General features: G+C 44.0%; 1 protein-coding gene across 5 annotated transcripts; it reads left to right on the top strand.

Moving 5' to 3' along the window:
- Positions 1–23,017: 23,017 nt before the first annotated feature.
- Positions 23,018–114,956, top strand: LOC141139954 (major facilitator superfamily domain-containing protein 8-like). Of its 5 annotated transcripts, XM_073626602.1 has the most exons (14): positions 23,018–23,318; positions 51,461–51,535; positions 59,262–59,348; positions 60,197–60,382; positions 64,344–64,406; positions 67,138–67,257; positions 79,483–79,562; positions 88,813–89,107; positions 92,057–92,130; positions 92,202–92,285; positions 102,998–103,127; positions 105,467–105,589; positions 109,059–109,189; positions 110,715–114,956. In XM_073626602.1, the coding sequence occupies exons 4-14, from the start codon at positions 60,220–60,222 to the stop codon at positions 110,778–110,780; spliced, it is 1,329 nt and encodes a 442-aa protein (XP_073482703.1). In that variant the 5' UTR covers positions 23,018–23,318; positions 51,461–51,535; positions 59,262–59,348; positions 60,197–60,219; the 3' UTR covers positions 110,781–114,956. The 5 variants fall into 5 exon arrangements, with proteins under 5 accessions (XP_073482703.1, XP_073482704.1, XP_073482700.1 ...); XM_073626603.1 differs by lacking the exon at positions 51,461–51,535; XM_073626599.1 differs by lacking the exon at positions 59,262–59,348.
- The last annotated feature ends 29,223 nt before the right edge of the window (positions 114,957–144,179 follow it).

Raw genomic sequence — 144,179 nt, 5'->3', positions numbered from 1 at the left:
TTAAACTCTCTTCTGTTCAGTTACTTTCCATTTTGTTAATTGATAAACTGTTATCACTTCTATTTCTGTTTATTGTAAAGGTTTTTCCTATAACAACAGAACATAATTACCAAAAAAGGGGAATCAAAAACATAAAAATAAAAAAATATATAAAAAGAAATAACCAAACACATGCACCGTGGTGCGTGTGACATAATAACAGCCAACATGTGTCAAATGAGCACATGATAGGGAACAAGCCAAGTGTAGCGCTCCCCTGGGTTTACTGGGAGCAAGGAGGTACCTCTAGAGATAGGGGGCAAGGTTACATTCACCCCAGGGCTGAGTCCATGGCTATAATGGGAAGTTAGAACAGAATTTGGGTGCCAGTCACTTTAGATATTTGCTTTAATAAGGAACTTGAAAGAAGTAGTAGGAGAGAGGGTTAGGGGAGGTTGCAGATACCATTTGCAGATCACTTACAGACTCCTTGGATCCAAAGGTAAAACAGCTTTCTCTTTAGCAGAGACCTTGACTAATTGGATAGGCCTCTCACACAGACCTAGCAGCTGGTAGAATTTATGGAAAAGCCTCTCTCACAGACTTAGCAGCCAGTAGAACTCCTGGACAAGCCTCTCTCACAGACTTAGCAGCCAGTAGCACTCTTGGATAAGCCTCTCTCACAGACTTAGCAGGCAGGAGTTAGTTACCACGGTTTAGATTGTAGAATAGGATTCAGCTTCACAGTGTTAGTACCTTTAAGCCATCCGGCAACACTGTAAGAGTAGTTTAGGTATAGGTGCGTCCTCCAAATGAGTTACCAGGCCCTCCTGAGGGTCCAGCCTTCATCCTGGCTCTCTCCAGCAAGGGTCCTCCCCTGGATCTCCTCAGCTTGGCTTGGCTTATTCCATACAGGCAAGACAGCCTAAGGACCACCACTAGTAGGCCCCAGACAGGTTTCTGGGCCTACTTGCAGAGCTTGCAGCAACACATCCTCAGGCCAGGAGGGCCCTGAGGTAATAGACTAAACGAGAGCACATGGCTCTGTCAAATAAATACCCCCTTCCCAGAATGCACAGCAGCCAGGAACCTCCTACTGGGCTGTTCTGGAAAAAGAATATACATTAAATAGCTCAACCTAGTTGTAATTCTCATATGGGCCTGTGGTACCAGTGACACCTACTGGCAACAGTGAGAAATGCACAACCCAGTTAAGTCTAGAGCAGAACCAAATAAAACCATACAATCAAATCTGAGCTGGAATAGGGGGCTACACTAGTATACATTAATGAACATTAATGAACAGAAGCAAAGTCATGACTGCAAAAGATAAAAGGGCATTATGCAGCACTAGTATTAGAGCTTGTCAGAGACAAAGAGATTGTAAGGGTAAAGAAGACATCAACGGATCAGGATCCATGAGCCTTTGGTCCCCTAAGCCATATATATAAGTTGAGTGTTGAAGGAAGAAAAAGGAAAAAAAAAGGGGGGGGGTTGGCGGAGGTTAGTGAGGGCTTAGTGAGGAAAAGAGAAAAAGAGGGGGAAAGAGCATAGCCAGGAGTGGGCAACCAAATTAGATGTAACACGATGCTGGGCTGACAGCGGGGCCTTAGATTTAACAGGATGCTGGGCTGACAGCAGGGCCTACAGCTGCCCAAGAAAAGGTCCTGAAACTCAGAGGACTCCCTATACAGTACATCTTCCAAGAGGGCCACATTTGGGGACATTGCTCATATGTATCCAATTTCTGTGCCAGATGGAATTTCATCCTCTCAATGTGATCCATCCCTATAACCCACTCAACTAGGGATAGAACATGGGTTGTTTGCTAGGGGCATGGAATGACTAGTCTAGTAGCTGTCAAACAATACCTAAGAAGACCTTTTTTGATGCGTTTGAAGGAGCCAGGCACTATAGAGAGCAGGGTTAGCTGAGGACTATTGGGAACCGTCATACCTGCAATCTTCCTCCCCCCCCCTCCCCTTGCCCTCTGTTGGGCGGTCTGGGGGGGCGGGTGCGCCGTCACTGCGCATCGACGTCATGCCATACACGGCGAGCGTGCAGCGTCCTCGTGGCGATGTTGTGCCGGCAGGAGTACTTTCCATCTCTGCGAGCTTAGTGGAGGGTTACGGCGCCACTTCCTGGGCAGCAGGTCGCCTAGGGGACGGCGCCTCCCTCCCGTTCTGCACACGTGTGTGATGTTGGCGGCTGCTTCATGGCAGCGCATATTTAGGCTCCCTCCCATTAGTGGGCTGGCCACTCAGGGTTCTTTGGCACGCACGTCACCATGCGGACCTCGGTTCTCCTTCTCTTCCCTACATCAGGTACCCATCTACACTTATAAGACGCCTTTGATTGGTTGTTTCTCACTTCTTATATTAGTGTTGTTTTTTTCTACACGTCTCCTACCTGCCACATCTCAGTCCCCCCCTTCACTATCCTCGCTCTGCACTCATCTAATTTAGCACTGCCATTCCAACCATGCTTTTTTTCTTACACATATTTCCATACAGGCTACACTTGGTTGGCTCATCCACCTTCACTTCACATCACTAGAGCCCTGCTGGCCCGGATCCTCTGTGGGTGTGGTCTGTGTCAGCTGCCGCTGCTGAGCCTACCGCCACGGCTCCCGGCCATGACGCCCTTGGATGGCTCGCGGTTGTCGGCACTATGCCTCCAATTGCCCAGACCCATGTAAGTTACCACCCTGGGGGTACTGTCTTCACCCTACCTCCTTATGTGTTGATATAGATCACACTATTTAGACATATATATGTATACAGTGGGGACGGAAAGTATTCAGACCCAATTATATTTTTCATTCTTTGTTATATTGCAGCCATTTGCTAAAATCATTTAAGTTAATTTTTTTTCCTCATTAATGTACACACAGCACCCCATATTAACAGAAAAACACAGAATTGTTGACATTTTTGCAGATTTATTAAAAAAGAAAAACTGAAATATCACATGGTCCTAAGTATTCAGACCCTTTGCTCAGTATTTAGTAGAAGCACCCTTTTGATCTAATACAGCCATGAGTCTTTTTGAGAAAGATGCAACAAGTTTTTCACACCTGGATTTGGGGATCCTCTGCCATTCCTGCTTGCAGATCCTCTCCAGTTATGTCAGGTTGGATGGTAAACGTTGGTGGACAGCCATTTTTAGGTCTCTCCAGAGATGCTCAATTGGGTTTAAGTCAGGGCTGTGGCTGGGCCATTCAAGAACAGTCATGGAGTTGTTGTGAAGCCACTCCTTCGTTATTTTACCTGTGTGCTTAGGGTCATTCTCTTGTTGGAAGGTAAACCTTTGGCTCTGAGGTCCTGAGCACTCTGGAGAAGGTTTTCGTCCAGGATATCCCTGTACTTGGCCGCATTCATCTTTCCCTCGATTGCAACCAGTCGTCCTGTCCCTGCAGCTGAAAAACACCCCCACAGCATGCTGCTGCCACCACCATGCTTCACTGTTGGGACTGTATTGGACAGGTGATGAGCAGTGCCTGGTTTTCTGCACACATACCGCTTAGAATTAAGGCCAAAAAGTTCTATCTTGGTCTCATCAGACCAAAGAATCTTATTTCTCACCATCTTGGAGTCCTTCAGGTGTTTTTTTTAGCAAACTCCATGTAGGCTTTCATGTGTCTTGCACTGAGGAGAGGCTTCCATCGGGCCACTCTGCCATAAAGCCCCGACTGGTGGAGGGCTGCAGTGATGGTTGACATTCTACAACTTTCTCCCATCTCCCGACTGCATCTCTGGAGCTCAGCCATAGTGATCTTTGGGTTCTTCTTTACCTCTCTCACCAAGGCTCTTCCCCCCAGATAGCTCAGTTTGGCTGGACAGCCAGCTCTAGGAAGGGTTCTGGTCGTCCCAAACGTCTTCCATTTAAGGATTATGGAGGCCACTGTGCTCTTAGGAACCTTAAATGCAGCAGAAATTTTTTTGTAACCTTGACCAGATCTGTGCCTTGCCACAATTCTGTCTCTGAGCTCTTCAGGCAGTTACTTTAACCTCATGATTCTCATTTTCTCTGACGTGCACTGTGAGCTGTAAGGTCTTATATAGACAGGTGTGTGGCTTTCCTAATCAAGTCCAATCAGTATAATCAAACACAGCTGGACTCAAATGAAGGTGTGGAACCATCTCAAGGATGATCAGAAGAAATGGACAGCACCTGAGTTAAATATATGAGTGTCACAGCAAAGGGTCTGAATACTTAGGACCATGTGATATTTCAGTTTTTCTCTTTTAATAAATCTGTAAAAATGTCAACAATGAGGAAAAAAAATGAACTTAAAGGATTTTAGCAAATGGCTGCAATATAACAAAGAGTGAAAATTTAAGGGGATCTGAATACTTTCCGTCCTCACTGTGTATGTATATGTGTGTGTATATATATATATATATATATATATATATATATATATATATATATATATATTTTCTTTTTTTTTTCTTTATTTCAGATACACCACAAGCTTGCGTCTGAAGATTGGCCACAGCCATGAAACGCGTAGAGATAACATATGTCGTGCTCCTCAATTTTTCATGAGTTTATTATCCATTATATGCTTTTACCAATCTTGATAGGGATCCATGAGTCCATAGGACAGGCAGGCATTTTTCATAATAATTATGTGTGTGTTGTGTTTGTATCAATGTTGATGAATTTTGAAATTGTAACCCTGTGATATCTATTGCTGCCTGTGTTAGTATCATGTTAACTGTTTTCAATCAGACATTGAGATCATGCATGTACACTTTTTTATATGAATTAAACAATGTATATGAATTAACAAACATCTTATGTTCATCAAGTTACTCTCATGTAGCTATCACGTACTTCGCTTAAAGTCCCAACCTTCTGTTCTTGTATACTGACAGGGATGGAGGCACATGGCCTTACCAGGCCATGGCTTCATATAAAATCCCACCAATCCCCCTCCCCCTGCCCCCTTTTTTTAGTATACCTGCAATCCTGGTATAAAGCCGTAGAATTGGGTTCCAAAATCGTTACTAGGAGGGTACTCTTTTTTTTTTTTTTTTTGGTCAGTCTGAGTTTATTGAAAAGGTGTTTCTTATAACAGTAGAACAATACTTCTATTTCTGAAAGCATTTTTAATTGACACCATTTTTTCACACCTGGCTATGTATAATACAGTGGGGAAAATAATTATTTGATCCCCTGCAGATTTTGTAAGTTTGCCCACTTACAAAGAAATGAAAGGTCTATAATTTTTATCATAGGTGTATTTTAAATGATAGAGACAGAATATCAACCAAAATCCATAAAAAAAACACATAATATAAATTAAGTTGTGGTTCAGTGAGTAAAATAAGTATTTGATACCCAAGCAAAACATGACTTGGTGGAGAAACCCTTGTTGCAAGCACAGAGGTGAGACGTTTCTTGTAGTTGCTGTGCAGGTATGCACATATCTCAGGAGGGATTTTAGTCCACTTTTCTTTACAGATAATCTCTAAATCCTTAAAGTGATTGTTATTTAAAAAAAAAAAAAAAAAAAAACCTTTACAAACATGTTATACATACCTGCTCTGTGCAAGGGTTTTGCACAGAGCGACCCCAATCCTCTTCTTCTGGGGTGTCCTGTCGGTGCTCCTGGCTCCTCATCTTCATTGGGTGCCCCCACGGAGACACACATTCCCTGGGGTCACCCGTGCGGGCATGCTCACGAGTCCTGCTGCTGCGTTAATTGTCACAGACTGCAGCACCCCACCCCCCTGCTCCCCTTCACTGGATTTGATTGACAGCAGTGGGAGCCAATGGTTCCTGATGCTATCAATCTATCCAATGAGGACAGAGACAGTGGCTGGAGCCGCTGGGCTTATGGCAGGCGCTGGAACGATTGGGTTCAGGTAAGAAAAAGGGGAGCTCTGGGGGGCAGCTGCAGCACAGAAGGTTTTTCACCTAAATGCATACAATGCATTTAGGTGAACAACCTTGTGACATTTTTTTATCTCCTTTAAGGTTTCTTGGCTGTCGTTTGGCAACTCGAAATTTCAGCTCCCTCCATAAATTTTCTATAGGATTAAGATCTGGAGACTGACTAGGCCACTCCATGAACTTAATGTGCTTCTTCTTGAGCCACTCCTTTGTTGCCTTGACGGTATGTTTTGGGTCATTGTCATGCTAGAAAACCCATCCACAACCCATCTTCAGTTTTCTGGCAGAAGAAGGTTCTCATCCAAGATTTTACAATACATTGCCCCATCCATTGGCCCCTCAATACCGCAAAGTTGGCCCTGCACCTTTAGCAGAGAAAAAGCCCCAAAGCATCATATTTCCAACTCCATGCTTGACTTTAGGGATTGTGTCATGATTGTGTCAGCATTTTTCTTCCTCCAAACATGGCGAGTTGAGTTAATGCCAAAGAGGTCTCATCTGACCACAGCACTTTCTCACAATCCTTCTCTAAATCATTTCTAAGTCATTGGCATGACTGTACACGTGCCTTCTTGAGGAGGGGGACTCGCCGTTGGTGTCAATGGGGGCAAAATTAAGAATAAACAATGCTGTGTAATGGTTACACACACTGCCACTCTGCCTCTGCTGATACCAGGAGTATATTATGACTGTTGGGCAGGAGAATATTCAAAACTGCAGTGCTGAATGGTGGAACAGACAGCTTAGGAAGTGAGGACACTGAGTGATAGTATCTAGAACCCTGGAAATGTCCCACAGGATCCAGGCATCTTAACAACTATGTAATACCACTATACTATTTAGACAGGTGCCTACAAATGTTGAGCTATTGTTCAGTTAGTTTTACATTGCCCAGGTAGGGAGAGAGTTAATTCGGGATCTGCATTTTCACAGTTTTTTTTGGGTTCTGCCCTCCACCCTGGTCTGTATATAAATACATAGGGGGAAGGCTGGGCTCAGGGGTTGCCAGAGGGACCGAATGGAAAGTGAGAAGGTCCAGATCAAAGAGGAGATGTAGCCCGGATCAACGTTTGACTACCACCCTAAGGGGATTCATCTGCAAGGACTTTACCAAGTATGGATCTCTATCTGCAAAGGTATGCCTGGGCAGCCCAAGATAGTTAGGAGGAATCCGTGAAACTTATTTACGTGACTGTAATGTTTGCACTACGAGAGCTTCAGTAAAGCATTTTAACTGTTCTAAGCCTGGTCTGAAGTGATTCAAAGGGGTGCATGGTAGTACACGAATATCAGAAGAGCAGGGCCTGTAAAGCACACATGGGAGTACTGGAGGAAAGCCATCACAAAAAGGGTTAACTCGGCAGAAGAGTCTGAGGAAGACAATAGTTGCCATGGGTAACCATAGGGAATGTATAGCAGCCGGTCAATAAAGCATGGTACTTGGCTTAGGTGAAGAGTTCTCTGGTAGCAAGGGGATCGGTGTTCTAGCTCCCTCCCTAGCGGTCGTGTTCCCCTAAAAGTAACTGTGATCAAACCTAAAGTACAACTAATGTCTGAGTCTACCTGTAGTATAAACTGTACACAGTCCTTGCATCACAAAATACTGTTTAATTACTGTGCTATAATGAACGATCAGAAAAAAAAGGGATATAGATAGAGCTAACACTTTTTTGAGCTTACTTAGAGGAAAAAAATATTTGGCTTTGGTGTCTGTTGAGGGAGAATCGCCCTGATGTTGGTGATCAATAGGGAAAAAAATTATTAAGTGATCAATGGTTGGGAAAAATTGATGCCCAGTGGGGGTGGGGAGAAGGGGCATTGGTGATTAGTGGCAGGTCAAGGGAATCACTTTTGCTAGGTAGGAGGTGGGGGTAAGATATTGGTGCTCAGTGGGACTTGGAGGAGCATTGGTGCTCGGTGGAGAGAGAAATGGAGTTACATAGGAAGTGGGAGGAATATTCTAATTCCTGTAGAGGGGGGAGCTTTGGTGCTTAGTGGGAGTTGGGGGACATTGGTGTTTCATGGGAGATGGACTGATATTTCAACTCAGAGGGAGGTAGAAGAGAACATTAGTGCTCAGTTTTAGGTGCAGATGAGGGGTATTGGTCCTTAGTTATAGGTGGGGAGAAACAACAGTGGTAGCAGAAAAGAAAAAAAAATTGGTGTCAGTGTAAGCACTTACCTAGAGCTGTGTTCTGCACAGCTACTCACACCATCCGCCATCTACCTCCTAATACTGTGGGAACAATGCAGCCTGACAGGTAGGAGAAAACCCCCACACAGAGTCTGCATAGAGCTGGATCTGGATGCTGGAACAAGCCTTTCAACACTTGGGTCTGGGACACAGCCCGGATCCTCAAGACCCTAGGATTGTATTGAATTTCAAGGACAGTCGAGCAGAATCTAGATTTTTTTCAACTTTAAAACAAGGTCCAGGCTAGTACAGGCTACAAAGAGTATGCATCGTAATACATGGCCAAATGCTTATCTCTCATGGGGATTCAAATACCAGAGCAGCTGTCCTGGCTTCTTTCTGAAGGTGCATGTTCCAGGGCTGTGATCTTTTTTTTCTTATGTAACTGCTTAGTAAATCACATAAACATATACATACTGTATCTGTATTTAATAAGTATCAATAAACCATGGTGTGACTCCAGGTCAGTCCTCTCTTGCCTGCCACAGTCAGGTGCTCGTACAGCTCTTCACTGGCAATCACTGTTACAGAAAAAACTAATAGTGGCACACCGACACATTTTTAATTGATCCATAAAATCTGCAAGGGGGATGAGCATAGACTTCTAACACGTTTCACACACACAGGAGCTTAGTCAGCTATGACTAACCTCCTATGTGTGCAGGGCTGTAGATATTTTTTTTTCCTAGGGAAATGTGGGGGGTGCAACCTTGGGTGAATTCTTGGTCTGGCAAAACTGCGTTAAGAGTGGGTGGGGCTTAAAACTTTAGATTACAAGGTAACATTTGCCACAGTCCTTGTACCCAAAGTGTTCATGCACATGGACTTATCAGGCCATGTATGGTGTAAATATAGGCACATTTCTCTTACTTTAATTATTTATTTATTTTTTTGTTTAACAGAACAATTTCACTTGAATTTTATTATATATTATAGAAATGACAAGAAAAAGTAAACTCGTATCCAAAAATCTGTGCAAAAGTTTGAACAAGTATAGAGGAAGTTCCTCCCTGCAAATTTGCAACATTTGATAATAACATAGGGGTAAAGGACCATTGGTCCCAAGCAATATCTTACCAGTATACAGTGTTGCTAACCATCAGTATTTTTACTGGCAGCCAGTAAAAAATGGTCACTTTTCTCTTGCCAGTAAATGCCAACGACAGGAAAAGGTTGCCAGTAAAAAATATGTCTGATGCTCCGCCAAGACCATCTCAGTGCCTGCTACAGTGCGTTCACGTGGCATGGGTCTTGCGGAAGCGGTGCCTGCGCTTGTCATGGTGCAAGGGAGCCGAGCGGCATGGCTGGACCTTGGGTGTGTGGGTCTGCGGGACGGGAGCAAAGCAAGCCAGGAGTGGGACTGTCAGTGCTGTTTGGACTGGAGTGGACTGAAGGGATCACCTGGCATGGAGAGAGACTGTCACTGTGACTCAGGAGGGGACATGTTGTGTCTGCGAGGTGTCATCATCATCTGTACTCCTGCACACTGCTGTCAGTATCACTGTGAGAGTCAATTTCATGTGTGTGTGTACCTGCCCATTTTAATTTCTTGCCCTCCTGAGTCCTGTCCCTGAGCTACTTACTATATCGAAAATAAAATAAGAAATATGTTTTTTGCCTTAATATCTACCTTAAAGCAGAGCTTCACCCAAAAGGGAAAGCTCCACTTGTTCGCACCCTCCCCCCCTCTACTGCCACATTTGGCACTTTTTGGGGGGGAGGGAGGAGCAGGTACCTGGTTTTGACAGGTACCAGCTCCCCACTCCAGGTCAGATCGCCGATTTACAACATTTCCGGCCCCTCCCCCCACCCCCCGCTGCTTTCTGGGACACACACACAGGTCCCACAAGACAGCAGGACCATTCAGAAAGCACAGCATGACTCGTGCAGTAGGAAACTGGCTATGAAGCCTAAAGGCTTTACTGCCAATTCCCCTTACTTAAAATGCAGGTGCCTACACCCGAAGCTAATTGACAAATTGGCTCAGGGTGCCGACATCGCGGGATCCCTGTACAGGTTAGTGTCCTTATTTTAAAAGTCAACAGCTACAGTATTTGTAGCTGCTGACTTTTAATTATTTTTTTATAGACTGGAGCTCCTCTTTAAATTACATTGCTAATTGCATATTGTACTGGTTTGTAGACTAACTACTGAAATTTGTACTTTAAAGTGTAATTTTGTAACTTTTGGGAATGCCAGTAAAAACTTGGCAGTGCCAGTATATTTTGGCTGTAAATTTCATTCTGGTAGGTTGGCAACACAGCCAGTATATTAACAATTATCAGAGCCCTGCCTGGAAATGCGATGCACTTTGTTTTGTAAAAAAAAAAAAAAAAAAAAAAAAAAAAACCTAAGAAAAAAACTAAGGGCCCTTAGGTTATAGAGAGCTGTGCAGTGGTCCATAGGACCAAAAAGAAATACTGCTTGAGAAAAGGGCAGTGCTTTAGCAGAGATAACATGGATAGCAGAGCCCAGGAAGAGACATGGTAATTAGGGGTGCTGAAATTAATCGCTGCATCGCGATTCGGGTGTCCCCGATGCGGCATCGATGCATGCGACCCGAAAAATCGATTTCTTGCCCCGCCCCCTCCCGGGAGAGCGCTTCCGTGCGTAAAGCTGTTACTAGTGTGTGTATATTCCGCTCATGTGAATCCTGTTCGCGCCTCCCTCCTCTCACGTCTCTCCTGATGTCAGCCATGCCCACTGACTGGAGCTATCAGGTCAGAAGAGAGGCGGGCTGGGCTGACATCAAGAGAGATGTGAGAGGAGGGAGGCGCGGCCGGGAGTCACATGAGCGGAATATACACACACACTAGCTACAGCTTTACGCACGGAGTGCTCTCCCGTGAGAATTCCCTGCTGACCGAGTCAGATGAGACGTGAAACCACCGGCGGCTGGAATGGAGATCGGGGGGAGATGGTGAGCAGGCAGATCGTCCTTCTCATTACAGGCTGCCTGCCACCAGCACCGGCAGAGCAGCATGTAAGTACAGAGGGGGAGGGGGCGCTGTGATCCCAACACAAGTCCATATCATAGAATTGTCTTCTATGTGCCTTCATCACACCACAACTCTGCATTATTGTCTGCAGTCTCTGATCATCTCCTGTGCCATGTCCGCAGTCTCTGACCATCTCCTGTGCCATGTCCGCAGCCTCTGACCATCTCCTGTGCCATGTCCGCAGTCTCTGACCATCTCCTGTGCCATGTCCGCAGTCTCTGACCATCTCCTGTGCCATGTCTGCAGTCTCTGACCATCTCCTGTGCCATATCCGCAGTCTCTGACCATCTCCTGTAGCATGTCCGCAGTCTCTGACCATCTCCTGTAGCATGTCCGCAGTCTCTGATCATCTCCTGTAGCATGTCCGCAGTCTCTGACCATCTCCTGTGCCATGTCCGCAGTCTCTGACCATCTCCTGTAGCATGTCCGCAGTCTCTGATCATCTCCTGTAGCATGTCTGCAGTCTCTGATCATCTCCTGTACTATGTCTGCAGTCTCTGATCATCTGCTGTTCTATGTCCACAGTCTCTGATCATCTCCTGTAGCATGTCCGCAGTCTCTGACCATCTCCTGTAGCATGTCCGCAGGCTCTGACCATCTCCTGTTCTATGTCCACAGTCTCTGATCATCTCCTGTAGCATGTCCGCAGTCTCTGACCATCTCCTGTAGCATGTCCGCAGGCTCTGACCATCACCTGTAGCATGTTCACAGTCTCTGATCGTCTCCTGTAGTATGTCTGCAGTCTCTGACCATCTCCTTTAGTATTTTGGAAGAGAGCCTGGAGCTCCTCTGCTGTCTCTTTTTTTCTTAAGAACAGATAGAATAAAAAAAATGGAGTTCTCCTGACTACTTGAATTTTTTTTGATGAAAACCATGAGCACTTGCGGACTTGCGCTGTAATCGGGATGCATTGCGGAATCGTTTCGAATCGTTGACTTGATAATCGTAATCGAATCAAATCGTGAGGCCAGTGAAGATGCGCACCCCTAATGGTAAGGGAGAGAGAGAGAAGAAAGAAGAGACAGGAAAAAAAAAGGGGTGGGGGGTAAGGGGAAGGCCATCAATGTCCTGGAGGTTCACTGCATGTATGTTGACCCATAATGTTGGATTATAATTCTAAAAAGTGTGCAGATGGTTGCGTTAGAGGGAAATAATCTAGCCAGGGCTGCCAAATTTGTCCTGCGTGTCAGTTAATATTACTGTCAGTTTCTCATTTACCAGAATACCATGCACACGGCTTTTCACCTTGTCAAAGTTAAGAATCGGCGACTCCCACACTTTCGCAATCATCTGCTTTGCAGGGGTAAATATATGTGTCACTAGGGTACACTCTGGTTTGGTAGCACATTCTATTGGTTTGTGTAATGCCCTGTACACACAGTCGGATTTTCCGATGGAAAAAGTGCGATCGGATTGTGTTGTCGGAAATTCTGATCGTGTGTGGGCTCCATCTGACTTTTTCCGTCGGAATTTCCAACACACAAAGTTTGAGAGCAGGATATAAAATTTTCTGACAACAAAATCCGATCTCGTGTACACAAATCCGACGCACAAAGTGCCACGCATGCTCAGAATAAATTAAGAGACGAAAGCTATTGGCTACTGCCCCATTTATAGTCGCGACGTACGTGTTTTACGTCACTGCATTCAGAACGATCGGATTTTCCGACAACTCTGTGCGACCGTGTGTATGCAAGACAAGTTTGAGCCAACATCCGTCAGAAAAAATCCATGGGTTTTGTTGTCAGAATGTCCGATCAATGTCCGATCTTGTGTACAGGGCATAAGAGTGCCCCCTAAGGACCTTTACACAGATTTATATGTAACACCGAATTGACCATATTATAGACTCAGGCGCTTAACCTTAGGGCACTTCCACCATATATGCTTCATGTCTCCTAGGTCCGAGCATCCCCTAATGCATATTAAAAGATAAGATATTGAAAGGTGACGATGCTTTGGGAAGACAGAAGAGACTGAACTGTCGTTAAGCCTTTGCTACGCCACCAAAGATAGCTTTGGGAACTTTCCAGACCCGGGAAAAAAGGGCAATTAAATATCTCCAAAAGGGGCAGGTGTGCAGTGGCGTCGAAAGGGGGGACTAAGGGGGGACTAAGGGGGGCTGGAGCCCCGAGTGGGCCCTCAAAAAGCTCCGGGTCTTGAGCATTCACAAATCTATTATTAGCACCGAGCCCGAGCGGGGACCGATCTGACTCGGAGCGTGGTCGAGTGACATAGCTGGTCCCGCCTTCTGGAGCCTGCAGTTCCTATGATGGACGTCCCACTGGTCCAATGCTGGGACTGCGGAACATGTGACATCCATCATAGGCGCTGCAGGCACCAGAAGGTGGGAATTACAATGCGGCCGCGTCACTATGAGAAGATCCCCCCTCGGCACTGGGGCGGGCGGCTCTCCTCTCCTGTCCTCTCCTGTCCTCTCCTGTCTCTGGCTGCCTGCTGTCTCCTGGGATGGGTGCGCCGGCGCCGAATACTACGGCTGAGCTGCAGGAGGAGCCGGAAATCATGGTCACCTGAAGTCTGACATCACGTGTAATGGGTCAGATAGGTTAGTGCATGTCAGTGTGTGTCAGGTAGGTCAGTGTGGGTCAGGTAGGTCAGCGTGGGTCTGGGTCAGTGTAACGGTCAGTGTATGTCAGGTAGGTAAGTGTATGTTGTCAGGTAGGTCAGTGTATGTCAGGTAGGTCAGTGTGCGTCAGGTAGGTCAGTGTGCGTCAGGTAGGTCAATGTAATGGTAAGTGTGGGTCAGGTAGGTCAGTGTGTGTCAGGTAGGTCAGCATGTGTCAGGTAGGTCAGCGTGTGTCAGGTAGGTCAGTGTAATGGTCAGGTAGGTCAGTGTGGGTCAGGTAGGTCAGTGTGGGTCGGGTAGGTCAGTGTGGCTCAATGTGTGTCAGGGAGGTCAGTGTGGGTCAGTGTAATGATCAGAGTGTGTCAGGTAGGTCAGTGTGGGTCAGTGTGTGTCAGGTAGGTCAGTGTAATGGTCAGTGTGGGTCATTTAGGTCAGTGTAATGGTCAGGTAGGTCAGTGTAATGATCAGTGTGGGTCAGGTAGGTCAGTGTGGGTCAGTGTGTGTCAGGTAGGTCAGTGTAATGGTCAGTGTGGGTCAGGTAGGTCAGTGTAATGGTCAGGTATGTCAGTGAGGGTCAGTGTGTGTCACATAGGTCAGTGTGGGTCACTGTAATGATCAGTGTGGGTCAGGTAGGTCAGTGTGTGTCGGGTAGGTCACTGTGGGTTAGTTAGGTCAGTGTAATGGTCAGGTAGGTCAGTGTGGGTCAGGTAAGTCAGTGTGGGTCAGTGTGTGTCACATAGGTCAGTGTGGGTCAGGTAGGTCAGTGTAATGGTCAGGTAGGTCAGTGCGGGTCAGGTAGGTCAGTGTGGGTCAGGTAGGTCAGTTTTTAGTGGTCAGCATTGATGGGCACTGGTAATCCAGGCAGCAACCAGCAGGTGAGCTTACCCACCCCCCCACCACACAAAACCCCCCTGGTGTCAGGCTCGGACTTCGGGCTGAAGCCCCTGGTCTTTTTTTCCACCTAGCAATTCCCCTGCAGGTGTGGTTGGGCCAAATATTTAATAGAGTCCCATACTGTAAGTGTGTGGGACACAACGGGGTTTAAAGGTTTAAGGCGTAATTGCGGGGGGAGCCAGGGCAAAGAGGAAAGCAGGCCCGGGTCAGTGTCTACTACATCGATAAAGGTCCAGGGGGGTACTGCCTTTCCTGCAAACAATTGGGCTATTGGGGCTATCTGAGCTGCCTTATAGTAATACGTAATGTTTGGCATCCCCAGCCCTCCCTGATATTTGGACTTATAGAGTAAATTTCTGTTTAGCCTTGGCCTAGCAGAGCCCCAAATAAACGTAACCATTTCCGGACCAGCTGCCGCAGTTTTACTGCGGCAGGTTGGCTCGGCTCGGCAAATCAACGTTACCTTACGTCGCTTCGCCTTTTGGCCACTAGGGGCACGCGCGCATGCAGTGTGTGCCCGGAGCCGATGCGAGTGCCCAGCGGGCGTGATGACCGCCATGCACCCGCGATCGCTCATGGCAGAGTGCGAACCAGGATCTGTGTGTTGTATTTTAGGTGTTATTTTAGGTGAGTAGAGATAGATCTTGTATTCATACTAAGTATGAACACTGATCTCTCTCCTCCCAGACAGTCCTATCCCCCCACAGTTAGAACACATACTAGAGAACACAGTTAACCCCTTGATCGCCCCCTAGTGTTAACCCCTTCCGTGCCAGTGGCATTTATACAGTAATCAGTGCATTTTTATAGCACAGATCGCTGTATAATTGTCAATGGTCCCAAAAACGTGTCAAAAATGTCCAATTTCTCCGCCGCAATATCGCAGTCCCGATAAAAATCGCAGATCGCCGCCATTACTAGTAAAAAAAAATAATAACAATAAAAATGCCATAAATCTATCCCCTATTTTGTAGATGCTATAACTTTTGTGCAAACCAATCAATATACGGTTATTTTTACCAAAAATATGTAGAAGAATACATATCGGCCTAAACTCAGGGAAAAAAATAGTTTTTTTGAAAAAAAATGTGGGATATTTATTATAGCAAAAAGTAAAAGATATTGTGTTTTTTTCAAAATTGTCGCTCTTCTTTTGTTTATAGCACAAAAAATAAAAACCGCAGAGGTGATCAAATACCACAAAAAGAAAGAAGAACGTTGTCCATCAGAGAGATGTTCAGCACGCGGAACTTGGCCTGGTTGACATAGGGACCAGATAGGAAGGAGAAGTTGTCCAACAGGGTTACCAGATTGGGAAGCGTAATGTGAGGAGAGGTTATTAACATTAAGATGTCATCTGCAAACATAGCAAGCTTATGTTGTACACCAGCCAATTCGATACCTCCGATGTCAGAACTCCTGCGCATGTGTGCGGCCAAAGGTTCCAGGGCGATGACAAAGAGGAGTGGGGAGAGAGGACATCCCTGGCAGACGCCTTGGGCTATAGGGAAGGAAGATGATTCATGCCCCATATATTTTACAATGGCTGAAGGATCGCTGTACAAGGCAGCTATCCATTGTAGGAAAGGGTCGCCCACGCCTCTGTAGGTCAGAGTCACTTCTAGATAGGTTCAGGATAGGGTGTCGAAAGCTTTCCGATTTTTTTAGGAAAAGCAGCATTAGTTGGTGGGCCCAGTGGTGTGTCGTATGAGTGAGAAGAAGTGTGCGATGAATGTTATCTGCGGCCTGCCTAAGGGGCTCGAAGCCTACCTGATCTTTATGGATCAGGCGGTGTAAAATGTGGTTCAGTCGGGCAGTGAGTACCTTGGCCAAGAATTTAATGTCAAAATTGGGCAGAAATTGGCCCAGGTTTGGGTGTCCTTATCTTGGTTTTACAATCACAATAGAGGCCTGTAACATAGTTTTGGGTAGGATTTCACCCCTGCTTGAGGCTATTGAAGAGGGAAGTAAGATGCAGAACTGCTACATCCGATAGTTTTTAATAGAAAAGGGCTGTGAATCCTTCTGGGCCTGGGCATTTATGGGGTTTAGGCTAGGTTTCCACTAGTGCGACTTCTCATGCGATTTGGGACTGAAAAGTTGCATGACAAGTCGTATCCCATGATTTCCAATGAGTACCGTTAATATCTGTGCGACTTCAAGTCGCAGCAACTTCAAAGTAGTCCCTGCACTACTTTGGTCCCACTTTGATGCGACTTGAGGTCCATAGACTTCAAGAATACACAGGCATTGCTTCAAGTTGCGGCAAAAAATCGCGGCAAAATCGCGAAACTTTGGGGACGCAATAGTGGAAACATAGCCTTAAGGTCTTTGATAACCTGTCTCACTTCTCTTTCTGTGATGTCGCCACCTAGAGAAACCTGATGGGCAGGCATTATTTAGAGTCGGCAAAGCCGTTTCATTAAGAAAAGAGGTGAGATCGCAGTGACAAGTGGTGGCGAAATTCATCCAGGATCTTGACTAGGTTAGACGTTCGCACTTGGAATCTGGTTTTGAGAGAGAGGGCAGTCTGCCTGGGGGCAAAGGATTTCAGTTTATTTGTCAACATGGTGCCAGGCTTATTGTCATTAGCATAAAATTTTTGTTTGGTCAATCTCAAGTGGCGTTCCACTTTCTCTGTCAGGCACAGATCAAGGTGCCTCCGGAGCCTATCCACCTTAACTCCATTTTGCCTACTGGGGATTTGTTTCAGTACGCTTGTGGCTGCATCTAGCTCGGACTCCAATCGGGAAACTGTGCCTGTCTCTCTCTCTCTTCAGGCATGAAACTTATTGGATTAAGTGGCCCCCGGATTACTGCCTTATAGGCTTCCCACAGGGTAACCGGGGATTGAAGTAAACCCACACTGAATTGAAAGTATTCTGCTGAACGGAGTCACAGGTCATCTATCAGAGAAGAGTGAGATAGTAAGGAGTCGTTCAGGCACCATGTAGATGGGGGTGTGTGTGTGTGGGGGGGGGGGTGGGGGGGTGGGTGTGTGTGTTTGAGCACAGTTACATGTTACAAGGAATATAGGCATATTTCTTCACCCGGGAAGCCCAGGTGCATGTGCTCACGACTGGTTTTGCCGTCGGAATAAACTCTGAAGGTTTTTCCAACGGAATTCCGCTCAAGCTGTCCTGCATACACAAGGTCACACCAAATTCCGATCGTCCAGAACGCGGTGACGTACAACACATACGACAGGACTAGAAAACGGAAGTTCAATAGCCAGTAGCCAATAGCTTTCGTCTCGTACTTGCTTCAGAGCATGCGTCGTTTTTGGTGCGTCGGAACAGCATACAGACGAGCGTTTTTTCCAATAGTAATTTGTTCCGTCGGAAAAATATAGAACATGTTCTCTATCTAAGCCCGTCTCAATTTTCGACAGAAAAAGTCTGATGGGGCATACACATGGTCGGAATATATGATGAAAAGCTCCCATCGGACTCTTTCTGTCTGAAATTCCGCTCGTGTGTATGCGGCATAATTAATATTTATACTTTATGTAAGCTTATGCAAGTATTCCATAAACCTGCATATAGGCATTCACAGCCATTTACTGAGTACCTGGAATTACACCATATTTATGTCATACATGGCCTCATTTGCCCGTGGGCATGAGGCCAAATAGTGCACTAAGCTGTATGAGTAGTAAAAACATGAGAGGTCAGTAGCAATGGCACTAAATCGACCAAGAGCCTTAGTGAAGCCTGAAATACCACCTGCTGCATGATTCATGCACCTGGACTGTTCTTTTTTTTTTCTACGGTCTCCCAACAACTCTCTCTGGGTCCCGATAACCTATAGCATCACACAATCTCCCTGTTATTTCCTCCTTGCTAATTGGTGGGGCAAAGTCCAGCAGCCAATTAGGGTTCTTCTCTCTCCTGTTTCTGCTGCACTGTCCTGTCAGAGAATTCCCAGGTTGTGCAACTCCAGTGGCTTAAAGTGGAACTAAACCCTCCTATCCTTTTCAGCCAAGGAAGCTGCCATCTTAGCTTCTGTTTGATCTACAACTGCCAAAAGTGCTGCACATGTGATCAGCTATGACACCAGTCATTTGGTGGTTTGACAGTTCAGTTGAAATTAGAAGCAAATGTGACAATTAATACTCATGGCATCCCAGGAATGTAACTGTTTTTTTGTTTTAATTGATGGGTTTAGTTCCGCTTTAAAGTAGCTGCCAGCTACTGGGGGGTGGGGGGGCTGTGTGTGTGTGTGTGTGTGTGTGTGTGAAAGAAGTCTCTTCTCTTCTTCTGTGTAATTGTTTTAATGGATCAATAAGAAAGCACTAAAAAACAAAAATGGGGGTGTTTGAGCCCACGCAGCAAATTACCTCATATTTATTAGGTTTTTAGGTAAATGATTGGAAACAAATGTGTGTTAGTGTGTATACTTATAGGGTAGGAGACATGAGTATTGGAGAGATATTAGGTCAAATACAGTATAAAACTTCATCTCTACGACTTCAAAAATGGAGGTGGGGGTTCATCCCCTAAAAAAATAAGTGTATTTTTAAAAATTATATATATATAAACTGTACACACAGCCATTATTGTCTAAACCACTGGCAACAAAAGTGAGTACCCCCTAAGTGAAAATGTCTAAATTGGGCCCAATGTGTCAATATTTTGTGTAGCCACCATTATTTTCCAGCACTGCCTTAACCCTCTTGGGCATGGAGTTGACCAAAACTTCACAGGTTGCCACTGGAGTCTTCTTCCACTCCTCCATGATGACATCACGAGCTGGTGGATGTTAGAGACCTTACACTCCTCCACCTTCCATTTGAGGATGCCCCACAGATGCTCAATAGGGTTCAGGTCTGGAGACATGCATTGCCAGTCCATCACTTTTACCCTAAGCATCTTTAGTAAGGCAGTGGTCATCTTGGAGGTGTGTTTGAGGTCGTTATCATGATGGAATACTGCCCTGCAGCCCAGTCTCTGAAGGGAGGGATCATGCTCTGCTTCAGTATGTCACAGTACATGTCGGCATTCATGGTTCCCTCGATGAACTGTAGCTCCCCAGTGCCAGCAGCACTCGTGCAGCCCCAGACCATGACACTCCCACCACCATGCTTGACTGTAGGCAAGACACTCTTGTCTTTGTTCTCCTCACCTGGTTGCCTCCACACACGCTTGACACCATCTGAACCAAACAAGTTTATCTTGGTCTCATCACACCACAGGACATGGTTCCAGTAATCCATGTCCTTAGTCTGCTTGTCTTCAGCAAACTGTTTGCAGCCTTTCTTGTGCATCATCTTTAGAAGAGGCTTCCTTCTGGGATGACAGCCATGCAGACCAATTTGATGCAGCTTGCGGCGTATGATCTGAGCACTGACAGGCTGACCCCCCACCCCTTCAACCTCTGCAGCAATGCTCGCAGCACTCATACATCTATTTCCCAAAGACAACCTCTGGACATGACGCTGAGCAGGTGCACTCACCTTCTTTGTTCGACCATTGCAAGGCCTGTTCTGAGTGGAACCTGTCCTGGTAAACCGCTGTATGGTCTTGGCCACCATGCTGCAGCTCAGTTTCAGGGTCTTGGCAATCTTCTTATAGCCTAGGCCAGTGATGGCAAACCTTGGCACCCCAGATGTTTTGGAACTACATTTCCCATGATACTCTGCAGTGTAGTGGAGCATCATGGGAAATGTAGTTCCAAAACATCTGGGGTGCCAAGGTTTGCCATCACTGGCCTAGGCCATCTTTATGTAGAGCAAAGTGTAATTTCTTCAGTGTTGTCACATGAAAAGATTTAATAAAATATTTACAAAAATGTGAGGGGTGTACTGACTTTTGTGAGCTACTGATATATATATATATATATATATATATATATATATATATATATATATATATATACTATTAGTATGCTGCCATGGATTGGTACCAAGAAAGGAAGATGACCACAACTATTTGATACAATTTTCCCCTATTCTGTAACATGTCAGTATTGAAACTAGGATCAAGATGACAGCCCTAAAACATGCATCTTCAAATTATAGCAACCGACCAGATTCTTGCTGGAATGCCAGTTCACACTTGTGCGATGCGGGAACCCTGCAAATCCACTACGGGTTCCCACATCGCACCTGACTCGCGCGGCAATTCACACTGCCATATGTGAACTGCAACAATATATTGTTAATGACACCCCCATTTCAGCTCGCATATCGCACTGCAAACTGACAGTTTGGACATTAAACGGATCGCATGGGCGTGAACACCCATGCGATCTGATTCTGCTGTGGACCAAAAAAAGGGTCTTGTGCGAGTTTGTTCCAAATGTGATGCGATATCAGCCATACTTAGGGTTGCCACCTGTATGAGTTTCTCCCGGACAGTCCGGTTCTTGAATGATGTGTACAGGTCCTCTTTTTTTCCAGACACGTCTTTCCGACCTGGACTGCATCGAGAGTGAGAAGACTGCTCAGTGGACGACGTGTCTCCCCTCCCCTGCCGTCTCACTAGCTGCGCAGTGTCAGTCCACCCTGCACTAATGCTGAGCGCAGGGGGGATCTGAACTCCGGCCAGGGATTCAGTGTGAGCCCACACTGCCTGTCACCGATTGCATGCAGGAGGGAGCTGGTGGGCGGGCCCAGACAAGGGGGCGGCAGCTGAAGACTCTGTGTACAGAATACAGAGACTGCAACATCATCATCTATGCCTCAGTCTCTGATAAAACCTGCCCAAAAGCAGGGACGAGGATGCACCCATATCTATTGCCAGCTTCCTTTCTATGGCAGCAGTACACCCACTTTCCATACAGAAAAAAAATCCCTTTCTCCTGGGCACAGGCTCCTCTCAGGCTGGGCGGCTTGATCGGGGGTGTAACTAAACAGAGCTCCTCTACAGGTGAGCGGAGCAAGTGAAACAACCCTACACGCAGCCCGACCACTGCTTCCTCCTGCCCAGCAGACATCAGGACTCACCCTGGGGCAGACTGAAGATAACAGAGGATGGATGCCCGACTGCATATTCTACTCCCATGAGTCCAACCTATTCTGCCTTACAAACTGTGTAATTGTGTGCTGTACACTGACTGCACCTTGCAGTGCAGGTTTACTGAAAGCGAAAGAAAAAAATTTGACTATGCCAGTGTTTCACCAGATTCGGCGACCCTTCAGAATGTGTAACGGAAGTGACGTTCCGTCGCCGCCATCTTGCTACACCTTGCACTCCTCCACAGTAAGGATACACTGAGAAGGGGAAAGTGGACATGTTGTTACACCCACCAGAGTTTTGCATTTTACACTTATTTTTAACAGTACAGTGAGTTTATATAGAATTAAATAAAAAAAAGTTTAAAAAATTAAATTTTCATCTTTTTTTATACAAATAGAGCTTTCTTTTGGTGGTATTTACCAATCATGTTTCATAGTTTGTTATAAAATTTTGCAAACAGGTAATTTTTCTCCTTCATTGATATGCACTGATGAGGCGGCACTGGTGGGCACTGATAGGCTGCACTGGTGGGCACTGATAGGCACAGATAAGGTGGCACTGATGGGCACAGATAAGGCGGCACTGATGGCCACTGATGAGATGGCACTGATGGGCCCTGATGGGTGGCACTGATAGGTGTTTCTGATGGGTACCACTGATAGATGGCACTGATAGGTGGCACTGGTGGGCACTGGTAGGTGACACTGATGGGCAGCACTGTTGATAAGGCACTGATTGGTGACACTGATAGGTGGCACTGTGGGCGGCACTGTGGGCACTGGTAGGTGGCGCTGGTGGGCACTGGTAGGCTGACAGCTGATCACGTGGTAAGGGGTTGGGAGGAAGTCAATAGACATACTCCCAGCAAAGTAGGTCCGCGCTGTAGCAGTCGCTATATCGCAGATCTGAAGAAGTTAAGGTAGGCTAATTCATATTTTTACAGTGACATTTGTTTTATTAATTTAATCATATTTTATTCGTACAAGAATGCTTTTGTTTTATTTAACAATGTTCCTTTCAGCCCCTCCCAATGCAATCTGGCAAACACTCACTGTTCACCATGGTGGTGCACCTAGCACACTGCATTACTACTCTCCTTGAGGCACTCAAAGGGGTCTTAGGTCTTTTACAATCCTATAGTGTATACTCCACTAAAAAAAACTGTGTAAGCCGCATTAGTATTCTCTTTGGAGCCCCCAAAGGTGTCCCAGGTCTGTTATCCTATAGTGTATACTAAAAATAAAATTAAAAAATTGCTGTGTGCCGTCATTTCTTTTTTTGACACAGGAAGCTCTGGGTTTAGTGACACTTCTATCTGCTACACAATTGTATTTAGTGTAAACTCAGATGTAGCTATCTCTGTGCAGCTGCTCCAACTACTATTTACAAGCCTGCTGCAGGTCTGCATAGAACCTGTTCAAAATACATCCTAGACACTATGTCTTTATCACACGCCCAATAAAGCTGTCTTTGTACAAACAAGTAAGCCAAGGCTGAGACTTGAGACTGAAGGGCAGCAGGGAAGTGGGAGGAGCCAGCATCATCCAGGAATCAGATGGAACACACAGTGCAGGGATTGTTTACATGGGGTGATCAGAGCTGTGCAGGCACGCTGTACAGGAACTATCATATATTAGATAGAGGGGGCGATGCAAGGTGCTAATAAACAGTAACAAGTATTGCTTGTGCTAAAGTTGCATGCATTGTAGAAGAGGCTGGAGATATCATTCAAGATGATAAAGAAAAATAAAATCTCTTAATAATGGAGGCAGAGCACATGGATCCCCAGGCAGATAATGACAGTAAGATGAAATGTACTTTCTTTTGTTTAGTCTGGTCCCAGCTACAGTCCTCCTTGTCAATGACCCCATCTGATGTTATCCACTTCTTTATCCAGGCAGATCTTATCTTACCTGGAATGATTATTTAGAAATAGAGATTAAAAACTGCCCCACTAAATGACCATGACACAGGATTAGTGTGATTACCTGTGAATGGTGGACGTGTGTGTTGGAATTTGATATGGCGGTGTGTGCAGAAAAACCTGATTGTGCTGTCCTTAGTGTACTAAAGTGATGTCTGGTTGCTACGGCTTACTACATAATAATTGCTCTTTGCACACAGATAAGTCATGCGTTGGATTTGTTTTCCTATGGGTGTGTAGTATGCAGTAGGAAATTGCACTGTCATTGGTATTGTTATGAAACGTAGGAATGAATGGCTTTTTAAATACGAGGGTTCTTCAAAAAATGTCCGCACAATTTTTTAACTCCCTTTTTTTTTTTTTTTTTTATTAAGAGTTTCAAAAACAAGCTATATCACTTTTCAATGTAGTTCCTTCCTTTGCGATGCTTTTTCCCCAGTCACATGACACTCTCAGACATGACCAATTACTACTCACACCAGGGCCGGTGCTACAACTAGGCGGCCGCCTAGGGCGCCCTGCTGCCTAGGGGGCACCCGGCCACTGGTTTTCCTACTCTCTTCTCTCTGCAGCAAGCAACTAAGTCTCAGCATCAGCAGGCAGCCGCAGCTCCGTTCACACATAGTGTCAGAGGTGCAGCAGTGGTGGAGGACTGTGTCTGTGTCCCGACTCCAGCAAGCAAACATTCATTGATGGGCACTGGAAGGCTGTATTGAAGGGCGCTGGTAGGCTGCATTTGATGGGTGCTGGTGAGGATACATTTGATGGGCGCTGGTGAGGCTACATTTGATGGGCGCTGGTGAGGTTACATTTGATGGGTGCTGGTGAGGTTACATTTGATGGGCGCTGGTGAGGCTGCATTTGATGGACGCTGGTGAGACTACATTTGATGGGCGCTGGTGAGGCTACATTTGATGGGCGCTGGGTGGGGCTGCATTTGATGGCGCTGGTGAGGCTACATTTGATGGGCGCTGGTGAGGCTACATTTGATGGGCGCTGGTGAGGCTACATTTGATGGGCGCTGGTGAGGCTGCATTTGATGGGGGCTGGTGAGGCTGCATTTGATGGGTGCTGGTGAGGCTGTATTTGATGGGCGTTTTATTAAAAAGGTGCAATTTACATGGGCAGGGAAAAGGGGGCGGAGTCAGCAGGGGGGCGGCAAAATGAGGTTTCGCCTAGGGTGTCAAAAATCCTTGCACCAGCCCTGACTCACACCTTCACAATTTCCAACGAAAATATAAAAGTGCGGAAACTTTTTGAAGACCTCTCGTGTGTGTATAAGGATGAGCTCCGGCGTGTTCGCATGCTGCACGTGTCGAGCCCACCAGGAGGTTGGCAATGCCCTGCGCTAATCACAGGCAGTGAGACATTTCCCGATCTCTGCAGCCACACATCGAAATGTCTCACTGCTTCTGATTAGCGCTGTGCAGTGCCGAATTCCTGGCGGGCCTGGCACGTGCAGCATGCGAACACGCCGGAGCTCATCCTTAGTGTGTGTGTGTATATGTGTGTATATGTATGTGTGTGTATATATATATATATATATATATATATATATATATATATATATATATATATATATATATATATATATATATATATATATATATATACATACACACACACACAGTCTTCAAAAATGTCTGCACTTTTATATTTTTTTTTATATTTAATTATTGTTATTCAAAGCTCCTATATTTATGGTGTGTGGCCCTAATACATTTACAATAACCTTAATTTCTTGTTGGACCAGGTAATTGCATGGTGCAAGATAATTAGGCCTAGTTCACACAGGTGTATTACAGCATACCAAAGTGTGAGGCCATGTTTGCCTGTGAGGATGAGCTTAGACATGTTCGCAAACCGCAGAGGAAGTCGGCACTGCACTGCGCTAATCACAGGCAGTGAGACATTGTCCCGATGCATGGCTGCAGAGATCGGGAAATGTCTCACTGCTTGTGATTAGCGCTGTGCAGAGCCGACTTCCTGGCTTGCCAACACGCCTGAGCTCATCCTTATTTGCCTGTATGGGGATGCACATGTGTTCCATGCATCCCTATGCAGGTAGTCCCGTTCACATCAATTGTGACACAGCTGCTGCTCCCAATTGAGAGCTCTGTGGGTGCATGGCTAAGGCTGCCACCTCATCTTTTTAAACCCAAACGCATATTAATTACACAGATTCTGTGGCTAATTAAGGTGGTAATTAAACCCACTTGGTGCCTTATCTGCATTAAATTAGCCTCAGGACCTGGGTAATTCATATGTGTTTGGGTTTAAAGGGATGAGGTGGCAACCCTATGCATGGCCCCAAGAAACGCAGGCAGAGTGCGCTCAGTGCAACCCACGCGGTTGTCAAATTGGGAGCAGCGGGTGTTTCGGTGTAGCTGCTGCATCCCAATTGATATGAATGGGATGGCCTGCATGGAACACCTTTGCATCTCTGTGTAGAAAAGCATATCCTTCGGACTGGTGTATGCTTGTGTGGCCTTTTACCTGATTATTTCATGGTGCAAGATTCTGCTACTTCTTTGAAGAGCATGGTGGGCCATGTTAGTCCAAGCTGAGTTCTTAAAGTAGAACTGATGCCAAAACCTTGTATTTTCATTTTGGGCAGAGTAGGGGAAGGCTGTAACCCGTGTCAGGGTTTCGTCTTGTTTTTTGCCATCTGTGTCTCATTGAGGGGATTTCCCTACACTTCCTGTCCCATATCCAAAACAGGAAATCCCTGGCAGACACCAGGGGGACAAAACTAATGTCCCCATTAGAAGATTTCCTTTCTATTCCCATTCTGGTGACCACCCAAATTTGGGATTCTCTTTTTTTCACTCTCGGTGATAAGGGTAAACAGGACAAAAAGAGAGAGTGAATCTCCCTAACAGGTGCACAGACTGCAACAAATAATCCTGACAGGTGTTCTAATGCCTCTATGCTCTATGAGAGCTAAATACACAGCAAAAAAAAAAAAAAAGGACCCTGAACATCCTTTACAGTGGCACCTCAGGTAGTTGTACTGGTTGCATTTAAAAAGAAATGTAATTGTGTTTTGCATTTTTTTTTTTTTTTGTTATTTCAGTTCTCACCTCCCACTGCCAGTCAGTTCTCACCTCCAGTGCTTACCCTGTCCAAATTTTTACCATGGTCAGAGGCTGGGCGGAGCTTCAGAAGTGTCCAATTAAGGCATTCCAGTGCAAGACTGACCTCATTACCACAACATCTTTTTAGGCGCCCCTGCGTTATCCATCGTATATTACTGAGCATAGGTACTTGTTTGTCTGGCTGAGTAACTTCACCAAGGAATCCTGGATCTGATGACCTGACTTCTTACCCGCCACTCTAAGACATCCATACCAAGCCTTAAGTGACCCACCAGACTGAAAAGCTGGGGGTCGTTTTGATCTGGTGAGTGGGGATACATGAGGGGGTGTTTTGCACCTGAATTTTCTGAAGCACCTTTTCCCTTCACTTTGGATTGGAGCACCTTCAGTCACTTACTTTGGACTTTGTTTTGTTTTACCATTTATATTTTTATATATTCTCATTTTCACTTATTGTGTTTGCAAGCACTATTTTTATATTTATAAGTTCTCACCTCCCGCTGCCTGTCAGTTCTCGCGTCCCCACCTCCCGCTGCCTGTCAGTTCTCGCGTCCCCACCTCCCGCTGCTTGTCAGTTCTCGCGTCCCCACCTCCCGCTGCCTGTCAGTTCTCGCGTCCCCACCTCCCGCTGCCTGTCAGTTCTCGCGTCCCCACCTCCCGCTGCCTGTCAGTTCTCGCGTCCCCACCTCCCGCTGCCTGTCAGTTCTCGCGTCCCCACCTCCCGCTGCCTGTCAGTTCTCGCGTCCCCACCTCCCGCTGCCTGTCAGTTCTCGCGTCCCCACCTCCCGCTGCCTGTCAGTTCTCGCGTCCCCACCTCCCGCTGCCTGCCAGTTCTCGCGTCCCCCCCCCCCCTCGGTGCCTGCCAGTTCTCGCGTCCCCCCCCTCGGTGCCTGCCAGTTCTCGCGTCCCCCCCCCCCTCGGTGCCTGCCAGTTCTCGCGTCCCCCCCCCCCCCCCCCCTCGGTGCCTATCAGTTCTCACGCCCCCCCCCCCCCCTCGGTGCTTGTCAGTTCTGAACCCCCAACAGTGATGAAGATCACAGCCAAAAATACTACAGATGCGCTTTTTCTCCAAATGGTTCTGCTTTCCTTTTTTAAAGCACAGGTATTTTTTTACATGAATCACTGGACCAGCAGGCACTTCTAATGGCCAACAGCTCTCTATTGCTTCTTAGGAGATCTTCACTTATCTCTAAAATTCCCAAATCTGACATTCATCAATTGCATCTTATTAATTTGAAGCAGTTGTATGATATTGTAGTGCTTGTATAACATCATCCATTATAGCAGAGTACATTTTTGTCAGTCAATTAGGCCCCCTGCACATGGGGTCATCTAGATGTGAGTACCTCCTGGTATTTTAGTGTGGGTACCACTCAGTACAGCATTCAATCCCATCCAGTCACAGCCAGACTGTAATTGGCTTCGGGCAGTGCGGATGGGCGATGTACCCATCCCACCCAGGTGTACTAAAACTCTGGGAGGGATGCACTGCACCTAGACTGCCCCATGTGCAAGGGGCCTTATTGCCAATGCAAACCTCCTAATTTTGCCTGAGTGTTAGCACCTTTCACTAGATTATATTTCTCTGATAAAGACTTAGGCCTGGTTCACACTATGCATTTTTTTTGTGCATTTTCAGTTTTGCAGAGACACACTACATATGTGCATTTTATGGAAAGAGCCAGGGATTCGTTTCTGGTCTTGGGTTCCATAAGCTTTAATAAATCAAAAACGTGAATTGAAAAACGCAAAATGCACCTGGAATATGCAAACTGCAACCTGCATAGGAGTGAATCAGGCCCTAAAGTGTTACTAAACCCACAACAGTAAAATCAGCCTGTATATGCAGTAAAGCATGCTTGTTATACAGGAAGTCCCCGAGTTACGAACACAATAGAGACTGTAGGTTTGTTCGTAAGTCGAAGTTATTCATAAGTCGCAACACTGCATTTGTAAGTGTAACTTCCGGTCAGAACACTGCATTCGTAAGTGTAACGTCCGCCTGTGCATGGATGTGGGATGTTCCCGGTGATTATGTTATCTGGGGCTCTTCTGGCCATGTAGTACTGCAGGGAAAGAAATATCACCGATCCAGGCAGGTCAGTTAGGAATGAACCTCTCCTCTAAATTGGAAGACACAGGTGACGGAAATGCATATAGCAATGGATTTGAGAAAAGTCCTGGACAGCCGCACTCAAGAAAATGTGTTGCCTTTATTCAGTAAAAGTCAAAAAATACATGCCACAGCAGAACGGACAGAAGAGTTGACGCGTTTCACACTACAAACAGTGCTTAATCATAGCTATGATTAAAGCGGAGGTTCGCTGAAAAAAAAATATTAAAAGCCAGCAGCTACAAATACTGCAGCTGCTGACTTTTAATATATGGACACTAACCTGTCCAGGGAGCCCGCGATGTCGGTAGCCAAAGCTGATCCGTCCTTTGGCTCTCGGCTGCTGCCGCTGCCATCCTCGGTAAGGGAATAAGGAAATGAAGCCGTGCGGCTTCACTTCCTGGTTCCCTATTGTGCATGCGCCTCACAGAATACAGCGGTGGAGGAGAGTGTGGGCGCCGGAAGTGGCGTAGGTCACCGCAAGCTCCGCGGTGAGCTATGCCAGGAAGTGGGAGCAAATGCCTGTATTAGACAGGTATCTGCTCCCTCCTCCCCCCTGAAAGGTGCCAAATGTGACACCGGAGGGGGGGAGGAATCCAAAAAGTGGAAGTTCCATTTTTGGGTGGAACTCCACTTTAAGCACTGTTTGTAGTGTGACTTCTTCCACTGACTCCAAAACAGGTCCGGATAAGACAGTGTTAGTGGAGTCAGGCTGCACATGCTCAGTTTGGTGTGCATTACTAGAGAGTTTTTTTTTTTCTTGGGACAGTGCATGTGATCAGCACAGGTCCAATCAGCACTGTCCAGAGGGTCAGGTGTCCTGCATCCCGATAGGACAGCCAGTGCAGTATGAAAATTTCTCCTACAAGCTTTAACCAGACACTGATCGAAGTCACAAGACTGCTATATACTGCTGATGAGAAAAGGTATTTACAGTGGCTATAAAAAGTCTACACACCCCTGTTAAAATGTCAAGTTTCTGTGATGTAAAAAAATGAGACAAATATAAATAATTTTAGAACTTTTTCCACCTTTAATGTGACCTATAAACTAATACTCAGTTGAACACCAAACTAAATTCTTTTCCGTAGAAGGAAGTAAAAATAAAAAAATGTAAATAATATGGTTGCAAAGGTGTGCACACCCTTAACCACTTGCCTACAGGGCACTTTCAGGCCATTTTTCAGATTTCAACACTGTCACACTTTGAATTGCACGGTCATGCAATATTGTACCCAAATGAAATTTTTATAATTTTCTTTACACAAATAGAGCTTTTTTTGGTGGTATTTAATCACTGCTGGGTTTTTATGTTTTACAAAAAAAAGACTGAAAATTTCGAAAAAGTTTCACTGGTGGGCACGGATAGGCGGCACTGATGGGAAGCACTGATGGGCATTGATAGGCAGCACTGATGAACAGGCACTGAAAGGCAGCAGTGACTGGCATCAATAATGGTCACTGATTGGAAAAGATGAAGAGGGCGCTATATAATAATAAGTGATAATCTAAACGTTTTTTAAAACACAGAATAATTCATAAGTGTGCTGAAAATGCAATGAACGACGGGGCATTGCCAATGACCGGGATGTGAGGACGTGAGGCATCTCTGCTCCATCCATGCCGCTTAGATCCTGAAGCAATCCTCCTAGCCTGACCGCCATCCGAAGGCCTCTCCAGCCTTAACAGACCCCCAAGACCTCTGTGCATGCCAGGCGATGGTCAAATACGGCCCAGCCATGGACGATGCCCAGGGATTTGCGCCACCGGCACTGCCATGCCAGCAGCAGCAAAATGGCGCTGGCCAGCTCCATCCACTGAAACTCAGCCATCCATCCACCTCCCTGCAAGCACAGCAACATCGTGGGAAGGTGAGTCACAACATACCCCTGCCTGCAGCCCAGAAGACCCCCTCCTTTTCTCCCCCCTAGAGGACACTGATCCAGCTTCCCTTCATGCTGCTAATACAACCACAGGCCCTACAGAGCCCTCTCTATCACAAATCATGGAGAGGCTATACAGCATAGCCATGCTTCCCCTACCACACAGATGGACTCTATTAAAACTGATTTATCCTTTCTAAAGTATGATGTACAGAACTTGAGGCACAGAGTACAAAACGCTGAATAACGCATAGGGGATTTAGAGGATGAAACGCGTCCCTTGCAGGGCTCTGTCAGGGAGCTGCGCCAGGCCCAAGATTACACATCTGATAAGCTCACAGACATGGAGGACCGCCTGAGACGCAATAATCTTTGCTTCCTAGGCTTCCCAGAAGGTTCAAAGGGCAAGGCTCCAGAAGTGTTCATGGAACACTGGCTGACATCCACATTTGGCGCCAATACCTTTTCAGCACTGTTTGCCATTGAGAGAGCGCATAGGGTTCCATTACGCACCCTACCCCCTGGGGCACCGCCACGCGCCATGCTTATTAAACTGCTGCACTTCAGAGACAGAGAAGCTATTCTCAGAGCAGCCAGAGAGAAAGGTCACCTGCTCTTTAAGGGCAACGGCATCACCATCTTCCCAGACTTCTCAGTAGCCACTCAAAAGCAACGTGCCACTTTTTTTAGAGATTAAACGGCGACTACGTGATCTTCAATTGCCATACAGCATGTTATACCCAGCACGTCTGCGGGTCATCCACCAGGGCAAGGCTCACTTCTTCACTGATCCTAAAGAAGCAGCTCGCTGGGCAGACACACTAGGTCCTTTGGAACAGAGGAACCAGCACCGGGGATCCCCTCCTCGCTGACTATCATGACACCCCATCAAGCGCACGCAAAAAAAAAATGTTTTTTCTTTTTTGATATCCTGACTCCCCTGCTCGTTGTTGTTAGCAGGAGAGACTAGGGTAGTCCTTGTGCTGGAACTTCTTGGTAAACCCTATACAGTGACGAACATCTATGTCCCACCACCTTTTACCCAAAAAATTTTTGAGAAGGTGATGGACATGATTCTGGAGATTGCTGAAGGCCCCTTAATAATAGCTGGGGACTACAACACAGTTCTAGACAACTCTATGGATAGATTTAGATGTTCTACGCTACCCCCCACGCCCCTAGGATCTTTCCTAACTCAATTTGACCTGTTGGAGGCCTGGAGATGGAAACATGTGTATGTACTCATGCCAGTCTGATTCTCACGGTACATTATCACGTATAGATCTCTGCCTTGTTTCATCAGATATGCTTCACTTGGTGGCTGGAGTCAAATATCTCCCCAGAACGATGTCCGACCACTCACCTTTGATGGTGGACCTCATCCTGGGCACACCCTCCTCGTACCGGGTATGAAGACTGAACCCATTGTGGTTGGCAGACCAGGCCATGATAGACCAGAGTTCGGCAGACGTGAAATCATTTTGGTCCCTATGGTCTGGGATGCCTTTAAGGCCACTGCTCACTGCTCGTTTGCCGCAGCGATCGGGCAAGCCCGCAAGGTGTCGCAGTCTGGACTGATGGACGCAGAAGGAGGACTTATGCCGCGTACTCGCGATCAGAATTTCGGCCCGCAAAAGACCGATGAGAGTTTTTCGTCGGAAAATGCGACCGTGTGTATGCGCCATCTGACTTTTTCTGCCCGAATTCCAGCCAGCAAGAGATTGAGAGCATGTTCTTAATTTTTCAGTCGGAAAAAGTTCCTATCCGAAAATGCGATCGTCTTTGGCAATTCCGACGCGCAAACTTCCTACGCATGCTCGAAACAATTCGACGCATGCTCGGAAGCATTGAACTTAATTTTCTCGGCTCGTCGTAGTGTTGTAAATCACCGCGTTCTTGACGGTCGTAAGTTCAGCGAACTTTTGCGTGACCGTGTGTATGCAAGGCAAACTTGAGCGGAATCCCTATCGGAAAAGCCATCATATCTTTTTCTGACGAGAAGTCCGATCGTGTGTACACGGCATAAGGGATGTGGAAACTACTTATTCTACAACCCCTACCTCCGAAACACACGCAACATGGTGACATAAGGCCAGGGAATTAGTGCTATTATTTTTAGAACACACACAAAAAAAACTGCTATACCAGAACCAACGAATATTTGAATTTGGGGATAAAAACAGCTGCCTACTGGCCTATTTAGCCAAACCAGATTATCAACCATGTAATATCCCTAGAATAACAAACTCAGCAGGCACAATAGTTGAGCAAAACGATGAAATTATGAAAGCGTTCGTCGCTTTCTACTCCACGCTTTATGCTACTAGAGCTCACTTTACAATAGTGGAACTAGATGACTATCTCTCAGACATTTCACTTCCGAAACGGACCATCAGGTCTCCAGACTTGATGCTCCGTTGACGACGGAAGAAATAGGGGAGGCTATACAATCGTTCGCCAGACATAAAACACCAGAATTCGATGGATTTCCCATTGAGTGGTACATGCAGTTTCGGGACCTATTGATCCCACAATTGCTGTGAATGTACAATTTTGCTCTTAAAATGGGACAGTTGCCGCCCTCCATGTCGGAAGCACTGATAGTCCTGATTCCCAAACCCCATAAAGATCACCTCCTTTGCAAATCCTATAGACCAATTTCGCTTATTAACTCAGATGTTAAAATCCTGGCCAAGGTGCTTGCCCAACGACTGAATACGGTAATCACAACTATTATAGGGGCAGACCAAACTAGATTTATGCCTGGACGATCGACCTCTATTAATTTGCGCAGACTCTTTACCAATATACAAGCAGTTCATGACACGACTGGCTCTCGAGCTGTACTGGCTTTAGATACTCACAAGGCCTTTGACTCAGTCGAATGGCCATATCTCTTTGAAGTCCTGGCTAAGTTTGGACCTTTTATAAGGTGGGTGCAGCTCCTATATTCCAAACCCATCGCTAGACTGAGAGTTAACACATCCATATCAGACCCCTTCCTGATAAAGAGAGGCACCAGACAGGGATGTCTTCTGTCGCCACTACTATTTGCACTGACGATAGAGCCCCTTGCAGCAATAATAAAGTCCAGTGGGGAAGTTAGGGGACTGACGATTGGGGGTCTAGAGGAAAAGGTATTCTTATACGCAAATGATATGCTGATATATCTGGAGGACTCCCCCTCCGGCGATTTGGCCACTTTTCAGGGTTCCGGGTCAATTGGGACAAATCCTTTTTGTTTCAAATTGACCAGGAGACACCAATAGTACTGCCTCCGGCGTGTCCACTACAAATAGTTAACACCTTTCGATATCTCGGGGTCTTGATACAACACCCTATCTCCTCTTATGCCAAGATTAATTTAGACCCCCTTATCAACAGATTAAAAAACATCCTGAAAACATGGAACAATCTCCCCCTTACACTGTTAGGAAGAATAAATATTTTTAAAATGATCTATCTCCCATGATTCCTGTACGTCCTGAGCAATTCACCAATGTACATTACCAAAGCAAAATTTAAAGAGATAGACTCCGTAATCACCAACTTCATCTGGGGGGGGGGGGGGTGAGGATCGCTAAACACACCCTACTGCTACCTACTTTGGAAGGGGGCCTGGCACTTCCCTGTCTCCAAACGTACTATATCACCTCCACAACTGGCGCACGCCCATTGGTGGTTTCATCCTGAGGCCAACAATGCAGCTGCTGCCCTGGAGGCGGCTATTTTCACCTCATATGAATCTCCTCAGAACCTCGTACACCATATGTCGCTTAGGGGGAGAGAAGGGGTAAATGTCCTGGTCATGGCTTTATGGATCTTCAGAATCTCTAAGCTGTTACCACCAATACCCATACCGTATACTCTCCCAATGCCCTACTATGGGGAAACCCATGCCTACCAGAATTTTACCAAAGAACTGATGGAGGCTACTGGTTCAAAAAAGGGGAAAAACAATATCACACTTATTTGCAGATAACACGTTCCGCTCTTTTGCGGAATTCCAAAGGGACTTTGGTCTCCCACACACGGCCTACTTTCAATACCTACAGATATGACACACTGCTGCTGCATAATTTGGTCTTCGAAATATATGGAGATGCGATCTTCCCTACTTGAACACCCACTGAATGATCCCTCCCACAGCACACTAGTTTTGTCTTACTATTAGACTCTACTCCACTCCACAACGAATAGGCTTACCACTATTGAACATAGATGGCGCTCTGACATACCTGAGTTGACGGAGGAGATCTGGGTGGAGGTTCTTCCCCTGTACATGCCCTTTGTCATTTTCTCAAGGGACAAGGTGAACCAGACTAAACTACTATATAGATACTATTTTACACCATGTTTGTTATGTAGATTGAAGAGATCATCCTCTCCCTTATGCTCCTGATGGCACATTCTTTTATCTAATGTGGGAATGTGCTCCGATAAGGAAGTTCTGGTCAGAAGTTACGGCCTTCATAAGCTCTGTAGCTAAGATACCTAACTTTTGCAATCCTCTTAGATGTCTGCTAGGATACATTGACGATGAAGATTTAACCAAAAATGTACAATCCTTTATACGTATAGTGATGTTTTACGCTAAAGAAACGATAACCATGCATTGGAAACCTCAATCCCTACCTACTATAAAGTTCTGGCTTACCATTATCAACCAAGCAATAGCACTATATAAGTTAACATGCAAAGCTAGAGGGTGCCCAAAAAAGTTCTCTAAAATATGGAATTCCTGGGTCAACTGGGTACCATACCACCTGCCCCTTAGGATACAGATGGTAATAGGGACATTACGGATTTGGGAATACTAGGGACTGAACCCTGAATGGAGACTGTGCTGATTGATGACACACTTTTTATGCGGTTTCATGATGTATACCTGATAAATGTATTGCACTATGACTGAAGCAATGTCCGCTCTGATTATACACCTGTGTAACTATTTGTTGTGTTTATAAAACAATAAAAAAGTTAACCTTTAAAAAAAAAAGAAAAAAAAAAAAAAAAAAGAAGATGCAATGAACTAAATAACAATTAAGCTACATTCACGTGATATAAACAGGTGCTCATAACAATAAATTAGACAATGAGCCAAGAAAAAGTAGTCCCAAAACAAATCAAATGATCAAAGGGAATCTTCTGTGCAGATAATCTTCCAAAAAGTGAGTACTCCCTTCCCTTACCACAAACTGTAGAAACACCCCACGTGCTCTGAGTAAATATTCTGCTTACCAGAAAGATTTGACTACTTTAATTAAAAAGTGAGTCAAACGAACCTTTGCAGGATAATGCCTGCTACATATACTGGAGACGTATGGAACTCGTCCTCCGTGGGGATTAGACATAGGATATATAAGAAAGAAAATGGAAACCCATAGCGTAATTCTATTTATTTAAAATGAAGTAGCAAATACAGGAGCCAAGTGGCCGCTTACATGTATGAGTGCCTTAACCCGGCACTGGGGCTGTTGGCTTGGCTGTGCTGGATGGTGCCTCCCGTCCAGCCTCCGTGGCTGATGTGCGTTCCACCAACCCGACCGGGACAACCAAAAGGGACCGGAAAAGCAGCCCCAGTGCCGGGTTAAGGCTGTGCGCCCCCGAGCAGCCTTTCTGGGCTCCGTCATGTGACGTCCACCCAGAACATGAGCCGCACTGTCCCTCCATCATTTCACTGTAGGCGGGCGGCAATATTCTGCTTACCAGAAAGATTTGACTACTTTAATTAAAAAGTGAGTCAAACGAAGCTTTAGCAGGATAATGCCTGCTACATATACTGGAGACGTATGGAACTTGTCCTCCGTGGGGATTAGACATAGGATATATAAGAAAGAAAATGGAAACCCATAGCGTAATTCTATTTATTTAAAATGAAGTAGCAAATACAGGAGCCAAGTGGCCGCTTACATGTATGAGTGCCTTAACCCGGCACTGGGGCTGTTGGCTTGGCTGTGCTGGATGGTGCCTCCCGTCCAGCCTCCGTGGCTGGTGTGCGTTCCACCAACCCGACCGGGACAACCAAAAGGGACCGGAAAAGCAGCCCCAGTGCCGGGTTAAGGCTGTGCGCCCCCGAGCAGCCTTTCTGGGCTCCGTCATGTGACGTCCACCCAGAACGTGAGCCGCACTGTCCCTCCATCATTTCACTGTAGGCGGGCGGCAAGCGGTTAAACTAATACTTTGCTGAAGCACCTTTTGATTTCTTTACAGCACTCAGTATTTTTGGGTGGGAGTCTATCAGCATGGCACATCTTGACTTGGCAATATTTGCCCACTCTTCTTTGCAAAAACACTCCAAATCTGTCCGATTGCAAGGGCATCTGCTGTGCACAGCACTCTTCAGATCACTCCACAGATTTTCAATCAGATTTAGGTCTGGGTTTTGGCTGGGCCATTCCAAAACTTTAATCTTCTTCTGGTGAAGCTATTCCTTTGTTGATTTGGATGTATGCTTTGGGTCATTGTCATGCTGAAAGATGAAGTTCCTCTTCATGTTCAGCTTTCTAGCAGAAGCCTGAAGGTTTTGTGCCAATATTGACTGGTATTTGGACCATACCCACTATCAGATGTTCTGCTAATTTTTGTCTTCAGATTTACCAAAACCATGTAGTGCAAGGGCCTGCCTGATTGCATACAAATTGAAACTCCTAAGGTTTGACCTCATTTTATATGGTTTTGGTAAATCTGAGGGAAAAAATCAGCAGAAAATCTGATAGTGTGTATGGGGCTTTAGGCCCCTGTTCCAGCTGAAGAAAAACAGCCCCAAAGCATGATGCTGCCACCACCATGTTTCACTGTGGGTATGGTGTTCTTTTGGTGATGTGCAGTGTTGTTTTTGCACCATACATATCTTTTGGAATTATTGCCAAAAAGTTCAACCTTGGTTTCATCAGACCATAACACATTTTCTAACATGCTTTTGTGAGACTTCAGATGTGTTTTTGCAAATTTTAGCTGGGCTTGGATGTTTTTCTTCATAAGAAAAGGCTTCCGTCTTGCCACTCTACCCCATAGCTCAGACATTTGAAGAATACGGGAGATTGTCGTCACATGTACCACACAGCCAGTACTACTTTCCAGATATTCCCACAGCTCCTTTAATGTTGCTGTAGGCCTCTTGGCAGCCTCCCTGACCAGTTTTCTTCTTATCTTTTCATCAATTTAGGGGGAATGTCCAGTTCTTGGTAATTACACTGTTGTGCCATATTTTCTCCACTTGATGATGACTGTCTTCACTGAGTTTCATGGTATATCTAAAGCCTTGGAAATTATTTTGTACCCTTCTGACTGATACCTGTTTAACAATGAGATCCCAATGAGAGCTTTTGAAGCTCTCTGTGGACCATGGCTTTTGCTGTAGGATGCGACTAAGAAAATGTCAGGAAAGACCTGCTAGAACAGCTGAACTTTATTTGGGGTTAATCAGAGGCACTTTAAATGATGGCAGGTGTGTACTGACTTCTATTTGTTTGAATGTGATTACTTAATTCTGAACACAGCTACATTCCCAGTTATAAGGGGGTGTGCACACTTATGCAACCACATTATTTTATTTTTTTTATTTTTACCCCCCCAAAAAAAGATTTCAGTTTGTATTTTTTTTAAATCACAGAAAACTGACATTTTAACAAGGGTGTGTAGACTTTTTATATCCACTGTAGCAGTTTATATTTACTAAAATAGTTGCATTTTCATGTTCTGTGTATTGTGGGAGAGCAAATATATTGAATGCACGGTCCTGGCTTTAGTAACACTTTAAAGGAGAACTTCAGCCAAAATGTTTATTGAATAGAGCTGAAAGGGGTTAGAACCACTGGCTTTTGTTATGGCTATCTGTTTTTATTGCTATTGTAATCTGCTGAATCACGCAAAGTCTCTTTAGGATAATTTTAGAAAATCTTGTTGTTTTGGTCCCTGGTGGCTTCACTTGGTGTGTTTGTAATGTGTTACACATCCTTATGAATGAGGGAAAAAAACTGTTTGTTTTGCTGGATCTAAAGCCCAAAACATAGAGATATATATATATATATATATATATATATATATATATATATATATATATATATATATATATATATATATATATATATATATATATATATATATATATATATATATATATATATATATATATTTGGTTAGGGTAGGGAAAATTATTTGTTCAAGTAATACAGGTATTTATTTAGTGGTGGCAATTGATGCAGTGCTTTAGAATTCTGTACCTTATTAATCCTTTCCATCAAGGGCCTTACAATTTACGGTATTTTGTATGTATTTGTTTTATCACTGTCATTTTGGAATTTGTTGCTAGATTTAACTCTTTGGCTGGCAGAGCCACATTTGTTTATGTAGCAAAGTCCCGGGGCCCCTGAAGCCCAATGGTGACCTCCAGAGTTAAGGACAGCTGACATCCTTCAGTGTAGAGTGGGTTACAAGGCATGGTGGGTGTAATGCAAGATGAACAGGTGGGCACCAGACACTTTTTGAATGCAAAGAGATTTATTGTCTCTTAAACAGAACTGTGTGAGAGAGGATTAGGGTCAGGACACCCTTAGGTAGATGCAACGTTAATTGGCAGACTCCAAGACTTCTATAGGTAGACCTCTATACAGGTAAAGGCCTCCAGCCAAACACCACTTCTGTATAGGTAGGACCGCTGTCTCCTAGGGCAACAATCTTGTAGCTGTTACTAATGGTAAAGGTATTCAACTATCTGCAACACGAACAGTTCTCTTTACTCCACACTCACTCACTGTGGGTTTTCACTCAACGAGCTCCCAGTCTCTCTCACTAGACTTCAGATCCACTAGCCACTGGATCCCCTGAGCTCTCACTGTAGCACTCGGTATCCTCCTCGAGCGTCTCTTCACTGCTGGGTCCCTGGCTTGGTACTCACAGATACTCAAGCTGCTGATATGTTAGGTCTCTGGCTTGGCACTCCACATGCTTCACCTCTGTTGTCCCACTGTGTCCCTGACTTGGCACTTGCTGAAGCTTTCCCACTTCTTCACTGTCCCCGGTTGGCGAGAAATCTGCTCTGGTACTGGCCTCAGCTCACTCACTGTGGTCTCCCCAAATAAATAGATTCTCTCAGCAGGCCAAGGGACCCAAGAAAATCTCTGTCCATTGGCTGAGACACCCCGTTCATTCCTAATTTGTCCTTGCAGTGCCCTTGTCTTATCTAATGTCACCAGATACCCAGCCATCTAGTGAAAGAGGAGAGAAGTGCAGCAATTCCAGAATTGGGTCGAAATCTTTTGACTTCCTAACAATTGGCCAAGGCAACTATCACTTGGCAAATACATTTAATAGCAACCCTGCTTAAACATCAGGGTGCTGCATTTAATTTTAGACCTTAATGGGTTACTCCACTTTTGTGGGGATAAAAAATAGCAAATAAAAAAAAACTATATATAGCATATACAATTATGACACAAGTCCTATTGTAATTGAATCTTATTAAAAATTACCTTTCCTTTTCAATCTACAGCTCTGTAATTTTCTGTAACATGCAATGCAATATGGCTACCTGGAGGTGTTTTATACACAGAATGTGTACAGAACGCCCCCCCAAATATGTAATTTCCTGCTTATGTGATTGGCTCACTGATTTTCCCAGAAGTCTATACTAAGATACAAGTCAGATTTCAGGCATTCCCTGCAACAAAAATGTCATTTTTGGTGTGATACTCCCGATAGGAAAACATGGCTAAAGGCATACTGACCCTGCAGTTTTGCTCATTAGAGGCCTGCAGGTGCAGTAGCTGGTCGATAATTATGAAACCACTCCCATTAGACTCACTGAGCACATGGACATGGACCAAAAATCTCTGCAATGTACATAGATCACCCATGTTTGTTTTTTTTTTCTCAACAAAAGTGCAGTTACTCTTTAAGATTACTTAACGATTGCATGTCTCCACTGCAATAATAAACTGGCCTGGCATGAACTCTTGACCCAACTCTCTAGACCATGATTTAGTTAAGGTAGGGAGAATGCCAGGGGTTTGAAGTAGAGCTGCATAATTAATCGTTAAAAAATCGTGATCTCGATTCAACCCCCCTGACGATCTCTATTGCAGAGTTTGCCGATTCTTTCATATAACAAGTGGAGAGACTTATCTGCTCACTCAGCTGTCAAAAGAAAATATCCAGGCAGTCTGCCAAGTTTTTAACATGAAACATTGTAACTTACTCTTCCTTCTTAGATCAAAGGGATAAACTTGTGTGTAAAAAAATCCAGGCAGTCTACCAAATTTTTAACAACTTGTAAATGCAGGAAGTTTAACCACTTAGGCCCCTTTCACATGAACGGACCGTTCAGCTCCGCCTGTCAGTTTTGTTGGCGGACCTGAACGGGCGCTCCGTGTAACATCCGCTGACATCTGACCCGGTCCGATCCACCAAAATCAGACGGATGGCCCTACGTTCGCATCCGTCCCTATCGGATTGGGTGTCCGATCTCTCCATAGCGACCAGGGGCGCTTGACAAGCCCCTCCCCGCTCAGTGAGCAGAGAGGGACCTGTCATCCGCCAGCTCAGTGGAGATCAACGGAGAGATCTCCCGCTGAGCCGGCGGACTCCGTGGCAGTGGATCCGCCTCGTGTGAGTGAGGGCTTAAAGTCTAAATCTTTTTCTGACACTTGTTTCTTAAGTCAAAATCAATATTTTTTGCTAGAAAATTACTTGGAACCCTCAAACATTATATATATTTTAGCAGAGACCCTAGAGAATAAAATGTTAATTGCTGCAATATTTTATGTCACACTGCATTTGCCCAGCGGTCTTTCAAATGCAATTTTTTGGGAAAAAATACACTTCAATGAATAAAAAAAAAAAAAAAAACGAAACAGTAAAGTTAGCCCAATTTTTTGGTTTTAATGTGACTGATGATGTTATGCCTGCGAGAATCGTGAGAGAATTGTGATCTACTAAGCAAAAAAATCGTGATTCTCATTTTAGCCAGAATTGTGCAGCTCTACTAAGAGAGTTGAAGTTTCTTGAGCTAATTCCGCATAGACGTATCTTGTGTGGCTTGAAAGATGAAAGAAACTGAAGTAGAGGAAACAAAGGAGTTCAACATAGGCCAATCCAATCTGTTCTACATTCTGAATGTAGCCACATGTAAACCATCGGATGAGAGCAGACTGTGGTCGGTAGAGAGTGAAAATGGGTCGCCCTGGCGGAACCATTTGCTTAACAAGGCCACTGTCAATGAGGAGAGTGTGGTGAAAGAATGATGGGAGTTTTAATAGCTCCAGGGCAACGCCCATAGATCCATCAGAGACATATCTTGGTCTACCATTGTGGAAGCCTCCGGGCACAGATGTGGGCACCAGTTCAAAATTCACAAGACCAAAGCGGAGGCATGTTAGAGCTCAAAATCGGGAAGGCACAACCCCCATCCTCCATGTAATTTCAGATTACAGAGTCATTTGCAATTCAATCTGAAAAAGCAATGGCACCAGATAAAGTGTGAAAAAACCCAATTGTGACAGAGATGGGGACAGTCTGGAAAATGTATAGCAGTTTGGGGAGGATATCCATTCTTAAGATATTAAGTCTCCAAAAGCATAATATATTCATGTCTTGCCAGGTTTCCAAAGACCTGCGAATTTTAGTCAGGAGAGGGCTGTAGTTGAGGGCATAAAGATCTGGAAGGCACAAGGAAATAGCTGTGTCCAGGTAGGTAGGGAACCTGTGCTTCCATTGAAATGGGAAATTTGGCTTGAAGAGTAGAAAGTAACTACCCAAAAGGGGAGACATTTTCCATCGACACACAAAGTTTGAGAGCAGGCTATAAAATTTTCTGACAACAAAATCCGATCGCGTCAATTCCGTGTGTGGCCTGTTCCAACGCACAAAGTGCCACGCATGCTCAGAAGAAATTCCGACACGGAACAGCTCGGTCTGGTAAACTTAGCGTTCGCAATGGATACAGCACTTTCGTCACATTGCAATGTAAAAAATGGTTTAATACAGCGCACTCTCTTCTTCTTTATAATGTGAGAAGAATGAAGTAGTTTTGCTGCTCATATTCACACACACTTCTCACAAACTTCTTTCTTTATTATTTATCGGGATTCCCTTAATATATTTTGATTTGTCACATCTGACAAAAAAATTTTTTTTTTTTTTTAAGCCATTTTTTTGGAGGATTTTATGTTTGTATTTTTTCAAAGGCTGATCTATGTTTAATTTTATTTTTAGTTTTACTCCATAATATTTTTGTGTGTGTTTTGTGTGTCAAGTTACCACAACACCATTGATATCTTTTATTATTTAATCTCAAGGAGATTGTTTGGTGTTGGTGTCCCTTGTTAATTTCACATTGTATTTTTGAAATGTACCTGAATCCTCACAAACAAACTGTACTTTTTGAAGTAAAACACACATAGGCAAATATCATTAAAAACAAAATTCCTTTATTAAGGGCTCAGAACCAAACAAAGAGGGAGGCAACGCTAGAGAAACAGCAGAAATTAGCGAAGCCTTGGACCCCCAGGGCAGACATCAATTCTTGAACATCAAAATTGGTGGCCTGAGGAGTCCATATGTAAGGGAGTGCAGTCTGGTCCAGAAGTCCCAGAGATCCGGAAAGCAGCAGATGACATCTGTGTCCCCAGGCTGTGGTACCACAAGAGGCTGCATCTTTTGCCAGACCAGACTGGATCCAGGGTCCTCACTTTCTGGTCTTCCTTCCACGCTTCCTTCCTGGCTGTGGCTCTGCTGTTGGAGATGTGGCAGGAGGAGGAGTAGGACCTGGAGGAGGAGGAGGACTAGTGGGACCTGGAGGAGAAGGAGGAGGAGGACCATGTGTGAGGTCACAAAGGTGGGTATCAGATGTTATTTGGGCCCTCAACTCCTTATTGAGAGCCTCCAACATTAATGACTCGCACATGAGTTGTTGCCCCTCCTCCATCCGCTGCATTTTACAGGCAATGATGGCAGCAAAGTCCTCCTCAATGGTGTGTGGTGCTCCCAGGGCCTCTGTAGCCTTCCAAAAGAGGCCTATGGCAGCCTCCTCTAGGGTACTCCTCTTCCTGCCACTTTCTCTTTGCAGGTGTAGGGGAGGGACCGGCATATCAGGCAGCCTGCTCGGCCCGGCCACCTCCTGGCTGAGACTTCCCTGTGTATGAAAAAGGGACATGGTTGTAATGTTTTGCATCATCAATCACAATCATAAATTAGTACTCCAAACTAACATCTAGTTAACATCATTGATTGGACAACCTGAACTATTTAGAGGAATGCTATACCTGGCTCAAGCTGGGCTCCTCCACATGTTGCTGCCTGGAAGGCCCAGGTTGGGCGTCAGAAGCCTCAGCTGGAGGGGAAGGAAACGTGGAAGGAAGACTGGAGAGTGATGACCCGGCTTCAGTCTGGCCTGCCAGAAAATGCAGCCTGTCATAGTACCACATCCTGGGGACATAGATGTCATCTGCTGCTCCGGATCTCTGCGAATCCTGGACTTTCTTGCGCTCCCTTACATATGTGCTCCTCAGGCCACCAATTAGGATCTTCAAATATGTGATGTCTGCTGTGGGGATCACCTGCTTCACAATTTCCAACAATTGATCCAGCGCTGCCTTTCTCTTTGTTTGCTTCCTATAATGTGGGTGGTTGATCTCCCACAGACGAGGCAGCTCCCTGAACATGTCAATGAATATTGCCATGAAGTCTGTATCATTCAAGATATCCATTTTCACTGCAAGACACAACACAAGACAAACCCTAATGTCATCCAAAACTCTCCTAATCTTGTTACAATATAGGCCTCAATCTAGAAGCAGTATAGGCCCAAATTTGTCTCTTACCTTAGTTATTACGATCGGCGCCTCCAATGCTCCTTCCTCCGCTCACAGATCGTACGTAATATGCACGCGTGTTACGCTTTATACACACTGCGCATGCGCGTAACTCCGCCCGCCCCTGACGTTGTTTCTAGTCTATTCCCCGCCCCTTTTCGTTCAGCGCAGTGGGTGAAGAGCACATGGCGGAGTCAGAGCAGGTGTGTGCTAATTATAGCAACGAGAAGGAGGAAAGCCCGGATCCGGAAACGTTCCGATCCAGAAGGAGAAGATTTAAGGCCACAAATATGTCCTTTGAGGAGATGTTGGAGATGGTCGACATCCTGAAGAAGGCTGACTATGACGGAAAGTATGGACCTTACCCCAACCCCAATATCAGAAAGGCCAAGATCATGGCGAAAGTGGTCAAGAGTCTGCACCGGAATTTCGGGGTACGTCGATCGAAAGATCAGCTCAGGAAGCGGTGGTCGGACCTGAAATTAAGAGAGCCTGAGCAGTACCGAAAGATCCGGAGAGTGCTGCAAAAAAGTAAGTAGTTGTGCTGTGTTCCTATTCTTTTTGTCTTTATTACGTTCGTGCTGCTCCATATGCTTTTCTTAATTGTTGTACAGTTTAAAATGGCAACTTTAATGTTCATGGGCCCATTATTCATCCATTTCGGCCTCTAAAACACCATTGTTTAGGCCATATGCATTTTCCAACATTTTTTAGGGCCTACTTGTATGAAAAATATTTGGTTGTGTAGATGGGTTTGTTACTAGAATGAAATGCTAACTAGATTCTGTGTAAGGAGAGGACACTCAGCAGCTGTTTTCACATCTGGACACTGGAGCACTAGTGTGGGACACAAGAACACCCTTTTTATTAGGGGGCCCACACAGGTGCTCCAGTGTATACTATAGGGGGGGTCTCCATCTGTGAAGCTTGTACAAGACCGGTAAAGTTTTGAAGCTTGACAAAGGACAATAAAAATGCTACATCTTGGAACTCTGCCCAAATAGACAATTGTACCCCACTTCCAAGCAATGTTTCATCTTTATATTTCAGCCATCAAATATCTGTGTGCTAATTATACCATTTTTGTTTTACATAGGGGACTCGGAGGACACCCCTCATCCGAGGAGACCAGAGACCCCCCCACCTCTGGAAGAAGGGGAAATACCCCCAACCCAAGCTGAGCAGGAGGAAGAAGATGTGGTGGAAATTAACACCACAATAGGTGAGTGTCTGCGACCACAGACTAAGGTAAGAGATGGATGCTGGCAGATTTTTGATACCTGTTTTTGTTTGGTTTCTCTCTTTTTAGGTGATCATGATGTTGTGGATCGAGATCCTTTCACATCAGAAAGTGCACAGATCCTGATCGGGGAGATCATGGGGTGTAATTTAGAATTGGAAAACCTCAAGAAAAAACTCAATGATGTTATTCTAAAAAATAATAACATCATTGATGTTTTGGGTCGAATTTAAAACCCCACAAAATCACTTTGTTTTTTGTGTGCTACAATCTTAAAAAATTTTTAGCGATGTTTCGAAAAGCCAAGTTTGGAGGATGCACACAGTGTGCCATCACGGGAGATCAATGGACGCGTTTTGGGGGTGCAAACCCTTCCTCAATAATAAAGTAGCGTTGAGGAAGGGGTTGCTCCCCCAAAACACCTCCCTTGATCCCCCGTGATGGCAGCCAGCACATGTTGACATTCGTAAATTGGTGTGCATCTTCCAAATTTGGCTTTTCAAGGGGTGAATTCACCCCATCTGAACGCAATATCAAACACAGTTCCTAAATACTCATGTCTGATGTTGCCTTCAAGTTTTACCATATGTGAACTTTGTAAGTTCAAGATTTTTGTCTTTCTTGTTGGTTTTACACAGGCCTGTTTTAAAAACCTTTTCTAAATGCACATGTGATTGTGCAGGTATAAAAAGTTTGTTAATCAAGAATGTGTGGATTATTGTCTCAACGCTACAACACTTTTGTGGTGATGTAATTGCTGTTTTCTGTGAAAATGGGGGTTATTTCCTAAGGGCAAATCCTCTTTGCACTACAAGTGCAGTTTCAGTGCTGTTTCAAGTGCACTTGTAGTGCAAAGTGTCTACGCCTTTAGTAAATAACACCCAAGAGTGCTTTGTATAAAAGGTTACACAATCACGCCATTTTCAGGACTCCCCACATTGCTATCAGGGTCAGCTAAAACAAACACAAGCAGTAAATGTCACCAAAGATTAGCTTTTTTTTTTATTTGATAAATGCTTCACAAATTGTCTGGCATATTGATGGCCCCCCTACCCGCAAAGAACTCAAGGTATCTTAACCGGACATCACGGGCACTCAGGGAGGGCAAGCCAGGACGGCCACTTTCAAGCGCCGTCAGGGTTGTATCATGTAGAATTCCGGCCTCAGGCCCAACTGAGCCAGCATAGTTGGCAGAATGTTGGCGTAAAAAGTTATGTAGAACACAGCATGCCAGGATTATATTATTAAGTTTATACTCCGCCATATGGATGGGTGTCAGAAATAGGCGGAACCGGCTGGCCATGATTCTAAATGTGTTCTCCACCACTCTTCTGGCTCTGGCCAGCCGGTAATTAAAAACCCTCTGTTCCGGGGTGAGAGTCCTCATCGGGAATGGCCGCATAAAATGGTCCCCCAGCTCAAATGCTTCATCCGCAACGAAGACGAATGGGAGTCCTTCCACATTGTCCTCTGGAGGTGGCAAGTCCAAGCTGCCATTCTGGAGACGCCTGTAGAACTCCGTCTGGGCGATGACTCCACCATCGGACATCTGGCCATTCTTCCCCACGTCCACATACAAGAAGTCATAATTAGCCGACACCACTGCCAACATCACAATACTATTGAACCCCTTATAGTTGAAATAGTATGACCCCGAGTTGGGTGGTGGGACGATGTGGATGTGTTTCCCATCAATTGCCCCTCCTCAGTTAGGAAAGTCCCACCGCTGGGCAAAGTGGGAGGCCACAGTCTGCCATTCTTGTGGCGTGGAAGGAAACTGTTGAGGAAAACAAAAAAAAATTTTCTATTTTTGCACATAAACATGGCAAGCAGATTAGACACAAACATTCTTGGCCAACCTCCAGATAGCATTTATTAAGGGGGAATTTAACAACACCAAAGTATAAGGTACACCTATCATATTCCCCCTCCCCCCCTCTCATGGGCCATTTCAATCATTATTGGGGGGGGAATCTTGGACAGGTAACCCTCTCCACTTCATTGAGAGATGAATGCCTAAATACAGGGTATTACTTGGAACAGCCCCTCCTTAGTTACACTATTGGCAGCCCCCTGGACAGGTAAGAAGTGTCATAATACAAAGATATAAATACACACTGTACACATTTGAGGACATTTGGACATTCTGCTATTACCTGTCAAGATAATAATAGGATACAAAAACTTTAAACAGTACCATTTGAAAGTATGTAGGCAGGCCCTTGCGCTACATGCTTTGGGGAATTCATCCATACATCTGACCACAAAAGAGGTGGGTATAGTGTGTATGGGTTTGGCAAAGTCAGCAGATAGATGATTGAGGATAGATAGAGAATTGGGATCAGCTGACTTAGCAGTTGGGGGGAGTGAGGGTTACTAAAAATGATTTGGGGACACCACAAAAAAAATGCCTCTGGCACTCTGCCTGAATTTAAAGCACAAATCACATTTAAAAACATTTTAGGGGGTGTTTGGGGTAAAGCACTACTATGGAGCTGACAAAATACATTAAGTGACTACATGAGGTGAATATAGGGCCAGGAGAGCATGCTGGGGAGGTAAGTGAAGGCAAATATGTATGAAGGACAAAAAAAAAATAATTACAGAAAAATCCAGCATGCATGAGGACAAAGGGGACATTCACAGCATATTACAATCATGGTAATTAGGGAATGAGGAAAGAAATACAATATATTATCAAACATTCAATACAATAAAATGTGATATTAAAGGATAAAAATCTTACCTTCATATACTCCTTCTGCAGGACCTGGATGATGGCAGAACAGGTCTCTGGGATAATGATCCCCAGAGCCTGGGGGGAGATGCCTGTCAAGAACTTCAAGTCCTGCAGGCTTCTCCCTGTCGCCAAGTACCGCAGGGTAGCGACGAGCCTCTGCTCCGGAGTGATGGCTTGCCTCATGCAGGTATCCTGCCTGCTGATATAGGGGGTCAGCGAAGCCAACAAACGGCGAAATACGGGGTCCATCATCCTGAGAAAGTTCCTGAAATCATCAGGATTATTCTCACGGATCTCACGGAGCAAAGGCATATGAAAGAACTGGTCATGCTGAAGCAACCAATTCTTGGTCCATGAACTCCTCCCCACCCTGTTCATGGACTGGACTTGTGTCAAGGTCAGGACCCCAACACCAAGCCCCCGCACAGCACGAACTCTACAAGGAGTACGTATACGCAACATGGCTAGAAAACGGTCGGCTGCTCAGAACGAAGTAACAGAACGCACTGAAGAACAGCAAGGCCTGTGAAGAGCGACCTGAAAAACAGTAACGAACAAACAAGAACACAATGACTATAAGTCACGCGGAACTTGCTTGCACGCACTGAAGAGCAGATACAAACCCACAAGCACAAACTGAACCGCAGAAAACGATCTGAAAGCCACGAGTCTGAAAAAGCGTGAATCGTCTCTCACCAAACTTTTACTAACACGAGATTAGCAAAAGGAGCCCAAAGGGTGCCGCGCTTGGTTCTGAACTGGCCTTTTCTAGTCTCGTCGTACGTGGTTGACGTCACCGCGTTGTTGGCGATCGGAAATTCCGACAACTTTGTGCAACCGTGTGTACGCAAAACAAGTTTGAGCCAACATCCGTCGAAAAAAATCCTAGGATTTTGTTGTCGGAATGTCCGAACAAAGTCCGACCGTGTGTACGGGGCATAAGAGAAGTCCTTAATAGGTTGGGAGATAGCCAGCACACAAAGCCAGTCATTAAAGAGATCGTCATTTTACCGCCAAGTACGGTGACCAGGTGCTACAGGGGAGCCTCCCCAGGGACAAATGGATAGGAGAATGGTCCGACCACAGCCTAAGGCCTATGGAGGAAACTCCAACTCCAGCAAAGACTGCGAGACGAAGCTATAGTCAATACTTCCATAAGATAAAATACACCTTTCAGATCACTTACCTTTATGCCTTATTTAAAGAATGTAGTAGTGTACCAGAAATCTGCCCCTGTACCGGGTTGTCATGCAAGAACACACAGCTAAAATAAGTCTGAAAAACTAGTCACTACTATGTCAGCTGATGCTGAAGGTATTTGCAGTAATAGCTTAGAGTGATTTTCTCTATTGATACATGTTGAGGAGGCCTGTGAAAAAACAATCAAGGCACACTCTGGAGGTCCAGAGCCTGCAGAACTAGTGAACTGCTGCCTTCACTGTTTGAACATGTTCTTTACTTAAATAGGTTTACCATTGTGTTATTTGTAGTAGGAAATTGCTGACCTCTCATTTTGAAAATACTAGTTGCCTGGCGGTTAAATTGATCCCAGGGCTGCAGTCATTTACCCTTACAAGGAATTTCACTAACTGCACACAAGGTCAAGGTCAGTGATTGAAGCTGACTATGCACTGATCAAAATTCAGTTGGCCCAGCAGGGGCATTCCATTGATTGCCTGCTGCAGTCAATCAGCTGCATCAGTGGTGCCTACTGTGGTAAATAAAACCAAAAAACTGTGTGGCCAGCTTAAGAAATTGAGGCTAGACACAGCTAGGTTTGGTACCATTTTTATTTAATGAGATGAAATATGCATATGGTGATTATCTGAAATAGGAAGGCTATTTTAGATGTATGGAAATACCGTTGCCGAAAAAGCATTTACAGTGGAACCTTGGTTAATGAGTAACGTCGTTAACTAGCGTTTTGAAAGATGAGCAATTTTTTTTTTTTTAATTCTGACTCGGTTTGCGAGTGTTGTCTCGCAAAAGAAGCAGAATTCAAGCTAATAGGGTGTGCAGAGGTGCGGGGGCGCCAGTGACACTCGGAACAGTTCGGAGCCGTTCGGAAATATTCGGAAACACTCGGAAATACTCCCTTTCTGAGCCTTTCCAAGGCTTTCCGAGTTCAGCCGAGCTGTTCCCGAGTATTTCGGAGGCTCTCTGGTGCCCCCCCACCTCTGGCCACATGCAGTATTGCATGCAATAGAAGACAATGCGGAATGAATTATCTTCGTTTCCATTGACTTCTGTGGGGAAACTTGCTTTGATATGCGAGTGCTTTGGATTACAAGCATTCACCTGGAACGGATTATGCTCGTAATCCAAGGTTCCACTGTAAAATTATTTGTACAGTTTTTGCTATTTTTCAATTGGGCTCATTCATTAAAACTGAAGAAATAAAATAAGTGCAATATTGCTAATATTATTCAGAAATGTTCCACTTTTTCATTTTATCTAAAATTAAATAATTCTAGTTGGTTGCTATGGACAGCATTTCCACATATTTTCTCATTTTGCTTTCTTTTGTTTTAAAGTTGGACTCCAGGCAAACAGCAAATTAAATACATACTTTAAATCAGGGGTCTCAAACTGGCGGCCCTCCAGCTGTTGCAAAACTACAATTCCCATGAGGCATTGCAAGGCTGACAGTTAAAAGTATGACTCCCACAGGCAGAGGCATGATGGGACTTGTAGTTTTGCAACAGCTGGAGGGCCGCCAGTTTGAGACCCCTGCTTTAAATAGAAATAGTCTGACATCAGAAACCGCTTGGTGACATAATTTTTCTTCTTTGCAAAAAAGCAATGCAGAGATGTTACTTTATAGTTCCCAGCCAATGATTAGCTGGTGATGCAGCAGCAGCAGACTGATAAGCTCTGCTCTCTCCTTCTGTAGCATGTCCCTTGTCATGCTCCGATCCTCCTTCTTCTAGTTTACTGTCCAATGAATTTGAGACCATGACAAATCCAAGGACTTACACCAGTTGCATTTTAAAATACACTGTTATTATACTTGAATTGGTCATTTTAAAGTGGAGTTCAGCAGTAATTAATGAGACCCAATGTTTCTCATGCTTTTGATGACTATGATAAGACAAATATTTGATATTACTATTTTTTTTATTCTTCTGCAAACAGGTGTGCTCCAGAAAAAGCAAAAACTTACAAACATTGTTATTGGATTCATCTTTTTGCTCAGTGGCATCGAATATGGTCAGTAATGACACAGTAATACATATTGCCTAACTGTAGTTCTTATAACTGCTTTCAAGTAAATAAATGAAATTACTAAAATGATTATGTGTATTTACAGTATATGTTTTCATTCCACCTAGGGCACATACTTTTTCTTGTTCATTAAGGGACATAGGCTTCAGAGACTATTGTACATGTGTCAAACACAAGGCTAGAGGGCTTTTTTTCCGCCAAAACTCCGTTCCGCAAACCACTGGCTCTCACCCTCCACTCCCCACTCACCACTGTCCTTGTAAACAAAAAAGCCTTCTGTGTTTATAAAGACAGCTTTCCTCTCTGTGGCCTCACAGATTCCTGCCTGCCCTGTACTCATGGCAGAGACAAGGAAGATGGAGATGCAGGCGCGGTGTGAGATGGGACATCACGTGGTAAGCTTCATCTGTGCTTGGGTGCACAGATGCCAACCAATGATCTTCATGCAAGAGGAAGAGAGAGGTGAAGCCACCTACAGTGCCAGAAGGTACTAAAGCCGGGCTGGGTAGGTGAGATGCGAGGAAGTGTTTTTGGGGGGGATGAGGGCTGTGGAGGGAGATGTGTGCAGAGGTGGGGAATGGGGGAGAGTGGCGAAGAGGTCAGAGATGAAGAGGGTTGAAAGTGAGATGTGGACAGCCTGTGAAAGAGAGTTGAACCCTGCACTCTGTGCATAATACACCCCTAAACCCTGCACTCTGTATGTAGTGCACTTATAAACCCTGCAGTCTGTGCAAAGGGCACCCCTGAACTCTGCACCTAACGCATTTCTGGTATTTATTGCCCATTTAATATCCTCCCACTGCTGCTGTGCAATATGGCCAAACCAACTGTTCAATGCGGTTTGGTGGAGAGTGTGGTTGAGCTCCTATTCTCTGAGGAATAAAAAAGCCCTGGATAAATTACTATATACTCTTACAGATACAACCAGCCCTTTGGGGCCAATCATAATGCTGATGCGGTCTACGATGAAATTCAGTTTGACACCCCTGGACTATTGGGTTTTACTGCCACCTACAGAAGAATTGTGACACTGGCAATCAAAAAGAACATTCCAGTGTAACCCCTCCCACGCCCAGTTTTTTGCTAATGTCATAGGCCTAATGCACACAAAGCTTTTGCCCAGTTCTGCTTAATGCCTTCACTCCTTGCAGCAGCATTTTGGCAGAAAAACGCTTGACATACCTAAACATGTCTAGACACATTAAGGTGTTACTTCATTTTTTTGGTCAGAATAATATTGGTGTATAATAGTCATTGAAATGAATTAATGCTGAAGCACTTAATGCGTCTAGCATTAACGCATATTTAGACGCATTTACACTTGACAAGCATTTTTACTGCCAAAACGCTGCTGCTCCTGGATATGCGGGGGGGGGGGGGTTTTCTACCTCTCCACTGCAAAAATCCAGACGCCCCTAAAAGCAGCGTTTTTAACGCTCATTTTACCATTTTGCTAGCTGTTTCTCCTGCATTGCAAATTATACTTTTTTCCTTCACCTAAGAATCTTCTACACACGATTTGAGTTGGTCTCTGTATGCAGCTGTTCAGGTTAGTATTTCCTGTGTATTAACTTTGGAGGCCATGTTTGGAATCCGATCGACTGTATAATTGCGGGGCTAACCTGACACTGGGTTCCGCATTGTGGCACTAACCGAACTATGTTAGCAGTGGAGCGGTTTGTGGGTCTTGAGGCATGGCACAGCCTTTGGTGTGACCCAGTCTCTAAAGACTAATTTTCCTGGGTATGCCATGTGTACCGAGGAATTGGCTCAAGAATAGGACCATTAAGCTGCATCATTATCCCTATTTTTTCAGGTTATTGCTTGGGGAATGAGCTCTGATGCAATCCCTTAGGGGGAGTGTTGTTGTTCCAGCCATTTAGTATGAAGTAACACATGCTCACTACTGCTCCTTATAGTGAGTGCCATGTGGATTATGCTTGGTATGTCATTGCTGGTCACCTCCAGCCCTTTAAACCTCTCCTGCTTTCAGCAGCTGTTTTTTGAATATTGAAGGCCTAGCTTTGTACTCTGAGCTACTTTGTCCCTGCCTTGGAGTACAACCTGTTGAATCCCAGAATCTTCCTTAGCTCTGTCTGGAATGGCCCACCTCTCAGTTCTATACTAGGGGGATTTCATTGCAGTTATGCAGGATTTTATGGGCCAAACTGCAATCTGTACTGACTGTGATGGCAATGGTCACCACTGGGGACACAGTTAGTCTTTGTGGATGCTTGAAAAGACAGTATCTCAGAGGCATCGCTACAGGAGGTGGTTTCCAAGGGCTACAAACTATACTTCTGATCCCCGTCCCTTCCACAGTTCAAGTCTTCCAACCTGCTTGTGTCAAAGGATAAGCAGATTTCTATGCAGACTATTCCTTCAGGTCTTGTGGATCAAGGAGTTATCGACCATGTTCCCAAGAAATGTTCAGTGTATCAGGGGTTTTTCTCCAACCTTTTCATGGTCCCCAAACCAGAAGGGGGCATCCACCCGATACTGGATCTCAAGGCCCTAATTTTCCAAAGTTCACCAGTCATAAACTTCTCTCCATCAGGTCATGCTGATCTCTGTAGACCTCACAAATGCATACTTGCATGTCCCCATTTTTTACCAGTGCTTCCTATGCTTTGCTGTAAGTCCCCAGTACTTCCAATTCCTGGCTCTGCCATTTAGCCTGTTTTCTTCCCTCTGAGTTTTTAACAAGATTTTGGCCCTGTGCTTCCTTTGTTATCTTCCCAATGCATTCCCATTAAGGGATATCTGAATAACTTCCTGTTGAAGGAACAGTCTGACCAACAATGTGGCATGGACAATTCAGACCTTAAAAATGTTTGGTTGAATTCTGAACCTTCAGAAGTCCGTGTTAGAGCCAACTCATTGCTTGGAGTGTCTGGGTCTTATCCTAGACACAGCTCAAGCCAGAGTTTTTTTGTTTCCAAAGAGAAACTTCATGAGCCTTGGGACTGATGGGAGCTTCATTCAAGGCATTCCCATTCATCCAGTTCCACTTTAGAACACTACAACTCAACTTCCTGTCATTGGAGGACACATTGGTTCAGTCCCTGGACAAACTGACTCACCTGATACTAAGGACTAGGTTGCCTCGGACCTGCTCAGGAATCCAGTTTTTGGAGATGGGTAAATTGTTTCTTCTGATCTCTTGGAAAAGCCTCATAATGATTGCCAGCCCAACAGGCTCTGTGTAATTTTGTTGTCCCTACAGTGCTGGTCACCCCAACTGCAGGATCATCTGATCGGGATCCAGTTGGACAATGCTACAACATCAACCATCAGGGAGGAACTAGAAGTCTTTCTACAGCAAGTAGAAAGGATTCTTTCTTGGCCAAAACCACAGTCCAGCCTTTACCAACTGCCGTTTTTGACTTCCTCAGCTGTCAGCATCTCGATCCAGAGGAATGGTTCCTACACCTGTGTCATGGGTAGGAATGCTGGATGTGGACCTCTTGGCCTCTAGATTCAACAACAAACTGGATAGATTTGACTACATGTACAGAGCTTATATTGCAGAAACAGTGGATGCCCTGGTGGCTCCATGGGATAAGTACAGCCTGATTTATGCCTTACTTCTCCTGAAACTTCTCCTGCTTCTGCTGTGCGGGATTAAAACCAGTAATACTTATAGCTTTGTATTGGCTCAGGCAGATTGGCAATCTGTGCTAATCAAACTCCTGGAAGATGCTCCATTTGCCAGACTGTCAGAATCTTCTGTCCCAAGGACCTGTTTACCATTCTGCTTCACAGTTGTTGACTTTAACGGCATAGCTGTTGGAGCCCAGGTTTTAGGGAAAGAGCCTCTCCAAATTGGTGATTTCCGTAAAGTGAAAAGTCAGGAAGTTCACTTCCCGCAACGTTTACCATCACATATGGAACACATACTTTACTTAGTGAAGTGCCTGTGGGATGAAACCTGACTTTTTAGAATCAGACAGCGATCAGCAATTGGCCCCGATTACCATATAGCAGGCATGTCCAAAGTCCGGCCCGCGGGCCATTTGCGGTCCGGTTTTATACGGCCCCCACATGCCTCCAGCTTTTGTCACCCTTGTGGCCCCCCTTGCTCCGCACTCTGCAATGTCTGTATTGTTCCGTAATCCCCGAGCGCCTCTCACTGACAAGCAGGGGCGTGTTCCAAAACCCTCCGTGAAGCTGACAGCACGCGGCGCCAATAGCAGACACTGAGTCATTTCCCTGCGGCAGCTGCAGAGCTCTCAGTGCCTGTGATTGGCAGCGGTGATTGGCGGCAGTGATTGGCTGCGGCGCCGTGTGCTGTCAGCGTCCCAGCGGGCTCGTGCATGATCCCTGAAGTGAGCGGCGCTCGGGGACTAATATAACTCAGGAGTGCACAGAAATTGTTCCGTAATCCCCGAGCGCCTCTCACTGACAAGCAGGGGCGTGTTCCAAAACCCTCCGGGTAGCTGACAGCACGCGGCGCCAATAGCAGACACTGAGTCATTTCCCTGCGGCAGCTGCAGAGCTCTCAGTGCCTGTGATTGGCGGCGGTGATTGGCGGTGGTGATTGGCTGCGGCGCCGTGTGCTGTCAGCGTCCCAGCGGGCTCGTGCATGATCCCTGAAGTGAGCGGCGCTCGGGGACTAATATAACTCAGGAGTGCACAGAAATTATTTTATTATTATATATCTACAACTCATCCTTGCCCTGATCTGAGCCTGGGGGCAGATTACAAGTGGGGGACAGAAAGAATATTAAAAAAAATAGCTCATCTTTGCCCTGATCTGAGCCTGGGGGCAGATTACAAGTGGGGGCCAGAAAGAATATTTAAAAAAATAGCTCATCTTTGCCCTGATCTGAGCCTGGGGGCAGATTACAAGTGGGGGCCAGAAAGAATATTAAAAAAAATAGCTCATCTTTGCCCTGATCTGAGCCTGGGGGCAGATTACAAGTGGGGGCCAGAAAGAATATAAAATATATATAAAAAAAAGCTCATCCTTGCCCTGATCAGAACTTGGGGGCCACAGAAGTAATAAAGGCCAGATTTCTCAGGAGAGAAAATAAATCATTTGTACAAAACTGAGCCCATCCTCTGGGATTTGTTTGGGGGCCAAAGAGGAGATATATATATCCAAATAACAGCTCATCTTCACCACACACAGCCACAAAGGTAGGAGAATACTTGTTGGGCAGTGTATTAGTGTATCGGACGAACACGCTTAGACCAAAACCTCTGACACTGCGCTCACAAGATCCCTTTCCCTTCTGGTCAATTTCTAAAATGGCGACTGTAAACAAGAGAAGGAAAGTTGACAGTGAGGGCCGCCGCTTCCAGGACAGGTGGAAAGTGGAATATTTCTTCACTGAAATACGGAATCACTGTGTTTGTCTGATATGCCAAGAGACTGTGGCTGTTTATAAAGAATTTAATGTCAAGAGACACTACCAGTCGCGACATAGCACATACGACAAGCTAACAGGGCACGACCGCAGTGAAAAGTTGAAGCAACTTGAAGCTGTTTTAATGTCGCAACAGCGATTTTTCACAAGAGCCCGTGAGTCAAATGAAAATGCCACAAAGGCAAGCTATGAGGTGTCAACGTTAATTGCTAAAAATTGCAAATCTTTTTCTGAGGGTGACTTTATCAAAGAATGTGTTATGAAAATGGTTGAGAATATCTGTCCCGAGAAGAAGCAAGAGTTTGCCAACATTTGCCTGGCTCGTAACACTGTGACACGGAGAGTTGAAGAGATTTCATCAGATATTAAGAGACAGTTGACATCCAAAGGAGTGGATTTTGACTTCTTTTCAGTAGCCTGTGATGAAAGCACGGATCTATCTGACACGGCTCAGTTGCTGATTTTTATGAGAGGGGTGGACGATGAAATGAACGTGACTGAAGAGCTACTTGACCTCCAAAGCCTTACGGACCAAACAAGAGGAAAAGATTTATTTGTCTCTGTTAGTTCCGCCATAGATGACATGAAACTGCCTTGGAACAAACTTACTGGGATTATTACTGATGGGGCACCTGCCATGGCTGGAGAACGAAGTGGATTAGCAACCCTAATCTGTAACAAGGTGATCGAAGAAGGAGGCAAAGCTATAAAACTCCACTGTATCATTCATCAACAAGTTCTCTGCGCCAAACATCTCAAATATGACCATGTTATGAAACCGGTGGTGAAGACTATTAATTTTATTCGCTCTAAAGCCCTGTGCCACCGCCAGTTTAAACAGTTTCTACTGGACATCCAGGCTGAATACGAAGATGTTGTATATCACAACGATGTAAGATGGCTCAGCCGGGGGTCTGCACTGCAGCGTTTCAACTCTCTCAAAAAGGAAATCGGAGAATTCTTAGAAACAAAGGGACAACCAATGCGAGAACTATCTGATCCGATTTGGCTGGCTGATTTGGGGTTTCTAGTTGACATAACAAAGCATCTGAATGTACTGAACACCAGTCTTCAGGGGAAAGATGCAGCGGTGAACCAGCTTTATTCACACCTCAAAGCCTTTGGAACAAAGCTGCAACTTTTCATAAGGCAGTTATCACAAACACAGCCCAATCTCATACATTTTTCAGCATTGCAGGAAATAATGAACAGTTTTCCACAGGACAATATCAGTGCACAAATGAGCAGGTATGCAGCAGACATCACATCTCTGGCTGGGGAGTTTAAACGGCGCTTTCAGGATTTTGCAGCTATTGAAAAGGAGATCAGCCTTTTCTCCTCTCCATTCTCTGTTGACCCCAATGATGCTCCAGATCAGCTGCAGCTCGAGCTCATTGAGCTGCATTGTGACAGCGAGTTATGCAGTCGTCACCAACAGCTCTCTCTTGTGAACTTTTACCGCCAACTGGATAAGAGCCGGTTTCAAGAGATTCGAACATTGGCTAAGAAAATGCTGAGCTTGTTTGGCTCAACATATATGTGTGAGAAGACATTCTCTGCTATGAACTTTAACAAGAACCGCGTGAGGACAAGACTAAGTGACTCTCACCTGCGGGACATTTTGCGCATCAAAACCACTGCCTTTGACCCAGACCTAGCCTATGTGCTGCAGTCCAGATCTCAGTTTCACCCTTCACATTAGTGCAGACAAGTTTTCTTCTTCAATTGAGATGAATATATTATAAAATCTCAGTTAATGTCAGTTGGTCTAAATTAGTTATGAATTTGGACACAAGATGTATACTTGATGTTATGTTCCTGTTTATATTTTTTTAACTTAAAAGTTGACAGACAGCCTTTATTATAATATGTAATGTACTTTACAATTTTCCTGACATATATTTCAGCTTTCTGGATTTTTTTTTTTTCATCTGGCCTTCAGATATGAAAGGCAGAGTGATTTAACACCTGTTTAGATTTGTCATCCATGTGACAAAATTAAAAGTATGCCGTTTGCAATAAACTTTGCATAAAAATTTCATTTGCATTTAATTTTAATGGTTCAAAAAAAGTCAGGCAAAATGGTCGGCCCTCATGCATGTTCACTTCATGAAATCTGGCCCTCTTTGAAAAAAGTTTGGACACCCCTGCCATATAGGGTCCGATCTCGGTGCTTTCTTTACCACAAAGTCCTTTTCTTGGAGGTCTTTGATGGACGGGGGTCCTACCCTTGTGTCTATGATCTTGCTCTTTTTATTGCTCTTCTATGTTGTATAAAACTGATGCGTGCTGATATTGGTAGGGTTACACCAGGCCATTCACTGTTTTTTGTTTGTCAGTTTCCAAATCTTTCTGTAGGCAGCAGTATAACCCAGTAGTCTCCAATTTCTATGTCCTTCAGTGAACTCCAAGAAAAGTATTTTACGGTAGGTACAAAAATCCAATTTTTGTATTCAGACATATTCTGTTCATTAATGGTACAAGTGAAAAAGAAACTGTATTTTAAGCAATTTTACATTTAGGCACATGGTTACCTCATGCTCTTGGATTGTATACCTGTAAACTAGAGATGTGCTGAAATTTCGATGGCCAAAAATTGTGTTTTCGGCATTTTTTTAATAGAGAAAAAGTTGCCAATTAATGGTGACGAAAACTAACGTGCTTTTACCACAATTTTACTGCGATTTTTCCAGTGATTTTTACTGCGATTTTACTGTGCTTATAGTATATTTTTCAGAAGTCATGTCTCTCAAAAAACCACATAAAAAATGTAACACTGGTGCCTTATTGATGTGTTATTGCTGTGTTTTCAATGCATTTCAACGGGGAGGAAGTGCAGCGGACCAGTGTGAACAGATACGTAGGATTTAAAGGGATGCATTTTCCTTGAGCTTTTCTTGCGCTAAAGGTGCCGATATTAGCCGGCAATAACGTCCTATTCATTTAAATTCATGATATTAATTGAAAAGTCGAATATATTACAATTACATATAAAAAATATATATATTTTTTTAGAAAAACTGTCATTTTCGGTTTTGGCCAAGTGCAGCCGGAATTTTCGGTTTCAGCACCAAAATTTTCCATTCGGTGCACCTCTACTGTAAACTCCCCATGCATGCATTTTTTTTTTTTTTTTTTTTTTTTTTTTAGAGTATGGCACTTATGTCAAAAGTTGCTTTGCTAACTAAAAATACCAACTCATTGGAGGCTTATTAACTTTATATGGAAGTGTATTGTATAAAGAATTAATTTCATGTTTGTTTTCCTCTTCTAGCTGTGATCCTACCCACCGTTTGGATGTACCTGCAAACATTAGATGCACAACCTTTCTTCTTGGGTCTTGTTCTCTCTGCCTTCAGTCTAACTGAATTATTGTCTGGTCCCGTGTTTGGTTACTGGTCAGACAGGACGGGCAAAACAAAGCATGTCATCCTATTTAGTAATTGCTTTGAGATTGCAGGCAAGGCATATTATGTTTTACATTTAAACCTTTTCAGTGTAGTATGGTTTTTGTTTCTCACCCGCTAGTGCCAACAATGTTATTTAAAGAATAAGTTTACATTTCTGATAAAATGTATCTGTTAAACGGCATGGTTAGTTAATTCCGTCCCTAGGATTTCAGTTACATCATCTTGGCTGAAGGACAGGATCACAGTTCAGGCAAAATCTCCAGGTGGATGGCCCTGCAGAAACCTCAGTTCCTTCAGCTGCAATTACTAGGCCAGATTTCTAGGCATATGGTAACATGATTGGCCTCCACGAGTGCTCAGAGCAGCATTTACTGCAACAAAAGTTTTAGTATTGTAGGGCCATTTTTTTTTTTTTTTTTTAATAATCATTATTATTCATTTGAAACAGGGTTGCCGGGATGAGGGAGCAATTTTTTTTTCCAACTTGGGGCCATTTTAAAGTAGAACTAAAAGAAACATTTATTTTTTTAATTGTGGATAGAGTAAGGAAAATGTACAATCCCTGTCAGGTTTTTTTTTTTTTTTATTTTGCCATCTGTGTCCCATTGGGGAGGTTTCTTTTTACTTCCTGTCTAATAGCCAAAACAGGAAGTGAGGAAATCTCTGCAAATTAGGGAAATCTTTTGGGGCCCCCCAGGTCACCAGAACTAGTGTCCCCATTGGAAGATTTCCACCGCTATATCTCTTTTTTTTCTTTTACTTTAAATGATAAGGATAAACAGAAACAAATAGAAAGCGTAAACCTCCCTAATAGGAACACAATAAAAACCTGAAAGGTGTTCTAATCCCTCTCCATTCTTTCCAAAACATAAGAAAAATAAAAATTTAAATGTTTTGCCTCTAGTTAAACTTTAAGTCAATGACAAACCGAAGATTAAATACTGTATATTAGTTTAGCCTTGCTTCTTGAACCCGAGTGATCAGTAGTGGCAGCTATATTTTTATTTTTTACAGTAAATATCAGCAACGTGGCTAAAGCTATATACAAAGAGAAATGTGCTGATAGTTACAAGAGACCTAAAGAAATGTTTTCTGTTATTAAAAAGGAAGCTATTGCTTGCATACCTTGGCATGTTCCGGCTTATCCCCGCATATAGAGTAAACCAGCTAAAGCTGACCATATACTATATCATTTGTTTGTACAATTTCCATTAGCTCTACCACCAACTGTATAATATAAGCACCTACGCATTGGATACAAACTGAATGAATTGTTTAGGTATGTCCTTATATAACATGGTTTTGGTCAATTTAATGGAAATTGTAAAGTCCCGAGATAGCAGCCTAGCTAGCCTGCTTTGTTCATCCCATCCATAGACAAAGGAGTAGAGCGAGGTGGACTCTGCTCCTTTGTCTATGCTCTGATCCTCACACCTTCCCTGTGTGTGTCTACTGAGCCGTGACATGCACAGGGTATTTGCAGGGCTGATGGGGAGCGACCGGGGGGGTGGGGGCCCGTGGTCAGGTCCATCGGCCTCCCCCTGGCCAATGGAGCACCAGCCGGCACTGGGTTTAAGTATATAAAAATAATGTCTGAAGCATAATTCTGCACCAGATTCCATATGCACCCTACCTTAACAACTGTTACATAAATCTGTTGCAAGTTGCACAAACGAGGGACAGGTTTCTAATGAGTCTCTATAACACTCTATGAATTTCAGGGTCTGAAAAATGTAATCCAGAAAAAAGGGAGTTTAAACTGTCAAGATATTTTAATGATCTCAGTTTTAAAAGAATAGCAGAAGGGAAAAGGTGAACGATTATACACATATTTAGTTTGATTCACCCAGATACAGTGCCTTGAAAACATATTCATTCCCCTTGAAATTTTATACATTTTGTCATGTTGCAACCAAAAACATAAATGTATTTTATTGGGATTTTATGTGATAAGCCAACACAAATTGGCACATAATTGTAAAGTGGATGGAAAATGATAAATGGCTTTCCAAGGTTTTTACAAATAAACATCTGAAAAGTGTGGCGTGCATTTGTATTTAGCCCCCTTTACTCTGATACCCCTAATTAAAATCTAGTGGAACCAATTGCCTTCAGAAGTCACCTAATTAGTAAATAGAGTCCACCTTTGTGTAATTTCATCTCAGTATAAATACAGCTGTTCTGTGAAGCCCTCAGAGGTTTGTTATAGAACCTTGGTGAACTAAACAGCATCACAAAGGCCAAGGAACACACCAGACAGGTCAGGGACAAAGTTGTGGAGAAGTTTAAAGCAGGTTTAGGTTATAAAAATCCCAAGCTTTGAACATCTCACAGAGCACTGTTCAATCCATCATCCAAAAATGTATAGAGTATGGCTCAACTGCAAACCTACCAAGACATTGCCATCCAACTAAACTGACAGGCCGGGCAAAGAGCATTCATCAAAGAAGCAGCCGAGAGGCCCATGTTAACTATGGAAGAGAGGTGCAGAGATCCACAGCTCAGGTGGGGGAAACTATTAGTCGTGCACGCCACAAATCTGGCCTTAATGGAAGAGTGGCAAGAAGAAAGCTATTGTTGAAAAAAAGCCATAATAAGTCCCATTTGCAGTTTGCGAGAAGCCTTGTGGGGGACAGAGCAAACATGTGGAAGAAGGTGCTTTGGTCAGATAAGACCAAAATTTAACTTTTTGGCCTAAAAGCAAAATGCTATGTGTGGTGGAAAACTAACACTGTGCATCACCCTGAACATACCATCCCCACCATGAAACATGGTGGTGGCAGCATCATGTTGTGGGGATACTTTTCTTCATCAGGGATAGGGAAGCTGGTCAGGGTTGATGGGAAGATGGATGGAGTCAAGTACAGGGCAATCTTATGCCGCGTACACACGAGCGGACTTTACGGCAGACTTTGTCTGGCGGACTTTTCGACGGACTTTACGACGGACTTTCCGAATTAACGGACTTGCCTACACACGATCAACCAAAGTCCGACGGATTCATACGTGATGACGTACGACCGGACTAAAACAAGGAAGTTCATAGCCAGTAGCCAATAGCTGCCCTAGCGTTGGTTTTTGTCTGTCGGACTAGCATATAGACGAGCGGACTTTTCGACCAGACTTGAGTCCGTCGGACAGATTTGGAACATGTTTCATTTCTAGGTCCGTCAAACTTTTGAGAGAAAAAAGTCTGCTGGAGCCCACACACGATCGAATTGTCAGACGGACTCAGGTTCGCCGGACCAAGTATGCCGCAAAATCCGATTGTGTGTACACGGCATTAGAAGAAAAGCTGTTAGAGTCTGCAAAAGACTTGAGACTGGGGCGGGGGGGTCACCTTCCAGCAGGACAACGACCCTAAACATACAACCAGAGCTACAATGGAATGGTTTAGATCAAATCATATTCGTGTTTTAGTATGGCCCAGTCAATTCAATCCAATTGAGACTGAAGCAAGACTTGAAAATTACTGTTCACAGATGCTCTCCATCCAATCTGACAGAGCTTGAGCTTTTTTGCAACGAATGGGCAAAAATGTTACTCTCTAGATGTGCAAAGCTGGTAGAGACATATCCAAAAAGACTTGCAGCTGTAATTGCAGGTAAGGTGGTTCTACAAAGTATTGACTCAGAGGGGCTGAATACAAATGCACCCCACACTTTTCGTTTATTTGTAAAAAAAATGTGAAAACCATTTATCATTTTGCTTTCACTTCACAATTATGTGCCAATTTGTGTTGGCCTATAACATAAAATCCCAATAAAACACATTTATGTGTTTGTTTGTAACATGACAAAATGTGGAAAATTTCAAGGGGTATGAATACTTTTTCAAAGTACTGTATATTGAAAAAGCTAGTGTGTCTCAAAAATGCACTTGTTTATTTATTTATTTTTTGTGATCTATCAATTGGTGAAATGTCATCCTTTTATAATAAACTATTCCTATTTTCTTTGTCTGTTATGTGTTACCATACACAATTGTTCCTAATTTCCTTTATTTCAATAGGTAATTTCATGTACTTTGTTGGAATCTCCAAATGGTTTCTCCTGGCTAGTCGGTTGGTAGCAGGTAATGTCAGTTTTTTAGCAGGTAGCCCTCTGATCTGTCGACATGTGTCTCCACTGTTCAACTTTGTGGCCAACAGGCTCATTCACCTAGTACATAAAGCAGGGGTCAGCAACCTTTTTCCACTTAAAAGCTGGATTTAATGTATGTGAATGCATGGAAGGCCACATTCACCAGCTAATAAATTAGGATAACATTACACAGTCGCTGCACCTTTGGCCCCCTTTACATTACACAACCCCCGCACCTTTGGCCCCCTTTACATTACACAGCCCCCACACTTCTGGAACCCTTTACACAGCCCCGCACCTCTGGACTCCCTTACATTACACAGCCCCCGTACCTTTGGACCCCTTTACATTAAACAGCCAGAGGGATGGGGCGCTTTACTTATTTTTGAATTTTTTTTCTTGTTTATTATTTATTTATTTAATTTTTTTTTTACACTGTCCCTTTGAAAAAAAAATTCTGATCACTTTTATTGCTGTCAAAAGGAATGTAAACATTCCTTCTGACATTAATAGGCAGTAACAGATACTCTTTATGAGGGGATCTAGGGTCTATAAGACCCCAAATCCCTCTGAACTTAAAAGCATTCAAAACGCCAAGTTTGGCAGTTTTGAATACTGACATTTTTTAAATTTGGCACCTTTAAGTCTTCTGTAAACCGGAAGCGATTTCATGACATCGCTTCTGGGTTACTATTTCCAAGATCCGAGACCCGATCAAAGCCGATTCCGGCTTGGTATCTAATTGGTGGCTCGGAGACAGCCAAACAACTTGCATTCTCATAAAGTGGCATTTTCTATACAGGCAGTCCCCGAGTTACAAACATCCGACTTACCTATGACTAATACTTACAAACGGAGAGAAACAACAGGAAGTGAGAGGAAAGCTACCGCTAGGAAGGGAAATTCACTCCTGTAAGAGTTATCATGGGAAAAAGGTGTATCCACTAAAGCTTTATTACCAATCCTCGTTTCCATGGCAACCCAAAATTTTCAAAATCCAATTGTTACAGGGAAAGAAAGTGAGGTGAAATCTTCTGAACAGGGGCATAGACCGCAAAACAAACATTACAGGGGCGGTTCACCTTTCCCCATGCTATCCAAAAAACGTAAAAATAATTTTTTTGGCTGGAGTTGCACTTAATAAAATGTACCAAATTGCATACAAATCCAACTTAAGAACAAAGCTACAGAACCTGTCTTGTTTGTAACCCAGGGATTGCCTGTATTTCTTTTAAAGGACCACTAATATCAACTGGGTCTGCAGGGATGAGAAAAACATATGTCCTTTCCGATTTTTATTTTAATACTCGCACTTTCTAGATAATAGATTTCATGCATGGTCATATGTATTTTTAGTATAGTAGAAAACTGTACAAACTACACTCAGTTAATTTTTATTGATATTTACTGGTCGTGTACATTCTGCCTTTACATACACATGAACTTTAATGGCATCCCAGTCTTAGTCTGTAGGGTTCAATATTGAGTTGCCCCTTTGCAGCTATAACAGCTTCAACTCTTCTGTGCAAAGCAAAGTCAATAAAGACATGGATGAGTGAGTTTGGGGTGGAGGAACTTGACTGGCCTGCACAGAATCCTGACCTCAACCTGATAGAACATCTTTGGGTTGAATTAGAGCAGAGACTGTGATCCAGGCCTTCTCGTTCACATCAGTGCCTGACCTCACAAATGCACTTCTGGAAGAATGGTCAAACATTCCCATAGACACACTCCTAAACCTTGTGGACAGTCTTCCCAGAAGAGTTGAAGCTGTTATAGCTGCAAACGGTGGGCAAACTCAATATTGAACCCTACGGCCTAAGACTGGGATGCCATTAAAGTTCATGTGCGTGTAAAGGCAGGCGTCCAATACTCTTGGTAATATAGTGTATATGCAAAACTGGCGATAATAATTTCTGTGTGTTGTTAAAATTCTGTAATAAGAGGTCCTTTGTATTTGGAAAGCTTTGCTTTCCATTTGTTGTTGGATGGTGTGTTTTTGGTGGGATTGCACTCTAGCTTTTAAAACCAGATTTAAATAATGAAGGATCACTAGACTTTTTGGCACATTCGTGTTTTCCATGATATGTAAACAATGTTAAATTGGGTATAGCTGTATGCAAACAGGTGAAAGCACTGTTCACTTTTTTTTTTTTTTTTTTTAACAATCACGTTTATGCTTAGAACAAATTCCATTCCTATTTATTTTACATATGTCATTTTGTGATGCATAATCATTTCTAGAAAGGATTGTAGCACATTTTTTAGTTAAATAAGAAACTTTGTGAATAGCGCAGTGTTTTTTTTTTACATAGATATTTTTCAAGAGGACTTCCAGACCGAGGTTATATTTTTTTAGGAACTGCATTGACACAATTTAACATTTCAAAATTTCACCCATAACAGCAAATCTTCACTGTTTTTGTTTGGTTCTACTTTAAACATGTTTTTGGTATTTACACACAGGAGTTGATTTTTCCCAGAGCTTAGTGAATGTGGTGAATTGTCACTTTGTAAAGAATCCCTAGTCAGGTGCAAGAGGGAAAAAAAACAGCATTTTTGCTTGCACATGGTTAGATGATGAAAGACGGGAGAGCTTCATCTCATTCACTAAGCTCTGGGGAAAAAGAGTGCAACTGCACTTGTAAAGTGCAGTCTATTTGCCTTTAGTAAACAAACCTCGAAGTGGTTTGAAGGTACAATCTTATTTTCCTTCTTTTTAGGTATTGGTGGGGGAGCTGGGGCTTCAATCTTTGGCTATCTGACACGGCATTCTAGCGCCAAAGAACGTGTTCCAGTCTTTGCCATGGCAATGGCATGCAGACAAGCTGGTCTTTTGATAGGTGAGTTCTTTTTACTTATGGGGAATAAAGGAAGTTAGCATTTTAGGTTCATTGTAAAGTATTTTGAAAATTAAGAAAAGTGCAGCTAAATAAAAAAGGAACTGCAGATATCCCTCCAGCTAGCAGTCCCAGGCCTCCGGTAAGATGTTGGAGGAGGATTTTTTTCCAAAAACACCCCCCACCTGGACAGAAGCTCTCCCCCTCTCCCACAGGAAAGTAGGGGGAAGCCCAGAACGATCGTCCGATGCCACCCTGTTCTCCACCGCCTCTGCACGGTGGTTTTGTCACAGCTCTCCTCCACGCCACCCCCCCCCCACCCACCCACCCACACACACACACACACGCTGATACCGTTGGAGCGGAGGCCCGCGCTCGCGTGGGAAAACGTTCTTTTTGAAAAGAGGAAGGGGGGTGGTACGAATACGGAGGGGGCGTGGCTTAGCGCGGCATTGGCGTGCAGCAATGTCCAGCGCGGGAGTACACTTAAAAAGCTCCATTTTACTGACTGCAGCTGTTGGAGGAACACGAGCAAAAAGGGGGGCATCTAAGTGGTGACACAGACATTCCCTTGGCACATTTAGTAAAGCACCAGGCTGAGCACTAATAGCGGCAGTTGCTGGACTATATGCGCAAGCAGTGGGTGCAATTTCTTCTAGTAGTACCTCTGCATTTGTGCATCGGCTATGGTCAGAAGGGGAGGTAGAATCACCCCAAAAAAGGGCTCAAAATGGACTCCCTCAAGCTCAAAAAAGCCTAAACTCATCTCTACTATGGCATCCTCCCCTGAGAGATCGGAGGTGGCTGGTCAGAGGGCTGTCAAATGTTGCAACTGTTTCCAACACTGCAGCCCCTGTCTATATTACTGAAGAGGTTTTTTCCTCAGCCATGATAGGATTGGAGGAAAGATTAGAGGCTTTAATCGCATCCCAGTGTGGGACAAAACGCGACAGGTCCCCTTCCATTACCCAGGACCCTCAATCTGAGGAACTGGGGGTGGGAGAAGACAATTTTCTCTCAGGGAACCGTGAAGAGGCTGATGACTCCTCTTCTGAGGGGTCAAATGCGGAAGGATCAGCTTCACAATCTGAAAGATTGATGGTGCATTCCCTTACTGAAATGGTCCGTTCCACATTTATGCTACCCCTAACTGAGTCGGTTGATAAGCACACTTCTTGTTTGGGTTCGCTAAAGCCTCCTCAAGCAGTGCATGCCTTTCCTGTCCATTCATTGCTGGAAAAGCTTATGTATTCTGAGTGGGATCACCCAGATAAGTATTTTTTTCCTCCTAAAATGTTTTCAACACTTTATCCTATGGAGGAAAAATTCACTAAGAAATGGGAGATACCAGCAATTGACGCTGCTATATCCTCTGTGAATAAAAGTTTGACTTGTCCGGTAGACAATGCTCAAATGCTTAGGGATCCAATGGATAAGAAGTTGGAATTCCTATTGAAAAGCACTTTTTTTTTCTGGCAGGTTTAGTGACTCAGCCTGCGCTGGAAGGGAAATCTGTGATTCTTGTGGCCTCAGCGTGACCCAGAAGATCCTGGTATGCAGAGATTATAAGGATGGCGGTAGGGGACCCATGGACCCTACCACCACGTCCAGACCTTCTCTCGCAAGGTCCGGTATTCCATCCCACCTTACAAACGCTAAATTTAATGGTTTGGCTATTGAGACCCACATTCTGAAGAAGCGTGGGCTATCAGGGTCAGTGGTATCTACCTTGGTTAATGCAAGGAAGCCGGCTTCCAGAATCATATAGAGTCTGGAAGACATATGTCTGGTGTGAATCTAGGGGTTTGCACCCCAGGAAGTATGTCATAGGTAGGATCCTTGACTTTCTGCAGATGAGGCTAGAAATGAAGCTGGCCTTGGGTACTATCAAAGGCCAGGTCCCGGCCTTGTCTGTATTATTTCAATGACCACTTGCTTTGGATTCTCTGGTTCGTAGCTTTATTCAGGGGGTAACGCGGCTTAATCCTCCGGTTAGGTCACTTGAATTTAGTTCTGTCGGCTTTCCAGAAACAGCCTTTTGAGCCGATACGGCATATTCCCTTGGTCTTTTTGACAAGGAAACTAATTTTTCTGGTAGCCATATCTTCTGCAAGAAGGGTATCAGAGTTGGCTGCTCTTTCTTGTAAAGAGCCATATTTAATTATTCACAAGGATAAAGGTGGTATTGCGTCCTCATCCTAACTTTATACCGAAGGTAGTGTCAGGTTTTCATTTAAACCAGGATATTGTTCTACCTTCATTTTTTCCAGAACCCTTTTCTACGGAAGAGAAGTCACTACATTCTCTGGATGTGGTGAGAGCAGTCAGTCTACTTGAAGGCGACTGCTCAGAGTCAAAAAATGGATGTTTTGTTTGTGTTGCTTGAAGGTCCTAAAAGGGAACAGGCAGCATCGAAATCTACTATTTCTAAATGGATTCGGCAAGTAATTGCTCAAGCTTATGGTTTGAAGAGGAAAATTCCACCCTATCAAATCAAAGCACACTCCACTAGGGCTGTTAGTGCTTCGTGGGCAGTGCATCACCAAGCTTCCATGGCTCAAATCTGCAAGGCTGCAACTTGGTCTTAAGTCCATACATTTACCAAATTCTATTAGGTGGATGAAAAAAGGCATGAGGATATTGCATTTAGGCGTAGTGTGCTGCAGGCAGCAGTATAAGTCCTCTGGTCTCATGGTTGCCCTACTTTCGTTATGTCTCCATCCCCTCAGTTGGCATTGCTCTGGGACATATCACATAGTAACTACTATGGCTCTGTGTCCCGTGATGTACGATAAAGAAAATAGGATTTTTATAACAGCTTACCTGTAAAATCCTTTTCTTGGAGTACATCATGGTACACAGAGGTCCCTCCCCTCTTCTAATACACGTATATTGCTTTGCTACAAAACTGAGGTACTCCCAGTAGTGGGAGGGGTTATATAGTGAGTGATCTTCCTGTCTTAGGGTGTGCCAGTGTCCATCACCTGAAGGTGGCCTATAACCCACATAGTAACTACTATGGCTCTGTGTCCCGTGATGTACTCCAAGAGAAGGATTTTACAATAAGCTGTTATAAAAATCCTATTTTTCAGGATTGTGCTATTACAGATCAATTACAACATTTACCCTTTGCTCTACTTTTTGTGTACATGCTCTGGAAGATGTCATGAAACAAATATCCAGAAAGGCTCTTATCTCCATACAGATGGGCAGAATCTTATGGCTAAAGGCTTGCATAGCAGAGGCTGCCTGTAAACAGCACCTGACATGTATGCCCTTCCAAGAAAGTGGAAGGGCATGTGGTGGGGCAGTGGACTAATTCATCAAGGAGGTCAAAGGTGGGAAGGTTTTGCTTCCTCAGAGGAAGGTTCAAAAACCACCCTCCACAGTAGCAGATCACCTGCATCTGCCGGGTACAACATAGAGCTCAAAACTCCACTGCCTCAATGCTTTGTTCTTTCAATCCACCAAAAACTGTCCAAGAACAGTCAGTTTTGCAGCACACCTTGAACCACCTCCAGTCCCAGGGAGTTGTCTTACCAGCATTGACACAGGATGGGTTCAGGGGATTTTTACTCTAACTTGTTCACAACACTGAAGCCCAACAGAAGTATTCATCTGGACATAACAAATGCCTACAAATTCCAAAATTTTGCATGGAATATGCAAGGCCAGTAATTCCCCCTCTAGGGGAATACATCACATCCAAGGACATTCAAGATGCCTATCTGCATGTTCCAAACTACCCACCTTAGCAGCAATTTCTACACTTTGCAGGATGTACACAAAGGTCTTGGCACTCTTGCTTGCCCTTCGCAGAACTCAGATCATCCAAGTGACAGGCTACCTAGAAGACTTTCTCCTGAAGAATTAATCTTCCTTACAACTCCCTACAAATGTCTAAGAGACAATTCAGCTGCTTCCGGCCTTTAACTGGGTGATCAATTTTAACAAATCTGCTCTCCAGCCCCCTAGGCCTTGAAGGACTGGGTCTGATCCTGGATCCCAAGCAGAAAAGAAAGTTCTTTCACTCACAGTTTCTGCTGCGCAACTGAGATCCAAGAGAATTCCCACAGTGAAATTTGAGCTCTGGGTCTAATAGTTGCCTCCTTTTGAGGCAGTACCTTTCCCCCATTTCCACTCAAGAACTAAACATTCTGTCAACATGGACTTACTCATGCCTGGACCTAGACTTACTCATGCTTCTATCCAACCAAACAAAAACTTTGTTGTCCTGGTGGGTCATCACTTCAGCTCTAACAGTGGGAAAATATTTCCTTCCCTACAATTGGAAAATTCTTACAACAAATGCAAATCTATCAGGCTAACACTGGACCCCCTTCTAAAGGCACACTGATTCGATTGGAGGCAGGTAATGCCACCACAGTGGCATATATCAACCATTGTGAGCAGCATAGTGGTGTAGTGGTCAGCACTTTCGCCTAGCAGCAAAAGCGTTGTCAGTTCGAATCCGAGCCACAACACTACCTGCATGGAGTTTGCGTTTTCTCCCTGTGCCTGCATGGGTTTTCTCCGGGTACTCCAGAGACAACCCATGTCTCCCTGTCCCACGCTCCAAAAACGTGCTGGTAGGTTAATTGGATCCTGTCTAAATTGGCTCTAGTATTTGTGTGAGTTAGGGACCTTGGATTGTAATGTAATATCCTTGAGGGCAGGGACTGATGTGAATGTACAGTATCTCACAAAAGTGAGTACACCCCCCACATTATTGTAAATATTTTATTATATCTTTTCATGTGACAACACTGAAAGAAATGACACTTTGCTACAATGTAAAGTAGTGAGTGTACAGCTTGTATAAGGCCCCTTTCACACATGCGGACAGTATGTCCGTATTTCATCCATTCATTTTCGGATGAAATACGGATATACATGCATCCCTATGGGATAGCGGGTGTCAGATGTTGTCCGGCTCCGCTCTCGTCCGATTCTGCGGACGGAAGGAAATCCTATTTTTCTATCCGTCTGCAGAGCGGATCGGAGGAACACGGACAGACGGTCCGTGTTCCTCCGATCCCCCATAGGGGAGAGCGGAGATCTGACAGGGCGGTCCCTGCACAGTGTGCGGGTCCCGTCCTGTCATCTGCCTGCTCAGCTGGGGAAAGCGGAGCGATCTCCGCTGAGCAGCGGATAAACACGGGGCGGATCAACACGGATCCGTCCCGTGTGAAAGGGGCCTAACAGTGTAAATTGGCTGCCCCCTCAAAATAACTCAACACACAGCCAATAATGTCTAAACCGCTGGCAACAAAAGTGAGTACACCCCTAAGTGAAAATGTCCAAATTGGGCCCAATTAGCCATTTTCCCTCCCTGGTGTCATGTGACTCATTAGTGTTACAAGGTCTCAATGGGGAGAATGGGGAGCAGGTGTGTTAAATTTTGGTGTTATCGCTCTCTCATACTGGTCACTGGAAGTTCAACATGGCACCTCATGGCAAAGAACTCTCTGAGGATCTGAAAAAACGTCTGAGGAGCAGCGGGGATCGGGCATCCAAGGCGCAGCAGCGGGGACCGGGCATCCATGCATCGGCTCTTCTCCTCACTTCCGCCGTATCCTCCCCTCCTCCTAGGCATCCAATAGGAGCGCCTGTCCTTTCAGCCGGGTATCAGACCAGCTAGCTGATTGGCCGGGAGGAAGATCAGTGTTGCAACAGCGAATATTCATTTGCTGTTGTAAAACACCTGGGTGGGATCGGACCGCACTCTCTGCGACCCGATTCCACTCTGTTTTGAAGCCTATTAGAGCCTCTGGCTCTAATCGGGTGCTTCAAAAAATACCTGGCTGCTCTTATTCATGCGACCAGTAAAAAAGATGTATGAGTGCTGCCAGCATTGCTACAGAATTTGAAGGGGTGGGGGGTCAGCCTGGCCTGTCAGTGCTCAGACCATAAACCGCACACTGCATCAAATTGGTCGGCATGGCTGTCATCCAAGAAGGAAGCCTCTTCTAAAGATCATGCACAAGAAAGCCTGAAAACAGTTTGCTGAAGACAAGCAGACTAAGGATACTGGAATCATGTCCTTTGGTCTGATGAGACCAAGATAAACTTATTTGGTTCAGATGGTGTCAAGCGTGTGTGGCAGCAACCAGGTGAGGAGTACAAAGAAGTGTGTCTTGCCTACAGTCAAGCATGGTGGTGGGAGTGTCATGGTCTGGTGCTGCATGAGTGCTGCTGGCACCCCCTCCCTTTGAAAACGGGGCACAGGGCAGTATTCCAACAGGGACATGCGGTGAGGTCAGTGGCTGGTGAGGCACTGGCTAGTATCAGAGCCAGATATGCACAAGTTACATACACTGCAATCGTTAGAGCGAGAGCAATAATTCTAGCACTAGACCTCCTCTGTAACTCTAAACATGTAATCTGTAAAAAATGTAAAGCGTTGCCTATGGAGATTTTTAAGTACTGAAGTTTGGCGCCATTTGACGAGTGTGCACAATTTTAAAGTGTGACATGTTGGGTATCTATTTACTTGGCGTAACATCATCTTTCACAATATACAAAAAAATTGCGTTATTTTTAATGTGTTTTTTTTTTTTTATATTCATGACATGAATATGAATATTTTTTCCCCAAATAAAAAAACGCGTTTGAAAAATTGCTGCGCAGATACCGTGCAACATAAAAAAGTTGCGACGACCACCATTTTATTGCCTAGGACGTCTGCTAAAACCATATAAATAATATTTGGGGGTTCTGAGTAATTTTCCAGCAAAAAAATTATGATTACATGTAGGAGAGAAGTGTCAGAATTGGCCTGGGTGGCAAGGGGTTAATTACCATAAATAATATATAAATAATTATTATATATTGTTTTTAAGGTAACTTGCTATATTTTCAAAAACTGTACTCAAGCAGGTGGCTTAACGGACAAATTACTGAAGTTTGAAGTTATAACTTCAAACCAGTAATTTCACAGTAAATAGATAAATAATAAATTATTATGTTATAACATATAGCATAATAATATATAATTTAGCTTGATTATAACAGTAACTTTTCAACAGCAGCAGATTCTCATTCTCCCACTTAACTGTGTGAGAAAAACATGGGATTGTGGGTAAATCTTACACCCATGGGCTAGAAGGGAGCATTTGTCTTTTAGACACATGCCCCTTCTATGACACTGTAGTGAGAGGTGTGCTGGGGCTAATGGTACTTTACCATTGGTCCAAGACTCCAAGCTGTCCATTGAGCTCAGTGTCTCTGACAAGAAGTGAGGAGAGGCACTGTGATCCTCTCAGTCTGCTGCAGAGTGTGTCAGCTTGTATTTAAACTGGCCGCTCTGTATGCAGCTTCTGACAGGCTGTGCAAGGAGCCCCGTATCTCCAGAACCATAGGTTGTAGGAGCCCCAAATTTTTTACCAGTGGTGGGGTCAGACTTAGGCTATGCACCCCCCCCCCCCCCCCATTTGGGGTCTCTGTGACCTCAGGTCGCCAAGCTACAACCCTTGAAGCTCGATTTTTTTTTTTTTTTCTTTTCCCAAGACGACCACTGCCTTGCTAAAGAAGCTGAGGGTAAAGGTAATGGACTGGCCAAGCATGTCTCCAGACCTAAACCCTATTGAGCGTCTATGGGGCATCCTCAAACAGAAGGTGGGGGAACGCAAGGTCTCTAACATCCACTACCTCCATGATGTCGTCATGGAGGAGTGGACGAGGACTCCAGTTGCAACCTGTGAAGCTCTGGTGAACTTCATGTCCAAGAGGGTTAAAGGGGTTGTAAACCCTCATGTTTTTTCACCTAAGGTAAAAAAACTTCTGGCAGTCACCGCCCCCCCCCCACCGTTTTACTTACCTGAGCCCCGCCATTCCCATGCCGGAGACCGGCTGTCCCTCTCTGCACGCGGTCCCGGCTCTTGATTGAATAGATTGATAGCCGCGCAGCCGCTGGGTCCCGCTGCTGTCAATCCAATGACGCGGGGGATGATGCCGAGTCTGTCATTTGTGTCTATGGACGCAAATGCTGGACTCGGGAGCGCGCCCGCAAGGTAACCCCCCGGGACAGCCCCCCTTCTCCTAGGGGGGTTATCTGAAGTGAGAAGGAGCCGCAAAAGCTGCCGAGGGACCCAAGAAGTCGAGGATCGGGGTCACTCTGTGCAAAACGAGCTGCACAGTGGAGGTAATTATGACATGTTTGTTATTTAAAAAAAAAAAAAAAAAAAAAAAGTCTTTACAATCACTTTAAGGCATTGCTGGAAAATAATGGTGGCCACACAAAATATTAACACTTTCGGTCCACTTTGGACATTTTACGGGTGTACTCACTTTGGTTGCCAGCGGTTTAGACATTAATGGCTGTGTGTTGAGTTAATTTGAGGGGACAGCAAATTTACACTGTTATAAAAGCTGTACACTCACTACTTTACATTGTAGCAAAGTGTCATTTCTTCAGTGTTGTCACTTGAAAAGATATACAGTGCCTTGCAAAAGTATTCACCCCCTTGGCATTTTTCATGTTTTGTTGCCTCACAACCTGGAATTAACATGGCATGTTTTAGGTTTTGCATCATTTAATTTACAGAACATGCCCACAACTTTGAAGATTTTTTTTTTTTTATTGTGATGCAAACGACAAATAGGACAAAATAACAGCATAAGTCAATGTGCCTATTCGCCTATTCATACCTATTCACCCCCCTAAAGTCAATACTTTGTAGAGCCACCTTTTGCGGCTATCACAGCTCCAAGTCACTTTGGATAAGTCTCTATGAGCTTGCCACATCTTACCACTGGGATCTTTGCCCATTCCTTTTTGCAAAACTGCTCCAGCTCCTTCAAGTTGGATGGCTTGCGCTTGTGAACAGCAATCTTTAAGTCTGACCACAGATTTTCCATTGGATTGAGGTCTGGGCTTTGACTAGGCCATTCCAACACATTTACATGTTTCCCCTTAAACCACTCAAGTGTTGCTTTAACAGTGTGTTTGGGGTTATTGTCCTGCTGGAAGGTGAACGTCTGTCTAGCCTCAAATCACACACAGAGTGGTATAGGTTTTGCTCAAGAATATCCCTGTATTTAGCACCATCCATCTTTCCCTCAACTCTGACCAGTTTCCCAGACCCAACTTCTGAAAAACATCCCTATGTTGGGGATGGTGTTTTTTGGCTGATGTGATGTGTTGGGTTTGCCCCACACATAGTGTTTTCTTTGATGGCCAAAAAGTTCATTTTTAGTCTCATCAGACCAAAGCACCTTCCTCCATACATTTTAGGAGTCTCCCACATGCCTTTTCTCAAACTCAAAAACGTGCCATTTTGTTTTTTGCTGAAAGTAATGGCTTTCTTCTGGCCACTCTACCATAAAGCCCAATTCTATGGAGCGTACGGCTTATTGTCGTCCTATGTACAGATACTCCAGTCTCTGCTGTGGAACTCTGAAGCTCCTCCAGGGTTACCTTAGGTCTCTGTGCTGCCTCTCTGATTAATGCCCTCCTTGCCCGGTCTGTGAGTTTTGGTATGCGGCCGTCTCTTGGCAGGTTTGCTGTTGTGCCATGTTCTTTCCATTTGGTTATGATAGATTTGATATGTGATCCTAGGGATCATTAAAGATTTTGATCTTTTTTTTATAACCTAACCCTTACTTTTCAACAACATTGTCACTTACTTATTTGGAGAGTTCATTGGTCTTTATTGCAGTGTTTGGTTAGTGGTGCCTCTTGCTTAGGTGTTGCAGCCTCTGGGGCCTTTCAAAAAGGTGTGTGTATATGTAATGGCAGATCATGTGATACTTGGATTGCACACAGGTGGACATCATTTCACTAATTATGCGACTTCTGAAGGTAATTTGTACCAGAGCTTTTTATGGGCTTCATAACAAAGGGGGTGAATACATACGCACATGCCAATTATCATTTTTTTTATTTCTGAAAAAATAGTTTTATGTATATATTTTTCTAATTTTACTTCCCCAACTTAGACTATTGTGTTCTGATTCATCACATATAATTCAGATTAAAAAAACATTGAACTAAAGGCTGTAATGTAACAAAATAGGTAAAAAGCCAAGGTAGGTAAATACTTTTGCAAGGCACTGTAATAAAATATTTACAAAACTGTGAGGGATGTACTCACTTTTGTGAGATACTGTATATGTAAAAGCGCTGCGTAAATTGACAGTGCTTTATAAGTACCCAAAATAAACAAATAAATATATAAATCAAGAGGGCACAAGGAGGCTGGCTGCCTTGAGACAAAACAAATTCTCTCATTCTCATGGACTGAAATTCACTGCCCAGCATTTTCTGCAGTCCACAATCCACAACAAGTGGACAACTGGCAGGTGTGGGTTATCTTAATCTGATAAGCCAAAGATGGGGGATTCTGGATGTAACTCCGTTGCCAGAACCTGGCCTTGAATGCTCTATCCCCTGGTCTCAGTTCAGTCTGTTTTTATGCCTTCCCTTCACTTCAAATTCTACCTCGCCTGCTCCACAAAATAGAGCAAGAGAAGAAAATGATGATTCTACGTGCAGCAAACTGGCTCAGAAGAACCTGGTATACAGACATAATCAAACTTCTAGCAGATGATCCCTGGCCAGATCTGCTATATCAAGGCCCTCTATTCCACCCTGCTTCACAGTCCCTGGCTTTAACAGCATGGTTGTTGAAACCCAGGTCTTAAAGGATAGAGGGATTTCTGAGTCTGTGGGGATGATTTACTAAATGCAAATAGAATGTGCACTTTGGCACTCATTTTCTCCAGAACAAAGTGAAGCTTCACCACATGCACTAAGCTCTGGGGAATATGAGTGCTACTGCACTTGCAAAGTGCACATTCTATTTGCCTTTAGTAAATCAATCCCTGTGATTCCTACCTTGCTGAAAGCAAAATATGCTATTCCAGTCTCCATCCTGATCCTCTCCTTAGAGGGATCGTGGGCAGGTGAATGCGAGAAGCACAATGGTGATATAGAGAGGGGAAGCAATGCTTTTTCACTATATAGAAATGTATACGTGGGTTTACAATACAGCTCACTGAATCGCATCTACTAAAATAGAAGAAAGGCTGCTGTAAAGATTTTTTGAAAAGCTTATGGCTGCTATTGGGGCATAAGCTTGTTTTTAACTGTTGTTTTTAATATTTAGGCCTCTTGCACACTGCGGTTTGAAAAAGCTCAGTACAGCTTATTATTTTACTGAGCTAAAATACAGCCCATTAATTGTAATGTGCCTATGCACACAGACTCGTAAACAAGCTGTGTATATTCTTCAGTAAAAAAAAAAAATGTGAAAAACCTGCATTTTTGGTCAGTAATTTATACCTCGTATGCACAAGTGCAAACACATGCACACGTGTATGCGCACATTTGAGAGCAAATGTTCAATAATAATATTGTGACCGAGAGAATAAGTTGCACGCATGCACGTGAAAATGTGCAGAAATGCACGGACACAATTGCACGCTAATACATGCAAAAAATAGATACTCATACAGGAGTATCGTGTGCAAGAGGCCTTAGAGCAGTGGCAGTAAAATGATTAAAGGTACACGTCACCCATATTTTTAAACAGAGTCTTGAGATGAATACGGAGAGTACAATTTACCTGATTAGTATCTTAGTTTTTTCTTTTAACCTAGGCATGGTTGTAGAGCACTAATCTACCCCAGTTCCTTTTATCAGTAATCCAGAAAACACTGTGATCCTGGTGTAACACAGCTGCTTGTGGTGCTGGAACACCCTCTTTGCTACATCTAAAACAGCAAGCCTGTTGTAAAATTAATGGCAGTGTCAAAATGTTTCTCACAGCCACCCATCAGGTTCTATCCTGCCTTTTGAATGTGATTTGGAGTTGCAAGGAGCAGAGAGGCGAGGTAAAACAGTGCAAACTTTACTTCTGCTGCCTTCCTACTAAATTTGCAAGGTGGTATGTGTGTCGTGGGTGCATGCATATTAATGTAAATGAAGTAAAATGTTTTATTTTGGAATAGATGGCGTGTACTGGAATGCATTAGTAGCTCACTAATGTATTTCATATGTTATCTGTAATTACTCTATAAATAATTTAATTGCATATACAAAAAAAAAAACTAAGCCTTTAAAATTAGATTTTTTTATACAGCTGCAGGGTTCCCTCCTGTCGCAATAAGCAGTCTATTGAGACGGGTGTAAACTGTGCAGTTGAACTCGATAATATATTATTGTGTTGGTGCTTGGTCATGTCGGTTTAAAGTATTTTCACATTTTCTTTTGCTGTGGTGTTTCAGGTCCTGCATTTAATATCTTCCTTAGATATTGCACCTTCCAGCTTGGACCATTCCATGTTGATAAGTTCTCTGCTCCTGGAGTAAGAATACAAGAGTTTTTTTTTTTTATCTTTTATATTGCTAGTATTTGTTGTATCATATGTATCAGTGCTTTAATGAACCATAAAGTATAAGTGAAGTTATGTATCTTAAAACGTTGATGGACTCCACTAACCTATAAGCTCAGCTTGGCCAATCTTACAATTCTATGTCAATGAGAAGGGTTGAGAGTTCAGGGAAGGCCTGCTCTGAAAAGCAGTAGTCGGAATAGGTTGTTTTAACCTTTTGCATGACTTGAGTCTCCAGTCAACGTTCAAAAAACAACTTGGGCGAAATTCCTCACACCCTAAAAAGATTCTTTATGAGAACTACTACCACTAAGGCCAGCCATACACGGTTCGAGTCTCAGCCAGTTCAGCAGGAACCAGGTGAGAATCGAATTGTTAGTGGGCAGGCTAAATGTACCAAGTTGATCAATTGACCAACTGGTACAGCCAGCCTGCCGAATTCTTTTGCTATTATCTCTATCGGCTGCTATAGCCGTTAACAATAATCGCAGTCTTCTCCTGGCGGGAATGGTTAGCCCCCGCCCCCCCCCCCCCCCCGCTGGGAGAAGACAATTACTGATTTCCCTGTCAACACTCTGTTGATGGGTGAATTGTGCAAATTTTGCACCCTGTATGGCCTGCTTAAGGCAGTTGGAGGGGCATAGGTGGCCACAATTCTGGCAGCTGATCATCTGTGAACTACCTGAGATCACAATGTCTTCCACCTTGTGAATGCGCACTGTGTACCTCAGAGTTCTCAGTGTTCCCCTTAAATCAGCATTCCCAGAGCATCCCTTATGTTAGAGTCCCCCTTACAGTGTAAGGGAACTTGGCAAGTTCAGATTTAAAAGGGGAACTCTCTGGACTCTGATGTGAAGAAGGACTCCTAGCTTCATTTGATTAGAAATGTTATTTAATTGCAAAATGTATAATTTATACTATTAAAAAATTGCTGTACACCACTAAAATGTTTGGGTTTGACTTGAAGAAAAGGTGGCAACCCTAGCCCCACTGCAAGAAATAACTTTACATTTTTCCCAGGGATTGGCTTTAATGTGTCTGTGTTTGTATTTCTTAATTCACTGGTTCTCCAGAGTAATGACTTACTCTGTACAATTAGGCTGATTTAATGTCAGGAACAATTTTTTTGTTTTAGTTTTTAATCTGTAAATTCTATGTTGTAACTGACCAAGTGTATATACTCCATAGTTTGCATTGGAAACTATCACGATCCTAACATATTAATGATTGATTGCTTAATCAATAGTAACAATTGATTTAAATATACCTACTATTTTGCAAAGAGATGGAATTGCAATTCTTATCAAGTATAAAGCATTACTTTTATTAAAAGCTGTTCGGGTGAAGATAGTAATATGGAAAGGGTTTTGCTAGCCTGTTGCATGTACAGGCTGCAGGACTGTCACCTTGGTCTCGGCTCTATTACATAGGGAGTCATTAAGCTGGAACAAATATGCAGGACTGGAGTCTCGTACTTCACACATAGCATGCTTGGTTCACATCTGAGACAGCTCTTGTTATTGCACCTTTAAAGACAACTTAATCTGTCAACTATTTTAAACCTTTATATGCTAAAATTCTACCTAAGGCAGCCCATAGATTAGTCCTTTAGTTTTTTTCATTAACCGAAAAAAAAAAAAAAAAGACCCGATTCCCCCATCCACAGATTTGAGGTGGATGGGGGAATCCTCCCGGCTGAGCTTTTTTATTCTGACAGCAAAGAGACTTCCCTGCCATCAGAATACACTGATCAGCTTTGCAGGCTATAGCCTGCAGCTCTGATCGAGGGGGGAAACCTGATAAGGTGGTTGTAGATCAACTTCTGCTCAACCACAGGGGCCATACATAGAACGAAATTGGGCTGGACCCTGTTGAACCAGCTGAATTTCTATCCATGTATGGCTAGCTTAAAAGCAGAAACTTAAGATCATAGCTAATACCTTTTATTAGCCATAAAACTGTTCTCTATGTGTCTGGCCATGCACTAGTAGAATTTTGTTTAACATTTTTTGTTTTAAGAATGTTCATTCAATTTTTTTAATAGTTAGTGGGGTCAAATCGACATTCCTTTTCAAAAATTTGAAGGAGCAGGATGGAAACCTTTCTTAGTGTATGATGTTTTCGTTCAATCCTTTCGAAGTACTTTTGAATGACATTCATCAAGTCATTGGTGCAATGAGGATTTTCATATAAATATAAATGTTTGCTTGAAAAATCTGCTAATATATAGAGAGCTTTAGAGTACTTTCACTTTCCTGAATTCAGGACTAAGCCCCCACCTGCTGCCTTTTTTTCTTTTTTTGTGATTGGATTGCCTTTGTGGGCAACTAGACACTACATTTTCATCAAAGGCACAATGAAAAGCTTTAAGGTAGTATATACAAGCATGCATGCTTCAGTCCATCAGTTCCTAGCAATGCAGGTTACAGATGGATAGCTCCCTGTTCTTCTGATCTATCTGCCAGTCTATGCCATAGCCATGAAAGTATTTGTGCAATAATTGTCAGTGGGCAATCGCAAACTCCACCAGCCAAGAAATCATTATGTAGTGGCGATCAAACAGATATTGGCCATCTTGATTCATGTAGCATTTACTTCCTGGAATCCATCTGCCCTTCTCTCGGGCATCCAGACAGGAGGGTGTGCTTAGCTGAGAAAACCCCTCTTCCCATCCTGAAAACTCCTGGGATATTTGAACGCTTTTGCCTAGGCCTGGAAACCAGGAAGAAACTGAAGAAATGTAAAAAAAAATAATTAAAACAAGTAAATAATTATAGACTTTCCTATCTATTTACTAATGCTGGTAGCATGAGGATTGAAAATAGTCAGTGTTGATTGGGAGAGTGAAGTTCTACTTTTAAGTCTTTTAAGGTGCATTTACAAAGGTCATCTGACTTATCTGATGTTGATAATTCATATGGAACACACAGAACAGAACTTACCTTGTATGGAAAAAATGCAGAGTGACCCTGTAGCATTTCTTAATATGTGATGTAATTCTTCTCGCCTTTTCACAAGACGTTCCAAGGGAAAAGCTCAGAAAAAGGAGTGGAACCTCTTTGAATTTGTTTAGTAGTAAAACTATTAAAGAAATATTAGGAAATTAAAATTGCGAGTCAGTTTAAATAACAGGCCTTTTACCTGGACATATCTACATATCACCACTCCTTGTGATAGCTTTGTTAACTTTTAAACGTCTGTAAATAGTGTAGATTAAGATCTTTATGTATGGCATAGATTTTCTTTCATTCCTATGTAATCCATGATTGTTAAACTATCATATATTCCTAAATACGGAGCAGGGTTTTAACATGTTGTCCTTGTGAGAACAGGCAAGGTTGCCATCAGAAATATAAAATATGGATAATACTGTTGTCCCACTCCTATTATACCAGTTAAAATGTAACCCCAGACTCTGTAACCCAAAGGATAAAGTGAAAAACATATAAAAATAGTAAAGATGCTTTTTGCCCCTTTTTTTTTTTTTCTCTTTCACTAAGCAGAGAACTTAAGGAAGAACAATCATTACAATTTTTAACCAGTTTTGCCCCTCATGAGACATAGCAGCATGGGACAAAGTACTACATGTACTAGGTGCTTCTTACATCTAGTTATAAGCATCCTCCCTGACCCCTCCCCACATGGCAAATCTGACAATAAGTAGGAAGGAGGCGAACTCATAATAATGGTAGCTTTCCCCAGACAAGGGAATGTAGAGAGACAGGAGGCTAACACACCCTTCCTCTATTACTCTTGTCTCTTGAAAATGCTCAGAGCCGATACAAGCTGCCATTATGATGAGTATGTCTCCTTCCTAGCTACGGTAGGGGAAGGAGGTAGGTTGGACCCCATACCTAGATTTAAAGTGATTGTAAATTCTCGTTTTTAAAAAAAATAATAAACATGTTATACTTACCTGCTCTATGCAGGTTGTTTTGCACAGGGTAGCCCGGATCCTCCTCTTCTTGGGAGCCTCTTGGCTGCTCCTGGCTCCTCCCTCCTATTAAGTGCCCCCACAGCAAGCAGCTTGCTATGGGGACACCCGAGCCGAGCTGCAGCTCCCCGTGTCTATTCAGACACAGAGCTGCCGTTCGGCCTTGCCCCCTCTCTCCCCTGACTTTGATTGAGAGCCGCGGGAGCCAGTGGTGCCACTGCTGTGTCTCAGCCAATCAGGAGGGAGAGTCACCGACAGCCGAGGAATTTGTGGGCATCACTAGACAGAGAGGGGGCTGAGGTAAGTATTAGGGGTGCTGAGGGCGGCTGCTACACACAGAAGGCTTTTTATTAAGATAAAAAACCTTCGGCCTTTACAACTCCTTTAAGCCTGGTACACACTAGCAGTTTTATATTTGTTTAATCCAGCAGGGCTGGAAAAAAAAAAAAAGATTGCTCAGAAGGAGCCGCTGTACTAACTATCCGACGTTGGTACAGTGATCTCCCCTGCAGTGCTATTGTGTTCTGACAGGGGGTCAGCGCTCTCAGCCACTGGGATCTGGAGCCAATTGGCAGACCTTTTTCGGTCATGCCAATTCAGCTTCTGTCGGACCAACTCCAGTACACACGGGCTAAATTGAACCGACCGATGCCGCCCAATAACAGCTTTTATGATTGGCTGGCAACCATTCAAGGGTATTCCCTTTACCGCAGCGATAGAGAGGGTAAAAAGGGGGAGGGGTATGCCTGTATAGCAAGAATACTGTACAAGTGAATGTGAGAGATGACATCACTAAGGGAGCTAGGGAGGAGGTGGAATCCTTATGGGTAGAGCTCCAAAGGAATGAAACTACGGGGAAAATAATACTGGAAGTATGCTATAGGCTCCCTAACCTGAGGGAGGAGGGTGAGATGGACCTCCTGTCACAATTTGGATTAGCAGCAAGGATGGGAAGTGTTATCATAATGGGGATTTTAATTATCCAGACATAGACTGGGCGGAAGGAACCACACATTTCGTCTAAGGCTCGCCAGTTCCTAAATGTCTTGCAGGACAATTTCATGGGTCAGATGGTAGATGCACAAACTAGAAACAAAGCATTACTAGACCTACTGATTTCCAAAAATACAGACCTGATCACGGATGTGCAAATAAGGGACAATTTAGGAAACGGCGACCACAGGTCAATTAGCTTCAGTATAAATCACACAAATAGGAAACATAAGGGGAATATAAAGACGCTGAATTTCAAAAGAGCCAACTTCCCTAAACTACAAACCTTGCTAGAAGATATAAATTGGGATAGAATCTTAAGAACAAAGAACACGGATGAGAGATGGCTTTGTTTTAAGAGCATATTAAATAAGGGCATGAGCCAGTGCATCCCATTGGGAAATTAATTTTAAACGAGTGAACAAAAGTCCTGGATGGCTTAGCTCCAATGTAAAAATGCATATAAAAGCAAAGGAGAAGGCCTTCAAAAAATACAAGGCTGAGGGATCATCGTCGGCATTCAGACTTTACAAAGAATGCAACAAGAAATGTAAGGGTGCAATTAGTGCGGCTAAGATAGAACATGAAAGACACATAGCAGAGGAGAGCAAAAAAAATCCCAAGAAATTCTTTAAGTATATATACAGTTAAAAAGTCTTCACACAGGAATTGGGGGGCTTCAGTAGCCAAAACTGCAGTGTTTATCCTCATGACACATCACAGGAAGCACCCTCATGGCTAACAGAGGACAAAATTACAGATAGATTTGGAAAACTTAACATTAATAAGTCACCGGGGCCAGATGGCTTTCACCCGAAGGACCTTGGGGAACTCAGTCAAGTAATTGCCAGACCATTGTTCCTAATCTTTACTGACAGTCTACTCACTGATTTTTAAAAAAGAGCCAAAATACATGCCTTTGAATTACAGACCAGTTAGCCTAACATCAATAGTATGCAAGCTCCTGGAGGGGATGGTAAGGGACTATATACAAGATTTTAGTAATGAAAACGGTATCATTAGCAGTAATCGGCATGGATTCATGAAGAATCGTTCTTGCAAAACCAATATATTAACCTTCTATGAGGAGGTGAGCTGCCATCTAGATAAAGGAAGACCCGTAGACGTGGTGTATCTGGATTTTGCAAAAGCATTTGACACAGTTCCCCATAAACGTTTACTGTACAAAGTAAGGTCCGTTGGCATGGACTATAGGGTGAGTACATGGATTGAAAACTGGCTACAAGGGCAGGTTCAGAGGGTAGTGATAAATGGGGAGTACTCGGAATGGTCAAAGGAGGAAAGTGGGGTCCCCCAGGGTTCTGTGCTGGGACCAATCCTATTTAATTTGTTCATAAACGACCTGGAGGATGCGATAAACGGTTTAATCCCTGTATTTGCGGATGACACGAAGCTAAGCAGGGCAATAACTTCTCCGTAGGATGTGGAAACCTTGAAAGAAGATCTGAACAAATTAATGGGGTGGGAAACTACATGGCAAATGAGGTTTAATGTGGAGAAATGTAAAATAATGCATTTGGGTGGCAAAAATATGAATGTAATCCACTCACTGGGGAGAGAACCTCTGGGGGAAATCAAGGATGGAAAAGGACCTGGGGGTCCTAGTAAATGATATGCTCAGCAATGGCATGCAATGCCAAACTGCTGCTAACAAAGCAAACAGAATATTGGCATGCATTAAAAAGAGGATTAACTCAAGAGATAAAGCGATAATCCTCCCGCTCTACAAGACTCTGGTCCAGCCTCACCTGAAGTATGCTCTCCAGTCCTGGGCACCAGTTCTCAGGAAGGATGTACTGGAAATGGACCGAGTACAGAGAAGGGCAACAAAGCTAATAAAGGGACTGGAGGATATTAGTTATGAAGAAAGGTTGCCAGCACTGAACTTATTCTCTCTGGAGAAGAGATGCTTGGGAGGGGATATGATTTCAATTCACAAATGCCACACTGGTGACCCAACAATAGGGATAAAATGTTTCCGCAGAAGGGAGTTTAATAAGACACGTGGCTAATAAAATGAGAAGAAATGAGGTTTAACCTTAAACTGCTTAGAGGGTTCTTTACTGTAAGAGCGGCAAGGATGTGGCATTCCCTTCCACAGGCGGTGGTCTCAGCGGGGAGCATTGATAGTTTCAAAAAACTATTAGATAAGCACCTGAACGACCACAACATACAGGGATATACAATGTAATACTGACATATAATCACACGCATAGGTTGGACTTGTGTTTTTTTTCAACCTTACCTACTATGTAACTATGTGTACTAGGCTTTAGGAAATACCTAGCAACATGGTACAAAGTACTAAACAGGATGACAGGAGCTTAACTTGGCTACTATAACACTACTGTAGCTTCCGCTATCTACTGTGGGTAGAGTTATTCCATGACTAAGCCCTGATTCACATTGATGTGATTTGGCATGCCAAATCGGCGGCAATTGCCAGCAATGGCACCATCCGAATTGATGCAACACTGCATTTGCAGCACCACACCGATTCCCAAAAGTAGTTTCTGTACTACTTTTGGCGATTTCGGGGTGCGATTTCTATTGACATCTGTGCAGCAACATGCAATGATGTCTCTGAAATCGTCCCCGAAGTCGGGACTGACATGCGGGAATGAAATGGTGTGAGTTCAGCTGAACTTGCACCATTTCATTTCATTCCTGCTGTCAGTGTGAACCAGAGCTAAGAAATATAAAAAGTAGGGAGTGGTGTGGTGATTTAAACAGTCCTATCCTGCATCTTAAAAAGGCAGACCATAGACGTGAAATGATATTTGCCTCATACAGCCGTTTTTGGCCATGATCTCATGTTTGTGGTGGTAGGCATATGTACACTGGGCTGATAACTCTAGGGGGCCACATCAATTGAGTAGGTTAGAAAACCTGTGCAAATTTCTTCCCCCCTCTTCCCTGTTGATTTACATGAATTTTCAAGGTTGGCTGTGCCACACTTGTGACTTGATTGTACCTGTATGTCCCACCGGCCACTAAATCAAATGTATATATGTTCTAATATGTGGTGGTTCTTATCATAGATCAATCTATACTACCTGCAGAGCTATCTCTAAAGAAGGAGTTAATTGACTCTGAAACGCGTCGGATACGCTTACGCAATCTCTGCATGTATAAATAGACATACGCATTATGTGATTTTGTATTGTGTGATTTTGTACCCATTTTACTGTGAAACACCTTTTTTATACAACTTTTATATGAAATTAACAATAACAATTAAAAGATTTTAAAATAAAACATCACTTTTTGAGCTTTTAAAGTCCCACCCAATGGGGGAAACCTTTCTGTACATAGGTATTAGGTTCCAAGTACGGGCCGAGGTGCTGAGAGGGCTCCCCTTGCGGCTGAGTGCAGCGCACCCCTTAGAGTGGTACAGGGAATGCAGCGCCCAAAGAAGCACGGTTTGCCAGTTACTAAGGTTTGATGAGCTGATCATCAGAGATTAGCTGGAACAGGCAAGATGTGCTGTAAGGCAGTTGTGCTTGGAAGAGGTCAGATGTATTTGGCAGTGGAGCAGAGCGGGAACAGAATCGGGAGCCAGGACAATTCATAATTTACTCCTGTTCTCCTGTAAACGCGCCTAAACATGCCTAAATGTGTTCTAGTGGCTAGAGTAAGTTAATATTCTACCCATTACACTCATACGCATCTAAACACAAGTACATATGCGCGTATATGAGCATATAAGTGCAGAAATAGGGGCATTTTTTTCTGCTAACTTTTGGCCTGCATATTCAGAGCATTTTTTCATATGTCTGTGCATGAGGCCTTAGAAATGATGTAAACACCTTCAGCAGTAGTCCAAGTCCATAAGAGAAAAAGCTATTAGCATTTTCATGGGTTTAAATATTTAAAAATATAATTTTTTTCTTTGAGGTCAGAATGGCTCTGGTTGTCTCCAAGACAATTTCCTTGAAACCTAGGATGCTAGCATGCATCTTTATATGCCTTTATGGTCATTGAAACATTGGTTTTCTATCTGTGGGTTGCCTAAAGGTTCATTGGAATGCATTGGAACACAAAAAGATGTGTGTGAAAACCTAAAACTCTCTGGTAAATGTGGAGACAATTGAGAATTATGGCAAGAAGATCATAAGAACTGACTCAGCCCAGCTGGCATTACAAAGAACTAAATTATTATTTGCTGGAGTGGTCTTTAAGAACACAACATGTAGAAAGTAAATGTGTAATAAATGTTTTTAGTTACAAAATTGGACTGCAGTTCATTTTTTTATATTTTTTCCTTTTCTTCAGATCTTCATGTGTGTTCTATGGACTTTGATACAATTCATGGTCATTTTTATGTTTTATGATGGTGCAGAGAATTCCACACAGTCACTAAATCAAGAGCATGAGCCTCTCTTAAAGGAAAGTGATATACCAAGTCAGTTGTATGGCTCGGTAAACTCCAAAGAGCCATCATCTAACCAGGAAGAATTTCCTGCTTATGCAGATGCATCCATGTCCTCCGCTCCAACATCAAATGATCATCTTCACGTAAAGAACCATGAACTAGATCAAAGATTTCACAATGTGAAGCCAGTGATTGGTGAGAACACTCTAACTTATTAGTGCTATTATAGACTAAAGGTATTAAGAATTAATAGGTATATTTAGAAATACATAAATATAATATATATATATATATATATATATATATATATATATATATATATATATATATATATATATATATATATATATATATATAAAGAAAAAAATATTTATTCTTGTGTTTTACCAGTACAACACCAGAAATTATTCTCTCAGTACAAACCTACTTGAAGGAACTTACAAGAAGGAATTTACACAAACCAATCTGTAGTTATGAGATTATTATTCTTTTAATACGTATACAATGTAAAAAAAAATAAATAGGTGTAAGTAAATATCACGTAACATAACCACATAAAAGGGTAAACAAAGGCTACTGGCCTTTCCCCTTAAAGTGGAGGTCCGCTAAAAAAAAAATATTAAAAGCCAGCAGCTACAAATACTGCAGCTGCTGACTTTTAATATATGGACACTTACCTGTCCAGTCAGCCTCTCGGCTGCTGCCGCTGCCATCCTCGGTAAGGGAATAAGGAAGTGAAGCCGTGCGGCTTCACTTCCTGGTTCCCTACTGCACATGCGCGAGTCGCGCTGCGCGTCCTCTCTGGTCCCTGCTGTGTTCTGTGTCTCACAGAATACAGCGGGGGAGGACGGAGTAGGCGCCGGAAGTGGCATAGGTCACCGCAAGCGCTGCGGTGATCTATGCCAGGAAGTGGGAGCAAATACCTGTATTAGACAGGTATCTGCTCCCTCCTCCCCCCTGAAAGGTGCCAAATGTGACACCAGAGGGGGGGAGGAATCCAAAAAGTGGAAGTTCCATTTATGGGTGGAACTCCACTTTAAGCTCCACAAAAAAGGCAACTGAGCTGACCTCAGATCTCTTCAAGGTACATAAGGAATGCATTAAAGTATAACTAAAGGCAAAACGTTTTCTTTTTTTTTTTTTCGTTTTAGATTGGAGTGGAGAAGAGATTACAACACCTGTCAGTTTTTATTGCTGTCTGTGTCCTCATTAGGGAGATTCACTCTCTCTATTTGTCCTATTTACCATTATCATTGAAAGTTGAAAAAATCTTACATTTTGGGTTGTCCCCAGAAAAGTAATAGAAGGAAAATCTTCCAATGGGGACACTAGTTTCGATGACCTGGGGATCCCCAAGAAATTCCCTTAATTTGCAGGTACTTCCTCTCACCTCCTGTTCGGCTATGGGACAGCAAGTGAAGTTAAATCTCTGCAATGGGACACAGATGATGGGGGGGAAAAAAAAAATCTGACAGGGGTTATAACACTCCCTTGCTCTATCCAAAATGAAAAAAGTTGTGCCTGTAGTTCTACTTTAATGGCTCTGGCAAGACTGCTGATAATGGTTTTCATACTTATAATATGTAAAAACCCTATGACATAATATCAATCCATTTCCTACTCTGTTTTTTCTTCACCATGATATTGCTCATCTTATATTGGGGTATTTGTAAAAGTAAGTCTATCGGGTGTCTCAAGGTGCCCAAGTCATTATACCCTTATTGGCTCTTAGGTAATGGTAGAAATGCACATATTCTAACTAGTGTTAAGCTGACCTTAGATGGATTTAAATTCATCCAGTTCAGCAGAAACCGTACAAATTTTGATCCGTGTGTGGTCACCCCTGTTCAGTAAAAGCCAGTTGATTGGTCAAAGGGACATGCTGGAAAATGTTTGTTGATCAGCGTATGCTGACAGCAGTGATTGCCACTGTCAGAATACAATGTCTTGGCAGGGGGGATTCCTCCATCCACCTTGTTGGTATGAATGGAGTAAACGTTCTTTTTCTTTTCATTTATTTTTTTTGTTCAGCCAGCTGGCTAAACAAAACAAAAAAAAAAAACTACCTATCTGTGGCCAGCGTAACTAATTCTACTGAAGTTGGTGTCTCTTTATGTTGCTGTAGCCAAATCATATATTTTATAATAAGGACATAACCATATCTCTCTATTTGAAGTTTAAAGACTGCACAGAATTATTACATTTTTACACTGTGAGATAAATTGAATTGGCTTTTAGTATAGATGGGACTGTCTAACCACTTGCATCCAGTGGCCACTTTATTTGGTGTATCTGCTTGTTATCATAAAATAGGCAATCAATGAATAATATATATGCATCTAAAAACAAAATGAGTGCAGACATGGCCAGGAGGTTTGGCAATAGTTTGAACAGCATGCAGAACCACACTAGGTTCCATAGCTATCAGGTTAGAACAGGAAAATACACTATATTACCTAACGTATTGGGATGCGTGCCTTTACACACATGAACTTTCATTGCATCCCAGTCGTAATCCGTAGGGTTCAATATTGAGTTGGCCTGTCCACAAGGTTTAGGAGTGTGTCTATGGGAATGTTTGACCATTCTTCCAAAAGAGCATTTGTGAGGTCAGGCACTGATATGGGCGAGAAGGCCTGGCTTGCAGTCTCTGCTCTAATTCATCCCAAAGGTGTTCTGTTGGGTTAAGGTCAGGACTCTGTGCAGGCCAGTCAAGTTCCTCCACCCCAAACTCGCTCATCTGTGTCTTTATGGACCTTTCTTTGTGCAATGGTGTGCAATCATGTTGGAACAGGAAGGGGCCATCCCCAAACTGTTCCCACAAAGTTGGGAGCATGAAATTGTCCAAAATGTCTTGGTATGCTAACGCCTTAAGAGTTCCCTTCATTGGAACTTAGGGGCCAAGCCCAACCCCTGAAAAACAACCCAAAACCATAATCCCCCCCTCCACCAAATGATTTGGACCAGTGCACAAAGCAAGGTCCATAATGACATGGATGACCTAATAAAGTGTCCGCAGAGCAAATATATTTATTTTATATTACTTTTCTTATAGTACATGAACATTGTGCATATTAATCCCAAAGTAGGGGTTCCTGGTATATTTCGCCTAAGGTTTATTTTTTCCAACATTGCTTGTTGTAGGGCTGCTGCGGGAGGACATTGTGGTGCTTCTGACAGCTCAGTTTGTGACATTCTTTAATCAGACAGCATTAGAGGTGAGTATTACAGTATGATAGTTCCAAGTATAGAAAGACGGGATCTAACCTATTGCTGTATTCCTCTGCAGACTCTGGTCACACCACTTGCACAGAAATATCTCGCATTCCAGGATCTGGAGAATTCGCTGCTGTATTTCCTTTGTGGAATTGAGGTGTGTAATCTAGGAGACAGCTTTTATGATAGCATATGATAAGTGCTGTGCGGGAGGTTATATGGTACAGGTATTGGATAAGGAAATCTGTTACAACCATGTGCCTGTAATATAATGATGTCAGGATTTATGTATCATGTGATATGTGTGATTCAATGCATGTATTGAATCATGTTATAATAGTTTATTAGTCTAGAGCAGCCTTTTTCAGCCAGGGTGCCTTCAGGGGTGCCTTGGCAAAATACCTAGAAATTGCCCAAAAGCTGTATACGATCAAGCCTGCCTGTTAGTTACACAAAGCCACAGGTTTTCATCGTGCACCATTACACCCTTCTAGCTGTCAGTATGCTAAAAACTAATAAAGTCATCAGTTGATAAGGAGGATGTTGGGCACCTGCGCAGCATCCTTGTGTGCCCCTCCCCTGTCCCCTTCCTTCAGCACCAGGGTCACATGAGCGGAGTGAGTGAGAGAAACATTGGAATACTAATCAGTACCAGTGTGCAAAGGTGTATTTGCTTTGGAAGAATAAATCACCTCTAATGTTGGGTGTCCTATGCATAAGGATGTTGCTACATTATGCAACACTATTAGTTTAGTTTTAGAATGGAGTGCCTTGAGATTGTGTGGAATTTTAAAGGGTGCCTTGACTGAATAAAGTTTGAGAAACACTGATCTAGAGCAGCCTTTCTCAAACTTTTTATCCCAGAGGAACACCTAGAATAGTTTTCAGGTCCATGGGATCCCTTCCTAAATTCAATTCATTGGTGGTCAAATGGTAAAATGCCCCTTACATTAGTGGTCAGGCAACAAAATACAACCTTTACAGTGGTGTTCAGAATGCCACCCTTAAAGGCAGCTAAAATGATCATTGGTGTCATGCTGCTGGCTCTGTCTAGTGGTGTTGGCCCTGGAACTATGCAGACACTAGGAGGTCAAACTTCAGCTCAGGGAACATCTAACAACTTCTGGAGGAACCCTGAGGTTGCTGAGAAAAGAATTCAAAAGTAGCCCTGAAAAGAAATTGGTAGATTTTATGCACATTGAAAGACATTCCTGAATCATTACCACAAACAAGGCATTCGGTGTAAATGACAAAACATCAACAGAACAGCAAACATTTTTATTTTTTAAATTTTTCCTCCTCTGTCTAACACTGACAATTAAATTGCAGTACTGTGAAGATAATGCAATAGAAACATTTGAAACCTTTTTATTTGTGACTAAAGCCATGGTGTTTTTTTATGCAGTCTAGAACAAGTGTTTGTTATCTAGACAAAACAAGATCGATGCACCACTTGACTGCAGCAACACTTGACTGTACAGCAACTGAATATATGCTTTTATGCGTTTTCATTTTCACAAGTGCTTTCTCAAAGGGTCTTTGGGACAGCACTTATAAGCATGAAATGCGTAGGAACATGTATCCTGTTGCCTATTCTAAAGGAGAATGTTTTCTGTGCTCTGATGTTGCGTTGATTTTTCTCTCACACTTCCTGTTGTGTGTTATAGAAATGATTTCTCTTTAATGGGTACACAGAAAGGAATAAATAAACATTCTAGTAGGGAGAATTACATATTGCTGTCTTAGTTCGGGGTACATGTCCTCTCACTGCCTGTCCTAGTAACGTGTCACCGAGACACAAAATGTGAGAGTTCCCTTCAGCAAGAACACATACATTAATAAAAACATGACAGGGGTTCTAACTCTTTTCCACTCTGTCTATATCTACATTTTTATTTTTTTAGGAGCAAGAGAAATGTATCTGTTTTACTGTGGGCAATATACTTTTTGCAACAAAGGCCTGTAAAAAAAATTAAATTATGACTGTATGCATGTTATTTTCAACTACATTCTTGCAAGTACATAAGTACGTAAAGCAATCCTGTACTTTTTGCTTCGGATCCCCGTCTTGTTTGACCCTCCTGCCATACTGAATATTCAGATGATCAAACAGGAGGCAGAAATACCCATCGGGTTATAGGGATATATGACCATATATCAAAGCTTTGATCATATGATCTCAGCAGAAGCATTCATTGCATGTCACTCCCCTTTCCAAATTACACACTCAACAATTCACCTTTAAAAATAGAGGTTTTTAATTGCTAAGTCTGCTGAGAAATTTTTGTATTGAATGACCCTCACCAGTAACCTTAGGGCTCCTTTACACTTGCTTCGGCTTCAACACACATTAACGGCTAGTTTACACTTTCTTCAAAACAAGGCTTCGGGCAGGCTTTATTAAAGCTCTCTGGATGCTAGTCAAAGCTCCTGTCACTAAATAAAATGGTTAGCTTACAGTCCTGTTTACACCTTGCTTTTGCTTCAGCTTCGCTTCAAAAATTTTACCCCATGTAGCTTTAGTGATGTTTCAAAGTCTCCATAGTTTATGTCAAAGCTCGCTTGAAGCCCCACTGAGGCCTCACTGAAGCACCAAGCAAAAGCAACATGTAAACAGGACTGTAAGCTAACCATTTTATTTAGTGACAGCTTTGACTGGCGTTCAGAGAGCTTTAACAAGCGTGTCCGAAGCCATGTTTTGAAGCAAGTGTAAACTAGCCCTTAAAGTGGAATTAAAATTTGCTTCACTTCCTTCTCAAATGCACTGTGACATCTGCAAGCTCCCTTGCTGCCACTGACATCTATGCCCAGTCTTCTTTCATTACCAATGGCTTAAGCCATCTTGATTGGCCAGCCTGGGATGATGAAAATTAAATCACACAGGCACCAAAGAATGCTGAGATGCGCTGCGCTGCGCATGTGCATCTCAGTGTATAGTTTTAAGACATTTTCTAGCAGGCAGGTAAGATGGTTAAGTAAGAGACCGCTTTCCTGCTAGCAAATTTTGGTTTCTATGCTAAAGTTCCTTTAGGCAAAAACACGTCACAACTCTAGCCCCAATACATTACATTGCCCTTTCATATCCTGCCCTGTATATTGTTGCTTTAAATCATGAATATGTAATATTGTGTGTGATATCATTTATGTATATGCCAACTGCATTTGTAATTGCTGCAGGTTGGAAATGTTATAAAAAAGAATAAATTGTAAAAAAAAAAAAAAAGTTAAAAATACACACAATTTAGCTTTGCTAGTCATCTCAAATTTTTTTTAGAGTAAATGGATGTGAAGCAGCAGTTCGATGGTTAGGAAACAATATGACAAAAAGTGGTCACTGAAAAAATTTCAACCCAGCTAGATCTGGTTCCTTGTGACTCAGTCAAGTGTCCTTTGGTCATTGCAACCATAGAGATATCCTCCAAACCAGTTGGCATTGTACATATTGTGTTACATGGGTTTTAAAGGAACCTGTCAGGACATAAATATGAAAATTGCCTTTGCTTTTGTATCTGAAGATACCTTAGGGTGCACTTACACTGGTAGTTTTAACCGAACTAAGGCAAGGCTCACCCCCTTGGTCCAGTTCATTTGTCTGAGGTGAGTGCCTTGAATCATTCCCAGGATTAGTTAAGTGTACATGGTTGACTTGTGGTCCGGTACGGTTCATTTAAGTGTGAATGCAAACCGTGGCTGAGCACTCTCCAGAGTTTACTGAGTACAGGAGCATGGATCACTGTGTTCTGGCTGGCAGAGGAGATTATGTGAGTTTGCCTGGAAACACTTGCTTCTAGCCCTCTGAGAGGGGGAGGGGGGGGGGGGGGCAGGCAGATTAGGGCATTGATCAGTTCATCCATGCCCAGTATGAGTACACCTTTAGTGTTGGCCATAAATGGACAGACTAATCACGCAGAGCGGTGGGCAGGAAGCAATCTGCCCATTTTCTTGCACCTTGCTCAAACACTGTGACCTGCCATGATCCCCACCCCATTCTGTGAGTTACTTTTAATCCTTTCCTTTGCTCTGCCCACAGCAATATGTCCTAATAGGATGGAAAATCTACCTGTACAATGAGTCTTTTCAGCTGCTGGAGGCTCTTCTTCCTGTCTTCGAGGACAGCAGAAACAGCATGAATGTGATGCTTCAAATCAGAAGCATTGTTTGTATCAGTTGGGCTGTAAGTGCTCACATACAAATTTGAAGAGGGAAGCATTAAGGGTTATTTACTAAAGCTGGAGAGTGCAAAAATCTTTTGCAATGCACCAATCAGCTTCCAGGTAATATTGCCAAAGCTTTATTGAACAAGCTGAAATTAGAAGCCGATTGGCTATCATGCATAGCTGCACCAAATTCTGAGTGCACGAGCATTAGTAAATCTCCCCCATTGTGTCAAGCTGGCCATACACTGAGTGAATTTCAGCCAGTTCCTGATGCCAAGTGGGTGGCTCTTTTCGGTTCTGTTCTGTCTGACAAAAGACGATTGTCCAATAAACTTTTGACAAAGGAGCTTGCTGGAAAAAAATTCAATTCAGCTGCATCCAATGAGATGCAGTATGCTTTTTGGGTATTTTGACAGCTGCAGGTGCTAACTGTCAGAATACAATAGGGCAGCAGGGGGATTTGTCCATCCACACTGTTTGGCTACTCTGACAGTTGCAGGTGCGGGCTGTCACAATACAATACCTCAGCTGGGGAAATCTAACAGATTCTTCCATCCACGCTGAACAGCATGCATAGAAGAATCTGTTAGATTTCTTTTGTTCAACCCGCAGGCTAAACAAAAGAAAACTAAGGGTATATGACCAGTTTAAAGGCTAAGGCAAGCCATACACCGTCTAAATTTTTTTTCTGCAAAGAGGAGAGTGGCGGCACATCCAGAATAAAAACGTCATACTTTCTTAAATCCATCCATAAATCCATAAAAATCAAGGACATGACGAGCTCAAGAGAAGTTTCAGCAAATGCATTTCACACACCTGTGCTTAGTCATTGCTGATTACTACAGGGTACTGCACTGGCTTATAGTTCTGAGGCTGCAGGTAGTTATTTTCTGCAACCACGGGTAATTGTCCTCTCCTGGTGGGTGGAGGAAGCTGCCCCCGCCGGGAGAAGACAGTGATTATTGCTAGTGGCTATAGCAGCCACTGACGATAATGACAAGAGAATCCAGCAAGCTGGTTGTACCCAAGTTGATCGACTGGTCAACTTGGTACGTTCAGCCTGTCCATTAACAGTTCGAATCTCAGCTGGTTCCTGCTAAACCATGTATGGCCGGCCTTTGTGCAGGCTAACAAAAAATGCAAAAAATCAGCAGTGACATAACTTGCAAGTCAGTAGGATGTGTCCCTTTTGCCGATGCCTCTTCTGTTATGTGAAATCCTCCACCAACCATGCCCCCCACCCTCTTCCATCATAATATTCCAGTACATTGGGGGTTAATAGAACTAAGGGGCTGTCACATGCTCTCATCAAGAGTGCATGACTATGCCCGCCTTTTAAGCCCAGCTCTGCCATTTATAGAAGCCGTGATACAGCTTCTATGAAGGAAACATTCTCTATAAATGGAGGGGGGGGGGACGTTCAATCATCCACCTGTCCTCCATTGATTGTTTTTCATTCATAGACGCTTTAGCACGGCTTCTGTGAATGACAGAACAGGGTAGAAAGAGTGGACTTAGGCACTCTTGATGAGAGCCTGTGACTGCCTCCTTAGTTCTATTAACCCCAACCACACCGGGAGATGATGGAGGCAAAAAGATAACATAACGAAAGAGAAATTGAGACAAGGGACACATCCTGTTAATTGTAAGTTTTATGCCCCTTATGCTGATTTTTTTTTTTTTAATTTTGGCTGCATCTAGGCCTGATACACACACTGCGCGTTTTTTTTGCACAATAAAACTGACAGATCGCCGTACCAACACAAGCGATGTTAGTGTGGCGATTTATCCCCCTGTGCTATTTTATTCTGAAAGAGGGACTACCCTCCCCCAGCCAGAATACACTAATCAGCACTCGCAGCCATTGGCTGCAAAAAATGATGAGATGCTGGTTTTCCAGCACGGCCCTTCGACAAAAGCCAGTTGTTAGACCATCTTCTGTCAGACAGAATGTTATACAAAGTGACTGAAAGTCGTCCGGTTCCCGCTGAAACAGCCGGTTTTCGGACAGTGTGTACCCAGCTTTAGGCCTAGCTAGTTAAAACAATCATGTGAGATAATTGAAAGGTGTATCACCAGCATTTAGCAAGATAAGAAGATGGGAAGCAATAGTAGGAACCATTAAATACGTGACTCTTTATATCGCCTCTTTATCTGCTGTCCAAGATGAAATGCAGCTCAGGTCAAGGTCCAACTCTTTAGTAAATATCACCTGGCAGCTCACATGACAGTTCTGATATATAATGGGGAGGAAGGTGGGGCTTTAAGTGATGGGTGAACATGTATACAAATTCCCTCCCCAGCTTTCCTCTAGCATAGTCAGTGTCAGGATGATATCAGCATATTTGTCAAGTATGACACTTGTGCTTATCATAAAAAAATTCACACTCCTAAATAGTCTTAGCCTTTAAGCAAATATCTTGCATAAAACCAAAGAGGTTTTATGGTGAGCAGGTTTAAAGATTAACTAAACAGCCACTCCTATGTACACCAAGTCTGTTTGCAACTGCATTGACTTCCATTGGTTATACAGTGACAGAGCGCCTTCAAGTTCTAGGTAGATCTAGTACATAGACAGCACTTTTGTGCCTTTTGTAGATGAAGCTATAAGTTACAAAATATGAAAGCATACAACATTTTGGGGTTTGATGTAGGCAATAAGCATAGTTGTTTGTATGTGACTTGCTACTTTCTTTGTTGGGCTCACATAGATATTCCTCCAAGAAGGATGATACCCATTGTGTTTGCCAAAATCACTAAATAGGTTTTAAAGCAGATACATTCAATTAAAGCAGATACATTCAATCCCAAATACCTACTTCATAGTCATTCAATCCCCACCTAGGCATGGCTGGCATTAGAACATGCAACATTTTTATTTTTACAGAGGAAAGGCATGAAATCAAAATCTTTTTATTCTTATTTTCTTATGTTTTAAAATTCTGATGAAACTAAAATCTGTAATGTCGTGTACACACGGGCGGACTTTTCAGCATCAAACGTCCGACGGTCTTTTCGACGAACTTCCAAATGAACGGACTTGCCCACGCACGAACGGACTAAAGTCCGTTCATTTTAAACATGATGACGTACGACGGCACTAGAAAAGGAAGTCAATATCGCCGCTTTTATCGGCGAGATTGACACCTTGTGAGCCCCGTCGCGGGAGCCAGCGCCGAGCTCGCTCGCTCGCTCATCGGGAAAGGAAACATGTTTTTTCCTTTCCCAATGAGTTGACTTTAAGGCCAGGTTCACACTGGTGCAGGGATCCGACTTGGATCCCCGCCAACACAAGGCACTGTGTTTGGTATGAATCTTGAGGGGGAATTCCTCGCCAAATTTTAGATTAAAAAAAACGGCATGGCTTCCCCTCCAAAAGCATACCAGACCCTTGGGTCTGGTATGGATTTTAAGGGGAACCCCTACGCCGAAAAAATGGCGTGGGGGTCCCCCCAAAATCCATACCAGACCCTTATCCGCAGCCCGGCCAGCCAGGAAAGGGGGTGGGGACGAGCGGGCGCCCCCCCACCTGAACCGTACCAGGTCCCATTCCCTCAACATGGGGGGTGGGTGCTTTAGGGAAGGGGGCGCCCTGCGGCCCCCCCACCCCAAAGCACCTTGTCCCCATGTTGATGAGGACAAGGGCCCCTTCCCGACAACCCTGGACATTGGTTGTCGGGGGCTGCGGGCGGGGGGCTTATTGGAATCCGGGAGCCCCCTTTCATAAGGGGGACTCCCAGATCCCGGCCCCCGCCCTATGTGAATGAGTATGGGGTTTTTAAAGTAATTTATTAAGCAGCTCCAGGGGTCTCTTCCAACTTCTCCCGCTCTCCGGCCTCTTCTCCCGCTCTCCGGCCTCTCTTCTCCCGCTCTCCGGCCTCTCTTCTCCCGCTCTCCGGCCTCATTTCCCGCTCTCCGGTTCTTCTCCCGCTCTCCGGTTCTTCTCCCGCTCTCCGGTTCTTCTCCCGCTCTCCGGTTCTTCTGCCGCTCTCCGGTTCTTCTGCCGCTCTCCGGTTCTTCTGCCGGGCTCCTCCGCTATCTTCTGCTCTTTTGCCGCTCTTTTGCTAGCGGTGGCCCGGTCTTCTCCGTCGTCTCCTTCCCTGTTCTCTTCTTCCGATGTTGACACGACGCTCTCTCCCGCTGTAATGCCATGTGAGCGGTGCGCAATGACTTATATAGGCATGGGGCGCCATGCCATCATGCCTCGGGACTGCGGTGTTATAAGTGGCGGGGTCATCGGGTGACATCACCCGGTGACCACGCCCCATGCCTATATAAGTCGTTGCGCACCGCTCACATGGCATTAGAGCGGAAGAGAGCGTCCTGTCAACAATGGAAGAAGAGAACAGGGAAGGAGAAGACAGAGAAGACTGGGCCACCGCTAGCAAAAGAGCAGAAGAATAGTGGAGGAGAGCGGGAGATGATCCAGAGAGAGTGGAGGAGTAGGAAGAGACCCCCGGAGCTGCCTAATAAATTACTTTAAAAACCTGTCTAGTGTGTTTTTTTATTGACACTTTTTTCCCCCAGGTGAATGGGTAGGGGTACGATGTACCCCATACTCATTCACACGGGGGCCCCCTTATGAAAGGGGGCTCCTGGATTCCGATAAGCCCCCTGCCCGCAGACCCGGACAATCAACGGCCATGGATGTCGGGAAGGGGCCCTTGTCCTCATCAACATGGGGACAAGGTGCTTTGGGGTGGGGGGGCCGCAGGCCTGGTACGGTTCAGAAGGGGGGGGCGGAGCTCGCTCGTCCCCACCCCCTTTCCTGACTGACTTTCCGGGCTGCGTGCTCAGATAGGGGTCTGGTATGGATTTTGGGGAGACCCCCACGCCAAATTTTTGGCGTAGGGGGTTCCCCTTAAAATCCATACCAGACCTAAGAGACATTAGGGACAAATGTGTTTTTCCTATTGCAGCGAGCGCAAGATGTACAGTACCCTGTCGCCGAGAACCAGCGCGATAGGATCGCGCTGGAAACATTCTCCTGGGCAGGTGCTGTAGCTGCCCTTGCATCGTATTTGGCCTGTCGGACCAGCATACAGACGAACGGTTTTCCCGATAGGAACTGGTTCTGGCAAAAAGATTTGAAACATGTTTTAAATCTAAACTCCGTCTGATTTTCGACCGAAAAGGTCCGTCGGAAGTCCGATGAAGCCCACACACGGTCGGATTGTCCAACGGATTCGTTCTGGCGGACAAGTTCGGTCGAAAAGTCCACCCGTGTGTACACGGCATAAGAGATACAAATGCATTTATTACTTTAAAAGCTTCCAGTATTTTAAGTTACTGGACAAGCTCAATGGAAAAACTTGCAGGTTCCTAGAGGAAGAATTGGTAGCAATGGGGATTAGAGTGTGGATGTTACTAATGAGGTAGCCACCCCAATACACTGAAATACTGTCATCCTTGAGGCATTTCTTGCTGTTTTTTAATAACCGAGATCTTCAGTAAAAGGACTTGCAGTACAAACAAGAGACTTCACTGGCACCCGGAAACCGCTGCTTAAATAGTGACAGTATTTACTTTTTTAATGCTATTTAAGAGCACCCTTTATGCAAAATTTCTTCTTTTGCTTGCAGTTATTCTTTAATCACAAGGTTCGCTTTTATTATAATGTTTTGTTTTGTTAGCGACTATCAACTGAACAAAATGCTTACTGGTCATTTTTCTTGATATTAGACAAAAGATATCTCCCATGGGACTTGATTGCAGCAATAGAAATCGCACAATTACAAATTGGTGTATAAAAAGTAAAAAAAACTTTTATTGAACAACAGGTTTTAAAATTGGCTGGTCTAGACACTTCACTTCCTGATCTTATACCATTCCTACAATATACATATACTGCAGGGATACATGAAATTATTAAAATAAATTGCATATGCACCAAGTCAACCCAACGTGTTTCAACTTATATAAAGTCTATTGTTCTTGACATAACCATGCATCTGTGTTGTGTGCAGGAATGGGAGAAGAGGGAAGGCCTATCTTTACACGTTACATTGCATATGATTTTTTTTTTTTTCATTTTGGATAGACAGGGAATCGGGTGAGAACCTCTATCAGGCTTTTATTGCTGGATCAGGAAATGATTGGAAACCACATCCCCAAATGCTATTTATGCACCCTGAAAGACAGAAAGTGTTGGGAAATCTACATTTTTACAGCTGTATCCAGAACTGGAGGTGAGAGGAAACCTTCCCATGGAAGCACCTGTTTGGGTGACTGCTGTCTAAAGCTGGATACACACTATAGAACTTTCTTTAGATTTTTTTCTTTAGATTTACCAAAACCATATAATATGAGATTAAATCTACAAACCCTTTCAATTTGTTTGCAGTCAGTCAGGCCCTTGCACTACATAGTTGAAGGTAAATCTAAATCTAAAGGAAATCGAACAACAAAAGTTGTATAGTGTGTATCCAGCTTAAGGGGGGAATTGCTCTCGGTTTGGAGAGATTTCATTTCACTTCATGTTACTTCTCTTCTTGGACAGAAAGTGAAGAGATATTTCCCTAACAGGGCACGGACAACAGAGTATTAACCCTTACCTACTCTATCCAAAACTAAAAAAAAAAAATGTTTGGCTATACATACACAAATTTTCAGTTTAGTGATGTGTGGTTCCAGCCCATGAATCCCTATACTTGATGACAGCTATCTGTACATGTTTATTATGAAAGGTGGTTTAACAATGGTATCTCTGCAGATGTTGATTGGTTTCCTTGTTGTACGCACCCTCAGCCGTTGCTGTACAGATCGTCTCATCCTGGCTTTTGGGTTGTTCATCAGTATCATCTCCTGCATTTGGTGCCTCATATTCTTGGCAGAACCCAAAGGTTAGCAGGTCACATTTTACTTTTTGTGTGTGCTCTTAATTAAGACTCATATCTGTTACAGCAAAGGATGTAATTTCATCTGTGCCCAGTCTTGCCACGAAGAGTTAATCCAGCTCTGAGCAATCCTCTTATCTTTCTTCAGTAAGATAAAAACACACAGAGAAATAGGAGTCAGTTTTTCCCCCTTGCTGTGTGTGACAGGTGATTTTCTTAGCTCATGCACAAGTGTGAGAGAGGCATTCTGTGTACTTCACATTCCCCCTTCTTTCTTCTCTAGCTCTCCCAGGATTGGCTGCTCCACACCTCAGCATGATTGGGCATGCTGAAGTCATTTGGTGACTTTCCTGGGTTTTGACTGGATGTTAGTGATCATGGGGCATAATCCATGAGACCAGCAGAAGTTCAGTGTAAGAGATATTGATGCCTGGCCAAGGGGAGTGTAGAGGTTGGCAGGGAGTCTGACATCACAACTCCACCCACCGAGCCCTGGACAACAGACCTGCCCACAGAATTTGGAGTATTGCAGGGCTCCAGACAGCTAAAGGGGAGATATTTGACAGGTAAGGATATATAAAGGAGGCATGTATATCCTTATAGAACAGCACTATAGAAGTAATTTGACAATGATGAGAGTGGGTTTACATCCACTTTAAAGTGTTACTAAACCTGCAACAGTAAAATCAGTCTGTATACGCAGGAAAGCATGCTTGTTCTACTCATTGTGGAACCCAAGGGGTTAATCCTGCGCATTGTGTAAAAAGGCTGTTTGATCTTGTCTTCTTTGATCTTCCCCTTTTTACACTGCCCCAATCCATCTCCTGATAGTACAGAGCCTTGGAGTCACTCTGCACATGCTCAGTTTGATGTGTATTGCTAGAGATGTTGTTTTTTTTTTCGTGAGAGTGCATGTAATCTGCACAGGGCAACTCAGAGCTGTCCAGACAGAGAGTCAGGGGTCCTGCAGCCTTATAGGACAGTCAGAGGAGAATGAAAATGCCTCCTACAAGCTTTAACCAGTGCTCGGCCAGACACTGATGGAAGTCACAAGACTGCTATATACTGCTGATGAGAAAAGGTATTTAGCAGTTTATATTTACTAAAATAATTGCAGTTCAATGTTCTGTGGGAGATCAGATATAGTGAATGCAAGATATTGGGTTTAGTAACACTTTCAGTGTTTGTTAAAGGAATTATTGTAAATTTCATGTGTACTCCTCTGATTAGTTATAGATGTGCTTTTACTTTGTATCCCTTCCAAGAATTAATTCCCTGAACACATGGATGCAAGTCTTTGCTTTGCTAACAGTGGGTCTCACACAGCACAACAGACAGTCATGCTCACACATCTGTTTTGCAACCCCAGTAACAAATGAATGCAAGACTCTGTTTTATGTAACATGCACATACTTACCTGTTCACTAGTGTGGCCTCACCAGACATAGTCACACCAGACATTGCTCTTCTAAGAAGGGTTCTATGTGTACCAGCCAATTCCTGCCTATGCAGGGAGCAACAGGCCTAGTCATTTTTTTTTTAGGTTTATTTTACATTGATCACATTTTCATTTTATGTCTAAAAATGCATTTACAGTTCCTCTTAAAGTAAATGACATGAGGAAAACATAGAGGCTGCCATTACTAAGATCTCACGCTGGAGACACTAGTTGACTGGCTGTCATACTGACCATCTTGCTTGAATAATTGTTCACTGACCTGAAACAAATAGCTAGATAACTACTTCTGAAATTACTGTGACTTTCCCAATCTCCATACTTGTTCCAAGTCATTGGCTTAGACAGTATGGAATCCAGTGGATCAGCATGGCGGCCAGAGAACAGGCATTTTTGGTTGGGGAGGTCAGTGATGGCAGCCCTTATATTCTTTTTCATGACAAGTTTATTTTATGTGACAAAAATATAACTATTGGAGTTTGTTTTATAAAACATTTATTAATAACTTTAATATTTATTTTCACATTTCAGAATTGTTTTCTTTGCTGCTGCTAGTCAATCTTAGCAATCCAAGTTTTGCTTTAAAGGAATACTGTACTGAGAGAGATACATTGGCTGATCTCCTTGTGGAAATACTGGTTGCTTGGCTATCCCTGGCTTCAGTACTTTGTAAGTCACTAACATAGCATAAGTATGCAGTCAGTGAAGCCACAGAAAAGTCAGAACACTTGACCTGCATACTGTACTTGTTTCTAGTCAATGACTCAAAGTATTGAACCTGCTAGATCAGCATGGAAACAATCAGCAAGCAGGAGAGAGTGTATATCTCTCCTGATACAAGTCCTAGCACATAATATTACTTGCATTAAAATATTCATATCTCATGCAGGGAGTTATGGATTTCTGCTGGCAGAGTTCATCATTGGGGTTTTCCTACAAGTTCTTGCGCTGCCCTTTGTATCGGTATCCCAGGTGTCTCTGTTCTCCAAAGTGACAGCTGAAAATACCCAAGGTGAGTAGCTCTTTTTAATCACCATCCCAAAAAGGTTATAACCAGCCAATGGTTAAATATATCGATTCATGTCAGTGGTGAGTATACAGAGCAGACCAAGCCTAGGAGCAATGAAACAGACTGGGCTTTCCGTTGATGCTTATGTTGCATACATAATATGTACCTTATTCATGTATTTATGCCTTCCAGCATCTTGCTGTTCAGACACTGTTTATCCCTGTCAGGCACACACAGTCTGTGAAATTCATTAAGAGTGTCATAAAAACTCATTAAAATTCTTGTGACAAATGGTGCAGCTTGCAACAGAGTCATGTATGCACAACTGAGGTGTATATTAATCGGTCGCAGAATTGTCTCAAATGACACAACACTATACTAGTTTGTAGCAAGAAAGAAGGCTGCATGGTCATCCCCAAATATACCCCTTCCTATTCCAAGCTAGTCTTGTTTTTTTCTAGGGTCCTTAGGTGATGGATGATAATATTCCAACACAATTGAATTAGGCTGCACCACAATCACCCTTACCCTTCGTGGTTAAAGATGCTTGGCTGGGCTGTAGTGTTGTTTGCACTGGCTACTGCTGTGGGCACTCCCCTTGGCATGTTGAACAATGTGTGGAATTGGCTTCAGGGTGCTTCACAAGTCCAAAGCCTGGTGCATAGCCTTGTAACTGAAGATGTCAATGGGGGTATGCCAATAGCCGAGGGCTAAGCCAGAATAAGGGTATTTTCCTGTTTCATCCTGCTACTGATAAAGTGAGTACAGGGTCCCTTAAACATTTACCCCAGGGTACCCTTGTCCAAATTTTCCCTTTTGGGGTGTATTGAGAACAGCTGTCCACCCTTGCTAATGGGAACTAGGTTGGCCAGAGTTAAATGTAAAATTTGATGCCATTTTGGCTCTCTAGGTGCACCAAGTTTTGTGCTACTGAGCCTGTGCACATCCCAAGTGGCGTCTGTTGTACCTGCGCAGCCTAAGTGCCTTCTGTGCCTGTTTCTGCTTGTTTTCAAGGGAGTTACTGTACACCCTGCCTCTGTACACACAGCCCTGCACACCCTGCCTCTTCCTATTTGCAGACAGGACCCTGGACCAGTAACACCTCCTGGTTCTTTCTCTGAGGTGGTTACTGTGGCCTACAAGTGCTTGTCACTGAGTCATCTTAATTTATACCTATTGCTTTGAAGGTTGTGAGAACCCTACTGGGGCCAACTTCACAGGTAAAGCAGATCACAAACACAGGGGGCAGATGCACTTGCTGGCTCAGCTTTTAGCTCCTTTTGGGTGTGGTAGTACATCTGTACAAGGACCTAGTACCCTTTCCATTGATTGTTGTCCCCTCTCTGACTCCCTGCTTTTTTCTGGCCCTTCAACCACACCAGCTTACTCTTTTCTAATTTAAATAGGAATGTTCTGTCACAATGTTAGATTTCATGTGAAAGATTTCTGGCCTGCTCTGCCAAGAGATCACATTCAATGTTTCTACTCCAAACTTTTTATGGAGGGGTCTGACCCATTTTGGATCTAAAGACTTTAAAATAGTTCCTACAGGTTCAATAGTTTTGCCTGGAAAATGTCAGGGCAATCATTACCTCCATCTTTGCAGGGAATTTTTTTCCTCTGCAACCTGTGGGATGTTTATCTGCACATTCCCGTCCTTACACCTCAGCAACGCTATCTGCATTTTGCAGTGGGTGATCAGCATTACCAGTTTGTCACTATCACTTTGGTCTGTCCATGACTCCTCAGTCTTCACCAAGGTGCTGCCCCAGTTTTCACTCTAATCCATTCTCAAGTCCGGTCTCAGATTCACATTGAGAGGTACTTGGATGATCTCCTGTTAAAGGACCTGTCCTTTGTGTCCCTGTCAACCAACATCCACCATCTCACAGATTGGGGTACCAGGGTCTAACACTGGACAGGGCCCTCTCCAGAACTTTTCCGAATCTGGAAAAACTTCTTTCCTTTTGTTCTCATGCCAGGGCCCTCAGGGCTTAGAGGAATCCCTCGATTTATTCTTGCATGAGAGTCTTGAGAGAATTGGTTGCCTCTTCAAAGCTATACTTTACATCAAGTTACATTCCAGACCTTAGCAGCATAACATTCTGGCCACTTGGAACAGACTCGATCCTTGAACCACCCCATGTGTCTGATCCCCATGGCAAGACTTTTCCTATGGTGGCAGATCTCCAAACTGGTGCTGGAGTTAGGGAAGTCTATTCTGCCACTCGTAGAAGGTTCTCACAATGGATGCCAGCATGTCTGCTGCTCACATGCCAGGTGTGAAAAATTTGGTCTGAGGACTTTCTCAGTTGTCAGCCTCTAGATTCGGGGGAATGGGCTCTCAATCCAGAAGCCTTTGAGGACCTTTGCCACTGGTGGGGGACATCAAAAGTGGACCTGTTGAAGACCAGATTAACCAACAAAATGGACAGGCTTGTCACCAGGTCCAGGGACTCTCAGGCCTTTGCAGTGCACACTCTAGTGATCCCATGGGATCAGTTCAACCTAAGCTATGCCTTTCTGTCCCTCCAGATTCTCCCTCACCTAATTCACAGGATTGAGAAGGGGGCATTCTGGTGACCCTCATTGCACTAAATTGGCCCTGGAGTACATTAAACTCTGATGTACTTGGGCTCTTGGAAGATGCTTTGTGGACCCTTTTGGATTATCCAGACCTCCTATTCCTGTTATATAGAGGGATGTCCCTGCAGCCATCTTTGTATGACATTGTCCAATCACCTAGAGGTAGCTGCATATAACCCAGTCATAATGATAAAAAGCCTGTATGCTGTACTGTGCTCCAAAAGTCAGATTTTACTGGTAAGTCAAAATTCACATTATCCTAATTGCAAAGCTTTTGGACATGCCCCCTGGGGGTACCCCCGTAACCCTACCCACTCCGTGAGATCTCATTTTTTGCTAGTAGCCTTAGGTGATGGACGACTTCTCCCTTATGGAGAAGTTCCTTTGCGTAACTTGTTCTTATTTACTTCAGTTTCTTCAATCTGCTCTCTACAAGTCTTGTTGTACTATTTAAATTATTTCATTTTCATTAGTCATTATGCATATACCTGCTATGCCTTACTAGAGTCCAGTCAATGGAATGGGCGACCTCGACCAATAAACAAATGGGATGGTAAGGCCGTGTGCCAAATCCTCAGATGGAGTTTTGGTTTGTAGAACAAAGCTCCCTGGATTTTGGGGCTCTCCGGTCATGAAAATAAGCTGAAGCTCTGTGCATGCTCATGGAGATTGCTGCTACCATGTGGTAATGGTCACTAGCAACTCTTAAACCATTACATGTGCATTTTATTTCTGTTGATGGCTAACACAATACAGCTTTCTGTTATCTTGCCTTAAAATTTATAAAATGTATATAGTATGCTTACAAGTCAACTTAGACAAGCAATATTTGTTTATGAATACTGAAAATGTTTATATAGATTGAATTTTGTTGCACATTTTGCAGGGTTTAACCATGGGATTCGTCGTTCAGTTGGAGGTGTAGCCACAATTTTGGGGCCACTATGGGCAGCAGGCTTAACAGAAAATCTATACATAATGTTGGGAGTCATGATGGGTCTGCTCCTTCTGATCACGGTAAGACAAAGGGGGTTGATTTACTAGAACTGGAAAGTGCAAAATCTGGTGCAACTCTGCATGGTAGCCAATTAGCTTCTAAATTCAACTAAGTTCATTTAAGCTTTGACAATAAAACCTGGAGGCTGATTGGTTTCTGTGCAAAGCTGCACCAGATTTTACAATCAGCCCCATAGTATTTTCCTTGCTCACTTGTCCCATACATATATTTTGTCTTTTTCTCACATTCTGCTTCTTTGTCACTCTATCTTTACTTGGTATTCAAAACTTTAGTGTATAGATTTTACTTAGAGACTGCTAGCATAGTTTACAAACAATGCATTTATTGTGAGTCTTTGACTTGATTAATAAGTTTCATTTGCACGTTGGTCATTTTTTTCTTCAGCATGAGCTTAGTTTCAGTGTGATTTCTACATTATTGTGTGGGATTATATATGCATTAACACGGCAAAAAAAATGTTTTCGATATAACTTATTTATAAAGGCCACTGTATTGGAATTCTTGACTTCCTTCCTGTCACATAATGACCATATTTGCTCATGTGTAAAGTCATCATGCATCATGCATCATTTTCTTTGAACTGCAAATTTCAGACCTTGATAATGGCAGAATAAGTTATGTGATTGCTATCAAATCTGTTAGGCTTCATTCAGACATTTGTGGTCTTGTATGGTGTATTTGAATGCGCAGCCATAATGGACCAAAAGAAAGCATCTGCATCATTTTTGCCAATGCAGAGGTAGTGTGTTATTGTGCATGGTGGTGGCGGCCTGCAATGCAGGAATTTTGTTTTGGTGCAGTGGGATGCCATTCAAAATGAATAGCATTGCAATCCAGTAATGCAGGCTTGATGTGGTACCACACGTTGCAGTAATGCACAGGTTTTACCATGCATTACCATAATGCATATGTGTGAATCTGGCCTTGAAAGAATCCTTTCCAGAGAGAAATGGTGAGGCTGCCATTACTAACTACATATACTTAAAGTGATTGATTGGCTGGATGTCATGCTTGACCCCTGGCTTTATTACTTTGAGTCACTAACCTAGTATTTAGATCATGACATTTCTGCTATGTTCTGGACCAGTAACTCCACAAGTATTGAAGCCAGAGGGTCAGAATAATAGGCAGCTTTGTAGTAATATTTTTAGATGGAGGTCAATGATAGCCCCTGTACTTCTGTCATTAAAGTAAAGCTGTCATGCTCCCAGATCTGCCATTGTTAACTTTAGAGTAAGAGTGCAGTTAACACACCGATTTAATTTGGTAGAGCTTGGATTTTATGTAAAAATGCTTGAAATTAGCAGTCCTTGGACAAGATTTTAACCTTAAAAAGGAATCCTAGAGTTCTATATGAAAATGTTTCTGAATATAGAAAAATGAAATATATATATATATACTGTATTGTTACATATTCTATATATAGATACTGGACATCTTTGTTAGAATTCCAAAATATTCTGTTGTGCTGTGTTATCCAGATACAACATGGGATGCTTTTACACCATTATTATCTATTTCTAGATATTGTTCAGCTTATCATACAAGTACCTCGTGGAACCTGCCCCATTGGTGACTGAAACTTCATGAAAAATAAAGAAATTGTCTTTAAATCAAAAGTGCTCTGAGGTTTCTTTTTACTCCATTTATCAAGGATCATTGTAGTGACTGGAAGCTGTTAACTGCTGAAAGCCATCTGCTTGCCTCACCTTCATGAAATTTGAACTCTATGATTTCTTTATTCTCTGTGATCATCAACAAGATACAGCAATGGACATACTTGTCGTATGTTTTTCAGAGTCAGAAGCCAGTAAGACAATGTAAAGTGCATGTGACAGATAGCTACTATTTGCAGTTGGGAGGTGAATTTCCATATGTGGAAGCAAGCTTTTTCTGTGAAGTAGCTGCACAGTGACAAGAAGATGGTGTACTCCTCTAACTGACTTGAAGAGAATGTAGTCCACCCATTAGAGATGACAGTTTTACATTACTTACTTTTTTCCATGTAAAATATTAATAGTGGCTACTCACCATAGAAACAAGCAAATATTTGCCTATGTCTTGTGTTTTATAACAATGCTATTTGGTACTCTGTTTCTTGCACTATGACTGTGGATGCTGGCCAAAAAAAAAACAACCCCTCTACAAAAAATATATTCTGATAACACATATACAAACCATTTTGCAACTTTCAGAAATGTTTACATCCTTGTTTTAATGGGAAACATAATATCACCTAGAGGTAGTAGCAACACCAAGACAACACCTCGAACTTGCTATGTTCCTCAAACCATTCTTGAATTCATCAGACCAGGCCACCTTCTTCCATGGTTCAGTTCTGATGCTCAGGTGCCCGTGAAAATGGGTCTGCACGGGTACCCTGACCGGTCTGCAGCTATGCAGCCCCATATGCAACAAACTGAAATATTCTTCTGGTGAAGAATATTTATATAATTTTCACATTAACAATAGATATTGTTTTAGGTATTATTTGCGCTGATTGGCTCTTTATTAACTTATGCACTGTGTGTTCTGACATATTTCTATGGGAACCAGCATTAACTTTTTCTGCAATTTAAGCTACAGTAGCTTTTCTTTTGAGTCAGACTACACGGACCAGCCCTTGCTCCCCAAGTGTATCAGTGAGCCTTGCCCGCCTATGACCCTGTTGCCCATTCACCTCTTTTCCTTACTTGGATCACTTTTGGTAGGTGCTGACCACTCCATGCCAGGAGAATCCCACAAGAGCTGCAGTTTTGGAGATGCTCTGACCCAGTTGTCTAGCCATTACAATTTGGCCCTTTGTCAAAGTCACTCCAATCCTTATGGTTGCCCATTTTTTTCTGCTTTTAACACATCGACTTCAGGGACAATCTGTTCCCTTGCTGCCTAATATATCCAACCCACTTTCAAGTGCCATTGTAATGAGATATTCAATGTTATTCACCTTACCTGTCAGTGGTCCTAATGTTATGGCTGAACGGTGTATAGGCCCAGTGTGGTTGCTCAACCTGGTTATATACAATCAGGTCAAAGAGATATGTACCATTTTCACACATAACTCCACACTGTACTCACCATCTTGGCTTCACCATTCTTCACTTGACAGATTTATGTGGATTAGAAAATTCCAGGTTTGATTTAGACACCCTTCTCCCACAGCTTCTAGGTTTTCATGAGACTGAATTACAGAACTCAGTTGTAATCCCGCTGTCTAGTGAAATTCTGGAGTTGCTATTTGAACCACTTCATTTCACTGGTTTGACTAAGGCTGGCCATACATGATTCATTTATTTTCGTTTAACCAGAAGAAAAAAAAAAAAAAAAAACACTTCCCCCTTCCACACATTCTACGTGGATAGGGAATTCGCTCCCGCTAAGCTATCGTATTCTTCTGGTGGAGAATACAATGATTGTTCATGAAAAACCCAACAGGCTGGTTGTACACAAGTTGATTGATAGACCAACTGTGTACAACCAGTTGGCCCATACATTGATCGAAATTCATCCGTTCACTGCTAAACTGGCCAAATTTCGATCCATGTATTCCTGGGTTAATTATAAGGTAAGCAAGTATGGGGCAAGGTCCTGCTTTATATAGGTTTGGGATCCCTAGTCAAAATATTGTCACTTTTCGTGAAAATTTTATTTGAGTAGCTCTTTCCTCCCCAGCGGCTGTTATAGACCTTCTTTATTTTTTTTCTTTAGTTATTTGATATGTTGCTCAACAGGAAAATGCTGTTGTATATTTAGTTATAAATAGACACTGTTGCCTTTTCCATTCAAAGCAAAGTAGAAGTACTTGTGCAAAACACTCTCCCACTTTATACTCACCTACCCTGCTTCCACTGTCACAGCCACCAATAAAATAATTGGTGTCAACTAGTGTTGGAGTTCAGTGGGAGCAGTGGTGTGGTCTTCTGCGTCATGTGACAGTGCTCTGACCTAGCGATTGAACATTGGGTCCTAGCCCTGGATCATGAAAGGAGGTCAGATTACCCCCCCCATACCAAGAAACATTGGATATTTTTCAGTGGCAGCCACAAAAGAAAAGGAACAGCTGGGGAGTGCTGGAGAAGTGAGTATAAAGGGTCACAAGTGTAGCATAAAACATCAAAAAGAAATGCTTGAAGGAAACCGTTCATGAGGGAAATGCAGGGGTGTCATGACAGTTTTTGTTTTGTTTTTTTAAGCAAATTCTGGTTTTCTGGCTGATTTACTGAACCACTGACTCTGATTCTTTCTGACTCAAAATTCCTGATCTGCATACTTCTTTGGATCAGGTCAAGTACTGGGTCAGCTAAAGCAGCCAACGAGCATTCACAGGAAAGGTCGGCAATGACAATCTCTGTAATTCTTTCATGACATGTTTTTAGTTTTGTCTACGCTTTCTATAGATAAGGGTGTGAAGACACAGACCAACTTCTGAAAGATTTTTCTTCCCCCACAGTCATAAACTTGCATGCTTGGATTTAAACCAAGTCTGTAAATATCTTGATTGTAGAAAGGTTTTGCCTTTTGGTGTAGAGTCTTTTAACTTACTAGTATTTATTTGTAACATAGGTGATATGACCTTTACTAGTATGCAAACATCATGCTTTAGTGACATTTAGATGTATTTGTCACTCGGAAGACTTTATGTCAGCAACAGAAAATGAAACTAACAAATCAAAAACACATGCACACTACAAAGAGAATCAAAGGATACTTGAATATTTATATCAAATCTGTAAATAACATTTTAGTTCTCTCTAATGTTCCAGAATGTTTTGTCTTGCACAGTATTACAAAAGTCCTATTTTCTGACAATAGTTTTACTATAATTAGTAAAATGTCTTACTCCTAACTGTTGTAACCCATAAGAAATCAATCTGGAATTCACACTGGTACAGGATGGATTTTGATTGATTCCTATGGATTAGCATTTAATGTGACCCTGTCACATAAGTAAGAAGACTACAGCAAGCACATGTAAAGAAAAATGCCATTGAATTCCTCTCCGTTGCTGACAAATGGTCCACCGGGATAATTTCAGGAGTGTTGATCTCCCGGGTCCCCCGCAGCTCTCACTGGTTCCTCGCACTTGCTGCCATGTCACCACTGTCTCTGTACTGGGGAGGTCAGCAGGAATCAGTGAGCAAACCAGGGGAAGCAGGTATATTTTTTTGACAGGTATGTGCAGGCTTGAGATGTTTTACTTATATGGAAGGGTCACGTTAAATGCTAATCCATAATCCAGTAAGAGCTTTTAAGTCAATACAGCATTGTTGCTCAACCTTTGTCAGTTTGTGAGGCACGGTTTTCTATTTGTTCATACGGTATAGTATTTTTGTTGAATTTATTAGCCTTTTCAACTTGAATAGGGTGTTCCTTCCCCTTAGCTTTATAAGTCACTTCGTCAATACAAATATTACTTCCCTCTTGTCGAGTACTTCAATGAAGTTTAAATGTACACACCTCAATTAGGTATTTTCATCATGCTGATGGACACATTTTTGGATAGTGGTGCATGGATTCCTCAACACTGCAAAGTTCTTTGTTCCCAGCAGATTTCTACAATACAAATTTGGAGGTTTGGGATACCCAAAAAAATAAATAAATGGATTATAAAATTTGAATGTGTGGTGATGGTGGTCTTTTGTTTGATCTTTTTATTCCTAAAAAGCCACATTTGATTTAAAGATAAAGTCTTTCATGTGTTTTCCTGTTATACCTTCTATTAAAATGTCAAAGTAGGTTAAAACTTACATCTGACAATAACTGCAACCAAATTAAAGTGATATTAAAGCAAAACTAAAGGGAAGAATATTCATCTATGTTCCAACAGTCTGACATCCACTAATGCCGCGTACACACGGTCGGACTTTTCGTCTACAAAAGTCCGACGGACGCCAACGGACTAAAGCTGGCTGACAGTCCGATCGTGTGTGGGCTTGCCCAGACTTTCAGCGGACTTTCAGCAGACTTTTCCAGCCTCAAATCTGACGGACTTTGGATTTGAAACATGCTTCAAATCTTTACGTCGTAACTACGCCAGACCCAGAAATCCGCTCTTCTGTGTGCTAGTCCGACGGGCAAAAACCCACGCTAGGGCAGCTACTGGCTATCAACTTCCTTATTTTCTTCTGGTGAACGTCATCACATACGAATCCGTCGGACTTTTGTGTGATCGTATGTAGGCAAGTCCGCTCGTAAGAAAGTCTGCCGCAAGTCCCACAAAAGTCTGTCGAACGTCTGTCGGACGTCTGTCGGACAGGCTGTCGGACTTTTGTAGACGAAAAGTCCGACCGTGTGTACGCGGCATAAGTGTCATGCTGGCGCCTTTATTCCCCCCCCAGGCTTCTTCTGGGTGACATTCTTTGGCCATCTTGATTGGCTTGTGCAAGATGGTGTCACTCCCATTCTGCAATAAAGGCCTGTATGTTTCCAAAAGCCTCCCTTAGGCTACTCCTCCCTTCTCTGAGCTATTAGGCTGACTGGGGATTGCACTGTCCACTGTTAACTCTTTCCTGATCTATGCCCTGAGGAAGCCCCAGTCACTGGGAGGGCGTGGAAGGGGACAACCCCCCCCCCAAAGGCCAGGAGACCTGCTGACATACCAGAGTACACGCTGGTGTATGGCCCCCTATGTGGATTCTATGAACGTACTGCCAAATGAATAAGCCATGGATCACAGCCAGTGTATTGGCAGGTCTGCTCTGGATGGCGTACTAGCAATTCCATAATAATAGAGAATATATTTTTCCTCTGTATCGATCGGAGTGGTGATATAAACACCCGCACACCTAGTCACTCTAACTTTGCTTGATTCAGCTGTTGCATATGTCCTATTAGGCCGTAGGGCAGAGGTATCCATGTTACCAGCTGCCCTTATTGGTGCTCAGTCAGGGAACCTCATAGATGCACAGATCTCAGTGGCTAATATATAGATATATATATACAGTGTCTCACAAAAGTGAGTACACCTTTCTCATTTTTTATAAATATTTTATTATGTCTTTTCATGTGACAACACTGAAGAAATGACACTTTGCTACAATGTAAAGTAGTGAGTGTACAGCTTGTAACACAGTGTAAATTTGCTGTCCCCTCAAAATAACTCAACACACAGCCATTAACGTCTAAACTGCTTGCAACAAAAGTGAGTACACCCCTAAGTGAAAATGTCCAAATTGGGCACAATTAGCCATTTTCCCTCCCCGGTGTCATGTGACTTGTTAGGGTTACAAAGTCTCAGGTGTGAATGGGGAGCAGGTGTGTTAAATTTGGTGTTATCACTCTCACTCTCATACTGGTCACTGGAAGTTCAACATGGCACCTCATGGTACCTCTGAGGATCTGAAAAAAAATATTGTTGCTCTACATAAAGATGGGCTAGGCTATAAGAAGATTGCCAAGACCCTGAGCTGCAGCGCGGTGGCCAATACCATACAGCGGTTTAGCAGGACAGGTTCCACTCAGAACAGGCCTCGTCATGGTCGATCAAAGAAGTTAAGTGCACATGTTCATTGTCATATCCAGAGGTTGTCTTTGGGAAAGCTGTAAACTCATAACTTTACATTGTAGCAAAGTGTAATTTCTTCAGTGCGTCACATGAAAACAGTGTTATTACCTGTTAACTACTTTTTCCAGGAATCTTCCAGGATGGCTTACAGAGAGATAGGCTCCTCCCACCTAGCACAGGAAACACATGATCCACATCATAAAAGCAGCACACATGTATTAGCTCCTCAGTATTAACAAATAACCGAAGGCTTCAGAATAAGCAATCATTAAACCTTCATTAGTGTAGCTTCATCTTTACTGTTTTACACTGCTAATCACCAACCAAGAAGGGAGGGAACTTGAAGATTCCTGGAAAAAGTAGTTAACAGGTAATAACTGTTTTTCCAAGTCACCTTCCAGGACGGCTTACAGAGAGGACAAAATAGGATTACCTGATCAGGGCGGGACCACAGCCTGCAGCACTTTCCTGCCGAAAGACTGATTTTGGCTGGCAAACAGATCCAGCCTGTAATGCTTTATGAATGTCTGGAACCTGGACCAGGTTGCTGCCTTGCAAATCATGAGGGGAGACGCTCCTGCCCTTTCAGCCCAAGAAGTAGAAACCGTTCTTGTGGAATGAGCATTTATTCCTAACGGAGGTGTCCGGGATGCTGCTTTGTATGCCTCCGTGATGGCCGATTTCCTCCACCTTGCGATGGTATTTTTAAATGCCCTTTACACCTGTTTGAACCTGTAAACAACACAAACAGGCTGGTGGAACGTCGCCATTCCTTGGTGCGCTCTATGTAAGCGATCAAGCATCTCCTGATATCTATCTTATTAAATGCTGCCTCCTTGTCATTTTTAGGATCTCTGCAAAATGATGGTATCACGATCTCTTCTGACCTATGGAAGTTAGATGGTACTTTGGGGAGAAACGCCGGGTCCAGCGAGAGGATAATCTTGTCTTGCAAGATGATGCAGAAGGGCTCAATCACTGAAAGTGCCTGTATCCCCCCAACCCTCCTAGCTAGGGCCACCAAAACCACTGTTTTCAAGGTTAAGAGCTTTATGGGCAGTTTGTCTATTGGCTCAAATGGTGTTTTACAAAGACTTTGCAACACAGTGGATAAGTCCCAGGGAGGGAACCTCCTTGACTTGGGGACCCGCTTACGGCTGATGGATGCAAGAAATCTCTTGACCTGTGGCTCTTCTGACAGTCTTTGATTTAAAGCCGATACCTGCACCTTAAGGGTACTGACTGCCAGATTTAGATCTGCTCTGGCTTGGAGAAAATCTCGGACCGCCGGGATCATGGCTCCTGACACTGTGTTATTGAGCAGGCGCCAAGCCCCAAATTTTTTCCAGATTTTATTGTAAATTGCGTTAGTAGACGGCTTCCAGCTGCTAAGAATGGTATTGATTACTTTTGCCGATAACCCTCTCTGCTTTAACAGCTCCCTCTCAGAAGCCAGGCCGTCAGAGAAAGAGAGCTTGCTTCTGGATGATTCACCTCTCCCTGATATGAGGTCTGTCCTGTAAGGCAGTCTCCAAGGCTCTGTGATGCTGAGTCTTAGTAGTCCTGAGAACCAAGACCTCCTTGGCCAGAATGGTGCGATCAGGATTAGCTTTGTGCTCGACACTCTTATCTTCCGGATAATCTTTGGAATGAGGGCAAAAGGTGGAAACGCATACACCAGATTTGCCTCCCAGGACTGGGATAGGGCATCTAGGCCCAAACTGAGATGATCTCTCTGTAGGGAGAAAAATTGCTCCACCTGCCTGTTCTGCCTTGTAGCAAAAAGGTCTATTTGTGGGATTCCCCACTTACTGTGGTAATATTGTCCGAAAGGACCTGCACATGTCTTCCCCTCAGAGTCGGACCAAAGGCTACTAGAGCCTTTAGAACTGAGCTCAGCTCCTTTGCATTGGAGGAGAGGCTGGCTTCCTGCCAGTTCCAGACCTCTTGGGCCATCTGTGCGCCTGAAAGGGCTCCCTACCCCTGACCGCTGGCGTCCGTCGTGACCGCCAGAGGGATGAGTTGGGACCAAAGTCGACCTGCAGAGAGATTTGTAGGGCTCAACCACCACTCTATTGAGAGTTTTACTTCCTGCGGGATCTCTGTCTGACTCCGAAGAGATTCCTTCCTTCCATCCCAGACAGAAAACATGAATGCCTGAAGTGCTCGAGTATGGAATTGTGCCCACTGGACTCCTGGGATGGCAGCTGTCATCAATCCAAGTCATCAATCAATCCGATTTCTTCCATTCCTGAAGTACTGTCTCTTTTAGGGACATATGTACCGGAAAGGTTCTGCTCTGCTTAGGCTGAAGGCCTGCATATAAAAGGTCATGTACAGACAACTCCTGGTCCTCTGGCTCCTGCAGCTCCAGGGTGTCATATATAGCCTTTAATAGTTCCTCTGTTTCCTCTGCAGGAAAAAGGGATCTTTGAACCTTGCTGGGTCTTTCCTCATTACAGTCCCCCTCCTCAAGCTCTGAGGCTGACTCTAAGCTCTCCTCCAATACTCCGTGCTGGTGGGCTGCCCGTGCCTGGGTCAGGACCATTGGCCTAACACTAGTACTGGTGTCAGAAGTACAGGGGATAGGTTCAGCAAGAGCCTCCTGCTCTCTGGGTTTAAAGGACTGTAAAGTCTGTTTCTACTTTGATGAGCTTGTCTATACAGTCCCGACATGCACTTTTCTTCCACCCATAAGGCATTTTTCTTGGTGCACATCAGGCACCTTTTTCTGCGTGTCTCTGTTTTGCTATCTCTGGGCTCTGGGCTTTGTCCTGAAATCAATCAAATGACAAACGCCAGCACATTACTTCCACTGAAGACAATACCCGTAACAAAAACACCCTGTGGATAACAAAAATTCTTACCTAAGAACCTTTTTAAAAGTACCCACCACGGGAGCCTATGCTAGTATGTGCAACACCTGTCCACACTAAGCATAACAATAAACAGGCTCTGGAAGAAAACACAACACCCCCTCTGCCCCCCCCCCCCCCCCCCACAGGAGGATAAGAAAAGGGAAGGAGCAGTCTGCCCCCTATTTTCTTACCTTAGGGCCCAAATCAACGGATGGCGCCTCCAGACCTGCTTCCATGGATCCTGGTTTCTCCATGCTCCTGGAAGCCTTTGGCGCCATTTTGCTATTCGGGCCTTTATATAAGGAGGTGTGGAGAATCCGGGGCGGCACTGTGGATCCGACGCCGCCCTTCGGCACAACCCTGTTATCGACAGCTAGGGCTTCACTTCCCGGCATCTGGGTGTATGTATGGACGTCAGGAGGCCCCTGCCACCTAGCACGAAGGCCGGAAAAATAACAAACATCTGTTTGGAGTTCCTGACTGGCCGGAGGAAACACAAATACTGATGGGCTAATACATGTGTACTGCTTTTATGATGTGGATCATGTGTTTCCTGTGCTAGGTGGGTGGAGCCTATCTCTCTGTAAGCCATCCTGGAAGATGACTTGGAAAAAGATATAATAAAATATTTACACAAATGTGAGGGGTGTACTCACTTTTGTGAGATAGTGTATATGAGGTATTTTTAGTTTTGGAATAGCGGCTGAGCATTCCACAGAGGGACTTCTCAGCACCTGGCCATTAAATCAGAGAGGGGGAAGTTGGGCTAGGTAGAGAGGTTGTATGTGGTGGGTCTGGGGATCAAAGGTGGTGAGGGGGCTGGGGGAGATGGATGGGAGGAGAGCATCCTATAGGGGGGTTTGGCTTTTGTACTGCTTTTATAACTATATACAGTACGTCCATTAAAAAATACCTTTTGGTAGCTTGAGTAGGTGCTTTGTGGTGTTTTTGTTGTACATATGTTTTTTGAAGGCACCTCCCCTAATATTTGGGTAAAAGCTCCATTCTGATACGCCACTCCCAGGATCTGACAACCTTTGGTGTTGTTTTTTTTTTTTTTTTTTTAAAGGACAATAAAGGCCTTCCTGTTTGCAAAAGCCTCCCCTACTCCTCCCCCTCCCTTCTCTGAGCTAATAGACTGACTGGAAATTGCACTTTTCACTGTTAACTCTTTACTGTAATGACTGGATGTTCAGGGAAGCAGAACTGAGAAAGCAGAAACCAGCAGCACTGAAAGTTGCAAACTGCAAGTGCTGGGGTAAGAATTTTAACAAATAGTTTGCTAGGGACTTTATATTTTATTGTGCTCAATGTGTTACGCTAAACAAAACACTGAGGGTTTAATGCTACTTTAAGAAACATCCTCCCTGGGCACAAAGTTAGTAAATAAGAGTCAATCAGGGGCATATTTAACTATTTCCCATCCGCATGATGTCATATGACATGAACTTTAAGATTCTATATCTGGATGATGCCTTCAGCTACCATTTCCCTACACTGTAAAAGCCATGCTAGCGCACGCCCCCCTTTAGCGCCTCTCCAGGATCTCCCTTTCTATCGTGAAGCCAGAGATCCGATCCGGCAGTGGGGTTACCACAGAGCTCTATGACCCTGGGAGGCTGAAAGTGGCATCGCTTCCGGCTCTGGCAGTTGCAAACTCTGCCATTTTTTCCCTAGAAACAATGTTTTTTTTTTAATCTCATGCTTTCCAGGGTAGAGGAGATATCTGGGGTCTTATAGACCCCAGATGTCTCCATAAAGGGGACCTGTCGTGCATTATTTCTATCACAAAGAATGTTTACATATCTTGCAATGGGAATAATAGCTGTCAAAAAAATACTAAAGAAAAAGTTTAACGTGCCCCCGGCACTTGCATGCAGAGGCGAACGCATAAGTAGGTCACGCCTACATATGTAAACGGTGTTTGCACTACACATGTGAGGTATCGCCACTAACATTATAGCAAGAGTGATAATTCTAGCACTAGACCTTCTCTGTAACTCTAAACTGGCAACATGTAAAAAATCTTAAAGCATTGCCTATGGAGATTTTTAAGTACCATAGTTTGGCACCATTCCGCGACCGTGCACAATTTTAAAGCTTGACCTGTTGGGTATCTATTTACTCAGTGTGACAGCATCATTACAAAAAATTGGGTTATATATATATTGTGTTTTTTTTTTTTTTACATTAAAATTCATTAAAGTGTATGTTTTCCCAAAAAAACTCCATTTGAAAAATCACTGCGCAAATACTGTGTAACATAACAACAACCATTTTATTTTCTAGGGTCTCTGCTAAAAAACCATATATAATATTTTTGGGGTTCTGAGTGATTTTCTAGCAAAAAAAAAAAGATTTTTTACATGTAGGAGTGAAATGTCAGAATTGGCCTTGGTGGGGAGTAGGTAATGAAGACGAAGTTGAGTACAATCCAGTAGAGGTGGGGAACGAGGGGGCATCTACCCATGCTGAACACCCAGCACACTGCCCATCACCCCCAATACACAGGGTTATTGGACTAGAGAAGCATCACATATAGTAAATACAGCCAAGTCCCAGGTCCCAGATAGGGGTAAAGGAGCAGTATTACAGTGCCTTGCAAAAGTATTCACCCCCTTGGTTTTTTACCTATTTTGTTACATTACAGTCTTTAGTTCAATGTTTTTTTTAATCTGACTTATATGTGATGGATCAGAACTTAATATTCTGAGTTGGTGAATTAAAATTAGAAAAATATATACATAAAACTATTTTTCAGAATTAAAAAAAATAATTGGCACGTGCGTATGTATTCGCCCCTTTGTTATGAAGCCCGTAAAAAGCTCTGGCTCAACCAATTACCTTCAGAAGTCACATAATTAGTGAAATGATGTCCACCTGTGTGCAATCTAAGTGTCACACGATCTGTTATTACATATGCACACCTTTTTGAACGGCCCCAGAGGCTGCAACACCTAAGCAAAAGGCACCACTAACCAAACACTGCCATGAAGACCAAGGAACTCTCCAAACAAGTAAGGGACAATGTTGTTGAGAAGTACAAGTCAGGGTTAGGAAAAAAATATCCAAATCTTTGATGATCCTTAGGAGCACCATGAAATCTATCATAACCAAATAGAAAGAACTTGGCACACCAGCAACCCTGCCAAGAGACAGCCACACACCTCAAACCGTGCAAGGAGGGCATTAATCAGAGAGGCAGCACAGAGACCTAAGGTAACACTGAAGGAGCTGCAGAGTTCCACAGCAAAGACTGGAGTATCTGTACATAGGACGACAATAAGCCGTACGCTCCATAGAGTTGGGCTTTATGGCAGAGTGGCCAGAAGAAAGCCATTACATGCAGCAAAAAACAAAATGGCACGTTTTGAGTTTGCGAAAAGACATGTGGGAGACTCCCAAAATGCAACTTCTTAAGTGGAATACAATGACACATCTTTGAGAACCGTGTTAAATTTGGTGTTATTGCTCTCACTCTTTCATACTGGTCACTGGAGGTTCAACATGGAACCTCATGGCAAAGAAAGAACCCTCTGAGGATCTGAAAAAAAGAATTGTTGCTCTACATAAAGATGGCCTAGGCTATAAGAATATTGCCAAGACCCTGAAACTGAGCTGCATATCAGGGACCATAAATCAGACCGCGACAGAAGTATAGTTAAATCACACTTGTTTAATAATAATAATAATAATAATAATAAGGTAAACAGAGTAAGTGTAGTCAAAACAAGCCAGAGTTCAGTAACAGGATTGGGTAGTCAGCCAAGCAAATGTCAGAGAGCTGGAGATAAACGTAGTAGTAAAGCAAGCAGGATCAGGAGCCAGAAGGAACGTCAGCCGAGCAAGTCTTCAAAAGGAACGCAGGAGAAAGTCTCTGTGATGGTGACAAAGGCGAAGGCATAGATTAAGTGAGCTGGATGACTTTAAGTAGGCAGGACTGACGAGCAGAATCAACAACAGCGGCCAGCTAGCTCAGAGAAGGAAGGGCTGAGCCTAGCCCTGACAGTACCCACTCCTCAACGACCCCTCTCCCTCGGAGGACCACTGGACTTGAGGGGAAAACGTCTATGGAAATCATGGAGGAGGACAGGGGCATGTACGTCCAAGGATGAGACCCAAGAGCGTTCCTCCGGACCGTACCCCTTCCAAAGCACCAGGTACTGTATGCACCCACGGAACCTACAGGAATCAACAATGGACTGTACTTCATACTCCTCATGGTTCTCAACCTGTATAGGGTGAGGACGTGGCACCGAGGTGGTAAAGCGATTGCACACCAAAGGTTTCAAAAAAGAGACCTGAAACACATTTGAGATGCGCATACTAGGAGGAAGGTCCAAGGCGTAAGCCACTGGGTTAACCCTGCGAAGGATACGGAAAGGCCAAATAAACCGAGGTGCGAACTTCAAAGAAGGAACACGAAGTTGGAGGTTTTCGAGACGACAGTCAGACTCTGTCCCCAACCTGGTAGGAAGGTGCAGGCAGGCGTCTGCAGTCAGTATGGAGTCTGTACCTGTTGTTAGCATGTTGCAAAGCCTCCTGAACTTGTGCCCAAGTGGAACGAAGACTAAAGAGATGCTCCTCTAACACAGGAATACTCTGCGGAACAAACGAGTCAGGCAACATGGAAGGTTGGAAACCATAATTCGCCATAAACGGGGACAATCAGGAAGCATTATTCAAGGCACTGTTGTGAGCAAACTCTGCCCACGGTAATAGGTCTAACCAGTTGTTATGATGGTCAGAAATATAGCAACAAAACTATTGCTCCAAGGACTGACTGGCTCGTTCTGCGGCCCCATTAGACTGCGGGTGATACGCAGAGGAGAAAGCAAGCTGAATTCCCAACTGTGCACAAAAGGCTCGCCAGAACCAGGAGACAAACTGACTACCCCTGTCTGAGACAATTACCTTGGGTAGCGAAAGATCTCCCGAGCAAAAATGGAAGCCAGTTCCTTAGAAGTGGGCAACTTCATAAGTGGAATACAATGACACATCTTTGAGAACCGGTCAACCACCACAAGGATAACAGTGTTGCCTTGGGAGTTGGGTAACTCCACAATGAAATCCATAGACAGGTGGTCCAGGGCCTCTCTTCATTGGGTATGGGTTGTAGGAGGCCCACACGGAACAGGCAGCTACGAAGGCAGTTACATCAGCCCATAGACTAGGCCACCAGAATTGTTGGGAAATGGCCCAAACGAGTTGATTCTTCCCAGGGTGGCCAGCTGCCTTGGGAGAATGGCAAGTCTGGAGCACGCTAGTACGGAGACTCTCTGGGACAAAGCAGCGGTCACAAGGTTTCTCAGGAGGAGCATGGACCTAAGCAGCAAGAATTTTGTCACCCAAAGGAGAAGTAAGACTGGTGCGAACCGTAGCCAGAATACGATCAGGAGGAATCACAGGAACCGGAACCGACTCCAACCTGGAAGTAGAGAAAAATTGTTGTGACAAGGCATCAGCCCTTACATTCTTAGTACCGGGTAAGAATGTGACATTGTAATTAAAAATCGACAAAAGAGCCCATCGCGTCCTTCTGGGAGAGAGGCACTTAGCCAAAGACAAGAATGTGAGATTCTTATGGTCAGAAAGGATGAGAACTGGCACAGTGGTACCTTCAAGGAGATGTCTCCATTCTTTCAGGGCTAAAATGATCACCAACAGCTCTCTGTCACCAATCTCATAATTACACTCTGCAGGTGACAATTTCTTGGAAAAGTAGCCACACGGATGCATAGCGCTCTTAGAGTTATGACGTTGAGACAGAAGGGCGCCAACTCCAGTCTCAGAAGCATCAACTTCTAGGATAAAAGGCAACGTAGGATTAGGATGTGCCAACACAGGAGCAGAAACAAAGACAGCCTTGAGACTCTCAAAGGCCTTAATGGACTCCGGAGACCAAATCTGTGGGTTACCGTCCTTTCTGATCATATCAGTCAGGGGCTTGACCAGAGACGAAAAGTTACAAATAAACTTCCGATAATAGTTGGCAAAGCCCAGGAAACGCTGCAGAGGATGTAAAATCACGGGTCGGGGCCACTGTAGGACTTCTGAAAGTTTCTCTGGGTCCATTAAAAAACCAGCAGTGGAAATGATATAGCCCAGGAATTTAACCTGTTCACGATGGAACTCTCACTTCTCCGGTTTACAATAGAGATTGTTTTCTCTTCGTTTCTGAAGCATACGACAGACATCTGTGTGGTGGCTCTCCTGAGACTTGGAAAATATGAGGATATCATTGCGATAAACCACCACACATAACTGCAACAAATCTTGGAGGATAGCGTTAATAAATTCCTGGAAAACTGCCAGGGTGTTACAAAGGCCAAAAGGCATTACGAGGTACTCATAATGGCCTGTTCTGGTAATAAACGCAGTTTTCCACTTGTCGCCCTCCTTAATCCGCACGAGATTGTATGCTCCTCTCAAATCAAGCTTCATGAAAACCATTGCTCCCTTGAGGCGGTCAAATAACTCTGTAATCAACGGAATCGGATAGGCATTCTTAATCGTGAAATGACTGAGACCCCTATAATCAATACAAGGTCTCAGTTCACCGCTCTTCTTCTTCACAAAGAAGAAACCAGCAGGAGACAAGGATTTGCAAATGAAACCTTGAGAAAGTGCGTCTGCAACATACTGCTCCATGGCCTTATCCTCCAAGACCGACAAAGGGTAAACCCGGCCACGAGGGGGTATGGCACCAGGTTGAAGGTCAATTGCGCAATGATAAGACTGGTGTGGAGGCAAACTACCGGCTTGACCTTTGTCAAAGACATTGCTAAATTGCGGTACTCCTCCGGCAAGGAGGAGAGTGAAGAGGTGCACAGGACCTTAGCTACCTTCTGGAAGCATGTCTCACTGCATTGTGGTGACCAGGTGAGAATCTCAGCACGGGGCCAATCAAAAGAGGGGTTGTGCCTCTGTAACTAAGGATAACCAATAACCTGCGGAAACCTAGGTGAGGAAATAACTTGGAATTGGATTATCTCATGGTGAAGAGCCCCTACGGCCATGGACAACGGAACTGTCTCATGAGTCACATGGGCAGACTGTAGAGGTCTCCCGTCAAGAGCCTCAATGGCAAGTGGAGTGTCACGCAGCTGCAGCTGAATCAAGTGCTGTAATACAAAGGCAGCATCAATGAACAGGCCTGCAGCCCCAGAGTCAATTAGAGCCTGTATCTCGATGGACGACTCAGCCCAAGAAAGGGTGACCAAAACCAGGGGCTTATCCTTCTGGATAACTGGTGACAAAACAACGCCACCTAAGGTCTGTCCATGACCGGACCTCAAGGTTCGGGCGTTCCCTGGACGGGTAGGACAAGACTTAAAAAAGTGACCTGCCTGGCCACAATAAAGGCACAATCTCTCCCTCCTCCTAAAGGCTCTCTCATCCGCAGAGAGACATGTGAAGCCCAAGTGCATGGGTACATCTTCACTGACCGACTCGGTACCAGGAGGCATGGGAGGTGAGGGAGGCACGGATGGGACTGCAAAGCTCGGAGGCAAATGTACAGGAGGCTTCCGCAAGCGCTCCTTAAAAGAGAGTCTTTCTCTGAGTCTGGAGTCAATAAGGATGGCAAACGTGATCAACCTCTCCAGCTCAGTGGGTATATCTCAGGCTGCTATCTCATCCTTGATGGAATTCGAGAGACCATGAGAAAAAGCAGCAATGAGGGCCTCACTGTTCCAAGCAACCTCTGCTGTCAGAGTACGGAATTCAGTGGCGTAGTCGGCAACAGTTCTCGTTCTCTGTTTGATGGACATGAGGCACTTGGCAGCAGAAGCGGAGCTTGCGGGAACGTCAAATACCCTTTTAAAGGAGGCCACAAAGTCAGTGTAACTCAAGACAACAGGTTTTTGCGTCTCCCATAGAGGGTTTGCCCAGGCCAAGGCTCTCTCAGAAAGCAAGGATATCATGAAACCTACTTTGCTCCTGTCCGTGGGAAACGCCTGGGGCAGCATCTCAAAGTAAATCTCAACCTGGTTGAGAAACCCTCTGCATTGAACTGGATTGCCCCCAAATCGCTGGGGAAGTGGAGCGGAACTAGACATACCTTTTATAGAGGTAATACTCGAGGTGGGTGCCTGCACAGAGACTGGCGCAGCAGCAGGGACGGCCTGCAAATCAGGTTGTACCAGAGCAGCCACAGTGGGAGACTCCAGGTAAGCCGTGTGACTCAGGAGTGTTTGTAACGCTATGGCAAACTGATCCATGCGGTGATCTTGCTCATCCAATCTGGAAAATATATTACCAACAAGTGGATTGACTGTATCTTCTGAATTCATGGCCTTCGCCTACTATCAGGGACCATGAATCAGACCGAGACAGAAGTATAGTTAAATCACACTTGTTTAATAATAATAATAATAAGGTAAACAGAGTAAGCGTAGTGAAAACAAGCCAGAGTTCAGTAACCGGATTGGATAGTTAGCTAAGCAAATGTCAGAGAGATGGAGATAAATGTAGTAGTACAGCAAGCAGGATCAGGAGCCAGAAGGAACGTCAGCTGAGCAAGTCTTCAACAGGAATGCAGGAGAAAGTCTCTGTGATGTTGACAAAGGCGAAGGCAGAGATCAAGTGAGCTGGACGACTTTAAGTAGGCAGGACTGATGAGCAGAATCAACAACAGCTGGGTAACTGTGGAAAGAGATGGGAGCTGACAATTAGCTGACAGCTGAGCGGCCAGCTCAGAGAAGGAAGGCCTGTGCCCAGCCCTGACACTGCAGCACGGTGGCCAAGACCATACAGCAGTTTACCAGGACAGGTTCCATTCAGAACAGGCCTCCCCACGGTCGACCAAAGCAGTTGAGTGCACGTGCTCACCATCATATCCGGAGGTTGTCTTTGGGAAATAGACATATGATTGCTGCCAGCATTGCTGGAGAGGTTGAAGGGGTGGGAGGTCAGCCTGTCAGTGCTCAGACCATACGTTGCACACTGCATCAAATTGGTCTGCATGTCGTCCCAGAAAGAAGCCACTTCTAAAGTTGATGCACAAGAAAGCCCACAAACAGATTGCCGAAGACAAGCAGACTAAGGACATGGATTACTGAAATATGTCCTGTGGTCTGATGAGACTAAGATATATTTATTTGGTTCAGATGGTGTCAAGCGTGTGTGGTGGCAGCCAGGTGAGGAGTACAAACACAAGTGTGTCTTGCCTACAGTCAAGCATGGTGGTGAGAGTGTCATGGTCTGGGGCTGCATGAGTGCTGCCTGGGGAGCCACAGTTCATTGAGGGACCCATGAATGCCAACATGTACTGTGACATACTGGAGCAGAGCATGATCCCCTCCTTTCAGAGACTGGGCCGCAGGGCAGTATTCCAACATAATAACGACCTCAAACACACCTCCAAGACGACCACTGCCTTGCTAAAGAAGCTGAGGGTAAAGGTGATGGACTGGCCAAGCATGTCTTCAGCCCTAAACCCTATTGAGCATCTGTGGGGCATTCTCAAACGTAAGGTGGAGGAGTGCAAGGTTGCTAACATCCACCAGCTCTGTGATGTCATCATGGAGGAGTGGAAGAGGACTACAGTGGCAACCTGTGAAGCTCTGGTGAACTCCATGCCCAAGAGGGTTAAGGCAGTGCTGGAAAATAATGGTGGCCACGCAAAATATTGACACTTTGCGCCCCATTTGGACGTTTTCACTTAAGGGTGTACTCACTTTTGTTGCCAGCAGTTTAGACATTAATGGTTGTGTGTTGAGTTATTTTGAGGAGACAGCAAATTGACGATGTTATACAAGCTGTACACTCACTACTTTACATTGTAGCAAAGTGTCATATCCTCAGTGTTGTCACATGAAAAGATATAATAAAATATTAACAAAAATGTGAGGGGTATACTCACTTTTGTGAGATACTGTATATGTGCACATAGGTGCCCACACACATATGTATAGGTGTGCATGCGCACACACATGCCTATGCCAACACGAACTGTATATAGTAAGGATTGTAGCCATCTACTTACCCTATGACAGAATTAGGAAAAAAACCCATGCCCCCCCCCCAAATCCATACCAGGCCCTTTGAGTCTGGTATAGATTTTTAAGGGGAACTCCATACCAAAATTAAAAAAAAAACTGCGTGGGGTCCCCCCAAAATCCATACCAGGCCCTTTGGGTCTGGCATAGGTTTTAAGGGGAACTCCACGCCAAAATGTAAAAAAAAATTAGCGTGGGGTCCCCCCAAAATCCATGCCAGATCCTTATCTGAGCAAGCGGCCAAAAAACATGTCAAAAAGTAAAAACCACAATAAGCCGAAAAGGGTCAAGTATGGACTTGGGGGGACCCACGCTGTTTTTTCCCTTGATTTTTCATCTATATTGCCAGGAGACGGCAATAAATTACAGCCTCGAGCAAATTTATATGACATTTTTTCCTTTAGAAATGTAATTTTGCTGCGGCACTGTTCTACACATCACACAGATGCGCCACTTTACATGCAGACTAAGGGGACCCGCCCAGGCCTGATATTTAAAGGAATATTTCATGTTTATTGTTTCCTATAGTTACATAGTTACATAGTAGGTGAGGTTGAAAAAAGACACAAGTCCAACCTATGTGTGTGATTATGTGTCAGTATTACATTATATATCCCTGTATGTTGCGGTCATTCAGGTGCTTATCTAATAGTTTCTTGAAGCTATCAATGCTCTCCGCTGAGACCACCGCCTGTGGAAGGGAATTCCACATCCTTGCCGCTCTTACAGTAAAGAACCCTCTACGTAGTTTAAGGTTAAACCTCTTTTCTTCTAATTTTAATGGGTGGCCGCGAGTCTTGTTAAACTCTCTTCTGCGAAAAAGTTTTATTTCTATTGTAGGGTCACCAGTATGGTATTTGTATATTGAAATCATATCCCCTCTCAAGCGTCTCTTCTCCAGAGAGAATAAGTTCAGTGCTCGCAACCTTTCCTCATAACTAAGATCCTCCAGACCCTTTATTAGCTTTGTTGCCCTTCTTTGTACTCGCTCCATTTCCAGTACATCCTTCCTGAGGACTGGTGCCCAGAACTGGACAGGAACTGGTTTCACTTTAAGCATTATTAAAATCACTGCTCCTAAAAAAAACGGTAGTTTTAAAAACTTTTTTTTGCATTGATACATGTCCTCTAGGGCAATACTCTGGTCCCCATACACTTTTTATGGCAATAACTTGCATAAAAGTCTTTAAAATGAGCACTTTTGTTTTTTCATGTTAGTGTCCCATAGACTTTAATAGGGTTCGCATGTTCGCTCAAACCTTTTGCCTGTTCGCATTCTCTGGTGCGAAGTGAACCGGGGGGGTGTTCGGCTCATCTCTAATCTCCACCCTAAACAAACCCCCCCACCAACTGGCCTCTCCACCATAAACAACCCCTCCTGCCTCTCCACCTAAGCAAACACCCTTGCCACTCCACCCTAAACAAACCCCCCCTTCCTACCACACCACCTTAAACAAACCCCCCCTTCCTGCCACTCCACTCTAAACAAACCCTCCTCCCTGCCACTCCACCCTAAACAAACCCTCCCATCTGCCTCTTTACTTTAAACAAACCCTCCCCGCCACTCCACCCTAAACAAACCCTTTCTCCCTGCCACTCCACCCTAAACCCCCCTGCCTCTCCACCCTAAACAAACCCCCCCGCCACTCCACCCTAAACAAACACCCCGTCCCTGCCACTCCACCCTAAACAACCCCCCCCGCAACTCCACCCTAAACAAACCCCCCTGCCTGCCACTCAACCATTAACAACCCCCCCACCTGCCACTCCACCCTAAACAAACCCCCTCTCCCTGCCTCTCCACCCTAAACAAACCCCCCTGCCTGCCTCTCCACCCTAAACAAACTCCCCCTGCCTGCCACTCCACCCTAAACGAACCCCCCCTGCCAGCCACCCCACCCTAAACAACCCCTCCCTGCCTCTCTACCCTAAACAAACCACCCTTCCTGCCTCTCCACCCTAAACAAACCCTCCCTCTCTGCCTCTCCACCCTAAACAACTCCCCCCTGCCTGCCACTCCACCCTAAACAATAACCCCCCTATTCCTGGCTCTCTACCCTAAACATAAAACCCTCCCTGCCACTCCACCCTAAACAAGTAACTCCCCTGCCTCTCCATTCTAAACATAAAACCCCTCCCTGCCTCTCCATGCTAAACAACCCCCCTGCCTCTCCACCCTAAACAATAGCCCCCCTATCCCTGCTTCTCCACCCTAAACAATAACCCTCCTTCCCTGCCTCTCCACCCTAAACAATAACCCCCTTCCGTGCCTCTCCACCCTAAACAATAACCCACCCCCCTGTCACTCCACCCTAAACAAACCCCCCCTTCCTACCACTCCACCTTAAACCCCCCCTTCTTGCCACTCCACCCTAAACAAACCCCCCTCCCTGCCACTCCACCCTAAACAAACCCTCCCCTCGGCCTCTTTACTGTAAACAAACCCTCCCTGCCACTCCACCCTAAACAAACCCTTCCTCCCTGCCACTCCACCCTAAACCCCCCTGCCTCTCCACCCTAAACAAACCCCCCGGCCACTCCACCCTAAACAAACACCCCCTCCCTGCCACTCAACCATTAACAACCCCCCACCTGCCACTCCACCCTAAACAAACCCCCCTGCCTGCCTCTCTACCCTAAACAAACTCCCCCTGCCTGCCACTCCACCCTAAACAAACTCTCCCTGCCTGCCATTCCACCCTAAATGAACCCCCCCTGCCGGCCACCCCACCCTAAACAACCCCTCCCTGCCTCTCTACCCTAAACAAACCCCCCTCCCTGCCTCTCCACCCTAAACAAACCCTCCCTCTCTGCCTCTCCACCCTAAACAACCCCCCCCCCCCGCCTGCCACTCCACCCTAAACAATAACCTCCCTATCCCTGCCTCTCCACCTTAAACATAAAACCCTCCCTGCCACTCCACCCTAAACAAATAACCCCCCTGCCTCTCCATTCTAAACAAAAAAACCCTCCATGCCTCTCCATGCTAAACAACCCCCCCCTGCCTTTCCACACTAAACAATAGCCCCCCTATCCCTGCTTCTCCACCCTAAACAATAATCCTCCTTCCCTGCCTCTCCACCCTAAACAATAAAGCCCTTCCTTGCCTCTCCACCCCAAACAATAACCCACCTCCCTGCCTCTCCACCCTAAACAATAACCCCCTTCCCTGCCTCGCCATTCTAAACAAATACCCCCCTCCCTTCCTCTCCACCCTAAACAACAACCCCCCTTCCTGCCTCACCACCCTAAACAATCCCCCCCCGATTCTCCACCCTAAACAAATAACCCCCCTCCCTGTCAAATAACCCCCCTCCCTGTCTTTCCACCCTAAACAAAACCCCCCCCCGCTTCACCCTAAAGAAATAACCCCCTCCCTGCCTCTCCACCCTCAGCAATGACCTCTGTGTTTAATGATGGGGTTAGTATGAGGAAGGGGGCCCTGTGTAACAATGGAGGGTAGCGTTAGGAAGGGGTCCTGTGTAATGATGGGGTGATATGGGAGAGGGATGGTGGTGGGGGGGTTGGGGGATTGTTTTTGTTTAACCATGCCCCTTAAAGGGGTTATAAACCCTCCTGTTTTTTCACCTTAATGCATCCTATACATTAAGGTGACGTGACGTGCCACATGCTTTCATCAGCCTCAAGTGTTCCTCATTCTCAAGTTCTAAAGTTGCGAGGTATGCAGTTCTAGCACTCCCTTCATTATTGTAAATCTCTTTCACACAGGTAGAAAGCTGGGAGTGTCACAAAAAAGAATAGATTGCCAACCATGTGGCAGTTCATTTAAAAGGTTAAAGTGGTTGTTAAACCACTATGTGATCTTTATATCATCCCCATTGTTAGATAAAAACCTGTATCCCAGTGCCTGTGCTTTCTAAAAAAAAAAAAGCCGATTTCTACCTGTTTTAACAGCATCTCCTGGCGATCACATGACTCCCGGCTCTCTCCTCTCCCAGTCTGATAGCTTCAGCAGGCGGGGCTGAGATTCCCCCACTGACATCAGCCAAGGAGGCGGGGAGGAGAGAGCTGGGAGTCACGTGATCGCAGGGAGATGCTGTTAAAACAGGTAGAAATCTGCTTTTTTTTTTCTTTTTTTTTTATAACGCACAGGCACTAGGATACAGGTCTTTATCTAACAATAGGGATAATATAAAGATCAGATAGTTTTGTAGCAGCGGGGAGAAAAGTAGAGCGGTGCTAGTGAGAGCTGACAGGCAGGGAGAAGGAGAAGAGGTGGGAGGAGGACAGAGGGAGACACAGGAGAGCTGCAGATAGCAGCAGATCACGGAGGCACGTAAACTGACCGCGGTGTCAGGGCTCGGCAGCCATGATATACCGTGATCAGTTTACAGAGGGGAGCTCATAACCAAGCAGGATCGGGTATTTTAGTTGTTACAGGGAGCCAAATGACACAGCACAAGCACTGCGCTATATAACATGGAACCTTGTTCTAAGTCAAAGCAGTTGAGTTGCACTGATTAGAATGGATCCATTGCAGTTATTGGAGGGTGTGACTTGTCATGAACTCTCAAGTTGCATGACAAGTCGCAGTAGCGTGAATCGGGGCTAAGATACGGTGTATTTATTTCTAGACTTTTTTTTTATTGAAATTACTTTTTCAAACCCTGGTGCCCAAAATGTGACCTGCTGTGCTCCAGATCTCTAATCAGGTCTGGGGTACGGTGGTCTGCATACTGGATGAGGAGCGCTCTGTAGCAGAGCACTGTAAACTCTGTTGAACAATGCTTCAAGAATTTTGTTTATATAGAAAAGGATGTCTCCCAAGACATCATGTGAACTTCATCTTAAAGCGGATGTAAACCCTCTCCTATACCCAGTGAAGTGAACAGCCTCATATGATACATATGTAGCAAGGTCCCAGGCCTCATTTAGTCTAATGAGAACCTCCAGGGCCAAGAGTTACAGACATATTTCTGTGTAGAGTGGATTGTAAGGCATAGTGGGTGTAATGCAAGATAGATTCATGGCCGGCAGACACTTCTTGAATGCAAAGAGATTTTATTTCTCTTGAACAGAACTTTGGGAGAGAGGGTTAGGGCCAGGACACCGTTAAGTAGTTGCAATGTTAATTAACAGACTCTGAGACTTCTTCAGGTAGACAGCCATGCAGGAAAACGCATCCACCAAGACACCATATCTGCATAAGTAAGAATGTTGTCTCCTATGGCACCAGTCTTAGAACAGTTCCTAACACAAGTTGTAATGAACTCCTTTACTTTCTCTACAGTCACTTCTTGTAGGTTCTCAACCCACTGAGCTCCCAGTCTCTCTCTCTAGAGACTTGCTGATTCACTGCTACCAAAATCCTGTGAGCTCTTCCAATCTTCACTTTAGTATCTTCCTCAAGCATCACCCCCGCTTCTCTGCTGGGTCCCTAGCTTGGCACTCCAGATACTTCTCAAGCTTCACCCCACTGGCCTGCTCAGTCCCTGGCTTGACACACAAGGCTGCTCTGCAACCGTCACCTCTGCTGGCTGGGTCCCTGGCTTGACACACAAAGCTGCTCTGCAAGCGTCACCTCCACTGGCTGGGTCCCTGGCTTGACACCTACTGAAATTTCCCAATTTTTCACCGTCCCTGGTTGGTGAGAATACTGCTCTGGTACTTGCTTCAGCTACTCACTGTGGTCCCTGGTAACAAGGTGGTTGGTGTCTTAGCGGCGACAGCTTTCCCTCTAACTTCGACCATGACAGGTTCTCTGACCGGCAGAACCGCCACTTCTGGTTGGACTGCAAGCCAACCCAACGCTGCTCTCTTGTTTCTGGATAGGCCCTCAGACAGCCTAGCAGCCAAATGTGCCTGGGATAGGCCCAAACTCTGGCCTAGCAGCCAGGTGGCACAGAACCCAGATCACCTGACTCCACCCAAATATATAGGTTCTCCCACCAGGCCAAGGGATTTAAGAAAACCCCTGCCCATTTGCTGAGATACCCCATATACTCTAATCTGTCCTTGCTTTGCCCTTGTCTTATCTAATGTCACCAGGTACATGGCCACCTAGCAGCAGAAGAGAGAAGTGCAGCAATTCCAAGGTAACTTCACCTGGCAGGTAAATTTAGGAGCAACCCTGCCTAAACAGGGTGCTACACACAGAGATGAAACAAATCCTCCTACATAAGTTTTAAATATATATCTGCTGTTTTCAGCTTTATTTACTGTTTAGAAAGTGCACATCCTGTTAGAATGTTCTCTTCCTGATTCAACTGTGTGTGTGGATTCTTTGCTTACACTGGCAGACAGCTGATTGAAGGAAAGGCACACACCCCCCTCCACATAGGCAGAGACTTGCAGAGCTGTGCTGTGAATAGACCCGCTCTCTGCTAATCTATTTTTCTTACCGTACATCACAGGACACAGAGCCATAGTAGTTACTATGTGGGTTATAGGCCACCTTCAGGTGATGGACACAGGCATGCCCTAAATTAAAAAGTGCACTCCCTATATAACCCCTCCCACTGGTGGGAGTACCTTAGTTTTTTTCGTCAGTGTCTAAGGTGTTGGTCACGAGTAAAGATGTGCTGTGCTGAGCTCCACTGGAGCAATCCTTGCTGGGGCTAGCCATGCAGCCAGATCCATTCAAAATATTTTTTTGGCCGAATTGAATGGTACCCGGGCCTCATATCCGAAGAAATGAGGTCTTGCCTATAACGCTTCTCTTTTTAGAGAGCTGGACCCCGGGATCCAGTACTTTTTGGTATTAAGGCCATAAAGTTTTACTGGCAGAGGTGCTATTACAGGTCCAGGATTGTGGGTTTCCTCGATGATCTCCAGCTCCTGAAAGTTTAACGGAACCCACCGTGAAGGGTGAACATTGGGTCTGTTGGTTTACCACAGAAAACCCTGCGGCGGGAAAGGTAAGTGGAGTTTTTCTAAGAAATTTTCTAAATTTTCTTATGAATGTCTCCTTTAATTAGTAAATGTTGTCATGCCTATGTGTCACCACTGGGGGCTGTAAAGAGCACTTACGTCTCATGCGTCTCAGAGAGCCCACGATGTGTCCAGGGAACAGCAGTTTTCTCTTCCTCCGGCTGGCAGCAGACCCCCGGTAAGTCTGGGGGGGTTGCCTCCCCACCAGACGCCCCCTGTGCTGTTTTTCCTTTAGGGAAAGAGCGCTAAAAAGAAAAAAAAAAAGAAGCATGAACGGCACGCCACTCGGTGGCTTCTAGGCCCCCCTCCGCCATCTCTCTCTGTTGATCCCATAAGATTGGAGCCCGCGCTCGTGCGGGAAAAGCTTTCTTTTGAAAGGAGAGAGGAAGGGCCGTAGCGACGGGGCTTACCGCGGCATTGGCGTCCTCCAACGCCCAGGGCGGGGACTGTGTGTTTTAAAGACACATTTTTTGCTGTTTTAAGCTGCGGAGGGACACAAGAGCGAAGGTATATATGAGGTTTGGCGACACAGGCATTCCTTTGACACATTTACTACTGCATCAGGCTGAGCATTAATAGCAACAGCAGAGCTGGACTATTGCTCAAGCAATGCATGCATTCCTTCTGGTAGTACCTCTGCTTTGTGCATCAGGCTATGGTCGGAAGGGAGGTTAAAATCACCTCAAAAAAGGAAAGACTAGAAAGACTATAGTCACTAAGGAGCCTAGACCCATCTGAAAAAAGAGGGCATCCTCTACTGAGAGTAATATGGCTGGTCAGAATGAGCCATCAGGAGGGGCAAGGGTTGCAGCTGCTTTTAGCAGTACAGCCCCTGTATATATGACTAAGGAGGTTTTTTCTCCAACCACTAACTTTGGAGCAAAAGAATTGATGCTTTAATCTCATCCCAGAGTGGGACTAAGCATAACAGGTTCCCGTCCATTGCTCAGGACCCTCATGATGAGGAACAAGGGGCGAGGGATGATAAATTTCTCTCAAGGGACCAGGAAGAGGCTGATGTCCGAAGAACCTAATACGAAAGGATCAGGTTCGCAGGAAAGGTGGTTGGTACAGTCTCTCACTAAATTGGTCCACTCCACATTTTTACTGCCAATAAACGCAGTCAATCGATGAGCCCACTTCTGGTTTGGGTTCATTAAAGCCTCCTCAATATGTTCATGCTTTTCCTATCCATTCATGGCTAAAAAAGCGTATGTATTCTGAGTGGGAGCACCCAGATAAACAGTTTTTTCCTCCAAAAAAGTTTTCAATACTTTATCCTATGGAGGAAAAATTCTATAAGAAATGGGGATTTCCAGCAGTTGACGCTGCTATATCCTCTGTACCTGACTTGTCCAGTAGACAATGCTCATATGCTAGAGGATACAACAGATAAGAAGTTGGAATTCAGCCTGCGCTGGCAGCGATCAGAGTATCTCAGTCCTTAAAGGACCAGTTTATGGAGGTACTCAAGATTATTCCTGATCAGCAGGCCCAAGATTTGGCCGGGATATCAGAAGCGTTCTGTTTTACAGTAGATGATATGAAAGATTCTATTCTCCTGGCCTCACGGCTCATGCTAGGGCTGGTACATGTGCATAGAATCCTATGGAAAAATTGGTCAGCCAAAGCGCCATGCAAAAGCTCTTGGCCAGTTTGCCATTTCATGGTGAACTGTTATTTGGAGACAATCTGGATAGGTATATCCAAAGAATTTCTAATAAAAAGTTCCCTTTTACCGGTTAAAAAGAAGTTTAAGCATGCTTCTTCTCCGGTGCCAGGGGCATCAGCCTCCAGGCAGTCATGATGGCCTCCACCGTCATGTTCAAGAGGTAAACCTCAGGGTTAGTCCCAGGGCCAAAAGAGGACCTGGGGGAGGAAACCCACAGAAACAAAATACTAAAGCCTTTTTATGAAGGGGCACCCCCGCTCGCTCGAGTAGAGGGAAGGCTTCTTCAGTTTTCAAGAGTTTGGCAGGAACAATGTCAAGACAGATGGGTGGCTTCCTCAATTATTCTAGGTCACAAACTAGAGTTCCGAGGGTTCCCGTCTCCTCGTTTTCTCAGATCAAACGTTCCCAGAGATCCAGTGAAAAAGAAGTCTCTCTTTATAGCTTTGGATCATCCCTTGTCTCAAAGAGTGATATCGGTGGTCCCCTTGGAAGAGCAAGGATTTGGGTTTTTATTCAAACCTTTCACGATTCCAAAATCTAACGGGGATGTCAGACCCATTTTAGATCTCAAAGATCTAAACCGGTTTGTGAATACCGTTCTTTTTGCAATCCGATCAGTAGTCTCTATCCTACAAGGGGAAGAACTTCTGGCGTAAATCGACATCAAGGATGCTTTTCTCCATGTGCCGATTTTCCCCGCTCACCAGAAATTTCTACGCTTCAAGGTAGAAAATCTTCATTTCCAGTTTGTAGCTCTGCCTTCGGTCTAGCTACTGCACCTTGAGTGTTTAAGAAGGTCCTGGCTCCTCCTTTAATCAGGTTAGGGGCTCAAGGTATAGCGATACTAGCCTACTTAGATGATCTACTCTTGATAGATCAATCGATAGCCCGCTTAAAACCAAAGTTTGGTCACCACAGTCTGCTACCTGGGATACCTAGGTTGGATTCTCAACCTAGAACAATCCTCCTTAAAACCATCAAGGAGATTGCAGTACTTGGGGCTGATCATAAATACAGCTCAGAAGTGGGTGTTTTTGCCCTAGGAAAGGATCAGTTCCATAAGGGAACTGATTCAGTTGATCAAAATAAAGAAGAATCTTTCTATTCGACTTGAAATTGTTGGGAAATATGGTGGCTTCTTTTGAGGCCGTTTCTTATGCGCAGTTTCATTCAAGACTGCTGCAAAACAGTATCCTGTCAACTTGAAACAAGAAGGTCCAAACTCTGGACTTCCCAAAACGTTTATCCCCCAAAGTGCGTCAGAGCCTCAATTGGTGGTTGATATCCAAGAATCTTCAAAAAGGAAAATCCTTTCTACTAGTTACCTGAAAGGTGGTAACAACAGATGCCAGCTTTCTGGGCTGGGGAGCAGTCCTGGAAGAAACGTCTGTCCAAGGGAAATGGTCCAAATCAGAGATGACTTTGCCCATCAATATTCTAGAGATTCGGGCAGTACGCCTGGCCCTGGAGGCCTGGACGCTCAGACTACAGAATTGTCCTGTCAGGATCCAATCTGACAATGCCACAGCTGTGGCCTATATCAATCACCAAGGGGGCACGAAAAGTCGTGCAGCCCAGAGAGAGGTGAATCATATTCTATCTTGGGAAAACAACATTCCTTGCCTATCAGCAATTTTCATTCCAGGGATAGGGAATTGGCAGGCGAACTACTTGAGTTGCCAACAATTGTTCCCGGGAGAATGGTCCCTTTACCTCAACATCTTTCTGTCATTATGCCAAAAATGGGGAGTTCTGGACGTGGATCTGTTTGCGTCCAGATTCAACAACAAGATTGACAACTTTGTGTCAAGGACAAGGGATCCGATGGCATACGGAACAGATGCCTTGGTTTTTCCATAGGATCTGTTTTTCACTGATCTATGCGTTCCCTCCTGTTCTGCTGCTTCTGCGCCTTCTCGCAGGATAAAGCAAGAAGGGAAGGAGGTTATTCTTGTGACCCCAGTGTGGCCCAGGAGATCTTGGTTTGCTGAGATCGTAAAAATGGCGGTAGGGGACCCTTGGACCCTACCGCTATGGGCAGACCTTCTCTCGCAAGGTCCGGTATTCCATCCTACCTTACAAACGCTAAATTTAGTGGTTTGGCTATTGAGACCCACATTCTAAAAGATCGTGGGCTGTTAGCTTTAGTAGTTTCTACTTGGTTAATACTAGGAAGCTGGCCTATAGTCATATACTATAGAATCTGGCAGGCATATGTCTCCTGGTGTGAATCCAGGGGTTGGCACCCCAGGAAAAATGTCATAGGTAGGATCCTTAAATTCCTACAGATAGGATTAGAAATGAAGCTGGCCTTGAGTACTATCAAGGCCAGATGTGGGCTTTATTGGTGTTTTTTTCAACGACCACTTGCTTCACACTCTCTGGTTCACAACTTTATTCAGGGGGTAACGCGGATTAAACCTCCAGTCAGGTCACCCCTGAACCCTTGGGACTTAAATTTAGTCCTGTCGGCTTTACAAAAGCAGCCTTTGAGCCAATACAAGATATTCCCTTGGTCCTCTTTATGAGGAAAAATAATTTTCTTGGTTGCCATATCTTCTGCAGGAAAGAGTATCAGAGTTGCCTGCTTTTTCTTGTAAAGAACCATATTGGTTTATTCATAAGGATGAGGTTGTATTGCGGCCTCATCCTGAATTCCTACCGAAGGTAGTATCGGTTTTTCATTTAAACCAGGATATTATTCGGCCTACATTTTTTTCAGAACCTCATTCTGTGGAAGAAAGGTCACTGCATTCTCTTGAAGTGGTGAGAGCAGTCAAAGTTTATTAAAAGTGTCCGCTCAGATTCATAAAAAAGATGTTTTGTTTGTGTTACCAGACAGTCCTAAAAGAGGACAGGCAGCGTTGAAATCTACTATTTCTAAATGGATTCATCAAGTGACTTCTCCAGGGCTGTTAGTGCTTCTTGGGCAGTGCATCACCAAGCCTCCATGGCTCAGATCTGCAAGGCTGCAACTTGGTCTTCAGTCCATACATTTACCAGATTCTATCAAGTAGATGTAAAAGATCATAAGGATATCGCCTTTGGGTGCAATGTACTGCAGGCTGCAGTATGAGTCCTCTATTCTCTTGGTGCCTCCCTCCCTTCAGTTGGCATTGCTATGGGACATCCCACATAGTAACTACTATGGCTCTGTGTCCCGTGATGTACGATAAGAAAATAGGATTTTTATAACAGCTTACCTGTAAAATCCTTTTCTTTGAAGTACATCACAGGACACAGAGGTCCCTCCCTTCTTTGGTATACACATGTATTGCTTTGCTACAAAACTGAGGTACTCCCAGCAGTGGGTAGGGGTGCGCATCTTCACTAGGCCTAGGTGGCCCTTCCTCCCTGCAATCTTCTGGGACACATCACAGTTCCCAGAAGATTGCCAGGCTGTGCAGGACAGCGCAGTGAGACAGGCGCACCCGGCTGTGAAGCTGCAAGCTGTCACAATCAGATGCCCACAGTAGTATTCCAAGTGCTGTGGAAAGACAGGGGAGAGAATGGAGGGTTTGGGTGGCCACGCTGCTGGATTGTGGGACAGGTGAGTGTCTTTTTATTAAAAGTGAGAAGATACACTTTTTTTGTAGCTGCTGACTTTTAATAAACAAAAAATTTACTAGGCGGCCCCTCCCTGCCAGCGATCATCTGGGTCCCAGAAGATTGGCTGGCCAATGGCAGAGCACAGTGCGGCTCGCGCAGTCTGCGCCCGGCTGTGAAGCCATAAGCTGTCACGGGCGGGTGTCACTGCCCACAGTAGATATGACGGCGCCGAGGAAAGGAGGGGGAGAGGAGCGAGGCTCCGTGCGACCGCATCGATGGACCGCGGGACAGGTGAATGTCTGATTATTAAAAGTCAGCAGCTACACTTTTTGTAGCTGCTGACTTTCAATAAACTAAAAAACAGGTGGAACTCCAATTTAAAAAGTGCACTACAAGGTACAGGAATTTACACACATGGCTGCTGGGAGGTCAGGAGGGATTAGAATCCGCAACTGACAAACAGCACTGTGACGTTCCCTGTACCGTCTCTGTGTCTGTGATGACATTTCTCTGGGCTCCCCCGTTTGCACCTTCCAGCACACTGGGAGTTAACACAGTGGAATGTGCAAACTGGGGGGGGGGGGGTGGAGAAATAATGTCAGCACAGAGCATGTGTAGGAGCCAGTGTATGTAGAGTACAAACACATTTGTACTCGACATACTGCTGTTAAAATACCTGTATGGTAAAAAATGCAGTTATAATCCATTAAGTGTCCACCGCTGTATGTGCATTTTAAAATATATGCATCTCATTTCTTAGTCTGTGTATAACTGTGTTTTTGTCAAAATGGCTTTTGTTAATAAATGCAATTGTAATCCATTAAGTGGTGACCGCTGTATGTGTTTTTTTTTAAATATATGCATCTTCATACCTCATTTTTTTAGTCTGTGTATATAACTGTATAAGCCGGTCATGTGACTGCTCAGTCTGGCCTGCCTCTCTCCTCTCAGTCTCATGTCTCTCTGTCTCTTCTGACGTTGGTGGGAGTTCTCAGCCTCGCCCACCAACTGTAGCTATCAGATCAGAAGAGAGGTGGGCGGGGATGATGTCAGGAGATACGTGAGAGGAGAGAGGCGGGCCGGACCGAGCAGTCACATGAGCGGCTTATACAGTTATATACACAGACTAAAAAACGAGGTATGAAGATGCATATATTTAAAAAAAAAACACATACAGCGGTCACCACTTAATGGATAACAATTGCGTTTATTAACAAAAGCCATTTTGACAAAAACGCTCGGAGCACTCTTCCGGGAGGGGCGGGGCAAGTCAGAATGACGTCACCCGACATCAATTTTTTGGATCGGTTGCATCGATGCCGCATCGGGGACCCCCGAATCACGATGCATCGATTAAATTCCACACCCCTAGTAGTGGGAGGGGTTATATAGGGGGTGTACTTTTTAATTTAGGGCGTGCCAGTGTCCATCACCTAAGGGTGACCTATAACCCACATAGTAACTACTATGGCTCTGTGTCCTGTGATGTACTTCAAAGAAAAGGATTTTACAGGTAAGCTGTTTAAACATCCTATTATAGCACCCCCCCGACACAAAATTCAGCCTGGTTTTATCACAGTTGACATAGAACTTGTCATAAGTTATGCTGATAACAGAACGGAGCAGGAGAAAGCCAGGGGACTTAAGGCTTTGAAGAGAGATAAGAAAACACCAAGGGTCTGGTGGTGGATGGATTTGTCTACAACAATAAAAAATTGAGAGGTTCCAACCCTGCTCTTTTCCAGCAATGTCTAAAAGAAGTTTTAGATTTTAGCAGTAACCAACACTTAAGGGTGTATTTATAAAAAAAAAATGTACATAGCTATTTGTGCCATAAAACTGCATGTACATTCAATCTGTGTGAATGGGGGCAAAATCGTTGTTAGGCTATTTTCTCTCAAAGTCGAAAGTCCTTGGTGTGAATCAGGAAAATACTGAATTATGCAAGTTAATTATATTCAATAAGTATTCATTTCCTATTATCACCAGCCTAAACTAGTGGCCATATTGTGGTCATTTCCTGATTCACTCTCAGAACGTTTAACCCAGAGAGAAAATAGCCTAATAACATTTGATTTTGCCTCCATTTTGACAGAACAAATGTACATACAGAGGATAAAATAGGTATTACTATCACTCTTAGGCTCGATTCACACCTATGCATGTTGCTTTTGGGTGTTTTTGGAGGTTTTTTTTTTCATGCTTGCCACGTTTTTGAGCAGCGTTTTTGCCGCGATTTGCGTTTTGCGTTTTTTTTTTTTTTTTACAGTCTAAAAAAAAAATTAAAAAAAAAAAAGGCAAAAACGCATCAAAAACGCTGCAAAAACGCTGCAAAAACGGTGCACTTGCGTTTTTGATGCTTGTCCATTGAATTCTATTACATGCAAAACGCTGCATTTTGCATGAAAAAAAGTCCCTGACCCTTTCCAAAAATGCAGAGAAACAAAAAGGCATTGATGTGAACATGTTCCATAGGAACCCATGTTAAAAAATTCCAGTGCATTTCTGCAAAAT

The sequence above is a fragment of the Aquarana catesbeiana genome, linkage group LG04 (assembly GCF_042186555.1).
Source record: "Aquarana catesbeiana isolate 2022-GZ linkage group LG04, ASM4218655v1, whole genome shotgun sequence".
Taxonomy (NCBI): domain Eukaryota; kingdom Metazoa; phylum Chordata; class Amphibia; order Anura; family Ranidae; genus Aquarana; species Aquarana catesbeiana.
Note: the sequence above shows the minus strand (reverse complement) of the source record. Positions and strands in the feature narration are given on the sequence as shown.

Excerpts from the sequence above, each read along its gene's own strand:
- LOC141139954 (XM_073626599.1), top strand. The coding sequence starts at position 23,279 with ATGGAGGCAGAGCACATGGATCCCCAGGCAGATAATGACA. Across the intron at positions 60,383-64,343 it reads TAATTGCTTTGAGATTGCAG|GTAATTTCATGTACTTTGTT; the intron begins GCAAGGCATATT and ends TTATTTCAATAG. Across the intron at positions 89,108-92,056 it reads CAATGTGAAGCCAGTGATTG|GGCTGCTGCGGGAGGACATT; the intron begins GTGAGAACACTC and ends TGCTTGTTGTAG.